Genomic DNA, 116,024 nt, shown 5'->3' on the forward strand with positions numbered 1-116,024 from the left:
GAGAACAATGCACCCCAAAACTGTTGGGCACGCAGCTACCTGGCATTTACGGCCCTAAAGCAAATTTTTGTTTTTAATGCGCAATCTTAATAGAGTTTTAGTATTTCGTAAAGGAGCAAACGCAAGTGCTGTGCCTTTGCGTTAACGTTACGTACTCCACGCTGCGCATGCGCGTCGTCACCATGCGCCAATCCAAGACGCAGTTTGGGCTCCGCGCACGCGCAGTGTGGAATACGCAACACTAACGCAAACAGTGCTCGAGTTTACTCGTTTACGAAATGCTAAAACTCACGATTGTCAAGTAACGATAACCAGGCAGAATACACTCTCCATGCAAATTTTATCATCTATAGTCGGTGACAGGCTAAGAGAATTTTGTAGCGGTTCCACTAGCTTTAGCGTGTTATTGATCCGACGATTGTGGGACATTATTTAAGGCTCTGGTTCTATGCTGGCAATTGTTTTTTGATCATTAAAAGAAATGAAAAACGAAGTATTTAAAGTGGCCCTAATAAAGTTTTTTTTTTACCACTCAAGGGAAAAATATGGTAGTCATAGCTAGATTGTTCAATTAAATAGTGACGATAAAATATTGCTGTGGTTTCATATATTTCTCCGATATTAATGATACGAGGGTAATCCATTTACTGTAAACTACTTATTTTTTGCGGGCTCAATATCTCGCGATTTAGGTTAAAGCTGAAGTTTTGGAATATTTCGCGGGTTTTGATTTTCCCGACATGGTGGCATCTCAATGTAGATTTCAATGTGTTTAAATTTTCACTGAATTGTTCCCGGGCTTATCTTTCGCGAATTGTAGGCGATTCGCGAAAATTAGGCCTTCGCAAAAATAGCCGTTTACAGCACATTGCGCACACAACTTTATAATGAAGTCAACGGGTTTGTTTTCTTCAGAACTTTCGTCAAGCATGAATGTGTTACTTTTCTGCAAACACTGAAATCAGAAATACAAAAGGCCCTAATCCCTTTTATTTTAACATGGAACGCGCTTGTATAAAATTATGACCTAAGTTCAGTATGGGAGACAAACCTGAAACCTAGGGTAATATTTTCTCTTTACCTAGATAAATAATATACCAATGACTATGATGGCTTGTCACTTATTTGGCAAAGCTATTTATTATATATTTTGGCATTTCTTTAAAAATATTTAAAAAAAAATTCTGACCATTCAAGAATGCCACCTTGGGACCGGAGCCTAGAAAGAAGGGCATTAATAGTTCCTGACGAGATAAAGTCAGTAATGAAATAATAAAAATATGAATGCGCGGTAGAGGGAACATGCTTTTTATTTTACATACAACAGCAAGAAAAAAATTTACAAAAGACACAAGTACTTAAATCTATATAAAAAAGCGCAATATATAGCACAAGAACTTCCTGCCAGAAGTTCTACTTCGCTTTTACTTGGTTGAGCAGGTGATCGCGCAGCTTGGCCAGCTGAGCATTTTTCTGTCTCCAAAGGGGCACAACAGTTAGGCGACACACTTGGTGCAAATCGACATCTTCAAATCATTGTCCTGTCACACCCACCTCTTGTTCAAGTGGAGTCACCAGAGATCTTTTGTCGACCTCTGCTTTCTTCATCTGGCCTCTCAGTCCTCAAACTCTTCGCTATCCCTGAAGCAGAACCAAGATTAATAAATATTTAGGGCAGATATAAGACACTAGAACGCATAACCAAACTCCCGGTGCAACAATCAAAATGACAAATTAAAGTATCAAAAGGCTTTAAAAGCTACATATCCTCATAACGTAATGGTTAAAACATAAATCTCAACGCACGTATTTTACCCGTGATTTGGCTCCAGGCAATAGCGGTATCTCATTAGCAGATATGCTAGTTCGTAAATTTCAAAATTAAAGCGCCATAAAACACTGGCTCGGAAAGATGAACGGAGGTTAGCTACCTTCAGCATATTTGCCCTTTCCCAAAACGCCAGCTCTCTGCCTGCCCTAGACTGTCTAATGCAAAAATGTATACTTTACTCTCCATTCAAAAAGTAAATAAGCAGGGAATTCATACACTTCAGGACTCTCCACCGTCTTGGCTCCAAGCAGGTGGAGCATCTGGTTGCTTCTCTGGATTCTTTCCGGGAACTCCGCCAGTTGCTGCTTCAGTGTTGACTCGAACTACGAGAACATTGGATTGTGCAGTGATGAATAGATATGCCATGTCTACAATTAAGTTGCACCGGATGCAGCAACAGACATGAAAAGTGAATTAGAACACTTGTTAAGTGAATTGGAACACTTGTTGCATACCTTCTTCAACATAGTGATTGCTTGCTTGGCATTCTCGTTGCGTCGGTATAAGCTCGCAAAAGCGATTTCCGTGTAGCGTAAATCTTCTGCCAACTGCACAAGAAAAACGTACTTTAGCCAACTTCTTGAGGAACTTGCTGTTGAGATTTCTCAACTATACAGCTCAGAACAGAGCTATTGAATCGCATTTATGTGTTGACCAGTTTCCCGGACCTGTCAAAACAGGAATGTGTTATGACAAGTCCCGGAAATCCTGGATAGAAAAAAGCATAAAGATTGAAACGACGATTTAAATTAACAATATAAATCGCGATTTTAATTTTATGGACTCCCGGGGTTGCGTGAAAAAAAACCTTAATACCAAGTTTTTGGTTTAAACTTGAAATTTCCTTTGTCACTATACATCCGATGAAAGCACATTTTTTATTACCCCCAAGGAAGCATTAAAAAAAGACTTAACCGGGCAGAGTGAAAAAATGTCCCTGTTCTCAGATCCATTGCTTCTTTGCTCTCATAACTCAATACTGAGCACTAAAGATGTTACTAGAACAAAACAAAAGCTGACGAAGCAGTGTGCGGCTCTTCCCCCCTTCTGTCAAATCACCCTTTTCATTCAATTTAAAGGAGAAATTTAAAAGGTCAAAGGAGCGAACTGAAACACAGACAAAACAAGAAACACGTACCAGGACAGGCCTTTTAACCTTTTAAATTATATGACCCAACTAGGCCCAACGAAAAGTGTATTGCTTTTCAGCCCCATCGGCAAGCAGACAGGTAAGCCGCACCGGCAAGCTGTCTAGATGAAAATTTCCCTTATTGGGTGCGTGCCAATGACTTTGGCTAGTACCCTTTCAAATGACCAGCATGAGACATTCACTTCTTGGAATTAACTGGCAGAGATCTTTTAAGGATGGAAGCACGCTGCTGGGTGTGCAAGTTTGTGTGGCAATGTTTACCCTCAGACCTATGTACAATGAAAGCTCTATACAGAAAAGTAGTAATATTTTTCTCAACTTGCTGATGATTTAAAGGCATGCTTAGTAACATCTAGAACACAAAGTATATTGTCCTAGTCTTAAAACTAAAGTACTAAGTGGTATGTATTCACCATAAAGAGTATCTCAGAGTAAATGATTGTATAATGCAACTTAGGAGGAATTACTTTGCCTGTACATGATTTGAATGCTCAGACGTTTTGAAACAACTGATGATGAATTCATACCGCATTTCCCGGACTCTAATCCACACCCTGCATCCGTACCCGGTGAACAAAATCCCAATTCGGGTTCAGAAAACAAACGCTCTACGGAATTTGCTTTGCTAGAGCAAGAAGAATTTATTCTACGCAACACTGAAGCAACACAAACCGAAGGATCGCACAACAGGTCCTTCGGTTTTTTGTTCACCAATTATGCGGGGGCATTGCACTTTGAACAAAACAGCTCTTGAGGCAGAATCAATAGCTGAGCATCTAGAGGGTGCTGGAAGTTTGCGACATATTAGACTGCATGACACGATGCCTACCTCACTGATACATAAAGCACTCATGTGCGAGTTCTCCCCACCTTCCCTCATGAACCGAAATCTTCTCGGTTGCCGGCTATGAAAGTGAGGGCCGGTTAAGAGGATCTGGCCTGGCACTTCTACCCGAAAATTGACACAAAGAAGTTTTCAGCAAGAGTGTGGGGCTTATAAATATTAAGTACATGTTGAACATTCATAAGTTGGCACCCCTACACACGATTATAAAAGTGGAATGGTACCGCTACCGTCACACGTGTAAAATACAAGCATTTCTAGGGCAAGAGTGGCCACCGCATAAATTCATGATGCAATATTTCTCCTTTTTTGAAGTAAAATTGATGATTAATATGTAGCAACTACCGAGCAGTACTCTTGAACCAAGCAATTCCTCAGAACGAGTGTATATTTTTACCAAGAAAGACTGGAATTAAACTGTTCTCTTACACGACCTCTCGTCATATTCTTGATTTAAGGTTATTAAGAGAAAGACTAGAAGCGTGGAAGTAAGGTCTTATGCTAAGCCAAGGCAAATTAATCGATCCAGCCTACGCGATCATCTACTGTATACACCATAATATTTACGAGCGCAAATCACAAGTAAACTGGAATACACTTTAAGCATATCGCGGATTCGGCATCAATTCACCGGTGTTTGTTCCTAAAAGGTCCACTGCTCCTTATCCGTGAACCCTTGGCTTTTGGACTTATTTTAAACTTGTTTCGTGTAGGTTTTTTCTTTATTATTTTCAGGCACGACTTTAAAGTATTTCACCGACAATGAGAAGTGGACCTCTTAAAAACAAACGCAGGTGAACTGAACTGACACCGAAACCGCGATGTGTGTGTGTGTGTGAAGAGTATTCCAGTCTGCTTGTGACTTGCGCTTGTAAATATGACGTGTACGATAGATGGTTGCGTAGGCTGGGTCAATTGATTTGTCTTGGGTTATTATAAGACCTTACTTTCACGTTTTTGGTCTTTCTCTTAACAACCATAAATCAAGAATATGACGCGAGGGGGTTTGTGAGCGACAACGGTTTAATTACAGCTTTTCTTGGTATAAATATACTCTTTTTTTTTAACTGCTTGGTTGAAGAGTACTGCTCGGTAGTTGTTACATATTAATAAAGAATGATCCATTTTACTTCGAGAAAGGAGAAATATTGATTCATGAATTTATGGAGTAACCCCCCTGCCCGCTCTTACTCTAGAAATGCTTGTATTTTACATGTGCCACGAGCGGCACCATTCCGAACTTATAATCGTGTGTCGCGGGTGCCACTTTATGAATGTTTAACACGTACTTAATATTTAGACGCCACACACACGCTTGCTGAAAACTTTGTGTTCATTTTTCAGGTAGAAGTGCCAGGCCAGGTCCTCTTTACCGGCCCTCACATTTATAAGCGGCAATCGAGAAGATTTCGGTTTATGATGGATGTCGGGAGAACTCGCACCCGGAGTGCCTTATGTATACCCGTGAGGAAGACATCGTGATGTGTCATGCAGTCCACTACGTAACGAAATTCCAGCACCCTCTCGATGCTCAGTGACTTGCGCTTTTGAGTCTGCTTGATTGGTCCCATTAGCTCGCAGTGCCAGCTGCGCCTGGACTTAAGCTGAAACGGAGTATAGGCGCCAAGTCATTCATTACTGTACTCATTCCACATACCTCCAAAAATTTGCTCGTCTTTTTCCCACGCAAAGTCTCACTTTAGAAGAACCCCGACGCCCACGTACGCCCTTTGTCCCAATATCAAAAAACACTGTCGCAAAAAAAAAAAAAGAAGGGAAGCCCGTTAGCGTCAATTTATAAATAAAAATTAACGCAAAAGTGCGTTAAGTTTTATCGTTAACGGAACGCGTTCCTTTTGTTTTGAGGTAACGCAGGTCGGCAACGCGTTCCTTTATTTTGCAAGTAACGCGTAACATATTTCGCTACTTCTTTGCGGTAACGACTGAAACACTGCACCTATGGTTACCGAGCTTGGAGTGTAGTCCGCGTGAAGCGTGCATAGCAGAACCAACTAAAATAAACAATTCTCGAATCACCAGCGGGCGTAGCGCGTGTACCCAAGTTCCCGGCATGCTTTTTGATGCTTGGGTAATTCGGAAAAAAAGGTATATTGTGCTGAAAATAATCCCTGGAGAAGGGGAACAAGGGGGACAAGGGACAAACATAAATCTCCAAACACAGCTAGGTGACTGGTGAGCGACCGAAAAAATCCGCCTGGTCCGGGTATCGAACCCGGGACCTCTCCATTACAAGTGGAGCGCCCTACCAACTGAGCTAACCAGGGGTTAGACGTCAGTAGAGCAAACGGGTTTTATCAGCTGCCACCAGTCTAACACCAACAAGGGTGAAGCTTGCAATTTAATGTTATAATTATAATGCAATTAAATGCAAAGGGGCAAGCGAGCTGGACAATAATGATGAAAATAACTTACTAAAATAACTAAAATTATTTTCATCATTATTGTCCAGCTCGCTTGCCCCTTTGCATTTAATTGCATTATAATGTATATTGTGCACCGATCGGCTGAACTTGTCGTTCCATGAGATACCGTGACTCTAACCTACTTTTGCTTTCGAAAGGAGCCTTAATAGTGTCGCGCACTGACATCCTAAATCCAAAATTCAAGTAAAAACCAAACACAGAAAAAAAAAACGCATTCTAAAAAGACAATTGAACAATACTCGAGCGTCTGGACGGGTACAAATGATCCAGAGCCGTGTATTGAGAGAGTTTGGTCAATGGGAGGCGCGGGCAGAGTCAGGGCGTGTGGCAGAGTCGGAAAGAGGGCTTGGCATGCTCTCTTGACCAACCAGAAGCCGAAAAGAATCCCCTAGCGGTGGTAGCGGCAAACAGTTCTGATCAAAAGTCTATGTTCGTATATGGTTTTAATACACGCGTAAGAGTGAAGTGTAGTAACTCTTTGTGGTTGAAAATAGGGTGCGCGTGTTGCTTGATCATGATCATGCAGAAAGATGTAAGAAACGAATGCACCGCGCAACTCTGTTTTGCACGGACGTTCGGACGGCAGATTCCCGGCCCTGGGCGCTTGGCGTACGAATCATGTCGATCGTTCCGCTAGTCGCACTCTTCCACCATCATTTTGGATTAACGTGATTGAAACATCACGTGTACCATATTTTCAGCCATTGAGAGTTACTCCAATGCAGTTATCAGGTTTGTTTCTCGCGAGTACCGCCAGGGTATTATTTCCGGCTTCTGGTTGGTCACATTCGAATTTCTGAAGACGCCCTGGAACACGCCCAGCCCGCTTTCGGCCAATGGCGCCTCCTCATTTGTCTCCTATACTTCCCAACGAATGGCCAAACTCTCTACATTTACGGCTCTGAAATGATCCATGCAACATTGTCGTCCTAATAGACCCGTTGCTCTCGGGCAGGAGGCGCGCGCGCGACCGCGAAACGCTACCATCCTATGCTGGCCTGCTCTATCCACGCGATAAAACCATAAAAGCGGCACTGTAACGTCCGCTTATGCACGTGCCACGTTCGAATACAAGCACCTGACAGCATCTGTAAATGTGCGATGATAAAACGACTAGAAAATAAAAAAATTATGCAGCTCACGGCCTCAGCACCCCATTAAACATTCCTTTCAGCTTTATTATTTGTATTGCTTTCTTTACCTCCGTGAGCGCGATGTTTCACTTTGCGTGATAGCGAAGTCGAAGCTGCTTGCAAAAGCATGTTCAGCTGAACGATGCTCACACTGCACGAGTGCGCGTGCTCGGCAGGGACACTGAAAGCTCGGAGCTCGCTCTTCTAGCCTCTGCAACGCTGGCACTTATAATGCAACGGAGCAATAAAAAAAAAAGAACTAGTGGGGAAGCGTAATGGCACATTTTCGAAATGCCAGCCACAAATATATTCTATTTTGCTCGCATTCGAGCGCTGTCCAAAACTTGAGTTACGGACCTATAGACCCTTTTTTTGAATATTCAGTACTATCTGGTGGCTCAGACAGTATAACTTTCGCCGCACTAATGGCGGTCATGAAAATTACTTCAACGGGCATTATCACTTTCCTACGTCAATGGCAGATGAGAATGGGCTGTTCACACCTTGTAGTTCTTTGTTGGTTTGCTTCAATTTCGATGGCGCGATTGAAAAACATTTACCAGCACGAAGCGCCGACCCCTGAACCCCTTGATAAAATTCCCGTGATCTAAATGCTTAAGTCAACCTTGCGTCAAAATATTCATTCGACCAGAGCCCGAAGCAAGTGCGGGCGCAGCACTTGCGTCGGGTTGTATCAACGTCTTATATCTGTAGACTCCGCTTGGGAGCATCTTCGACTCTTTCCTTCATCAGCCACCAGAAGGGCTCTATTAGTACGGCACAGATGCATAACCTCAGATTATTACGATAGTGATCAAAGTAGCTATACTGAATTTTGGAAAGGTGTATTCCCTGGGAACTAGTATTATATATGTGGTTTTGTATTACCAAGTCAACTGAGCTGATCTGGCAGGTTTCATATTTCAAACGATAACGCGAGCCGAAATTCTCAGGACTGGCGATTTTCAAGAAGACTTCCAGTATCAAAATTTAGTAAAAGAAGACAATTCCCCAGGGACACGCACCTTATCACGCTCTTCAGTAATCTTCAGGAGTAAAGCAATCTTCTCCTCTGCGTCTTTCTTTCCGAGTACGTGGTGCTCCATGGTAGACACAATCTGCTCAATATGGCTGCATTCAAACATTGTAACAGTCATTCTCATGCAAAACTACGGCATTGGGAAACACACTGAGAATTGGCAGATTAAGTTGGGCCTCCAAAGGTGGGGACACGGGCAATGTGCAACTTGAAAAAGCTTGGTCTTCTGGGCAAGTTGGTAGTGGACATTCATAATAAAAATAGCGCAAAAGAGACGGGACAAAAAGACGAAGCACACAGGACAAGCGCTCACTGGAAACTAAACTTTATTGAAAGCTTCCAACTTTGCTATCGCCATGCACGCGCTTAGTCTCGTATCAACAGAAACAGGACGTACCGCCGAATCCGCACATTCATAACGCCCACCGCCTGTTCCAAAAAGTCAGCAAAACAGCTACATTACCCCGCCGCAGAATCCGAACGAGAAAAGGAATAGAAAAAACGCCGCGTTAATATTATCAAGTTAGATAGTGTTAATGAAACTGTACTCTTTAGGCTGCATATACACCGATGCGACGCTTATGCAAACGCCTTTGTCACAAACATGTATTTTTGCTGCCTCCAGCAACTCTCGTTCCCTCCTTCCTTTGTTACGTCCCTCCACCTGCGCACCGTCCAGCGTGGGTGAACAACCACAAGTTTTACAATGCCCCGGTAAGTGGGAACCGTAATTGTTGCCAAGAGAAGCCGCATGCTCTCGAAGTCGATCATTTAAGCAACGTCCCGTCTGCCTTATGTAAACAAAACCAGACGTTAAAGAAATCCTGTAAACCACCTCAGTGGCACAAGGCACAAACTTTGTCACGTGTTTCTTGCTACAAACAGGTTTCTTCACTTTCGGCCCGCTCACCATAGCGCACAATTTTGACAATCAGCACGGGGCAGTGAAGACAACGTCCACGTCGAACTTTGATGCTATCCTTTTGAGATTGTGCGACACCTTATGAATGTAAGGTAGCACTACAAAATTCTTTGGTTTCCTCTTAGGTACAACGGAAGAGCATTTCAACTTCTTTAGAAGGGATTCCGCAACTCCCTCTATCAAAACCGAGGGAAACACAAAGTGTTCCAAGCGAAGTGTCTGGAGGTCAAAACTCTCACTAACTACATGCGGACAGGACTTCAACAGAGCCGACCGGAGGCAGAGCGAGGCGATGCCCCTCTTTATCAATTTAGAGTGGGCTGAGTCAAAAGCTAAAAGGGCCTTTTCTGTGCGTGGCCTGTACATCCAGCACACATGGTCAAGGGAGTTAAAAGACAACCGGACATCTAAAAACTGTAAAAACCTTCCAACGGAAGTTTGTAGGTGAAATGTAAATGCTTAGAAGATTTGCTAAAAATCTAAGCATTTAGCAAATCTAAGCATTTACATTTCACCTACGAACTTCCGTTGGAAGGTTTTTACAGTTTTTAGATGTCCGGTTGTCTTTTAACTCCCTTGACAATGTGTGCTGGATGTACAGGCCACGTACAAAAAAGGCCCTTTTAGCTTTTGACTCAGCCCACTCTAAATTGATAAAGAGGGGCATCGCCTCGCTCTGCCTCCGGTCGGCTCTGTTGAAGTCCTGTCCGCATGTAGTTAGTGAGAGTTTTGACCTCCAGACACTTCGCTTGGAACACTCTGTGTTTCCCTCGGTTTTGATAGAGGGAGTTGCGGAATCCCTTCTAAAGAAGTTGAAATGCTCTTCCGTTGTACCTAAGAGGAAACCAAAGAATTTTGTAGTGCTACCTTACATTCATAAGGTGTCGCACAATTTCAAAAGGATAGCATCAAAGTTCGACGTGGACGCTGTCTTCACTGCCCCGTGCAGATTGTCAAAATTGTGCGCTATGGTGAGCGGGCCGAAAGTGAAGAAACCTGTTTGTAGCAAGAAACACGCGACAAAGTTTGTGCCTTGTGCCACTGGGGTGGGTTACAGGATTTCTTTAACGTCTGGTCTTGTTTACATAGGGCAGACGGGACGTTGCTTAAATGATCGACTTCGAGTGCATGCGGCTTCTCTTGGCAACAATTACAGTTCCCACTTACCGGGGCATTGTAAAACTTGTGGTTGATCCCCCACTCTGGACGGTGCGCAGGTGGAGGGACGTAACAAAGGAAGGAGGGAACGAGAGTTGCTGGAGGCGGCAAAAATACATGCTTGTGACAAAGACGTTTGCATAAGCGTCGCATTGGTGTATATGCAGCCTAAAGAGTACAGTTTCATTATCACTATCTAACTTGATAATATTAACGCGGCGTTTTTTTCTATTCTTGTGCGGCGGGGTGATGTAGCCGTTTTGCTGACTTTTTGGAACAGGCGGTGGGCGGTATGAATGTGCGGATTTGGCGGTACGTCCTGTTTCTGTTGATACGAGACTAAGCGCGTGCATGGCGATAGCAAAGTTGGAAGCTTTCAATAAAGTTTAGTTGCCAGTTAGCGCTCGTCCTGTGTGCTTCGTTTTTTTGTCCCGTCTCTTTTGCGCTATTTTTAATATGAATGCAACTTGAACACTCACTTCATCCTCACTCGTGAAGAGGCAGCTTATGTGCAGTTTATAAACTCAGCCACGAGGACACACTTACCTCTGCGCCAAGGCTAAAGGCGTCTAGAACCCCTCGAGGTTCGAAAACAAACCTTCCGATGTCTAAATTTGTGAAGTTTGTGGGAAGTGCAGTTATTAACACTCGCCATGGTGCTAGCATTAGCCCACCATTGCACCCACATAGAAGGTAGGCGGTTGGCACCGAGAGGACAGCACCCGAGTAGATACCAAACCCTCATTAGCGTAGAAGTGATCCTATGCACAGAAACGCTCCAAATCGATACAGAGAAGCAGTTTTACAGAGAGCAGACTTTTAAGCTGAACCTATCCTGCCTTGCTTTCGCGAAACAGGCTTTACGCTGCCATCTGACAGGCTTCGGTAGGCGAAGGAGACTGTCCTCCCCTTCCCCCCCAACTGTTTATTAGAAATGTCTGAAACGTATAGAAGAGGGCAAGGGGTGAGTCATCACGCCTCTTATTTATACCTCATTTCATCTTACGATGGGCCGCTAAGGACGCTACAAGCCAAGGAAGTGAATTCCTATCTCCGAGTGTGACACGTACTTCCGGTTGGGCAGAGCGATAAGGGAAACGCGAAGTCACGAGACAAGCTGCGACTATACATTGGCTCGTTTAGCGTAGCGTCTATCGTGATACATCGTAAGGTGGAACGGAGTATAGGTGGTGGTAGGCGGTCGGGCGCTTCCTTGGTATTCCCGGAAAGTGTGAAATTTGCGGCAAGATGTGAGAGACCTCCCTCACATGACACATTTGAGAAGTAGCAGAAATACTCGTTACTCTACAACTGAGCATGGAAGCCAGAACTTGCCTCTTGAGCACCATCATAGTGCTTTCCTGCAGCTGATATAGCCAACCCAAGTGTTCGAATTTTGCCCGCCAAGCCTCAACCTCCTCTCGTAGCTTGTCCTGTTCATTCATGTAGTCCTGGTCCTTATTGAGCAGGCGCTCTTGGAACAGCTGTTCCTGGCACTTGAGCGCCTGCGTCATCTCCTTCTGAGAAAACACCGGTTCCTGCAACAGGCAGCATGCAACCCTCGTAAACTGGAACATACCCCAGCCATGCGACATATTAGGCGCTTCATAGCAGTGAAGCCATAAAGGTGAAACGGCACAAGGCCACACATATTGATGTTGAGGCGAACGGGACGCCTGATGCGAAGCACACACTTTGGTCGTGTATTGTGCCAATTTTACAGAAGATTCCAAACTTGACAGGACACTCGATCTCAAAATGCAAAGGATGCCGTATGTTCCACACCATCTTAGGTCCCCTAATACAGTAAGCAGTTTAAAGACTTCAGTTACTCAGTGATCAGCGAGCTTTGCGTGGACAATATTGTCAATCCTTAGGGTGTCATGAACTGAATTAAAAAAAAAAAAAGCATCACAAAACAGAGCAATATATGCAAGGCAGTTACTTCCACAAATTTTGTGGGGGCCAGCATGAACGGCATACCCAGTGCATATGGTTAACACAAAGCAAGATATGCGACTATCTGGTTATTAAAAAGCAGCTAAAAAAAGACATTACTGTTAATGCAGCAACAGGTTTCAGTAAAAGTAAGTGATCAAGCGTCTGGCAGTTTTATTGGTGAATTACGAGTGCCATAAAAACAAGATTTGAGCAATAACATCTGAGGAGAAACCAATAAGCCTTGCACAAGGCATATCCAGAAAGTAAACACAATTCGCACGTCAAGTCCCAAGAGAGAATTAACTTCGCGGATATGCAGTTTGGTGCCCTCATCCATTAGTCAACACCTCGAAGCCATTTTGTAAGACCGATCATTTGTGGGAGCTGTGCTTTGCAGCAAAGCGGGGTCCCAGATGCAACAAAAGTTCTTCCCAAACCAGCAAAAAAAAAAAAAAAAAAAAAAAAACATTAAACGAAATTGGTTATAAACCAGAACGTCAAGGCTCCACGAAGAAAAAAAAAAAGACATTTACAGATGCTGCAGTTCTCCGCAGCTCCGGGCGACATATTGGCCCGCTTTCTGTGGGAAAATTTATACTGCTTTGCCGGTGACGCGTCCGGCCCCGTCGCATCGTTAAGTATTGCAAGGTTGCAACGAAGAGTGGGAGAGCGCGCGTGCAGAGGCAAGCCGGGGCGTGCCGAAGAAGGGTTCTTGTGGTTGCTCGGTCAGTCAGATTTTTTTGGTTTGCACCACGCCAACCACGCACATCCAGGGGCTAATAATCTGGACACTTGGCGAAAAAGTCTGCAAGGAATCCGGCGGCGGTGATTGGCCGGCAAAGGGTTTGACCTTGGCGCCGGCCACTCAGGGCAGTCGAATTCCTCGCAGACGTTTTTGGCAAAGTGTCCAGATTAGAGCCCCAGTTTGGATTTTGATGCCAAGAGCCAACGCTTCAATGACTGGCAACATGGGCTGCCAAGCTGAGATCTAGGGGCCCTAATCTACACAGCGGGACCAAGGGACCGGGGCATTGCCGTCTGCTGCGATTGGTCAGGGGTGCCGAGCTGGCCAATCGCAGCAGGCGGTGATGTCCCCCTTTCTATTCAAAATATACGCACGGCGCGGACTATGGTTCAGGGAGATGCTGTAGATTTTTGTTATTATTAATATTGTTTACGCAGAGTTTGTCTTGGGAACTAACGCCACCTGATTCGGCCCTGTATGCCGCTAGTCATTTATACCGCTCATCACAAGAAATAAACGAAATTAAACCAGCAGAAGCGCTAAATATAGGATTCTACAAGGAATCATAATCAGATAACAATGACAGATAAGGATGCACCACTCATAAAAGGCTATCAAGGACAACTTATAGCAAGAACTGCAAAAGCAGCCTAGAAAACAATCTGCTAGGTTGCCCTCACAGTTTTGTCTTTGGCTCTGTGACGTGTATAGCTTACTGTATTAGTGTTGTGAACGGGTATTGTTACTGTTCATTTTCTTTTTTTTTTACCCCCGGTAATAAACCTCAGTGTGCCCCGGTAATAAAGCAATAATAAAGAGTAAAAAAAAATAAAACGCAATGACAGGATTCGAATCCAGGGCAGGAGTGCGAGAACCCGACGCGCCAACCAGTGAGCTGCAGGGGCTTCGCTGCAATGCTCGGCAAAACGAGAGCTACAAGTCTGTGTGCAGGTGTTGGGGATCACGTAAGTAGGTGCGTTGCGAAAAATATGCCCAGAAAATTCTTTCCGCTACTACCGTTTACTCCCCTGATTAAAAAAGCGAGCCCATAGTCCCGGCTTTCTAAATCAAGTGGTACTTTCTTCGAGGAATCACGAGAGCGTAAAATTATATATATAAAGCCACGTCTCGTTTGCGTCTTTTCACATAAAAAAGTTGCCGAATTTCAAACGTCCTTGGTATGACCTTCCGCTATTCCTTGGGGCCTTCTTTTTTGCATTAACGAGGTTTCAGAGACTATAAAGAGTATCTGAATTCGGTTTCATAGCGATGGGCTAGGCTTCATTTTATTTAAAGAATACCAATTTTCCCATTGAAATTTTTGGAATGTACAAGTGCCTACTGATAGATCGCGCAACTAGGTTCCTGGGCTACATTGCTTGGGATTATGTACGACACTGGAAATTGACCCAAACGCCGAATCTGAGGAAAAAGTAAACCCCAAAAAAACCAGCCTCAATTTCTTTAAACGCGAGATTATTGAATTTCGGATATAACGAACATACTTTAGATACCCGTTGACTTCGTTATAACAGAGTTTGACTATCAGTTATGAGAAAATTCAATAATACAAAATCTTGAATTCCTCCAAGCAGCACGTATATTATTGTCGCTTTGTCGCATAAAAACGCAAAAGGGAAACGCGCAGATGGTGTGCACCAGAGCCAGGAACATCAAGCAGGTCAAAGAATTTCACAAGCAAACTGAAAGGGAAAATCCAATAGCTTACTGCAGCTTCAGTTTCTTCTCTACTAATGAATTTCCGCGTTTGGAATAGAGGAAAAATTCTAAACCGAGTAGCGCCTAAAAACTGACTGACTAGGCCAACCTCAAGTCCCCGATGAGCAGAAAAGCTAAAGGGAAACTGAAGCGGTTTTGTATTTGTGCAAAAACGCCTAAATCGTTTTCATTTGGCCTCCAGGATCACGAACATCGACATTATTTTTCAATTTGGTGCACGGAGGCTGCAGAAATTTTTATTCTCAAAGTAGCGCTGAAGCCCCTCCTTCACGGGGCGTGACGTTATACTAGGAGTTTTCGGAATCCCTGCTCTCGCGCACCTTCAGGGCCAGTCAAAGCTATGCACGAGCACTCTTGCTATTTTCAGAAAGGTCAGAAAGAGACGTCACGACTGGCGTAAGTGCGGGAAAATATATCTGGCAAGCTAGCAATTGCACGCGCTGCCCACGCGAGCAACACGCGCTTGGCGCCCCAAAGATCCTAGTATGACGTCACAACTGGTCGGATGTTTTCCGTGTTTTATCATGTTTATCTACATCTTTGATGAAAACGAACGTGATATTCAGATGATGTTCAGATTCACGGGATAAAAATACGCCAGAACTCACCTCCAACCCGTTTTTTTTTTTTTTTTTCAAGAACTGTTTCAGCTTTTCTTTAAGTAACCAGCGAACAGTTGAAGTTGTGTAATAATGAAATGCTTAATTAAACATACTGTACAACACATTTCTAACGGGGGTCCATATTGGCATATGGCCAATGTATGTAATGATTAAACGAAGCAATAAAAGCAACAGTGCTCGAAACAAAGAACCTGCTACCTAATATACAAAAGAAGCAAGTGCACATGTCCATAGAATCAACTACCGTCAAGTTTTACAGATCGTGCAAACTACACATCAAAAGCCTATTCCCCCGGAAGAGCCCTTATTGGTCAAAATATGCCAGCGTTTACACGGATACAAGGGAAAACAAAAACCCGCTACCCCTTTCTTTCAGGGCTTCCAATTCTACATGACCCTCTCTGTGCCTCCATGTTTTTTTTCTAGACCCTCTCTAACAAAAGAGGAAAACAAACAGCTTTGGTATGCATTGTGCAACTGCTGAGTAACTTGAAAATGCTTCCTGGATGTTCTTCGGCTTTCCTTTTCCCATTAAAAAAATCCTGTGAAGTATTTTTATATTCTTGTCTTGAAGATTTAAAGGTAGCCCAGGGTTCCCCATCTTCTAAATTTATTTGTAAGAAAAATTGGAGGGTGCCAAACTATTTTTGCATATAAAATTAAGCTATTCGGATAAATCCAAATCCATAATATAATTAGCGGCATTTTTCTTTTTAACTTTCTATCCATTATCCATTATATCCATGCCTTTTTTTCACCAAATTTCTGGCGAGACCAGAAATCTGGTGAAATATATTTCTGAAACTCGCTGTTCGCTCGATTTCTGAAACTTTTCAGGGAGTTTCTTCGGGTATTTTGTTATAAATTTTATCTAAACATTTCACTTCAACATACCCAAAATACTGAAATTATAACATGAACCGTTAATTTCAAAAGCCAGGCAAGCTAAGAAACGCATGTGCGAGACTGAATCTTAGCATAGATGGAAACAAAATCCACAACCAATAATAAACATTCAAGCTCGAAAGTTTTCTCGTAGCTCGAGAACACCTACCTTCATCGGTGAATCCGTCAAGTCAATGAGCCTCTCACCGCTGTCAGTACTGGAGTTCAAGGCACTGCAAGTTGTATGCAGCAGCAAAGAAATGGTAGTACAAAACAAGTACGGATCAGTAGGAAAAACCTCCAAGTTCCATCAAGCTGAACAACGGAAAAACAAACAAAAAGATACAAGTGACGCTAAAAAAAAGGACAGACGAAGTATCTCATAAAAACAGCGATGCTACGGTGCCTATATCGCATCTTGACTGCTGTGTAAAGCGTCCTATAGCGCCCACCCATCGAAAGTGGTCCCGCATCGCCAACAAGTTACACCACAGGAGCAGGCATATCACGCCGTTGGATACCAATCCTGGCGATTGCTCGTTGAGGCTCTGGCAAAAAGTATCCGAGAACGGAAGTGTTGCTGTCATTGAGGCGACGCAACTCATGACTGCCGACATTTCTAAACGTCGAACCCAAACAGAGTTACAGCAGACCAAGCGTCAACCGCATCCAGCTTCACTGCTATGCCACCACTAAGATCTCAGCAAGCAATAGTATGACACTGATGACGTTATCAGGCAGAAATCTATTGACATTTCAGGACGCAATAAGCACATCCGTTTTTCTAGGCACCATACCAATGGTACGGAGTGAGCCGTGTGCCACCGGGATATAAACTATAGTCTGTTGCAACTCAAGGTAGGGTGAGGGAAAGGAAGGTCGGGGAGAAGGAAGCTGACGGAACGCTGGAGAGGAAGCAGACGAAACTCTCCAGCGTTTCGTCTGCTTCCTCCTCCCCGGCCTTCCTTTCCCTCACCCTACCGTCTTGAGTTCCAACAGACTCTAGGAAGTGCCAGCAATTCAAAATCCCTTTGCAGTTGCATTGCCTCCCTTAGCAACAAAACTTTGCAAATTTAAAAATGTCGAAATGCACCGAGTCGTCTTATGGACCCCCATAAGTAGGAAATAACTCCCTATGAAAGCTGAGAAAACTGACACTGTTTGAAGAACGCAGATTGCATAAACAGTTGAACCAATCTAGTTTCTCGGTGTACGGAAGTGCACGACACAGATACGACAATCCTTTATTGTGGAACTGACATAGGCTCGGAATAATATTATAGTACTAATAGTTTCGAGTACTGTACAGATGGGGCGTGTAATCACTTTGTTTATTTACTGTTCAAAGCAGTTAACGCTGAGCATCTCGTGCTCTAGGCGGCTAACGCAATCGAGACAACCAGCCTAGCAGCCCACTCCCTACACTTGTCCAGTAATCACTATACAAACTTATTAGCTAGTTTTAGATACCTTTGCCATGAGGCTTTCAAAACTATTCATAGAGTGAACCCTCTAATGTTTGACAAGTTAAGACACCACCTCAAGTTGGACAAGCTGGATCAGCACCAACACAGCATATCTGCCACTTGAAACCTCCCGAAGGTGTACGACTGAGATGAATGTCGTAAGCGCCAAAAGTGAAGAGGCCTCACTGCATTAGGAAAATCACAGCTCCTTCTGTCCCAAACGAGGAAGGGATATTACAGGGGCAGATTTCAGAAAGCAGCAAACAATAACGTACGATGGCTGTTGCTCCTCGGGCTGTTGCTCCTCTATAGGGTGCACTGCAAGCAAGTTAAATGTTAAAAAAGTAGTGAGTAGAAATGCCGAAAGAGTTGCAAGAAAGCACATACGAGCCTATCAGATCTTACGGCTGCTTTTGCTTGTTACAATATGTATGTACCCTGCACATTCGACAGACCGTTAACCGTGATGATTTTAGATAAGACCGAGTGGTTCAACACTCTAGGCAAATTGAATCAACCAAGCACGCATCTATCTTAATAAATTTAACAAAGAAAGCTTGAAATTCTGGCCCGTGCCAGAATCGTTTTAAAGTAGAAAAGTTTATGATCTAACCCACTCAACTTCGAAACAACTTTATTCACATTTTAAGGGCTTGGATAAAAAGGGGAATATCCCCCAAACAATTGCCTGAGCGCCTTGCATAATGCCAATTCCATCTAAAACCATCCAAGTAAATTTAGTCGAGCTGTTGGATATGTTCAATATTTTCAATAGGCCATAGCGCTACGTTGTCATTTTGAATCGCCATTTATCTCATTACAATCCTTCATTTCATTGCCAAGAAAAAGCAAACCCGCCTGCATACGGAAGAGAAAACTAGCATAACAAAGAAAAACCATCATGTATGTAGAAGGCGGTTCTAACATTTAGTGGCCAATCATTACCACGAAGCATGAATATGGGCTAAATTAAAACAGAAGTGAAAACCCAATAGACTAGTTTTAAATGCCTCCATGCCATACTGGACACGCTACGTACTGGGAACCAATTAGACAAGGAGCGGAACGGCATGGTTTTAGTCGACGCATAAAAAAAAAGACGTGGAGAGACTATATCGGGAGCATGGAGCCACATAAAGCACCTACCTCCGCTTTTTGCCACCTTCTGGCATCTGGACAAGCTGGACGACCAGCCCGCACCACAGTGTTTCTATCGGCGCATGTCTGCTCAATTGTCGTACAAGAACGTCTTTGTGGACACTTCCTACTCTTTAGCAGAGTCAGATATCGGTATCACGACACTGCGTATATCCATATTTGCCTCACCCTAGTGAAATATCTTATTTGTGTAAGATTTTGTTTTGGTCCAATAAGTGGATATGATCAGATAAGAAGCTTGCCTTTTTACACTGATTTTGCTGGTGAGCAAGGTTACATGTAGGGTTCCATGTTTTCGGTATTTATATTTCTTCGAATTGGGGGGCTATTCATCGGTGTTTACTTCTCTCCCCTTGAATCGATGTTTTTCTGTGTCTAATGTTAATGTCGGAGAGAAACGGTAGTTTATCGGGCTTGCGTTGTACAGCAACTGTAATTTATGGAGAAAATATTATTACTTATAAGTACTTTCTCCAGTAATACTAGTAAAGATACAAAAATGAAACGGGGCAAGGAATGTGGTTTTGATAGAAAGGAACAACCCCAGGGACAGTTCAGTGCTGCTGTGTACGACCACAAAACAAAAGCACGGTAGACATTTTTTGGCCATAAAGCTAACGGTTTTTTTTTTTTTTTTTTTTTTTAAGGACACATTTGTTTCTGGGTTTTTCGGTTTTCACAGGTTCAGAGAAAACCGCCTCGGGGGTTAATTTTCGGGTGTTTATCGGTATATACCGAAAATACAGAACCCTAGTTATATGTTTCTGCATCCATTGACGAAAGGTCCTATGCGAGGAAAAACAAAACATCGTTTAGAAGCTGAAAGTGACAACTTTGCCTTCTTTCTGTGCTGCATCACAGTGCTGCACGAAAGTAGGTACTCGCTGGCATTTTGCTCATTCAAATTTGCTTATTACGCCAGACTTATCATGCAGTAAAACGGGAACATCTAAAACAAACCATTCGTCAGAAAGCAGGGATCAAGCATTATTCCGTTCGTACTGGCATAAACCCCTAGACTGTGCACCAAATAAACTAAAACCCAAAGTATTAGTAGTTTTTCTGGGGGCTAATATATACAAGAATTGGTATATATTATGTTTTCCTCACTGCATGAATTTGGAGCAAGAATTTCAGAGCCGCCGTTTCAACACTGAACTATACCTGTCGTAAAGGCTTGCCCAGAAGGCTTAGAGATGAAGGAACCGCTGACATTTGGCACATTCTCCGTCACAGTTAATCTCAGCGTGCGTAAATAATTACCAATCAGTAGAAAATTTGGTTAGATGACAGTTAACATGAGGAGCACTTGGCAGCTCATTCTGTGTAGCAGGCAATTGTTTGGCGCTTTATAGTTTTATGCGCCAGCAACAGGCACAGCCGCGAGTACAGCATGGGCGAAGCTCGTCTGTAGATCAATATTTAGTCAAAACAACCTGACTGCTGGAAAACCACATTTATTAGGCTTGAACTAACCACACTTCAGTTGTCAGGCGCTAGTCTAGTACTGGATTAGATTAATAATATTGGGCTCAAAGATACTCTTGTGGAAAAACTAAAGTATTTTAATCTGCACAAAAACTGACATGCGGAAACCAGGAAAAAAAAGGTTACAGAATCTTTTTTTCCGTAATGCTCGTAAACACTTAGAGTACATCAGATTTGTGGAAGTCGCATAATACAAATGCAAGCTGTAGATTCGGTCGCGACCTGACGTCCTGAATGAGTTCAAGGTAGCCAATCGAAAGCAAAACTCACTGGCTAAGTGGTTACCAGAACGCATTGCGCTGGGCCTCCTGTCCAGGGCACTTCAATCATGCTAAAATATCTATTGCTAAGACTCACAACAAACACATCAAGAGCTTAGGATAAAAAAAAATAATGATCTACAATCTAGAACAAAGTACGCAAGTTTTTAAGAAAGTAATTTTATAATTCTAACACCCTTGTTAGTGTTAGACTGGTGGCAACTGATAAAACCTCTTTGCGCTACGGATGTCTACCAACTGTGCTAACCCCTGGTTAACTTAGTTGGTAGAGCGCTCCACTGAAAATGGAGAAGGGTTCGATCAGCGGACCAGGCGGATTTTTTCGGTCGCGCACCAGTCACCTAGCTGTGTTTGGAGATTTGTCCTTTGTCCCTCTTGTTCCCCTTCTCCAGGGATTATTTTCGTCAAATACATTTAGCCCGACCCTGATCCAACAAATAAAAAAAAAGACAGTTTTATTTATTTTTTTGCCTACGAACTGCACCGGCCAGCGTACCTCAAAGCAGCGACGAGACAGCCACTTACCAGAACTCTGGTAGACTGGACGAAGCTCCGATAGCAGCGGATCAAACTTGAGCAAGGTGGACCTGCGTCCAATATGAGTCTTTTGCAGGCGCCCACTGCTCGCCACCTTCGGCAGGAAATCGAGGTCCGACGGGTCCTTTAAGCTGGCCGCAAAGGAAAGGGACTCCTCTTTGGAGAACTGGGCCATTTCAGGACCAGCCTCAAAGTCCTGGGGCTGGGGCTCGTTTGCGGCCGTGCAAACGTCAGTCCCTTCCACCGCATCGGGCAGGACGTCCACCTCTGGCTGCTTCTTTACACAAACACGGGAGCGCTCCTGGAAGAGGAGCGTACCAGTCAGAGAAATGGAATGGCGATATTGTAGTGCCGCATAAAGACCTCGTCTTCCTTACGATATGCAAGGACAACAAACTGGACCCGAGTTTTGAGCCTACTCTAAGTTAGTGTGGAGTATTTAGCGTTTTCTCCCGTCATACTCTGCTCCAGAAAGGAGTCACGTACATGTTCAACAAAATTATTGAAGTGATACGCAGTAAAATGTATGAGGGACCCGTTCTGTTCAATGCAGTATCTTCCATTCTAATTGCAAGAAATAGCTCCCCGGGATAAGGGACAGGACAAAACTGTGTCTAACACCTGAAAGGCAACGCAATTTTCAATTCCAACATGCAGGTCTCTCAAGAGTGATTTTTGCTTAACACTCGCCTTTTAGCAAACCTTTAACAGCTTGTAGCAATGTACCCTTAAAAAAATAAACTGCATACCAAAAAGAAACCACTGCAGCAAAACCTGAACTCAATTATCCTAACATTATGAATGCAAAACCTAAAATAAATTGAGCCTTACTACACTGCATTTCATAGCCGACGCAGCAAAATCGTGGTAGAAAGATGTTACTCTTACCCCAAAACAAGTTCAAAGCTTTACACACCCACTGCAATTTAGAGGATTTCACAAAATAGATTCATCTTCCGTTCACCTTATTTTCAAATTGTGATTGTTGGTGCAACACAGAGGTACCGCATTTTCAGTAATCAAAATCCCAAAACAATCGGGGAAAGGACGAATACCACGTCCAAACACAAGATCAAATATTAATGGACTATTCAGAGGAAAGGTTTTCACGCGTCTAGATTTTGGGCCTGTATGGACAACAAAACGCAAAGAGCAGGGCTTGTACTTCCTTTTGACAGATACAGCTGCCTTAAAACTTCGCTTATTTTTAAAAGACCACAAAATGAATCAAATGTGTCAATGGGCAATATTGGGAAAGTCAAAGAAAAGGCCGAGAGGCTTGCAACAAACCACTCACCGAAAATTCAAGAGGCAAGACAGCAGTGAGAAGAGGCAGGCATGACCAGAACACGGAATAGAAGGGAGTAGCACATATGACGGCAAAAAAAACACAAGATGCACTAGCTTGGCGACTGAACACCCACAATCACCTGCGGAAACCTTCGAAACCTATAGAAACGTCACACAGTCGTGAGAATCGCAGAAGGACACACAGGATAGCACTCATTCCCGCAGTGTTCTCACTGCCTTTACGAGCACTCGAAAAGAGAGGACGACGTCGCAGCCCTGAGCAAAACACAGCTAGTGTTTAGCAGCATGCCGCGAACCGTTGCTGCTGCTTGGGGGCCAGCGGTTCACACTGACAGATGGGTATGAACAAGCTGGCTTACCTCGGCATCGATAGTTCCGCCAACGTTGAGTGCATCAAAATACAGCGTCTGCTCCAGCTCCCCCGGCGTCGTCTGCTCCAGCTCCCCCGGCGTGGTTTCCGCCGTTGTCTTAAAGGTGTAGTCTAGCTCGCTCGGCCTGTCGAAGGTGACGTCAGTGTCACATGCGGGGAGGTTACCTCCCGCAGAGTCCATTCAAAAGCAGCGCGATGCCGCACGCAGGTTTCGAGATCGCTCTAACCGGACGCGTGTAGCCCGAAACAACCCATTCTCGTTTTAACCTGTGACAGTACAATCCATTACCAAAACGCTCTTTGCATTTGAACTCATCCCGTTACCCATTCCCAAAACGCCCTGTACATTTCAACTGTTTACAGCGGTAGCTGTTGTGCCCCCTCCCGGCGAAAAATGTTCATGTACTAAAGCAGAAACCCCTACAGCAGAGGGTCGAGGTACAACTCTCCCTCTCGTTCCTCACACACGACAAAGATCTCTCGCACCCCTCGCCCTTCACCCCTGTAGGCTGCCGCTGTTCTCAAAAACCCATGTGATCACGGGAAGAGTGCTCTCCGCCTCCCCATCGTTCCTGCTACATTCAAGCATCCAAGAACCCTCCGGCAACACCACCTAGAGTCAAGGCCGGAGCGCTCCTCCCTTGACGTCACCGCAATGAGGCGATTGAGTCGGGCCACGTGCCTCGCGCTTAGCGACGATATGAAGGCCTCGAGCGTGTATATATCGCCGTAAAAACAAGTTCTTGTTGATACAAACAGGTTTTATTATCTAAAAAGTAGTATAGAAAAACAGATGGTCTAGTAAACAAATATTGTTGCACGGGAAGCGATCGGGCGCCGCGGAACGGCTCCAACATGTAAGAAATTTCAAGTGGATTTGTTTACATGCAATCTGAGCTGGAGCATAGGGAACCAGCATATGAAACTCGTAGGTCTGACGCATGGATAGTACCGCACTACAGAACAACTTACTGCAGTTCGATGTTAATCTGCAGTCGGCAGCAAACGTTTGAGGGGCGCGGGGGCGCCAGCCGAAATGACTCGTCGCGCCTTCTGACGGCGGGTGGCCGCTCTCAAGGTTCACACTCCGAGGATACACTTCCTTTCGTGCTCGCATTGATGTCTTATTTGATTCTGTCCAACGCGCACTAGATAACCAGGACCGGTGCAAGGTGTCGCTTTGTCAGCTGTCATGCCGTGCGTGTGCCTCAACCACCGCGATGAGTGACGGAGTTCGCGCGCTACAGATAACATTTTGTGGCACCTTGGGACAGTTCGTCATCTCGTACACGTCGGACGGAAGTGAGCTAAAAAAGAAAAAAAAAGCGGGCTCCCAGCACTGAAGGAAGCGCATGCGCAAAGCGCAAGTTTTGAGAGCGGCAACACGCCGTCAGAAGGTGCAGCCAGTCTTTTCGGCTGGCGATCCCGTGCCCCGCAAACCTTTGCTGCGGACTGTAGCCTTCCCCAACTTTTAAATTGTTCTTGTGCGCCTAGCATTGACATTCCGAATGAATCTGCTAAAAACATACGGTCATTAAATGTTTGGGAGTCGCCATCTATGCTCTAAATGTATAATCACTGAACTAGTTGTATGATTTTAGTCCATTTATATTTCGTTGTGTTTTACGTTATTTTGTGTTTTACACTTTGCTTTAGAAACAAATATTGTGTCCGTGGTTTCTGAGTGAGAGAGAGACTCGTCAAACAACGAGGAGTTCATTTTATATTCGTCTCCCCTCTCAAATGCGGAGATAAAACGCGCTCAATAAAAGTAAATGAAATCTAGTAGCGTAGACGAATAGGCTTGTTGGTAGTTCCTGTCAAAGGGGTCATGAAATGATATGGAGTGGAATGTTCTGGACTTTGAAGAGGCCTACTGGACCTCGTCCGGCCCAAGTATATTCGCACAGACCGCGACTCATTCAGAAGCTTCCTTGTCGCGATGAAATCGCGAAGATAAAAGGGGGACTATTTCTTTCAGCCGAGCGCAGCTCATGGATTGGACACGAGAACTGCGTGAGCACTCGACTTCGGCTCGTACAATCAATACCTCAGCGGACACTCGGGTAGCGGTTTGTGTCCAACCACTGCGGTGGTGAGAATAGCCGAACTCTAACAATGAGCTCAGCACGCGTTCTCTACCTTGCCGACCCCAGCGCGTTGCTATGATTAGCGTTGGCGGCATAGGATAGGCACCAGGCCACGTGACCACTTGTTCTGGCTCCGAGTTGAGGGGATGAAAGATGCTCACATTTCTCGAATTATTTTGGCGACTACTATTGCCTAGAAAGAAAAACTAAGGCAAGTTTATTCAGTTATTAACGTTAGGAAGTGATTCTAAGTAGTATTTAAGCGAAAGTATACAAATCGTTTCATGACCCCTTTAACCGGTAACAACGCAGGGACGCGGACAGAGTATAAGACGGAAGACAAACACAGCGCTGACTTACAACGTGGGAGAGGTCGCTTCTTGGGAGTCCGGCTCCGGAGACCGCGGCGAATCCTGACCCTCCATGGTGAACGTTCGGTCCTTCCGGTGTCGTCCAAGTCCGTCCCCGGCGGCCAGACTCGCCGCAGTTCACCTTCGGATTCGGAAGAGCCAAAGCTTCGGTAGCCACTGCTCGACGGCTCAGATTGACGAACTCGACGTAACCAATAGCATGTCTTCCAGTAATCTGCGCCAAATTATCAGGGTGTCTGGTGGGTGGCAAAACGTTGCGCTAGTATATTTTGTTTTGTTTTTTTTGTTACGGAATTTCGCGGTCGGAACAGATAAGGCTGGCTTTCCTACTTCTCTTTCGTAGTCCACTATTATCAAGCGTACGCTTGATAACTGCCCAAAACGCACCGCGTTTTGGATGAGTCATCTTGTCATGAGCGGCGAATAAAACTTGATCATGCGAGCCCCGCCTTTTAGGAATAGCAGTACTTAGCGCGGATGATACAACTACACTGCATTGTGAAACAGCGCGTCTCTGTTTACTTTACTTCTACGTCGCCATGTTCTTTCTAAACATTGCACCGTCACGCTGGTCCGCGGGACGCGGCACGAAGGTGGGCGCTACGCTACGGTTCACCCTAGCGCCACTGTATATGGCTCCCGTAGGGAGCCAGAGTAGCGCCATTCGTTGATGTCGATTAAAAGGTTAAAAGGCGCGAAGAAAACAGGACGATAAAAGACACACGTACAACACGAACAGTCGCCAACTTCCATGTGATTTAATGAAACACGAAACATTGTCTAACTGTCGATTCCCATCGCCTAAACAAATGCAGGTGATAGAGGTTCCTATCGCTCATTACACACACTCCTCGAGAAACACAATTCTTTTGTTTAGTAGATAAAGGGATGGCATGCTTACGCATCTGTTAGCCGCTTTGTGTATACAGAAAGCGCCGGTTAATTCCCTTTCCATCTTCTCATTCCCTCTCTTAATAAACCTTGTGTTTTAACAAAGGTTCACACCCCCATCAGCCATGTCAACTATATTATTCCAAAACTAGCTCGCGTGGTAGGGATTGTGAATCGCTACCGTTACATATTGCCAACAAATGTGAAACTCTTGATTTATAACTCCTTGTTTTACTCCCACTTAGCCTACTGCTACCTCGTTTGGGGTACATCAACGTTAACTAATATTGAAAAACTATTCATACTACAAAAGAAAATACTCAGAGGTATAGGTAATGTACCTTTTGATTTTCACACTGCTGAATTATTTGAAACCTATAGGATAATTGATGTTCACAAATTGTATTCATATCGACTTTGTACCAGTTTTAAGAGTGAAATAATGAAGGGCACATGTTTCTTACAAAATCTTGCATTGTTGGAGGAAAATTCACCAGTGTATTCTACTCGTCACGCGGAGAAGTGGAAGATGGTACTCAGCGAACCAACTATGGCTCTCAGATGCTCCAATTTACTCTTCCAAATTTCTTAAATACTTTGTGCAGTAGTAATTTTTCCCTTGAAAACTTGACTTCCAAAGACTTGCGTGGATATTTTTGTACATGATGCATTATTTTCATAAAACGTTGTTTGTTTTGTTTTCTTTTTCTGTTAACAATACCTTCAGCTGCTACTGAATGTGATTTTCATCTTTGTTTCTCGATGCTTGCCGTTGACCACTGTAAGGGGACCGAGGACCAGTCAAGCTGCATATCGCAGCTTTTTTTCTCGGGCTCCCCCATCAAGATTGATGGAAATAAAGATGTTATTATTGTTATTATTATTATCGTTTGCAGCGCTCCGCAACGGGCCCACCCGAATTATTCCAAAAGACGGCTGCGCTCAGGTTGTTCAAAGACGTGAACCTTGAAGGAGTAAGAAAGGCTGGTAACAAGGCAGAAAATCTCTTTTTTTAGGTTTTCTTTAGCGGAAAGACTCATAAGGCCTAGCTGTCCCTTACGAGTCATTGTCTCGGAAAAGAGTGCCTGGCAGGCCCAGGTTAGCAGGTACTTGCAGCGTCACTCAAGCGCATTATGGCGAATTCGCGTGGTTCTTTCTGCGCGCTCTTGAGCGCTCTTTCCAGAGCGCGTGAAATCGGCTATAAAGTGCTTGTGCATTCGACAGTGCGAGGATTACAACGGACGGGACGACATTCGTTTGTGACCGTAACAGGAAAAGCCAAAATGTGAAGTAATCCCAGTGCTTTCACGAGATTGTTCATCTCACGGCGGAGAATCTGCTAAGCCTAACCAACGACGAAACAGCTGGCAGAGCTCGCCACTGTTTTACCTGGTTTTGTGGTCGCTTCAAGAAATTTTTGCGGTTTGGTAAAAGTGCGTTGAAAGGTTTGTGCTGTAAAATAAAGGGAGAGCAGAATATAATGCACTGTGATTTGTGTCACATTGCGATGCTTGCACGATATTTCGCCGTGAGAAAAATGCGGTTTATTAACCATTTTATATTTGCTTGCTCTGTCGTACGCATGACCGCTATCGCAGCGCGTTCACTGTCGAAAACGCGATGAGTTGACAACTGTTTCCAAGCGTTGGGCTTTCGTTCCGTTCTGCAAAAGTCAATCCGCACACTGCTGTTTTCTTCTTTTTTTTACATGCCGATGCGTAAAACAATTTACGTCAAAACCGTTATTTCATCACGTTGCGAGCGTAAATTTTGCTCAATCGTCCACCGTACGCTGTAAGATCGTGTTGTTTTTAATGCATTACCAATGTCAAGAAATTCCAATTCCGTGACTGGTCTGAGAATGTCAGAGCGCTCTGAAGCCAGCAGTTGTGATCGGCTGAAAAAGATCCCGAGTAGCTCTGGCGGCGAGGAGGGGGCGCTCTGCTGAATCGAGGTCAGAGGAGACAGGCGACCACCCGAATTCACCATGATCATTGACGATCCTTTTCCAATTCGGAGCTCCAGAGAAGTAGTTCAAGTTTCGAAAACATGATTGCAAAATGCGGCCACAGCCTTTTTTTGTGGATATAGACGAGTTGTTTTACTCGGTTCCACATAATGTACTTTACATCGCGGTTCGTGAGAGCATAACGCAGTCAGGTGAAGTGGGGTTCCAGAATTCTACGGGTGTCAACTGCGACCGCTTTATGGCGCTGCTAGAATATTACTTGCAGTCCAGGGCCGTTGGTTTTAATGAACAGTTCTACGTACAGAAGAATGGTATTTGTATTGGTTCTTCCATGGCACCCGTTTTGTGGGACATCTATCTTTCTGCAATGGACAAGCGCATATCGGGGCCTCTTGACGGGATAAATGTGGTCAAGATTTTCCGCTGTGTGGATGATTTTTTGGTTATTTTAAGTGAATGCAAAAGCAAATTGTATGGAACATGATGTGGTGGAAATTGTTAATCTGTTTAGATCACTGTCCGGCGAACCGAACGTCACTTGGGAAATGCCTCGTGATGGCAGTATTCAGTTTCTAGACTTGCAGCTCATTTTTCCTAATGATCATTTATGCTGGAGCTATAATCCATGAACTGAGAAAGGCCTCCTTTCTTTCAGCAGCGCCCACTCAAAGGTTGTAAAACGTGGGATTGCATCCATCTGCCTTCACATAGCCATTACAAAATGCTGCCGTCATAGACTGTCGGTCAGCTTTGATCACCAGGTTGCACGCTTGACGAGTACCGGTCAAATGTGTGTGAAAGGCTCCCACAGAAAATAAAACGAGAGGGCGGTGACAAATGTCGTGAAAAGGCAGACAAGATACCAGTGCAGGTGGTTCCATATTTGCACAAAGTGTCCCACAATTTAAAAAAAAAGATGGCTGTTAGACAGAGGGTTAATATAGTCTTCCCAGTCTCGTGCAAACCTTCAAAGATATGCTCCGCGATGTCAAAACGAAAGTTTGTAATGTGCTAAAAAAACAAAAAAACATGTAACAAGATACATTGAATGCGTGAATAAGGTGTTTCATGAGATTCCGTTTAGTTGCGGCCAAGTTTACATCGGTCAGACCGGCCGATGCTTTACTGAAAGAGCGCGCGAACACAAGCTAGCCGTACGCAATAATTCGGGTGGGCATCTTGCGGAGCCCTGCAAACGATGTAAGTGTGAACCTTTGTTAGAGCACACAAGGTGTATTAAGAGAGGAAATGAGAAGATGAAAAGGAAATTAATCGAAGCTTTCTGTACACCCAAAGCAGCTGACAAATGCGTAAGCATGCCATCCCTTTATCTACTAAACAAACAAATCTTGTTTCTTGAGGGCTGTATGTAATGAGCGATAGGAACTTTTATTAGTTGCATGTGTTTAGGCGATAGGGATCGACAGTTTGACGATGTTTCGTGTTTCATTAAATCAGTTGGAAGTTGGTGCCTGTCCGAGTCGTACGCGTGTCTTTTATCGTCCTGTTTTGTTCGCGGCTTTAAAAATTTTAATCAATATGTACCAACTAGCCACAACCAAAAGTTTATTGATGTCGAGTTCGCCGACAATCCGCGCTCCCTGTTGGCTCACGACGATCACGTGGGCGAAATTCTCCCGCTCTTTCGCAAAAGGTTCCAGTCTTCTCGGCGGGAGCATTGTTGTTGTATGGGCAGTCGTTGTTTTTTCAGCATTTTGAGCGGCTGAAAGGGATCCAGATGCCAGGGTGCTGCGCTTTCGGGTGCAGTAACCGGCATGAGGCTGGCAAACAGCTGTTTCGTATCCCGGAAGGCGAAAAAAACCGCATACGACGACTTTTGTGGCTGTCGCGGTCCGCGGATCAGCAGAAAGGGCTTCACTCCCACCTCTTGTACTGGGCTGTGCGAGTTATATTATTGCGATAATTCATGCAACAGTTTAAAGAACTGAATGAACACAAACTGCGATGTTCGTAGAATCAATTTGCCGAAGACCAGTTTTCTGGACGCCGGAACGACGGCAAAATGCAAGCAAGCACGAAATGCCGTGACTTCGGTCTTTGCCCACAAGCCGAAGAAGCCACCACGGAGAGCTCCTCTTTCACGAGGAACCGAGAAAAATGTATAGCGTGTGCGTAGTATTATTTAAAAACTACGCGTCAATGGAATGCTACTATACAGGCTTGCCACTAGATTGCCGTGAAATTCTCTCGCCTCATTACTGTGTCATGTTTCTTACGTGCACGTACGATGCCGCATCGCTTGTCGCGCATTGACTATACGCTGGTTTTATTCCGCATCAGTGACTTGATCAGCGCGTCTTAGCTTGGAGCACATAGAACAAAAGTTCGCGCTGCAGAAGCGCGAAACGGGAAGAGGTGGTGATTGAGCACAGGGATCCTGTGCTCAATCACCACCTCTTCCCGTTTCGATTTGGATAAGCATCGTAATGGCATTATTTCGTGTATCACTACTGCGTGATGCACGTTACAGACCCCTGGTAGCAGTCGTCCTGCACTGGCTAAATTGCTTATCCAATGCGAAGACCCGTCACCTCATTTCAGTGACCGGCCAACATTACGCTGTCTAAATACTAAATATGCACACACCTGAATTAGTATCTCCGACTTGAAATCGTAGAATTAATATTCCTAAAAATCTGTGTAATCTCATTTAGTTGCTCATGGAGGCGACTGTAAGTTCCCCGGTCAGCCCGCCAGTGGACTCCCAGGTAATTTATTAATTAATGCAATCTAAGCTCACTGAATGAGACTCGGGATTCAGCGATAGATGTTGGTGGTTAATTAACTAGTGCACAGATTACTTGTATCTTTTCAGGTACCTATGAAGCTGGTTCAAGAAATGTAGACAAGCGATAAGGTGATCCTCTTATATCTTTTTTGAGTCCAGGCACTTGGCTTATTTGTTTTATGACTGCATAATTTTCAAGTTCCCCTTGGATTTGTCGGAGGCCCGCAGTGCTCTCAGTGCTCCAAACAATCTGGTAAGTGACATACCTGGAACCTTCTGTTGTATATGTTTACTTGTATGCTGATGTGTTGCTAATCATAGGAGCGATACACCAAGTAATTATCTTTTTTTCTATTCCCACAAATAGCTTCCCACAGACGTTTCCACAAACATCGAGCAAGACACTTGCGGCAACAGTGAGGCATGTATGATAACATTGAGCTCGTACACCTTTACTAAGGACAGTGCGAAAGGAATCATTTTAACATACGCGTATGATCGCTTACTTACCGCTGTTATCCTCAAGCACAGCATATTCTTCTGCATGTCAACTCCAGGTAGTCTTTTTGTATGTTCAATTGCGGAAACTAGGAGTCTGGACCTTGTCAAATATTTTAGATGTTTTAACCAAGAATTAAAGGAAAAGGTGCTGGATTTGCAACGCAAACTTAAGAATGCACAAAAGCAGGTGGGTATACTGAAGCAAGAAGTAGAGAAACGAAAGAATGACAGGAGACATCCCACTGAGAACCAGGCAAGAATTATAAAATATTTGAAAAGAGTCTGTACTACCGAGCTCATATATTATCAGTTCAAAGCTTATAACCTGTCTTATTCAGCAGAATTTAAGGTTAATTTCTATTAATTAATGCGCAAAGCCTGGTCATACCACAAAACAGATACCATAAGTGAGCATAGGCACTCTTATTATTTTCATTTTCGAGCGAAGTTTGCTCACACTTTGCTTTCACACCATTAAAAGCTGGTTCACACGCATGCGGCTTAGAAGCGGAGAGGCTAAGAACTGGTTTTTAAGCCTTTGCTGCGGAGCCTATGACCGGCTCCGCAGCAGCGCAGTCAGTCATAAGCCGCTGCAAGAGGCTTAAAAAACCGGTCATGTCGGAGTCGGTCCTAGTTTGTGAACGGGTCAGTATGCTTTGAGTTGCCATTTTAGTCTTATCAGCGCAATATTGCCACGCGCCAAGTAGGCAGCGCGGCCGTGGCCTAACGGTTATCGCGCTTGCCTCCCACGCGAAGAGCCACGTTTCGATTCCCGGGAGTTACGCGTCCTTTTGTTTATTCTTGCAGTTTAATGTTCTGGTGAATTCGAGAACTTTGTCGCCTGTTCGAGGTGCGAATGTTCTAGTCGCCGAACCTTCCAGGTCGATTGTTCCAGAAGCCAACGCGTGTACGTATGGGGCTCCGCGTGACGATCTGCAGTCAGTCTCGCCCCAGCGCTCGAACCTGCTTTTACGTCAACTTCGACGCCCGCGACGCTTTGTTCTCATCTTCTGTTTTTCCTTTTTGTTTTGGGCACAAGTTCGCCTGATTAAACGTTTAGTTTCTTCAGTTATTCTTTGCCTCATCATTTGTCATTCGTGACAAGATGAACTGTTGGCTGTTCACCTGGGCCCGTTTGCTCGAAGCCGGTTAACTCTAACCGCGGTTAAAAGTTAACCGCCCTTCCCTACTAGGTACCTACAAGTACCTAGCCAAGTTTCACGAGGGCTGGATGAGCGATAGCTCCGTGTTTTATTATGGGGCGGTGGCTGGTGTCACCTACTGGCTGTAGCGAATATAAGTGGCTTCCGTGGAAAGGTTCCCGAAATGGGGGGACCCAAAAAATGCGCGCTGCCTGGTTTTCGCGACGCAGCGTGGCATACATTTGAGCTTAAGAAACAAATTTTATTGCTCGTGGTACAAATAATCGGCAAGGTAAAACTAAATTAACCCTTGTTTGGAAATTTTCTAAATATTTGGCTGTATGAAGTGAAGAAAAGCCTCGTTGAAATTTCCTTCCGACTTCGAAAGAGGACGACGAAGTTGAGTCCTAAAAACGATGAGAAAGAAGTGAGCAGTGAAAGGCGAGCGGTACACCGGCAGCATGGTTGGCCAGCATGTAAGAACTCATAAATTGAAAAACCTGTAACTCGGCTCCATTGAAAATTGACCTATTAAATTACCCGAACATAGAGAAGAACGCTGGACGTGTAATTCTACGATCCGCGCGCGCTGGCCTTCCACTTATAAAAGATTTGAAGTAAATAATCATAATAAATCTTTGACGAACGCCCGTGCACGGCAAAATTTGTTTTAGGCTTTTTGCTTCAGAACAGTTATTACTGCAGACGCCAGCAGGTGCAGCGCGTGCAACTACACTCGTAGCATGCACCTCGGTGCTTTTGAAATTTAGCAAGAGGTCTATGGGAACGCTCTATGCTTCTGCGTGCTATCAATACCCGGCCGATTGAGTCAAGGCAATCCACTTTCCAAAGACGTTGCCATGCCGACAACTATCGCGTTCATTTAGGCTTAGGAATGGCGAGAGTCGAAAGTCTATCTAAAAAATGCGGCGAGGTCATTGCTCATGTTTTGCGTTTTAAGTGAGGTAATGCAGCGCGAAAACCTCCTGCACCCTTCCTTGCTGACTAACGCGCCCGCTAGTGCAGCTACTACGACGTATTAGTTCCAAAGCGAGCGGAGCTCACTCACCGGGGCACCGCCATGTTTCCCCGCCGTCCTTACTCTGCCGGTCACGTGACCCAAAATTCCCCGTCGTAGGGAAATCCGGTTAACCGCGGTTAGTTAACCAGCTTCGAGCAAACGGGCCCTGGCATCTCAAATTACAACAGTTTTTTTTTTTTTCTTTTAGCAGTTGTCAGGTTTCTTAAGAAAGGCTCATATGCGTATGAACTAAGAGCTATTTTGTTTTCGTTTTAATCCTAGGCTATGCCCTACCAAGGGCACGATTAGAGGTGTGCCATGGTCGGACAGCACAGTAAAAATGGCCCTCCAGCTTCGCTTCGCTTGTGGTAGCAGAGGCTACAATTTTATGCGAGGGCATTTGGTGCCACTCCCTAGTAAGCGAACTCTTCAACGAAGAATAGGAGACATCAAGCCATGCCAGGGGTGATGAAAGGAGCAGGCAGGAGCGTTATATTTCCGCGGGGTCTAGCTAGGAACTGGTCTTCCTGAGCGCATATAACTCACGCGCGTCTTTTTTTCGATTTTTCTATCATTGAGACCGGAGGCGCCTAGCGGTGCGTCCAGTCCCTACACGGGTCTTTTAATCACAGCAGCAATCAAAGTTTTACTCCTCATGCAATCATATTTGGTTTAGCTATTTCTCACTACATAATATTAATTTTAAAAACAAATAATTTCAACAAAGGTTTGGTAGATTAAGTTCCACGTCACTTCTCTAACCAAAAACAATCTATCTTTATGTATCCTTAGGTATCCTGATAGAGCTCCTGCCGTAATTGCCGAAAAAGGTAGAGACTATGCACACTGAAGAGCGACATGCAGCCCTCCTCATTGAAGAAATGCAGATAACAACAGGGATATTAAGGATATCTGTTCCTTAATTTTATATACTGGTTGTCCTTCTTTCCTGCTGTACATAGATTTCTTGTAATTAGTTGAAGCACTTCTGCTTGCCAAGACCCTATGCGCCTTTGGTTCATTCTTCCATGTCTTTCGTTTTTGTGGGCTTGGATTATGATCAATCATCCAAGAAAGTGCTTGGGTACTCTACGATGAAACCTGGTCCTGGTGCCACACAATCCGACCCGACCTATGCCTCACACTCCCTGGTGTCCATGCTGGGGGGGGGGGGGGGGGGGGGGGGGGGGGGGGGGGGGATATGTCGTCACGATGGAAACAAGTGTTTGGCTACCAATTCACATGTATGTACACCCTCAACATGGAAGGCAGTGCTTTGATTTCAGAGTACCATACAAACTACATACTATAACAAAACAAACCACTCTGCTAGAGCAAACCCTCCAGGCCACCATGAGATGCACTAAGAGATAATCATAACGCTATATGTTTTAATTATCTGCAATATTTACCGATCGGGAAACTCCGAGCACTAATCCGATTGCACGAACCCGTATCTTGCTTTATAGGAGCCAGTGGAACGTTTCTACAGCCTTTTCAAGGTAATTTCAGTTTCAGTTTATTATTTCTTTAGCAACTCACCCGACTTCACAAAAAAAAAAGAAAAGATTCCCTTGAGTGAGCATGTTATTATGCTAGATGGATAGAGACAATCACCCGATTCTTTTACAAACTTATATTTGACTTCCCTCAATCTAACATACAGTCAGAACACCCTATGTTTAGGCTGTTTTATTGATATAAATCCGTTTTCTTTCTAGAGTACCTCATTCGGGTGAAGAGCTTTGTGTATACTTTTTGTGTGGTAAAAATTGCATGCCTAATAGAATAAGAAGTGCTAATTTTATGCTTGCAGGCAGTTCGTTTAATCTGCAGAAAGTGAAGAAATTTCGCTTCAAGATCATTCAGTAGTGCAAAGAAATCGACGTAGCCATCGATGCTGTCATTTCTGACAATGGGCCCGGGGAACCAAGCCATCTGGCGACTTAGCGGCATTACAGCATCGCAGTTTGGCCCTAAAGTGGTGTCGTGCAAGCATCAATGTACTGGGGAGATAAGCCGGCAACTTCACTTCCTCGTGGATGCCCCACACCTACTCAAGAATATTCGTGGTCACCTCACCAGAGGACAAAAGTTCATCTCATGTCCAAGAAAAGTAAACCTGCCATCAAACCGAGTAAGTTTTGCTGCTTGGAATCACCACTAAGTTGTATAACATAAAACAATGAAGATAATTTTTAATATATTAAAACACACACTCCTGGCTGGTGCAACTACACACTTATGAAACTTCACAATGACAACTTGAATAAACCCGAATGTTTAATCGTTGTTTCAACATGTTCAAGTTGCTACCCGCCATTAATATTAGTAACATGATGTAACCGACAACTAGCAATGATGGAAGTGTTGCGCCATTAACGCCACATTGCACCGTGAACGAAAGATCTACATCTTGGGCCAAAATGACATTTTCGCTCGAAATTGCGCCCCACCTGCGCAAAAATAAGCTCAAAGCAAAAAATAAAAAAATAAAAAAATAAATTAATATTGGTTTATTTTAATATGCAAAGAAGTAGAGGGATAGAAAAACGGTACAGAAATCAATTTCACGGCGTCTCTACTCACCATACAGTTTGTTTCATCTTAGGTCAGAGCACAGTCGAAGGCTCGAACGCATACAACCTCGAACACATATAGTAAAAGCACAAGTCACGGGACATTCACTGCACTTGATTGGTTTACCCGATGAAAGAGCACATACAGGGAGATGACGAATGCCATGATGTCGCACTTTAATGCTGTTCGACTGGTCTCATTGGCTCGTAGAGTCGGCTGTAGCGTCGACTTCAGGTGAAACGAAGTTTGGCACTGCTGGCGTCAACCTTCACATCGCAACAGCGTGCATGCGACGAGCTTCGCCGCTTTGCACCGGAGTGCTAGAGGCAGCGGCTGACCTGGGGACCTAATCGACATTTGGCGAAAAAGTCGACGAGAAATCTGGCGGCCGTGATTGGCCAACGCCGCACTTGACGTTGGCACCGGCCGTTGTCTCGCCGATTTTTTCACCAAATCTCCCGGTTATGGCCCCTGGGGGAGGGCTAGCGCGATGGGCACGGAATTTATGCTCAGGATTATTACAGGTCGATCTTCTTTGTCCTCATTGCAAATTAATATATAACTAAACAAAAAAGTTGAGTCGAGAAAGAGAGAGAATAAAAAGACACGGGTCTATATTTGAATAAATACGGTAGTCCCTGTAGATGCCGTGCAGCTGTCGATCGAAAGAGCAGCGAACTTTGACTTAACTCTGGTTCCAACGCTGCTAAAGAGCAGTGCACCCTTTAAAACACAGGTGTAGGTTTTCCTAATCCTTGTAGGTGATTGTTTTTGGAGCTTATGATATTAGAGTCTCGAGTTTGGTAGGTTCGTAAAACTTGGGGGACGGGTTTTTATTGATAGACGTGTAGCGGATATGCTAGTTCTTGCTGGCATTTTACAGAAATTATTTTTACAGGAGAGAGAGAGAGATGGGCGTTTAAAAAAGGGGAAAACGTCGGTCATTGTGCGCCCGTGCGGCGTTGTGCCGCCGTCAATATACTTACAGGATAAATAAACTACTGAGTGTAAACTACACTCTTAGAAAAAAGGGTCAGTATATTCCTCCCTAAAGGGAGGAACGCTCTTGACACATATGTTCCTTCAGAAAGGGAGAAACTTTCGTCCCTTAAGCAGGGGAGGAAAAGTTCCTCCGTCGACTGCATCTCATTATGGCGGCCACGAATCGAGCAAATCGAGCTCGGTAAGGCTTAACGAGAACACTAAGTCTATTGCACGAAGCGAGAGGAGCAGGAAATAAAAACGTAACACGAGCTTTCCGCGAACTGTATTTATTTCCGAAGTTTCTTTGCCCCTGCAGGTAAAGAAACTTACGTTTCGAAAGCATGCAGTCACTCAGTCTTCTCATCGTCAGCACTGCGATGTTCAACGGAGACAACCGGCACTCAGTTCGCGCACTTTATGTCCTACCTTTGCTATTCCTCGAGCCACAATTCCTTCGTCAACCGTTGCGTCAACCGCACATCACGGAGGAGTGAAAATCATTCGCCCGCAAAACCAAAAGCCGCTCTCAAAAAAAAAGCAAATCCGAAGCAACCTCTTGGCTTATCTCAGCACGGTAACACGAAATTATGGCGTAGCCGCGTAGCGTAAAAGGATGTTAAATCGCTTGCCACCAGATGGCAGGGTCAAGCAGAGTAATCGCACGTAGCTAGGCTAGGTGGCGCTAGGTACCGCCCAATTCATGTTTTACAAAAAAATATTTTTATTTCTTTACGCCACAATTGCGTTTCCTTTTCTTCGGAATCTCTCACACATGTAGACACGTTGCGCACACTACAAACATCAGGTCAACATATATTGAACGCATACACAGGCATCGCACATACAAACATCAATACAACAGCACACTACCCCGATCACTACTACCGAGCCCTGCGTTTCCGTCTTTTATAGTGGTCGTTTTGAACGTACGGAATTTTTCGGTGACTCCCTAAGCAAAAAAAAATATTCCGAACATGTTCATTTTTTTCCAGCAATGTCATACATCTGAGGCTATTTTTAATGGCTCAGGGGATGAATCTCTTACTAAAAAGAAGACGCTCGATCATGCCATAATTATTTGAAAGCCAATAAATCGAGCCGCTCCAATGTGGTTCCAAGGCATGAGTTTGTTTTCCCGCATGGCCCTTCGTAGCCAGTATCAATATTGTAGTGTTCGTTTTTCTATTTGTGCTGTTCGCGCAAAGCTGCAATTGCCGTCTTGAATTAATCTCTGTAGAGCGGATATCCACTCAGCTCGAAGTGATGCTTCACGGGCACAGAAATCGCTTTTCGATCAACTTGAATGCAGTCAAAGCCGCGACTTGCGACAACTGTTAAGTGTACGGAGCTGCGCCGTTGCGAGCTCGAAAACTTCTAGCGCTCATCTCAGCGCGCCACTTAGAGGGCAGTTTCTACAGGAACCGTAATATATTTAAACAGTAAAATAAAGGATAGCGTTTTTTGTTTTGTTTTTTCCGATTTTGCCTATCTTTTTTTTTTATGCTAAACTTCCATTATAGATATACGTACTTTTCGTCATACTTTCGTAGTGTTGTCTTTTCCCCAGAGCGCAATCGCTCTCGGGGACCGACAGTCACATTGGCCACTGTACGATAGGAGCTTACCGTTCAGACCAGCGTTCCAACATGACTATCCACACGTCGATCGACTGCACCTAATCCCTCAAGTGGTTTTAAACTCTTTAATGTAAAGCGAAATGTCATCCTGCGACACCCCGGCCCCTCCGATAACGGCCCAACCAGCGGCATCAATGCCCGACAGTTTACGTCATCTCATCTTGTTGTTACACCACTGATACGCGAACACACGGTCACATCGGCGATAATTCCAGTCTTCTGTTCACAACCCACAACACTGCCATCACGATGTCGCTGACACGAAGAAATACAGAACCACGTTGACGATGTTGCTGACACGCAGAAGAATTACGTTGAACGCCGGTTGGCACTCGGCACGAGACAACGGAACCGAACTCAGCACTGAAGGCACCCAGGCAGCCGGCAGGAAAACCTGCCTTCCTTGGACGCAGTTCCCGCGATTTCCATAACGTCGAAAACGTCGACACAGTTCCTCGTGGTTTCGCTGCTGTAGTTCCGCGTGTGTCCCGCAAATTGGAGACGGCCGTCTTACCCAGTGTATGTAGCGCTGCTGGCACTGCTCCGGAACTTCGCTGTTTCTAGCGGCTTCGTTAGCTCGTTTGATAAAATTAGTGGCAAAAACGTCAATGCAACCGAAATGTTCTGCACGTTTGGACTAGAAGACGGAATTACAGGCGGCCTTCGCTGCCGCTGAAGCTCAATCAACTCAACATTAATTTATTAAACAACGTGCGCGATGTGCTCGAAAAACGAAACCGAAAGAAGATGGGTCGGGAGGGCGAAAGCTTTCTCCGGTCTGCCTGGAGGAGGAAAACGTCTCGGAGAATAATAAGGACTTTAATTTTCCTTTCATCGGTCTGGGTTTGTTTATGTGTGTTTTGGTAAACAAAAATAATAAAAAAAAACTTTACAAAAACACACACAAAAAAACCTTACTTTTCTGGGGATCGAACCGTTGACCACTTGGTCAGTAGCGCGATGTTCTACCCCTGCGCCAACTGAACAAGGAGGAAGTCGCCCTCCTCCTTTCATCTGAACTGCCGTTCCTCCCTTCTCTGGGCAACTTGTCCGCAACAAGGAGGAACTGTCGCTTTTGCTACCTTTCTCCTCCCTTTTTTCTTAGAGTGTAGGAAGGGGAAAGAGGCTTTATCCCAACTGAAGGGTTGCGCTATGGTTTATTTTTCGACCATTTTTATTACCAATTGTAAACAGAACCTACTCTGACCAGAGCGGTATTTCTAAAAAGAAGGCTCTGTGTTCCTTTTGCCTCCTATCTATTTTTGTCACAAAAAGTTATAAGTAATATGCTTCAGTACAAAGAGCAACTGTCAATCATTATCGTAGATGAACAAATTTGGATATGCAATCACTTTTTAATATTCAAGTGATGTCCTAAGAGATGTTCGCATCTGCTCCAAAAGCGTCAGCGGCTCCTCCAAACCAATACTTTGCATGCCTCAAAGCCTGCTAGAGAAGATGAAATGTTGAATCTTTGACACATCATTTTTGATTACTAAATATTATACTATCATTCACCCTATCCTGATATGATGTGCAGGAGGGCTCTAAGAGATAATTAAAATTAAATGGTATGCGCAGCTAATCTACAGAATTTTACATATTTACAGGTTCCACTGGAGCATGTGCAGAAGCTCGAGTCGATCAACTCTCAGCACGACCTCAAACTGGCTCCACACATCAGGGAGAAGCACCTGAATTCATCGTATTTTGACAAGATGGATCTGGGATCTGCTTATACTTTCTTGAACCATGCAGTTGGTGCCGCCATTAAGTATCTTGTACAAGAAGGAATAATAGGCGAGGAAACTTTAACAAGAGCCTGGTTCCTGGAGCTAGTTTTCAAATGGTTTTCGCTGATGACCTCGCGCACCATAAAACTGGCAGTGAGTGAGCTCAATCCTAAAAAGCACGAAGAAGCGGTCACACTCCTCGAAAAAGTTGGGTACATCTTTTCGAGGCTGTCGTTTTACAAGCAAGGATAGAGGGAGTGCTTCAAACCGTGTCAGGCTGGCATGATAGTCACAGCGAAGTCTGTCCTCAAGCTTCAACAGCTCTAAATATAAGAAAAGGAATTAAAGTTTATTTTCATGATTCGTACGACACAGGACGGTCTGGAAAATCCCTTCAACTTAATTCGCAAAAAAAAAAAAAAAAAAAAAAAAACTTTTTCTTGAGCCCTGGACTTCAAAATCTCCCTTCGACTAATAACATTCAGCCAGTTCGTTGTTCCATGCAAGTCTGGAAGCTATGATGAAGACCCCACAGAACATCTTCTCAGCTACATGACAATAAAGCCACCACAGCAGAAGAGCGCAATCGATGAAGATTCCGAGCTTCCTGACTGTCTCTTAAATTCAATCTCTGAGGAAAAAGCGTCCCTGAACTAAGAGCTGCAGGGCAGGGATGGGCAGTATTTCAAATACAAGTATTTGAAATACGTATTTCAAATACTTTGTGTATTTTGCATGTGTATTTAATTACAAATTGGGTAATGTATTTGACGTGTGTATTTAAATACTAAAACGTGGGTATTTAAAAAACAATTGTAATTAAATACAATTTTGTGTTTAAATACATCCCTCAAATTTATTGTCACTGTCCAGAGCAGGAAGAAAACTACGTCCTGCACCGAATGCAGTGTCTCTCAATCAAGCACAAGCGTTTGGTGACTTTGCGATTACGGTGCTAGTCCAGGGCAAGAATAGTGACGAAATCGACGTTCACAGGTAGACTGGCTAAATAAGTGCCTGTGACAACTTGCGATGCTTTCCAGCCTGATTTCCCTCCATATTTTTGCCTGGAACATTCTAAATGCGCGGGTCGTCCAAATTTTTGTAACTGGTGCGAGTTGCAACAATAAAAAATTCTCTAGCTAGCGCTGCGCGTCTTGGTCGTCTCGGTTCTTTGTTGGTCTATGCCAAAATGTAATCGACAAAAGAAGCTGCTTGAAGCTCTGTACTTTTTTCACCTACTACGTCCAAGCTGCTTACATTTTTTTGTAATTATATTTCTATTACGTTACTAGAGCCTCGCACACTAATTCCCGAGTGTGCAATGCAAAATTATAATGAGATACCCAGAAACCCGTTGCAGGTGCCCTGAAGTCGCTGACGCAGATTTTGAGGATCCGATCCCTGTTGCAGGATATGCTGCTCAAAATGTGAGAAAGAAGCACATTTTGTGTTCATCCTGCGCAGCATGCCTTGTGGACAAGAACAAGAATAATTCAGAGCTGACGACCCTCAAGTCTTACACAGGGGACAAAGGAAAGAATCAATTTTTCATGGTTTCGGCTCCCTTCGTCACTCTGCTGGAATGCTGGAAAATGTAGAAGCATTCTTCCAGTGCAATGCGAAGAAACTAGTAACCTCACAGATGCCACTTAACACATTCGGAGAGGAGTATTTGAAGAGCCACCCCAGCGACCTCCCCCAGTGCCACAATATTTCAAAGAAACTTAACGGTGAATTTTTTTCTGCTAAGATTACGGACTGCGCTGCACAAAATTATTGCGAAACTGGATGCCACGAAGAGAAGCGCAAAGCGTGGAAGCAAATCTGTTGGAATGCATGAATCCGTGAGAAAAGTTAGGTAGCTCTTTGAATCTGTAAGAGATATTACGTAAGAGACCACTTCTCGGCATCGCAGAATCGTGATTTCAATGCTCGCATGACCTGTCATTAATATCACTATACTGCAATACTGGAAAATGCTCTCTTGTTTGAGTTAACACCATGTTGCTCACCCGATTTCTAATTTTCTCTTACCTTTTGTGCTTTTTTCTGTAGTACAGCCTTGTGTTTTGAGAGTCGAAAATGCAGGTATTAGTGTTCCTTCGTTATGTGCACAGTTGTGCTGGCATAATGCTACGCGCGCAGCTGGCGAAGTAGGAAGCGCAGCCGTGGCCTAATGGTTATCGCGCTCTCCTTCCACGCAGAAAGCCAGGGTTCGATTCCTGGCCGCGAGTACGTACGTTTTTTTTTTGTTTTTTTTACTCTAATGTGATGTTCTGGTAAATTCGAGAACTGTGTTGGCTAATTCGAGGTTAGAATGTTCTACACGCCGAAACTTCTACGGCCTTTGTTCCAGAAGCCCACGCGTGTACAAAAGGGGCTCCGCGTGGCACGCCGGAGTCAGTTTCGCCCAAGCGTTCGACTCTGCTGTCACGCCGACTTCGACGCCCGCGATGCTCTTTTTTCTGTCTTTTTTTTTTTTTTTTTTTTTTTGGGGGGGGGGCACAAGTTCGCCCCATTAAACGATTAGTTTCTTCAATTATTATTGCCTCATCAATTGTCATTCGTGACAATATCTCAAGCAATGCCCAGTTATTTATTTGAAGCTGAAATTCGGCACAGTTGCTAGATTTAAGTTTTCAGCTTCTGAAACGTTCACTTGGTTCGTGTTTTTCTTCTAAAGCTTTGTGAAATGGTTTTGTCGGCGTTTTTGGTGTGGTATACCAATCTGGAAAAAAAAATTGCTGTTTTAGTGTGGCAGTGACGGAGTTTACACTACAGTCGTTTAATGTCCAAAGCTCGCGAACTATCCAGAAACAAGGCAAACAAGGTGATTATCTTTCCTGTAGAAAACCGAGGTCATACGTCGGTGTTGAAGTTTAGAGCTGCCAACCGACAGACACTAAAAGGATGGATGACAGTCACCATGGAGAATAGAAGGGTAGGAGAGGGCATGACGTCGACCGCGTAGCCTCCACAAGCCATGCTCTCTTGACGCCTCGCCTCTTTCTCATTTTCCTCCTTACTCTCCTCACTTACCATGCCAACGTGACCACATCACGTGACCATAGCTAGCCTTCGTCTTACTATAGGCTACTAGAATACACCACAGTCTAGCCCTCGATCTGATAAAACCTACCGGACGGAGCGCGCGCAAGCATGCAAGGAGTCCTTCTACAATCAACCATCCATCTCACACGTGACATGTCACGCGCACCAATCGCCAGAGAGATCTGCGGTCACGCTGGGCACAAAATCGTTTAAACTTTTTATGACTAGGCTTCACCAATATTGCAACGTGCCCCCTCCTAGTACTTCTAACCTCCTTGACAGTCACAGACGAATAGCAGGTTTTGTTTTCCGCCAGCTCAATTTCAGTAGCCGTATTTCAGTAGGGTGTAGCCCGGGAGACTATATAATTCCAAACAAAATACAAGGCTACCATCGACCAACGCTTGTTATCCCGACCATCCGACAAATCTTTCCGTTTTGTGACGTCAAGCAGCAACTACGGATGTCAGCCATTGACACTGGCGAAATTCGGGGTGCAGTTTCGTACATACGCTCATGAAAGGTTTAATTATTAACGGGAGATCATATATCAAAATAAATACGACGTTTGTGGTCATGAAGGCTCCCTCGACGTAACGAGCGCAAAAATTTAAGTACTTCCGGTTTCGACCGGGCAATCCCTTTAAATCATAGTTATTATAATGTACGCTAGGGGTTCAACTGGCGCTAGTGTGCTGTTGCAAATTGAAGCAGACAGCAAGCAGTCCGAAATTGACTTCCGGTAATGCATTTCTATGGAAAAAAGCGAGTGAATCTCCCCTCTGCGCTCGATTATAAGAGCAAACATCACGAATAATTCGTACGTACTAGGCACATTGGAACATTTCCCAGTCACGCAGATGAAATAATTGGTCAGTTACGGCGTTTTTATTTTAAAATCGTGGCATGAAAAACGGTGCTAAAACCACTTCGTACATGTATTTATATGCACTGTCGGACACTGTTAGCGCGAACACAGCGTCGACGCTTTCCAGCATGGGGGATATACGTGCCAAACGAACCAAGGACATAGGGAAAACCAAGAGAGACGGCAAGTACTACGCAGTAACACTGGGTAAGTAACTCCTTGTGCTTGCAGACGATCAAAATAAATTGAAAGTCACGTAATATAGTCTGATTTGCAATAAATAAGTACTGCTTTATTCTTTCTGCTCATGAATATGTGCGAAGATTCTTGTTCTGTTCAAATCACCCGCACGCTCCAAATCTGTGCAAATAGGGGGAAGCCAGAGGACAGGTGCGCGATAAAAACTACCCAACATAGGACATAAGAAAACACATCTTTCGTAGTCCACGTCCTTTATTCTTTACGTTTCAAACGTTGTTTTTAACCACTCGTAAAGGTGCACGACGGGGTCATTTTCATATAGTGAGAGGACAGGCATATTAGCAATATATAAGCACCAACGGAATGCTGGCGAACTTTGAACACGCTCTACATTCCTTTCGATCGTTATTTTGCTTGGAATCGTCGCTCGTTTCTACATACCTGCCATGGAACAGAGGTTTGGGCCTGAAATATAGCAAAGTTTAGCATCGTTCAGTGGTAAAGGAAAAATGCTTTAACTAAAGCAATTACACTTTCACAATATTAATAAAGGTACATACTACCCGGTACAACCGAAATAACAAAAGTTATTCATGTTATTTTTCGGCGACGAGACAAAATTCACGCGCGTTTTCCCATAGGAATACACAGGAAGACTGGAAAAGTATACTGCATGCTGTCTGCTTCAATTTGCAACCGGAAGTCTCGTAGACACTAGCGCCAGCTGAGCCTCTAGCGTTTCTTGTAATAACTCTATGCTTTAAATAATTTACGCTTACGGTTTTAACGAATTTCAAACAACGGTTTCGTTCCGGTTACGGTTACTGAAAAAATTTCGTTCCTAAACGGTTTCGGTTCGAGTCCCAGTACGGGTGGGATGTGGGTGACGTCACCGATCGGCGCAACCAGCTGGTCACCCGCTGGCTCTCCTTGTGCGGTGGCGAGTAGAAACATCGAGTAGGTGTTGAGCAGAGGGTATCTACAGGGAGAGTCAAAGGGATCGATGGCTGTTTGAACGGACGGTATATGTCGTTTCTAAACGTATGACAGATGTCAGCAGTGTTCTCCTGCTGATATCTGTCACTCATAGGAGGCACCGGAGTACCGCATTTTTCTGCGTCAATTTCGGTGATGACACCACTTTTTTCGTTGGCTTGTTTTGGCTGCTTCCCTTCTAGTTGAGGCGCCTCACCCAGCCTAGAATCTGAGGTTTCCGCCGGAACGCCGCCCGGCTGGCATTCCCCGTACCAGAGAGCAACCTTCACCCGCTCGTTGGGAGCTAAGCGCACCACGATGACTTGCATCCCAAAAACAGCACGGGCGGCAATTGCAGAGATGAGGTGCGGTAACAACCAGCGAGTACAGTTTCCGTTCTCGTTTTACCTTCATTTTTCGTGTTTTATTGGGAGAATATATTTATAGACTGACAATTTCGTGCAGAAAAAGAGCGAATCGCTTCTGGCTCAGAAATGTCTGCTATTAGCTCGCGCTGAAGGCGGAGGGTGAAGTTCACCCTCCGCCTTCAGCGCGAGCATAGAAGTGATGCGGTTCACCCGGTGAACCGCATCACTTCCGCGCTCGCTGCGTATTTGTAGCGATATGGTGCGCATTTGCCGCGTACCGCAGTACTTGAAGCATGCTTTTGCAGCGCGGAGGACTGCAGCACGTACCCGACGACGCTGTCCGCCGTCGGCTCTGGTGCAACGCTGCACTCAATGACATGATCAGAGTTGAGCACACAGGCAGAAGGTTTTCCGTTTGTCTCTAGCTTAGTTTTATATTTGTTTCCTTGCGTTGCCTCCCAAGTTTCCAGACCAATATTGAGACAAAGTAGGTATGGCAGAACACAAAGGTTTGAACTAGTCCCTCTGGCAAAACAAAGCAACGTTTTTTTTTGCTCATACACCAATACCAATTAAAGAGCAATGGCCACGGAGGGTAAAGGTGTAGCAAAATTTATTTGTTAAATTGCACAGCCGCACCAGACACCTGGAAACTGACATATCCTCCATGAATAGACAAAGACGAATTTGAACCCAACCTGATATACGGCTGCTCAAGCGAGGTATATTGAGCTACAACTTCCTCTATGCAAATTCCACAGAGACTGCAATGGGAATAAATGCGATACAAAAATAATTATACAAAACAAATCTAATACAGTGGCACAGAAGTGCGGTGTTGTGGATTGTTAGCATCACATTTACAAGCTTGTCAAGTGTTTATGGTACTTTACATTTTTTAATCACATTACAGTGCAAGGTACAGAGAAAAAAAAACTGATGCATTTGAAAGAGGTATTGAAAAATTGTATATACAAGTTACAACTAGCATACAAAACCAATGCATTCCAGCCCAATAGGGAAATGGACCCGCTGGCAGAGTCGGCAACCCCATGCAACCGACACTACATACACACCAAAAAATAAGCGGAAATTATGTGGGGACACATTAGAGTACAGCAGCAACATTAAGTGCCAGCAACTACCTTTTCTGAAGCTTTCAGACGAGGCTGCTTGTACACAAAGCTAATGAAGGAAATAATTTATAGTACAACACCACCCTTCACACAAAAACTCTGTCATATTCTAGTAGAAGCTTTGTCCCTAATAGTTGAATGGCCTTTATGTCTACTGCAGCCGTGGCCACCGCTTTGCAAGGTGAAACCGACTATGTCTAGCACTGTAAACAAGAATTACATAAAATCTATCGAGGTAAGCATCGATGTGTCCGAAAGTGATCAAAATATGCAGGGTGGAATGTTTACAAAAAACATGCTGAGAAACACCAGGTACTACAGAAATACATTCTTTTTTTTTTTCTGGAAGACAAAGAAACAAAAACGATGCACTTCAAAACTGTTGTAGACCAACTTATATGGCATTCCACCTAATGTGCAGATTATTTTTATTTTAATGTGAAATCCCATTGTCAAGTAAAAAAAACCAGGAAGAATAAAGCCTAGGTTGTCATGCCAATTTTCTTATCTAGTACTCTAGTAGGATACAAATTTTGTATCATACTAAAATACTGTCCTATTTTCTTTTTAATATTAAAATACACCTTTACTGTATCTTTTTTTTTTTATCGTACTAAAATAAATTTTGTATCCTACAAATATGAGGCACAAATCACTTATTTGGTTACCAATTTTGTAGGGTTTTCATTAGCTTTAGTGTGAAGAAACTGACACTTGTGGGAAAGGATTTAAGGTTCTGGTACCACAGTGGCCCTTTATTATGATAACAGAACAAGTGGTAATGCTAGAAGATTACTTTTGGGCATTCTAGGGCAATATATGTTAGTTATAGCTAGATTATTAAATTATATAAATATTGCCAAGGTTTAATATTTTTTAATAATATTAAAGTTAGGAGGGTGACAATTCTACATTGCATATTCAATGTTATAATGAAGTGGAAAGAATTTTTCAGAACTTTTGTAAACCACCAAAGCCATACTGAAATAAACATACAAAAAGCCCTAATCCATTTTTTGTTATAACATTGAATATGCTATAAAAAATAATCACCCCCAACTTTAGTATTAAGGACAAATATGAAATTTGGGGCAATATTTTCTTATTATCTAACTACATAATCTATCTATTACAATAATGGCTTTCTATTGAATCCCCAGGATCAAAGGAGATGTATTGGCAAAGCTACTATTGACTATTTTGACACTTTAACTGGCAATCAAGTGAAAACAGTTATATAGCCATTTAAGAAGGCTACCATGGGACCAGAGCCTTGACATAAGGGCATTAGTACTTCATGATGAGTTGAAGTCAGTAATGAAAGATGAAAAATATGAATGCATGTAAGAGGGAACATGCCATATATTTGGCAAACAGCGGTAACAAAAAAATTCAGAAAGCACACGATTCCTTAAAAACTAAAAATGCACAATCACGAAAACCTTCCGCCAGAGCATCTACTTTGCTTTCACTTGGCTGAGCAGGTCGTCGTACAGCTTTGCCAGCTGAGCATTTTCCTCAGTCTGCAAAAGGGGCACAACAGTTAGGCGACGCACTTGGTGCAAATTCACAGTTTCAGATCCTTGCCGTCACACCCACCTTTTGTTCAAGCCGCTTCTCCAGACAGCTGTTGTCCATCTCTGCTTTCTTCAACTGGCCTCTCAAGACAGTGATGTCTGCTTGGAAATTCTTCTTAGAGTCTTCAATCTCTTTGCTAGCCCTGAAGCAAAATCAGGAATAATAAAAATTTAGAGCAGATACCACATACTAGAATGCAAAACCCAACTCCTGACACAACATTCAAATTCACAAATTCAAGTTCAGTAGACTCTCGGTAATTCAGTCCCTTTATTCGAATTTTCAGTTTTGTTGGCAACAGGGATACAGTTCCGGCAATTACACATAAAAGGCCAAGGGAAAAACTCGCGGATATTCAAATTTTAATCTCTGGAAATGGTCAATTCAAAAGATTTTTCACATGCTCAGTAAGTCCGGCAACTGTTGGAGCACGAAAAAGCCTCACGATTATGCTGACCAAGCTTAAACCGCACCCATCAATCATTTTTATCTATCTCGTGCAGGAACGAGCGTGGCATGCAACAAAGTGGCCAAGCTAATTCGTAACTTCCACGGCTATAGTTCTTATCAAAACGGCTGACATCTGGATGAAGTACGAGGTTGGATCTGCGACGCGCAAGGAATTCTAATTTTGTGAAATACAAGCGATGCAAGAGTCGTATCAGATACTTCCACGTAAGGAAGGGGTAAGCAAGCACCTTCATTCGGAAGCAGATCATCCAGGAGCTAGGGTAAGGCGATTTTCTCAACGCGGTACCACAGTCACTGAAAGTTGCAAATTAAGCGGCCAAGCCACGCCAGCTAGCGCCGTTCCCGTGGAAGTTACGGAAGCAAGTGTGGCCGTGCAGTGCATACGGCCAACAAAGCTTGGTTTCGGGCATAACCCAGCCTTGAGAGGTTTTGTCCATCGAATATATTGGTGTCAACAATCATGCCGTGGTCTCTAGCCCGCTTTTGAACCGCGACGTAGTTGCAAGTGGTTAGGCCTAGGAACGATCTCGGCACTTTTCGTGCAGGGTGCTGCTAACGCAGAACCTGCATGTGGCACCACGGAGTCTAATTTGGCGTTTTCTTTGGAGGAGAAAATGCGCAAGGCACTCAGGAAAGGTTTGCAATTTGCAGAGCATAGTCGATACTGCAAGTCTTTGTTGGCGGAACGCTGAGAGTTTCCCTTAGCAGAGGCAAGTAAATGTCAACTTCTCCTGGTGAGAATCAAATAAAAAAACACACAATTCAACTGTGTATATATATATATATATTTTTTTTTTTTTGATGTACGGGCACTAATGGAGGGCTTACATTTGCGAAAAAATTCGCCGCCACTGAAGCGAAACTGGTGGTGACAGGAAACAGAATGTTTAGATCTATTTCTGCCAGCGGCCGCCGTTTTCTTGTCTGCTCTCAAAGAGATGCGACAAGAAGGTGCAAGATTTCTTGTTGTATGCTGCTCCCCACCACCCTCGGAAAGATCTTTGAGCATGTTCAGTACGAGTAGGCTTAATTCACGTTGATACTGGATCCTGCACCGCCGCGCTCATTTCGCCACATAGGAGAAACCGCAAGATGGTCAAGATCTACAGCAAAGAAGACGAGACTACAACGATTCCACGTTTCCAACTTGGTATGTAGCAGGACACGCAGCGCAAATCAAAGAAGCAGCTGAGCACCGTCAGCGATGGTGAATCATGTCTTCTCAAGACCGCAAAAGGAAAAAAGGAATGCACCCCCTGCCTTCTTTCTTGTCTTCGTGTGTGAATCGGGTGAATCTTTCCATAGCCGTGGGCGGTGATGCCTTTGCTGAGAACAAACAGAAAGACTAGCCCCTCCTCGCACCTCGAATGAACGTCAAGTGGACTCCTCCCGCATAAATAGCTGATCTTTTTTTTAGGGATCCGCTGATTCCCCTTCTTTCCTTCGTCGCAATGGCGTACCAACTTGTTTTTCAGTGGGGTGGTGCCCTTGTTTTCCCTTGGGCGCCGCTGGCCAGTGTTTTCCCTGCCCAGTAGCCCAGCGTTTCAGGTTTCAGGGGGGGGGGGGGGGGGGGGGGACAAAACGCACGCCTTGCCCCCCACACTCCGAGAGCTGGGGGGGCAAGCGCTCCCCTTGCCTCCCCGGTTGGTACGCCCATGCTTCGTCGTTTGTGTTATTTCTTGTGTCGTAAAGGGTCAAGGTGTTTGAAGTACAGTGTAGACCGCATATAACGTATGTCGCGGGAGTCGCGAAAATCCGTACTATAAGCGGTACTGCGCTATAACCAAAACATCAATTTTTCTGGCCAAAATACATGCCATGAGACAACTTACCTTTGTAAAACAATTTATTTTATATTAGATAAAAAATAAAGCTTACTTTGAGGAAAGTCTTTATTTCACAAGACTAGTACACTTCTATCTCAAGTGTGTCACACATTTTGAAAGAAATGAGTGACTTTTGCCTCGCGCAGCCTTTTAACGGCATCGCAGGTTGCAGACGGACGTTGCGAGCGTTCAGGAATGCTAACCCTAATCACTTTTCTCTGGTGATGAAAACGCGTGAAAATTCGCATCCTTTATACGGTACGCGCATGAAATGCTCCAAAAAAGACATGAAATGCTCCAAATAAGAAATACGGGCGATGTTCGAAAACACAAATGCTTCGAAGTAAACAAACACGACGACACGGGCGTTTCTGCTGTCTTGAGAGTGCCGCCATGACATTGCCGCACGAGTAGGTGAATCTTCCCTTCTAGTACGTACTGGGTTATCATAGTGACACACAACGAAAATTTAGTCAAGGATAGCGCTTTTACGCGGAACGATGAGCTTCCACTACGCCGTCGACGTCGACAATCACCACCGACGCCATGTTTGCGGATAGAAGAAGCCGGCCCGCGACCGGCATGCAACGCGCGCGAACAGCTGGTTGGGCTTGCCAACGCCTTGCGCCGTGAACGACACGTGCGTGCGTCCCTCCGTCGCTATGGCAACTGAAGCCTCTCTCTTCGCTTCTCCCTACTTCTTCGAGCAACCTCCTTGCCATCCTTGCCCCCGCGAGTGCCGCTTACGGCTAGCGCCGCTATCTGGTGTCGCACAGGGAAGCGTGCTCGCTGCGACGGTTGGTCGGCGCAGTCGGCGCGCTGCTTCAAAAACCGCACTATAACCAGTATTTCCCTTCGCGCGCCTGCATTTTAAGCGGTATGTAATTACATGGAGTTCTATGGGAGGCGAACCGGTGGTTTAAAAAAGTTGCGTTATACCCGGTCCTGCACTATAAGCGGTTACGTTGCAAGTGGTCTACACTGTATGTGGTTTGGATAGTATCGGACTACAGCGTGTCGGGCGCAGTCGCTCTTTGCAAAGCGAGGCTGTTCTGTTTTATATAGAACTCAAATGTCACACGGATTACATATCGTTGCATGGTATGTATGTTTTATTAACCAAGTAAACTTTTTTCGAAGAGGCAGCGGGGATTGAAACAGACATGGGAGATCATGTTAGCTACAAGACCACACTAAGAACTTCCAGATTACGACCATTAATTTCCCGTGCACCCTACTTGCTACGTAGCAGGAGAAGCAGCGCACACCAAAAAAGCAGCAATGCCATTGGCAGTGGCGATTTGTCCATGCCGCAAAAAATCCTTCCTCATCCTGACAGGTGAATGTTTATCGAGCCATGAGCTATGCCACTGCTATAAACAAACAGAAAAAACCGGAAGGATGTACCACACAATGTAACTTCTGGCAAATGCTGAATGGCTCGCATCAGGCGAAATGCTTCACCTGGCGGAAAAATTGGGTCCCGGACGGATCTAGACTTTCTGCCCGTGACGAGCCACTGGGCTCCAAATTCCGCTCGTCGCTGTAATAGGATCCGCCCGTAAATTCGCAAATGTAAACACACCACAAGGTGGATTCTGAGATTGTCTTTTTATGGTGTGAACTCTATCTATGCACCCTAAGAATCCTATAAGACTCAGAATTACAATCTCATAAAAACATCATCTCAAAATCAACTTTAGTGCTCCTTTAGTTCAAAGTGTTTAGCTATTTCCGTGAGCATTGAATTATTGAGAGCAGGCTATCAAAATAGTTGGAGATACAAACCCTAACACAGTAACATTTTGAAAAAATTTCACGGGAGTGAAATTTTTTTCCCATGATTTGGCTACAGTCAATGACAGTGCCGCATTAGCAGCAAGATGAGGTCGATGGGCTAGTTGGTAAATTTCAAAATTAAAGCGCCAGAGAACACTGACTCGGAAAGGAGACCAACAGATGTACTTTCAACTATCTAACCCTCCGACTACCCAGGACAAGTCCAACTTATCTAACAATGCATACTTCACTGTCCATTCCAAGAATACGCAGAAAATGCATACCCTTCAAGACTCTCTTCCGTCTTGGCTTTGAGCAGGTTGAACATCTGGTTGCTTTTCTCAACTCCTTCCCGGTAGTCGGCCAGTTGCTGCTTCAGGATGGACTCGTTCTAAGAGAACAGTGAATTGTGCGGTGAATGAATGAAATTGGGGCTTTTTTTTTTTTTTTTTTGGCACATCAGCAACAAAGGCCATAGTGTCCCACAACTAGTGAAATGTATGGTGGTGCCGAGATATGCCATGTCTGCCATCAAGTTGCACCTCATGCAGCCACATACATGAAAAGAGAACTTTAACCAGAGAGTACTCATTGCATACCTCTTTCAACGTAGAGATTGCTTGCTTGGCCTTCTCGTAGCGTCGGTGGAAGTCCGCAAAAGCGATTTCCATGTTGTGCAAGTCCCCCGCCAACTGCACAAAACAACCACACCTTAGTCAACTTCTCGAACAACTTGCTGTTCAGAGTCCTCAAAACTATGGAGCTCAGTACTGGGTTACTTAATCACACTTATGTTTGAACAAGTTACCTGGACACCCGAAGGGGTTCCCAAACAAAATATTGTTGTTATAGTTGCTATTTATCTAATTTAAAAATCTTGCTAAACAAACAAAGTAGTGGAACACCATGTCAGTGGCCTATAGAGCCAAAAGTCACTGTATTATTTCCATATAACAGGTGTTTCACCAAAAACTAAGGGCAATTTTCTTTATAATTCACAGCCCTTCTTCGCAAAGAGAGTTGGGTCGAAAACATAAAATGCTTCCACTAAATATGTCGCAGAAGTATTCCTTGCGCTAAAGTGTGTTTTACTCAATTTTATACTTCCGTGCAACAGTGGCAAAGCTATTGAAAGATATGCGTGACTTCGTCTGGCATTTCATTTCCGGGGCGAGACACTAGATGAAGCTTTGCACTCCTGCCAGTAGCTCGGAAACAATTGTATACTGAATATGAAACAGAGTATAGAGTAGCAGCGCTGCAGATGCAGTAGCTAGAGCAAAAAGTGTGCTGAGAATCAACAGAGTTCGGCCTTCACAGGCCATGGTGCACCTGGGACCACGAGAGGAAATCAGGTCGGCACCTGGCCACTCTCTGGCCATCTATAGAAATGCAGAAAGGGCTCAGTTTTCAAACAAGTCTTTAAATGCTTTGTTTTGGCACCGAAGGCCGAGGCCACTACAGTAAGGAAGCATTTCATGATTTAGAAAGAGACACTTGAAACAAAGAGACTAATATTCCTTTGGGATAATGTTGTCGACCATGGCATACATCAGTGTATGAATAAAAGGTGATAATTAGCCATTGAATTACTTAAAAAACACTACCTTTGAAAGATTCACCTTATCTGGCGCATTCCCATTAGAGATTTGTTGACAGTGGTCGAAACGTCAGGATGGAGAAACAAATAAATTGATTTAATTTTGAGATTTAGATCATGATTTGAATCTCCTAAACTTTACCGTCGTAGCCTTCAAAAAGAAAAAAATGAATAACCTTTAACAACCTCGAAACATTTTCTTTTTTGGACTTGAAATTTCCTTCCTCAATACTTCTGATGAAAGGACACACTTTTTGCTTTCACAAAGGAATCATTAAAGGGATTGTCCAGTCAAAATTTGTATTCGAGAAAACAATTGAATATCATTGTTATTGCCTCGAGACACATCATATGTGCAATATCTTAATTTTATATGCCCCTCTAAATGAGTAATTGAATTTATACTGCTCCAATCGCATCTTAGCGTAAACGCTGTTTTCGTTGGCGACATTGAAACTCTGACGTCGCAACGCAAAGCGAGCGTTCCCGTCTCGTTGTTTGCCTACGAGTGAACGCCGCAGCGTGCTTAGTTTTTGTTGCTGCGCTCAACTTGTTTCGTGGATGGGTGAGGTTTTTGTTGCGTGGTTGGGTGCCACAACCACCGGGCTACACAAGCGAGCCAAGACGTGATGTTCCTCACTTTTCTGCGAGACGTGCAGTGATGAGCAAAATGGATCATCGCCGTGCGTAGGGACTGGGTTCCCGCCAAGATAGAGATCCCCCTTATGCAGCAATCATCTCCCAGAAGAGAGCTACGAGCTGAGCTCTAAGCAGACAGAAGGCTCGTAAGCTGAGGTGTCATGGCTGTGCCAACGATATTCAACTATGTACACCCACTCCTCACCCAAATCGAATCAATTGGTTTGATTATACAGCGAAACCAAAACCAACGGCGAGGCCATTTGGAAACTATCCCAAAAGTTGTATTTAGCACGCGTGCCGCCTAATTCTGTTCCACCCGCAAGTGAAAATGGAGCGTGGCTACGATTCACCAAGCTCGTCCAAGTCAAGCGACGACATGCATTTGAACGATTCGCCGTTTGCCTTCAACCCACAGAAATCGCCTCCGAGGGAACGACCCGCAGCCTCATCACCGATCCAGTGCATCCGCAGCTATGTGTACCCAGATGCCGCTTCGTGTACCTAGGTGCCGCTTCAGAGGCAAAAAAACAATCGGCATCCTTTGCTTTGCAAGAGCTCCTAGTTCGAACGGTGGCCCGTCGCAGTTGTGTTCGCGCAAGACAGCACAAGTGTGCTCGAAGCTTATGGCTGTTTGAGTCCTACTAAAAGGCGTGACTTTTTTTGCACACGCTCGGGAACTGCATTAAAAGAAAAGTACTATTTCAGTAAGGAACAGCCTAGGAGACTATATAATTCAAAACAAAGAATAAGACATCCGTCGACTAACGCCTGTTATCCCGACCATCCGACAATCCTTTGGGTTTTGTGACATCACGCAGCAGCTACAGATGTTAGCCATTGACACTGGTGCAATTCGGGGTGCAGTTTCATACATACGCTCTTGAAAGGTTTAATTAAGGAGATTGTATATCAAAATAAATATGACGTTTGTCTATACGAAGGCACCCTTGACGTAACGAGCGCATAAACTTAAGTACTTCCGGTTTCGACCTGAAAATCCCTTTGAACGAAGTTTTGTCCCAGTAGAGGAAAAAAAAACAATGTCCCTCTTCTCAGATAACAAACCGGAGCAGTGCTTTTCCCTTTGCTCTCGTAACTCTATACTGAAAACAAAAAATGTTAATAAAAGTAAAAAAAGCTGATGAAGAAGCAATGTGCGACTCTTCCCATTCTGTCAGAGCCCCCTTTTCCCGCCCCATCAGCAGGCGGACAGGTAGAATGCGTAGGCAAGCTGCCTCGATAACAATTCTTCATCCGTTAGTGCTTTCTAGCGTGCTGCTCGTAAATGAATTAAGCCAAGACCCTTTCGAACGGCCAGCATCAGGCATTCATCCCTCTAGTTACACTGGCCGTCAGTATTTCGGAATGAAAGGGCACTCCTGTCTGTTCAAGTCTGCGTGTCGTGGTATTGTTTATCCTCAGACCTACATACAATGTAAGATCTTTAGAGAAGATAAGAATGGTTACCTCAACTTGCTTATATTTAAAAGTTTGCTCACTAACATCTGGAACATAAATATAATTGCCCTAGTTTTGAAACTGAAGTATTAAGTGGTTTACATTTACCATCAGGAGGAGTATATCGAGGAGTAGTACTCGATGGTCTAATGTAATTTAGGAAGAATTACTCCTGAAAAAAACTTGAGCTAAATTTGTAATCTTTAAATAAACTTTGAAATATTGCGGCGAAAAGTTTTTTAAATTGATTTAAATCAAACAAGTCCAACTTTATTCTTCATATATTTTTTTTCTACTCTGCCAAATATGTTATAACTGTTGTTAGAAGTCAAAGAACTATTCTTCGTGCAATTCAATGGCAAAGTTAGGCTGGTTAGAGTCCACCATACCGACACTAAAGAGAAAAAGAGAAAAAGAAAAAAAGCGCCAAAAGCTGCACGCTTGAGGGGACCGAGAACATTACAACATTTCTCCGGCCACATGACCCTTCGATAGTGTGACGCTGTCGGATCGGGATTGCTACGACTCACGACCTGTGCCCGTTGTGGAGGCCGAAGTCTTATCCGAGTGGGACATCCGTTGCTCTTTTGCGTATTAATTTTGCTACCTAAACCTTATCGTGGCTTATATTTGCCAGAAAATAGCGCGGACCCGAGTTCAGTCATCTTCCCACAGCTACGGGATACTTTTGACAATGGGCAACAAATCTGGGTTTTAAAATCTGGTTGTTTGTTCGTTACGATGTTGCCTTCCTGTTAACACGTCTCAGGGAGACAGGACCTCAGCCAAGCTGCAACAGCAGCTTTATGTTCTGGTTTCCTCCCTTTTGTACAAAGCAAGTAAAATAAAAGCCTTATATTTGAAATGGGCCAGGTAAGAAGAATATTTCAAAAGTTAGTGGGTTTTATATAAATATGTAGCTAATGATCACTTTGCACTTGTAACCGGACGTCCGTCATAGCAGAGAAAGTTATCCCGCAGGAATAAATTTTAGTTTAAGTGACCTTTCTTTTTATTATTCTCAGGCAGTGAAAAACCGGGTACAATAAAGTATGAAGTCAAAACCAGCAGCAATACCTGTTGCGGGGATTATGACCCCAACCCCCCCCCCCCCCCCCCCCCCGCAAAAAAAAAAAACATAGCCGCCCCCCTCCTCCCCTCCCCTCCCCTCCCCAAAAAAGAAACTTTTCAAATCTCATGAAAGAAGACATCTGGCAGTTCTCTTTATATATTGTTTCATACTTAGCATACAACGCTGCCAAAGCTACTGGTGCGAGCGTGTGGCTTCATCTATGGTTTCGTTTGAGAGAGAATGCATGCAAATGAGCTGCGAGATCAAACCCAATGCTCACGCCACCAGGTTTGACAGCGCTGCACATTATGTATGAAACAGAGTTTAGTATGTATCACACGCCCCAGTTTTTCTCTTACAAGAGCCTGTGCGACTTCTTACTTGTCGATCTTTCGTATGCAGCTAGCTGTCTAATTGTGTGTTTATCAGTTGAACTTTTTGTTCCATGTGTTAGTGCGACTCCAACTTGCTTAGCATTGTAAGGAAGCCTTGTTAGTGTCACACACTAATTAGCATCACAAATCTCTCATTCAAATAAAAAGCAAAGCCAAAATAAGAAACAGCTTGTCAGAAACTAAAATTTACAATGTACCAGCAGTACAAGCAGTACAAAGGTTCCATGCAACATTGTCATCCTAATAGACCCTTTTCCAAATTCACTGCCATCTGGTGGCTCAAACAGCAGTTTCACTTTTGCCACACTAATGGCAGCCATGAAAATGTATTTCGACTGCACTACTGCATTTACACAACAACGGCAGATAAGAAGGTGCTTTTCACGTCTCCCTCCGTTTTGCTTTCGATGGTGTGAAAAAAACAACTTACCAGTATGAAACGCCAGCCCATAAACCCCTTGATAAAATTCCAGTCATCAAGGGGTTATAGAGGCAACTTTATGCTAAATTACTGATTAGACCAAAGTTATAAACAAGTGCTGGTGTGGCACTTGTATCCAAATGGTGAGTCGGGTTCTGCCAACGCCTCTAGCTTATTCAGGCTTTATATCCTACGCTTGGGAACATCTTCAACTTCTTCGTAAGGTAATAGCAGGCAGTCATTAGTATGGCACAGAGGGGAAGGGTCTATTCGCTGTGAACTAGCACTACAGTTGGCTTGGTATTAACAAGCCAACTGCAGGTGATTCGACAGGTTTCATTTCCAAAACGACGACATGAGCATATATTTTCAGGACCTGGTACATGGCAAAAAGGGTTCCAGTATTCAGAATTGGAAGAAAAGAATTCCCCAGGGACACGCACCTGATCACGCTCTTTAGTTATCTTCTGGAGCGAAGCGGTCTTCTCGTCCGTGTCCTTTTTCTTGCCGAGTACGTGGCGCTCTATGGCAGACACGATCTGCTCATTGTGGCTGCATTCAAGAAATGCAACAATCATTCTCAAGCATGACTATGGCATTAGGAAACACACACCAAGAATTGACTGGCTGGTAAGTTGGGTCCCCAAGGAGGGGACCCACGCAAAGTGCAACTTGAACACTCAATACATCCTCACTCATGAAGAGGCAGCTTATAAATTGAGTCACGAGGACACCACCTATCCGTGCACTAAAGCTAAAGGTGCCTCGAACCACACGAGGTTCAAAAACAAACTTTACAACGTTTGAATTTGTGAAGTTTGTGGGGGACTGCAGTTCTGAACATTTGCCATGATGCTAGCCTCGATCCACTATTGTGCCTGTATGGGCAGTAGGGGACTGCCACCAAGAGGACAGCACCAGAATAAGTAAAATAGCAAAGCCAGGGCATAGCATCCCCCTCATTGGCAGAGAAGTGATCACATGCGCAAAAATTCTCCAAAGTGATGCGGGGAAGCAGCCTTATAAAGAGCAGAGTTTTGGGCAGAACTTATCTTGCTTTGTGTTTGTGAAATAAAGATGTTACGCTACGGCCTGATCAGTAGGAAGCCTCGGTAGACGGTGGTGACTCCTCCCATTCTTCCCCAACAGCATGTACTATACTTAGTTTCACTTCAAGACCAGACACAGCCAACGCTACGAGCTGATGGGACCAATCGGACAGCGTCAAAAATGCACCATCGTGCTGCTTGTCATTTCTGTAGGTGTTCTATCATTGCTGAACCAATCGTAAACAGAAAATGCGTAGCGACCTGCACTTTTGACACTGCTTGATTTGTCCCAGTAACTCGTAGCGACCAACCAGAAAATCAAGTGCCAAGAAATTATATGCAGTCTGAAGAACAAAATCGGGAAGCAGCGAGTGCGAACGAGTGCTCCAAGCCACTTAATATGGCACCGGTACTTAAGTGGCATGCCCCCTGGTATTTGAAATTTGTCGACGCACGTGGTTGTTTATATTTATTATAACCTTAAAGGCCCTACCGGAGGAAAAGTAAGGAATGACTCAAAAGGAAGAGGAACACGAAGGAAGGCTTTGGGGAGGATAAAAAGAAAGCAAGAAAGGACATGTATTCTTCTGGACCTTTTTGAACATTTGTGACAAATATGGAAACATAAAATAATTTCTTTGTCAAGATGACATTTTTGCAATTTTCCAAACTTTGACTAAGAAACTAGTTATCCGATTACACTAAAACTTTTACAGCTTGTAGTAAGATATCTTGCCAACAGTTTGTACCTAAAAGTTAAGAATTTGTTACATTGTAACGTAAAAAAAAAGGTAAAAGTTTCCCTCTTGTGGCTCATGACAAGATATTTTTTTTTTTTTTTCAGTTTAAGGCCAGTAAGTAACATGTGGAAGATGTGTGCCAAATTAAGTGGGCATCCCATGCTTTTGTTGCCGAGAAAAGGTAAGTTAAGAACTGGAACTCAGCCTAAAATTTGACACTTGGGTAATAAAAATATAAAAAATGCTTTAGAAAAAAGTGATTGGAAAGTTAATCCTAAGGATGTAACCATTCAATACATAATATGCAGTAGTTTTTTAGGTTGCAAAATTAAAACCAAAATGGCCTGTTTACCCTACCATTCCCCTTAAGGGGTACTCTGGCGATTATTTGAGCTACCCCAACTACCGTAAAGTTCTGAAAGAACGCCCACCCAAAATGAAGATAAATGATGCAAACTATAGGGTGGACAATGTTTGGGAAGCAACAGATTTTTTTTTTTAATTGGTGATAAGTACAAAGGGGGTAGGGGGACGGGCCACCATAACAAACTATGAAACGGCAACTGATGCCATGGATTGCAGATACGGCAAAACAGTCTCATGGTGCGGTAAGTATGCAGGAATTCACTACAAACTCCCGTCACAAGAAAGGATATCGCAGAACGCGGACGCAGCACATTCACGCTTCATTGCACGATAAACGAGAAGGCGCTATAATCTCAGGTGTCACAGGAACCGATATCGTGAGCGCAGTTAGTGGAAAAAATTGCGGGGACCTGCTACAAACACGCATGTCATCGGAACAGATATCGCAGATAGCAGACGCAGCAGATTCACGTCTCACGGTGCGATAAACACGAGGGAACCCACAGCGAAAATGCTTCTCACACGTACCGATACCGCAGATCGCGCAGTCAATGCAATTGATATTGAGTAAGGATTGTAGGGTGGGCGATTTTTCTTTATTTTTACAGCAGAGCTGTTAAGGCCAAGGTTCTCGAGGATCGTGTCCGGTACAAAACACTTGTCGACAAAAATGCCTCTGGACAGCTACCGCTATCTATAAGCGACGGTGGCAAGCACACAACCAGTATGGTTGCCGCAGTCGCTAGTAGATGGCGCCAACCTTTCCAGCTATCATAAAAGAATGGATAGTTGGGCGGCGCGTTGGTGGGAATTCATCGTAGGAAACAGTGCAAATAATGGACGACAAAGAAGAAGCACACGTAACGAGCGCAGTGCTCGTCAAGTGTGTTTCTTCGTCTGTTTTGCGCGCTGTTTCCTATGCTCGTATCAGTTTTGGTTTAGACTGAGGATGGGTCAGCCGCGTGCCCCTTAGGGGAAAGAAGACTGGCTGCGGAAGGAGCGGAGACGTACGCAGCAGTGCGAATGGGTCCGTAACCGCCACAAAGCCACTGCCGCCTCCAGGCGAGCACATTGCTCGCCTGAAAAGCCGCCGCCGAGAACAGAACCAGCGATGTAAAGGGCGCCGGCAGGCCAACGGCACGGACGACGATCGTGCCACGGAGGCCAAGCGCAAGCGCAAGGCTCGGCGACGACTGCACTTCACGCCGGCTGAACAGTTCCCGGGTGCGACGGCAATGTTCCGAAGGGAGTTTGTGGATTACACGTTTGGCGTCACGTGCACCGTGTGCAACTGGCTCTGGGTCGCCGGAGACGTATCCACGATAGGCGGCGTGTCGGACAAGAAGAAGCGGGAAACGGGTGCGTGCGCGTTGCAGCTGTGTATGGAATACAGCTCCTCTGGTTTTCCTTCTTCACAAAAGTGGAAAAGCTGAACGTTTTTTATTACGAATATGCAGACCAAAAAATGGGATGGTAAACCTCTCGGGGGCAGTATCTCAGAACTTTATAGTAACTATATTTTCTGAATCACCTGCCTTCATCCTTTCCAGTATGCTATTTAGTATCACGAAATTAAGAATAGTTGATGTGAAATGGGCAAGTGAAAATGATGCCAAAATCAACATTCAAATATACCCACACGTTTGAATGCCGTGACATTGAGGAACGCAGGCTGGCAGGTCAAGCGGACAATCAAAAAGCGGACTATACCGAAAAGACAGTGAGTGTGCAGGCGAGCTGGTGATAGCTAATCATGTCATATAACACCTGAGACTGGTGGAAGAAATTGGAAACTTTTAGTAGAAGAAACATACACAGAAAGGGACGTCTCAAACTCAGCTTACTGGTATATTTCTCGACCATCGTATATATGCCCAGAAAGCCCTTCCCAACCGCACTCTACGCAGAAATCTCCTTTGTTGAAAACAGTTCCAAATGGAGAGAACATACATGACACACAAAGAGATCAAGTGCACGCACAGACAAAAGAAGCCCTTATCTTTAGGCAGTTAGAAATAAAACTTCAAAATGGACACCAGAAAAAAAAAAAAAGGAAAAAGATAGCATTAATCCCATATTTCCACGGCATTTCCCACAGCCTAAAGGCTTGCGCCATAAAGTTCGGAGTAGACGTAGTGTTCTCCTCGAATTTCAATATGAGCAGGTTGACGCCATTCCTGTCAAACCACAAATGCTGTCGGAAGGCGGAACGGGAACCTTTGGTTCCATGCAAAGAAGGTGTAGTATATGAAATTCCGTTAACATGCAGGTTCAAGTATGTGAAACAAACCTCGAGATGCCTCAACGATAGGCTATTAGTACACAAGAGAAATGTAAACACGAAAGCACAGAACTCTGAAAGTGCAAGGCACGTTGAGGAATGCAACAATTGTACTGCGCACTGCTCAGAAACGGAAGCTCTACATAAAGACTGAGATGATATTAAGAGGGTCGTTAAAGAAACGATAAGAATAAAATCAATGGGAAACAGCATAAACCAAGCATCAATGCAACTTGGAAGCTTTAAGAAGTTTCTGAGACTAAACGAACACCTCGATTCACAAGAAAAAAGAAGGGAAAGGAAAACTGAAAAAGGGGGATTAGGGGGACAATATGCAGTTAGGGTCCGTCGCCACGGTTTAGAGGTCACCAAGATGTCTTTCCCCAAAATAATGCTTCTCTCGTTTTTCTTTTTTTTTTTTCGAAGGGTATGTGTGGTTTTGGTGCTACTGTTTCGGATAGTTCGGCACTTTTCTTTCAAGGTCACTGTGATGCCCTGCAGTGTCCTCGTTTTGTGTGTGCTGTCGTCAACAATTTAATCAAGGTCACTGCCATGTCCCGAGGTGTCCTACAGATAAAGGCCTCTTGTCTGTGTGTGCGCTCGATCTCTGTGTGTCATGTATGTTCTCTCCATTTGAAACTGTTTTCAACAAAGGAAATTTCTGCATAGAGTGTGGTTGGGAAGGGCTTCGTGGGTATATATAGGATGGTCGAGAAATAAACTAGTTAGCCGAGTTTGAGACGTCCCTTTCTGTGTCTGTTCCTTCTACTAAAAAGTTTCCAATTTCTTCCACCACAGTCTCAGATGTTATATGACAGGACTATACCGGGCTTCTGTTTCATGCAGGTGTGCAGGTGCTGGAGTGAGCTTCTAAAGCATTCATTTGACACCATGAAACTGCTTGTAATCAGTTGGGAACAAAGTCTACAGTTTGAAGAGTAAACCCCTGCCTTCCACCAACATCAGTTTTTCGTTGTTACCAGCAGAGACTTCCACTTTGACAAACGCAATGAGGACCAATATTGTAAATTCAATTCCTTCGAGTCAGATTATTTTGGCCCAATATTTGAGTTACCATTTGAGCAGTTTGTTGATGCATTTAGCAAATCTGGGACTATGAAGAAAACACCAGAGTACCCCTTTAAGCTGAAACAAAGTATAGAAATGTCAAACGTTCGGGAAAGGGGGGGGGGGGGGGGGGGGGGGGGGGGGAACGCTTGCTTGGGAGAAGAGCGTGTTGGTTTAAGTCATGGACGAAGAAAGAATAAAACAATTAAAACAGGGACAAACCAACCACATCTTTCAAATTTTTTCGCGTTCTAATTAGGTGGTGGCAACTCTATATTCACCAAAAAAATGTGAAGTTCACAGAAAACGTGAGGGGCTGCTTACATATATAAGCATCTCAAAATTACACAGTCATGTTATTTTTAACCGAAAGACTTCCCTTACACACCACCTGCACATGAAACAATTTAGAAGTAGCAGAAATACTTGCTACTCTACAACCGAGCATTGGCAGCCAGAACTTGCCTCTTGAGCATCATCATAGTGTTCTCCTGCTGCTCATATAGGCCACCCAAGTGTTCGAACTTTGCCCGCCAAGCCTCGGCCTCCTCTCGCAGCTTGTCCTGTTCTTTCATGTAGTCTTGGTCCTTCTTGAGCAGGCGCTCTTGGAACATCAGTTCCTGATATTTGAGCGCCTGCGTCATCTCCTTCTCAGAGAACATTGGTTCCTGCAACAGGCAGCATGCAAAACTCGTAAACTAGGACATAGGCCAGCCATGCCAAGATCATGATAGAATGACCATTAGGTGCTTCATAGTGCCAGAGTTAAAAGGCTCAAACTGCACCAGGCCACAGATCGCCATCTTGAGGCCAACGGATCACCCAATATGATGCACATACTTTGGTAGTGTATTGTGCTAACTGTACAGAACATTCCAAGGTGTACTCCCTAAATGTGACAGGACACCCAATTTCATAATGCAAAGGGTGCCATATGTTTAACACCTTAGCTCCTGTGGGAGAAACTACTTTGATAATACAGTAAGCAATTTGGACAACTTTAGTTACTCTAGTAATCACCGAACATTGCATGGACAAGATTGCCCATTCCTGGGATGTAAATATCGGAAGTAAAAAAAAAATAATAGTAAAGCATGGCAATATGCAAGGCAGTTCCTTCCACTAATTTTGTGGGGCATGCATGAACAGCATACTCAGGTACTCCTCAGTGCACATGGTTAGCACAAACCAAGAGAAATAGGAATCTAACTATAAAGTGTTACCATAAAAAAAAAAAAAAATTTAATGCAACAGCAGGTTTTAGTAAATACAAGTGGTCAAGCATCTGGCAGTTTTATTGCTGAACCACGAATACCAGACAAACGAGTTGAGCAGCAAGTTCCGAGGAGATACCAGACTTGTGCAACGCATATCCAGAAAGTGAACACCATTCGCATGTAAGCCTCCATGAAAGAATTGACTTTGCACATATGCAGTTTTGTGCTCTCGTCCATTAGCCACACTCCTAAGCCATTTTGCGAGACCTATTATTTTTGCAGTTTGAGCATTGCATCAATCCTGTCCAAGTGATAGAACAGCCTGCCGACTCTGTAGTCCAGCCTCCGATACGATTTTCAAATGCGACAAACGCCAGACCATTGCAGACTATGAAAGATCCATTAATTGTAAAAGTAATAGACTACTAACTGCAACGAGCCAAGTCAGCAGCTCTCAAATGGGGTCCGCGGACCCACTGCGGTCTGAAAAGCCATCTTTGGGGTCTGCAAAGCTTTTGCTCCAACCCTCAACCCTGCACTTCCTGACGACGTTTCACTATGTAAACATTCAATGTCTAATCTGCTTTGTTTCTGGTCGGTCGCAATGATCTACCAGCCCAAGAATCCAAATTAGTACACAAAAGCTTATTCAAGAAAAATATTCAGGTTCTGCAATGCACAGACGCTTTAACGAGTAGGAAGATAAAGGTTTCACATCATTTGACTCGAAAGAAGGCAATAATTCGTAACAGACGTCTTGACCAAACATGTTAGTGAATAAGGGAATCATGCATATGGAAGCACATTTCTAGAACAGTTTCATGTTTCTGAACAGGTGCAAGCAGGAAAGAATTAACTGCACCTGTTTCATCTTCAGTATAGTGAGCTCTCAAATGCTACTAAAATTGGCTAAATTGCACAGTATGGTACAGTAAAATTGGTACAATATCTGTGAAACTATGCCGCAGACCTGGATCGCATTGCCATGGCTAAACTACACTGGGTTCCCACAGTTGCAGATAAAAAACGCTTTTCCAAACACCAATCTGTTTAGATAAACGCCTTGGCGCAGTTTGGTGCAACTTTTTTTCCTTTGGGTGCAACAAGGCACAGGCAAGTGGGAATTTATTAAATGGCACAAATGGCACAGCTGAACCAACCCTGAGAGGGAAACTGTGCAGCTGGTGTTGACTAGAGCCAATACCGACAAAATGGCACAAATGGCACAGCTGAACCAACCCTGGAAGGGAAACTGTGCAGCTGGTGTTGACTTGAGCCAATACCAACAAGCAGCGCACACAGTTTCACAGGCGAACTGCAAAGGAGCCCACAATATCTTACCGCAGCTTCAATCCCTTCTTTGCTACTGGACTTCCGCACCTGAAATAAAGAAGAAAAAAAAAAAAAAAAAAATTCTAAATCGAGTAGCATGTAAAAAACTGACCGACTAAGCTAACCTCAAAAGGGCCCGATTTGCAGAAAACAGTTGGCTATATAATAAAAAAAGTGCTTAATTATACATACAGTGTAGACCGCATATAACGTATGTCTCGGGAGTCGCGAAAATCCGCACTATAAGCGGTACCGCACTATAACCAAAACATCAATTTTTCAGGCCAAAATACATGCCATGAGACAACTTACCTTTGTAAAAGAATTTATTTTGTGTTACAGTAAAACCTCGTTATAACAAAACGGGATATAACAAACTAATGGATATAACAAAGCAATCACAATTCCCCTTGCTTGCTAATAGTGGGAACAAATGGACATTGGCTATAACAAACTAATGGTTATAACGAAATAATTACGACCGCTCCTTCAACTTTGTTATAACGAGGTTTTACTGTAGATGAAAAAATAAGCTTAGTTTGAGGAAAGTCTTTATTTCAATAGACTAGTACAGTTATGTGTCAAGTGTGTCATACATTTTAAAAGAAATTAGCGGCTTTTGCCTGGCGCAGCCTTTTAACGGCGTCGCGGGTTGCGGACGACGTTGCGAGCGTTCAGGATTGCTAACCCTAATCACTTTTCTCCGGAGATGAAAACGCGTGAAAATTTGCATCCTTTGTACGGTACGCGCCCGTAATACCTTGAACTTGAGCACACGCATGAAATGCGCCAAATAAGAAATCCGGGCGATGTTCGAGGACACAAATGCTTAGAAATCACCACTGGAGTCGAAGTAAACAAACACGACGACACGGGCGTTTCTGCCGTCTTGAGAGCGCCGCCACGACATCGCCGCACGAGTAGGTGGATCTTCCTTTCTAGTACGTGCTGGGTTATCATAGCGACACACAACGAAAATTCACAGTCAAGGATAGCGCTTTTACGCAGAACGATGAGATGCACGCCGTCTACGACGACAATCACAACCGACGCCATGTTTGCGGAATAGAAGCAGCCGGCCCGCGACCGGCATGCAACGCGCGCGAACACTTCTCCTCGACCTGCGATTGGTCTGTCGTTGCGGTTGTTTGTTTCTTTGTTTCCAACGCAGCGGAGGGACGCACGCACGTGAACGACTCGTGCGTGCGTCCCTCCGTCGCTACGGCAACTGAAGCCTCTCTCTTCGCTTCTCCCCGCGTTTTCGAGCAACCTCCTTGCCCCGCGAGTGCAGTTTGCGGCTCGCGCCGTCAGCGCCGTTATCTAGTGTCGCACAGGGAAGCGAGCTCGCTGCTCCGGTCGTCGGCGCGGTCGGCGGGCTGTGCCAAAAACCGCACTATAACCAGTATCTTCCTTCGCGCGCCTGCATTTTAAGCGGTATGTAATTACATGGAGTTCTATGGGAGGTGAACCGGTGGTTTAAAAAAACCGCGTTATACCCGGTCCTGCACTATAAGCGGTTACGTTGTAAGTGGTCTATACTGTATTGCACATGAGGACTGGGGTACAAATTGACCTATGGCCGATGCATGTAAAGGTTACAAGAGGCACTAAAAACAGGAGTACTCAAAACTAAGAACTTGATACCTTAAAATATAGAAATGAGTGCACATGTCCACACAATCACCCACCATAAATTTTTACAGAATCTGGGAAATGTGTAAGTGCATACCAAATGAGGAGTCCCCCAGAAAAGCACTCGTCGGCGAAAATATGCTCATGCTTACACAGACACAGACGAAAAACAAACTCGCTGCCCCTTTCTTTCATGTGCAAACAACAATTCTACATTATCCTCCATGCCTTCACTTATTTTTTTCTGGGCCCTCAAAGATATCCCCAATAAGAGAGGAAAAGAAAACAGGGTCTTGGTATGCACTGTGCAATGAGCAATACAGTAGAACCTCGATAATTCTATCTTCGTTTATTCGGAATCCTGGATAATTCGCAAAATTTCCACGGTCCCGTGACTTCTCACGAAAATATGACCGGATAATTTGAGCGCTCCGTGCGCGCCTACCCGGCCAATTCACCGATTTAGTCTTCCAGGTTCATTTTTAGTTGCTAGGTGGCACCAAGCTGGCATCCAGGTTCAGCAGCAAAAAACAAAGATGGCGCGAGTCTTTGCTGATCTGTTCCGTTTGCTGGTCCGTGCGCTTAGTAGTCCCTTTGTTTTTTTTGGGCTTGGGCACGCGTTGGCAGGTTTAGTCTCTTGCCTCACGTGGAGTTGATCGGTTTCAGTGATCGGTATTCTTGGCGCCGCGCCACTGTGGTTAAGGCCATTAATGAGCCGCGTGTAAGCGAATTAGCAAGCGACAAGACAAGCGATGGCAACAAGTCAGCGACGGAGATTTCTCACTGTAGACCGTCGTGTAGCTCATCGCCTTGGTCGCTTGCTCCAGTTGCTTTCATGTGGTTTGCCTCGTCCTGCGATAGACCGAGCGATAGCGAAGCGGGTCGCCGTCGTTTGTCTTGTCACTCGCCAAATCACTTATATGCAACCGGCCGTGGAGCAGGAGGATACCGCGAGTGCTAGTGCTAGTATTGTCCCTGGGATTTACGATGAGGGAGAGGAGCTTTGCACCCCCATGGACAGTGACGGTGAGTCGGTCGGCACGAGGGTCGCAGACTACTGAATGAGTAAACCTGCTACGCAGACCTTCAGAGCAAAATCGCTGAACGTGACGGCAGAGATTGATGACGATTATTAACCGCCTTGGGCCCCGCTCTACGGAAAGTTATATGGTCGCTGAATGTCGTCCGCAGCTTTGTTGAATGTAACGGCGGTAATTATGAGATGTTGCGCCTAGTTAGCCTTCTTGAAAATGTGACAATCGGCACTGCTACTTACAGAACGCAGCACTCCCCTATCGCCGACAACTTCGGGTGACGTTCTCTCGCTTTGAATAGAACGTTTCCTTCAAGATTCAAAGCTTTGCAGACAATGTTTTGTTGTTTGCTTTCGTTTTTGGATAATTCGCAAATCCCCTTAATTCGCATATTTTTCGCCGTCCGACAGACTTCGAATTAACGAGGTTTTACTGTATGTAAAGTAGCAGCGCCCCCTAGCGGTTCAGGTGCACTCTGGGAGTAGGGGACTATCAATGGGTAGTTTCGGTTTTGCCCGGTCATTCATCTGTCATCTGCTACTGTTTCCGCACCGCCATTGCTCCTGTCGTGGATTGCTACACCAAAGCGCGATGCAGTAAGTGCACTTTTCTTCTCGTTGCTACATAAACACAGAGAATAACGAAACAATTGCGATTTTGCTGGCACAGAGAGGGAATGAAAATGCCACAACAGCTAAGTCAAGTGAACACAGATTGATCCACACTGAACACCGTGCCAGCTCCCTGCGAGCATTTGTTTGCAACCTCTAGATCAGCCACTGAAGCTGGTACTTAAAAGGACACTTGACAGGGCATTTATGCTCTTCAAGGTTTTTATTTGTACATGGCATATGAGAGCCCAACTACCCAAAACACAATTTGCGACTAAATTTGTTTTCTTTCCGCCCCAAAACCGCAGATCGAGAACTGGCCAGTTTGATCCACGCTCACTCTTTTTTAAGTGGTCACGCGCCGTTTTGTATGGCTTAGATGCAACCGTCAAAGACAACCAAAGTTGTGGGTCATCAAAGGCAGTTTCGAGCAGTTGCATTTTGTTACTTCAGTAAAAATATGTCTCACTATTTTGCTACAATGCGACATATTTTTAATAAAGTCAAAAAACGCAACTGCTCGAAACCGAAAGTGCACTAGGGAGGAAGGAATATAAAGGAGGAGAAAGATACCAAAAATCACGTGGAATTTGCAACGTCGTGGACTTTGTGCGAAGAATTTAAAATAAATCTTGCAGCGTCAATATTGCTCAAAAAAAAAAAAAATTTTCGCATAAAATTAATTTTTTGACACACGTGTCCCAACCAAAACGTTTAAATTTTTTTTTTTTTTCTTTTCGGGTTTTTTTTTTTTTTTTTAAGTTTTATAACACCTTTGCTTCGCCGATCGACATTTTCAATTGGGCTAACGCAGTACATGACAAACCTCGCTGTACGGGAACGAGTTCAAGCACAAACATGCACGTCATGCTACGTTGCTGTGAGGAAATTTGTCACTGGAACAAGGGTGCGGCAGACCTGAAGTGCTAGTCTCAGTGGCTGTTCTCAAGGTTGCAAACAAATGCACACAGTGAACTGGCACGGCGTTCGGCGTATGCTGATCTGCGTTCACTTGACTTCGCTGTTGTGGCATTTTCGCTCGCTCCCTGTGGCAGTAAAATCTTAATTGTTTCATTATTCGCTTGGTCTGGTATGTAGTGACAAGAACAGGGTACTTACTGAGTCGTGTGAAGGTGTAGAGCAATCCACGATGACTAATCAATGGCGGTGCGGAGATAATAGCAGACTACAGATGCACAACCCGGCGAACCGAAACAAAACTACCTGCTGACAGCCTCCTGCTCCCAGAGTGTACCTGAACCATAAAGGGTGCTACTATTTTGCATATTGGCCATTGCTAAGCACCCTGTCTACAGCTACACAGTACTTTTTGATGTTCTTGTAGGGCTTTCTTTTCCCATTAAAAAAAAAATAAAGTGAGGGTTTGTTTCTTGGTTTGCCTCGAATATTTATAGGTAGCCTAGGAATCCCCATTTTCAGAGATTATTTGTGGGCAATATCGGAGGAAGTCTTTCACAGTTTTTTTTACCACAAATTCAAAGAGTTCTTAAATAAATCGGAATTTGTAATATTTTGAGCAGAGAGTTACATTTTATGGGATCTATCTGAAAACGAAGACTCCTATTTGTATGACCCAATGTTGCTTCTTGCACCATTATTCTCATGCCATTGTTTCACTGGATTTCTGAAATTTTGGCGAGTTTCTTCAGTATTTCGCTATAAATATAATCTGAATCTTTCACTTCAATGCACCCAGAATAGTGAAATTATCACATGAACAGTGAGTTTCAAAAGCCAGGTAAGCTAAGAAACGCCAGTGTGAGACTCTATCCTAACACCAAAAGAAACTCCACAACCCATCACAAACATTCAAGCTCAAAAATTTCTCGTCGCTCAAGAAACCCTACCTTCAGCGGCGAATCCACGAAATCGATCAGCGTCCCACCACTGCAGTTCAAGGCACTGCAAGTTGAAAGCAGCAGCAAAGAAATGGGTACAATGCATTAGTAGAAAGAACCTCCAAGTTGCATCAAGTTAAACACAATGGGGAAAACGAAAAAAAAAAAAAAAAACACATTGAAAGAGGACAGGATGAGATTTCACATATAAACAGTGACGCTACTGTGCCTAGATCGATCTTCGACTGGCATGTTGAGCGTCCTATTTGAGACTCCAGCAAAACGAACGGCACCTAGTGAGAAAATGTCTAGCTGAACGGAACAAATCCTTATGTGATTTCTGCTCGTGATTACATGTTGGCGGTTGGCACGATGCAACAGTTCTGCCGACGACTCTTGTCACTGGCGTATCGGCGCGTTGCCCAGGTCACTCCGAATGCAACCTACGCTACCGCATCAACCAGACGTAGCGTGTCTATCGACGCGCATCAGCAACACAGTCCTTACATCGCTTCCCCGAACCAGGATGAGCCTCTTGAAGCTCGCGTACGCCAACACATTGCCGCAGGTTTGAAATGTAGCGAATAAAAATCTGGCAAATCATTTTGAGTCTAATGCTTGCTTGCTTGCTGAAACCCGAACGTTCTGTACTGGGCTGGCGCGTGGCACGACACGACCCGTTTTAGACAGTCATATTTGCCTGAGAGTGGTGACCCCTATAAGTCACTACTGTTGCGAATAACGCCTATGCATCGCAAGTGATCCCGAAGTGGCAACAAACGACGCCACACGACCTGGCGTTTCATGCCGCCAGATGTCAATCCTGGTGGTCACTCGCCTTTTGCTATATTAGCGTGGCAAAGGCAGTGATAACACAGAATGTAATGTGGTAGTCTAGAGAAACTGGGTCTAAATGTGGAGGCTAGATGACGCAAATGGTATCATTGTCATTTTTGCCAAAATCACTAGACACAACTTCGCTGGGGGTCTGCAACCGGCGTCGTACCCGCTATACAATCGCCGACAGATTTTTTTGACGCCGATCGTTCGGACTTGTTCGATATTTCCGACCTAAAGGAGAAACAGTGATTTACCCCATAGAAATGGTGCATATTCACGACCAACGTTTCAGACAGCTTGAAGTCTGAATGATTTTTCAGACAAAATCGTCACGAGCGATCAGCGGGAAACACCACCGAGAAGCGGCCATTTTGAATTCTACGTTGGCTGCAAATGGATTGGCTAGGTTTGGCAGAGCTACTTGAGTACTCCCGAGTCCTAACACTAGGTGACACTATGCTACACTTTTTTTTTCCACATTTAGCTGTGTGTCATCATCCTTTTGCCATTTTGCTTTCTTTCCTTCCATCCCTTTGCACCTCCGCCACTTTCGCGTCGCCAGTCGCCATTTTGCACTAGTGGATTTGAGCCTCTCATCTCGTTCGGGCAACGCTAGCTTGGACGTCATGGCCCCATCGGTTCTTCTGCCGCCGCCCCCAAGTGTTGCCAAGCGCAGAAAGTACTCTACCATGACGCTCAAAAAGAAGGCAGCAATACTGAAGCTAATAGAAAGTGGCCGAACTCAAGCGGACGTAGCAAAGGAGAGTTCCAGCTGTCCACAGTAGCAAAGGAGTTCCAGCTGTCCGCACAACCCTTGTCGGACACTGTCAAGAACAAGGGAAAGATTTTGTCCGCGCTAAAGAAATCCCACTGCAAGAGCCAAAAAAATGACAAGAAGACCACCCAGCACTACAGGAGGCTCTTCAACTCTGGCTGAAAAGAGTGCTGGTGAAGAATTTTTCAGTGTCAGGAGACGCCCTCAAGCAAAAGGCAAAATGCTTGCTGTGAAGATGGCCATAGAAAACTTCCCAAGTTTACGGACTGATGGCTTCGTGGCTTCAAGGAGAGACACGGGATCTCGTTCAAGAAGGTGTGCGGGGAGAGCAGAGCCGTTAAACGAACGACAGTCCTGGACTACCGCATGAACAAGCTAAAGTCATTGCTGCAAGAATATGCCCCAGAAAACGTCTTCCACTGCGACGAGACTGGCTTATTTTTTAAGATGCTGCCCGATCGCACACCGTGCTTTAACGTAGAATCCTGTTCAGGAGGGAAGTACAGCAAGGAGAGAATAACAGTCATGGGCGGCGCGAACGCGCTGGGAAGTTGATGCTCCTTGTGATCGGGAAAACAAAAAACCCGAGGTGTTTTAAGGGGATGAAAAAGCTCAGTTGGCGACAAGAAGGTGCAACTCATCAACGGCAAGACTAAGGATTCAATAAGTTTTCATGATCTGGAGCAGCTCTCAGTCTGGTATTCAAGCAACACCAAGACCTGGATAATGCAGTGCTTGTTTGAGGACTATCTACGTCGCATGGACAGAGTTCTTGAGCACCAAAAACGACATGTGGTAATATTCGTTGACAACTGCGGAGCACACGGTAAAGTGGAAAGCTTAAAGCCATATGGTTTGAATTCTTGCCGACCCATACGACGAGTGTTCTGCAACCGATGGACCAGGGCATGATCAAAAACATCAAGGTCCTTCACCGGGCTTGTCTACTCGGCCACAACAAGAGGTACTCGCCGGGCTTCCTTTCGGCCATCAATATGTTCACGGACGCGAGGAAAGCATTTAAGCCCACAACAATTGTCCATTGCTTCAAGCACATAGGCTTCTGTGCGAGCGAAGAGCCCGTGAATGATGACGGAAGGCTGGACCACCAAGAGGCCGAGGACATCTCCACAGCACTGGATGTTGGCGAGAGTGTTTGCCGACCTGCGGAACAGCGGGATGGGCATTCCTGGTGCCACGACGTTCTGCAAGTGCACCGATGTTGACACCACCTTTGTTCAGTGTGCGGAGCTAACGGACGACAAGATTGTGCAGCAAGTCCTCGCATCAGGAGAAAATGAGTCGGACTAAGAGTCAAACGCCGACTCCGACACGACTACCCCCACAGCCATAGACAGCAGACATTACAAACGCATTGACATTGCTGTTCAATGTGCACGACGAGAACACGACGCTCGCACAAATGCAAGCAGATGTCATTGCGAACAGGTGTAACATGAAGCAAGGCACTATTGACGGCTTTTGTTAAGCCTGCTTAGACGTAATAAAGGCAAGTTTCATCATCTGTTCATTTTTCAGACTGCTTTATTATTCGGACGTTTTTCTGTCCCTGCCGCGTCCCAAAAATCAATCGGCGACTATTTCCATCTGCGCAGCGCGGCACCTGTCTAGCTGAGGTGGGTGCTTGATTGTTGCCTGTCTGTTGGCCGTTCAGGGTGGAGTGTGAAGGGCAGGGGAGTATCGTGTGCATGGCCACACGCAGCACATGAAACAGAATCTTCCACCGCCATAAGATTCCGGCGTTTTCTGTAGAGCCTCACCCACTCGTTTGAGAACCTGGTAGCACCCTTCGAAGGCTACAAGCCAATGGCTGATTTCGCAACCTCCCGTTGTACACAGTACGCATACGGGCACTCCGTGGATGTCTTATTTGTGTGTGGCATCGTTTGCGGTGGGCCTGTAGACGCAAAGTTCTCGCAGCCAGTTGGACAGAGACGCAATAAACCAAACATGAAAAAATAAATTAAAAAAAAAACAATGGGAACGCGGCTGCACCACAGTGTGCCTAGGTTGCAGAGTCCTTCCAACTGCTCAATCGGGATTGTGAGGCCTATGGGCTGCATTTGCAATAAGAGCTGCGAGTAGGTGGCGACAAGGTTGATTGTCTGAAAGTCTCTACCTGCTTTTCTCTTTGACCCATGACAACAGAACGCATGTGCAGTTGCAATCAATTGGCCCAGGAGCTTCAGGAGGCATCAGTCATTAAATTGCAAACTCTCTCTATAGTTTCAGTTGCTCCCTCTCTTAAATCTAGGCACTCTACAGCACGGAGTGGAGCAGCGTGCAAGCTGAGCACGCCCTACACTGAACACCTACACCCCCCCGCTTTTTTGTCGCTCTTTCACGCTCGTTCTCCGGAAAAGCACGGTGCAAAGCGCCGCAGTTATACTATGTCGTAACAAATGTTTTCCCCTAGCCAGGAATAACATGGAGGCAGTCAAGGAAGAGGTTCAGTTGGCACTATACTCGGCGACAACTTTTCTTGGCAATGCAGTGGAAAATACAGGCATGCGTTCCCTCTCCCATTTCAAGCGCTGAACACAGCTATGCGCGGACTCCCCTCTCCACTGCATCGCCAAGAAAGGTTGTCGCCGAGTATAGTGTCTTATCGGTGAGAAGACTAGAGCTGCATTGGCGTTCGGCTGTCAGTCAGCTCATCGACTTCCATCTCTGGCTGGATATCGGATACGGCTAGGCGTCTAGCCACGTTAACACATTCCGCGTTGAAAGTATGAGAGAACTAAAGTGTCGCTGACCCTAAGGCGACCCGACTCGCGGCTGCCGACATTTCTGAAAACAGTAGAGTCGAGACCAAGCTACGGCAGAACAGGCGTCTGCCGCATCCACGTTCGCTGCTGTGCCACCACCAAGATTACAGCAAGCAACAGCACGACACTTTTGAGGACACCACGTTTGAGGACGCAGTAAACACACCAGTCTGAGACATGTTTCAGGCGCCTTCATGATGCTACAAAGTGAGCCGTGAGCCACCATAATGGAAACTAGCAAGTGTCAGTAATTAAAAATTTCCTCTGAGCTGCACTGCCTCCTTTGGCAACAAAACTGCAGTTTAATAATATGAAAAGGCACAGAGTCTTCTCATGAACCACCACAAGTAGGAAGTAACAGACCATGAAAGCCAAGAAAACGGACACTAAGATCGCAGAAAGAGTTGAACAAATCTAGTGTCTTGGTGTATGGAAAGGCACGACACAGATATGACAATCTTTTTTATGGAACCAACATAGGCTGGGAATAACGTAGTAGTAGTACTATAGTAGTTTCGAGTACTGGACAGAAGAGGCATGTATTCACTTAGATTATGTTTATTTGCTGTTCAAAACAGTTAAAGCTGAGCATCTAGGTCTTACAGATGGTTAACGCAATCAGAACCACCACCACCTAGCAGCCCCACTCCCTTAAAGTGGTACTTTGACGTTTTCTTCACAATCCCCAATTTGACTGAAAATTGGCTAAACACACATAGCTGAATTAGTAACCCAAATATTTGGCTAAAATAATTTTTGTTTCCAAAGTTGGTCAATTTAAAATTTTCGTCCTCACCCTGTTTTTCAAACTCAGTCTCTACTGGCAACAATCAAAAAGTGATGCCAGCAGAAGACACGGGTCCACTCTTTGAACTGTAGAATTTGTCCCTAACTGATTGCAAGCAGTTTCATAGCGTCAAATGAATGTTTTGGAAGCTCGTTCCAGCATCTGCACAACAGCACAAAGCAAATGTTCAGCATAGTCCATTTTTTAGACTGCCTGCTCGACCTGCAAGCCTGCCTGCCACTGACGTCACAGCACAGAAAAGCGCAGGTATATTTGAATGTTGGTTTTGGCACCGTTTACAATTGCTGATTTCACAAGTACTAGGGTATTTCGAATTTTACAATATTAAACACCATAACGAAAGGGGAAAAAGCCGGGGATTCATGAACAAGTTGGTGTAGCTCAAAAATTCGCTGTCCAGTAAGCACTATACAAATAACCTTTCAAAAATTCACTTGCCCAGTAAGCACTATACAAATAACCTTTTTTGGCAGTTTTAACTACCTTTGCCAAGAATCTTTTAAAACTATCCATAGAGTGAAACCTCTAAAACAGGACACTTTCACCACCACTAGACATGCTAGATGAGCACCAACACAGCACATCTCCAACTTAAAACCTCCCGAAGTTGTTTGGTGAATATCACAATCGCAAGAAGTGAAGAGTCTTCACTGCATTTGAAAATTCACAGCTCTTTCTGTCCAAAATGAGGGAAGGAAGTTAAAGAGGCAGATTTCAGAAAGCAGCAAAACAAAAACCTACGCTGATTGTTGCTCCTCAGGCTGTTGCTCCTCTTTAGAGTGTGCTGCAAGCAAGTTAAATGGTAACAAAGCAGTGAGTAGAAATGCAGAAAGTCGCAAGAAAGCATATGTTATGCCTATCAGATATTGCACTTGCTCTTGTCGGTTACAATACAGACATACCCTGCTCGTTCGACAAACCATTAACCTTAATATTTTAGTTGGGACTCATTGGTTCAACACTCGCTTGAAAACTTTTCTGGCCCATGCCAGCCTCACTTTAAAGTAGACAATTTTACAGTGATAGTTGTTAGTGCCCCTACCCGGAAAAAATGTGCATGTACAAACACAAAACCCCACTCTACAGCAAAGGCACTGCTCTCCCTCTACCCGTCGTTTCTCACACAAAGACGCCAACTGCAGCAAGGCTCTACCACCCCCCCCCCCCCCAACCCCCTTCAGGTCATCACTGTTCCGAAAAACCCCACATGATCAGATTATTAATATTGAGCTCAAATATAATCTCATGTGGAGAGATAAAATAAATTGTCCTTTCTGTAATGCCAGTCATCTCTGCAATAAATGTAAAATGTACAGCTGCACATTTGTGAGTCTGAATTTCAAATGGAAGCTGTAGATTTCGTCGAGACGTGATGTTCTGAATTCATGGTGGCCAATCGAAACCGTAACTCAGTGGCCAAATGGTTACTGGAATGTGTTGCACTGCACATTTCTTCAAGAAGCACTTCAGTTATAGAAAAAGGTATTTTGCTAAAACTCACAACAAGAACATCTGAAACTTAGGGTGAAGAACAATGCTTGACGATCTAGAACAAAATGTTTTAAAGTAAGCAGCTTTATAGTTAGAACAGTCATGCGCAAATAGTGGATTCTAAGTTCAAAGTAAAGTCGAAGCAGATAGTGGTTCTGGACGAGTATTTTCTAACTGAACATCGAATAGTTTCTCCACGCCTTTCACATATGCTTCACCATGCTTAAATAAAACCCCAGCTAAACACACGAAGGTTGTTCGCAAGCTTCCACTTGTCCATTTATAAGCTAATTTTAATCCAACTATATTTACTAACTGTGACCTCAGAAAGTGCAATGTCTTGGAACGGCAAGTCAAGAAACGATGGATTTGACATAAAATTAACCCTATAGGCACACAGGCATCCCCAGAACTTTATCAAAGACTTTTCTTCTTAGATGGGAGCAACCCCCTACAGGCACTAGAACGCTTTAGTAGGATGTGGGAGTCCTTTGTTCGTATCATTCTACTTTCATAGACGGAAATAAGAGTGACGTCAGACTGAACTTTGGCACTCTTGGTTTTATGAACAAGATGACTTCAAACTGACGCCGTGCTCACTAGACATACCATCAAGGTTGTCGTACACATTTCAATATCCTCGTCATGCAGTCACATTTCTCTCTCCATCGTACAAAAGACACGGTCTGCAAACGCGATGACAGAATTGCCTGCAGACATGCCTCGGCCACGTTTCGAAGCACGTTTGCCTCACACGTGCTTCGAAATGTCCGCAGACAGTTTTTGTACAACCAATGTGGCCAGACAGTTGTACAGGAAGGAAACACTGACAGAGTCTGCAGACTGTCTTTTGCAAGATGTGTTGGCAATGTAACAGCAGCATACGCCACCGAAACAGCTTGTTGTAAATACCTTCCTTTCCCTTCCCCCCCCCCCCCCCCCTTCTTTACATTGCACCCGCTTCCGGATGCCCATGTATAGAGATGCCCAGCTATACCCGATTGAGTAGATTTACAAATCTTGCATGACAAAAGATGTATGCAGGTTGTCGGGGCATCGCCTAACAGACTCTTACATAACAGCCATAGTTGTACTGCAACGACATACACAAAGCTTCCGTTCCTTTTTTGTATACACCAGGTGCACGCACACCTCATCCCGTTCAGACAGTGTTTTTCTCCCAAACATAGAATTGCTATATATTCATACTTTTGCGCATCTTGATTGCAGCAGGTAACCCCAATGGGTGCGCTCCTTACCAAGCACCGGTGCACTGCAGAGAAGCAACACCGGCGGAGCTCCTTTCTGCAAGTGTCTGTTCTCCGCAGCGCACCCATGCTCTGCAAGAAGCGCGCTCAACGGGGCCAACCCGCCACGATCAACACTTCGAGATATATGACTATCGCAGCTGACCTCGAAGCGAAAATCTGATAGTGTATTATTTGAAACTATGATGCGAAATTTTAAATATACGGAAAAACACTAATGGTGAATTCCACTGGTTATTTTGGAGCACGCCGGGATCAGTAGACCAGATCCAATGGAGCACGCAACCTGAACAGAGTCACTCTGCCTCCGGATCCCCAGTGGAACATGAACACTCCTCCGGGATCCGCGGATGCTTTCCCGTCATTCACCTTCCCAGGAATCTCTTTATTGTGGACCCAGATCTCGAAGCACATGTTTTCGCAATCTCGGCGCTAATAACACGTGCTTAACGCACGAGCGAAGTGAATCATGATGTGAAAGATGAGTGTCAATAAGCTATGTGCATCAGCGTAGACCACTTGCCTCTTCATCGGAAGACTCGTGAACAGCGTCCAAGTTTAAGTCTATTTACGGCCTCTCCTGCGAAGGTCCGAAAAAGCCTTCGAATTCATGCGAGACATACAAGCAATCCTCATCGTCAGTGCTACTCAAGCCGCTGCTGCTGGAGGAGCTGCTCGAGCAACTTGACAATGAACTGCCATCAAGCGACAGCAGCAGTAAAGCAGGCGGCACTTTGCGAGCGGCCATTACGAATTCTTCCGAGACTAGAGCAGCGAGACACCAAGCAAGAAAGGAACTCTCAAGAAAAAAAAGGGCTGGCCAGGCTGGCTTCCAGTTAAGTCTGCCAAAATCGGCAGAGCGACTTTTTTCGGGTGCACAACGAGATCTGGAGTGGCAGCTGATCGAAAACAAAAGTGGCACACGATCCCGATCGTCTAGTGAAATAGGCATCCTCAAGAGAAGGGGACCCCGCCGCGCTCCAAAACGACCAATGGAATTTGCTATAAGTTCGATGCATTTAGACCAACCCTGATCCTGATCCAACAATCCCCCTCCATCTGAGGCGTAGCCAGGGTTTTACACTTCTGTGCCTACAAACTGCACTATCCAGCGCACCTCAAAGCAAAAGACGGCCACTTACCAGGACTATGGCAGGCTGGACGCAGCTCCGACAGCAGTGGATCAAACTTGAGGAAGAGGGAGCAGCGTCCCAGACGAGTCCTCTGCAGGCGCTCACTGTTCCCCACCTTCTGCAGGAAATCTAGGTCCGACGGGTCCTTTAAGCTGGCCGCAACGGAAAGGAACTCCTCCTTGGAGAACTGGGCCACTTCAGGACCAGCCTCCGAGTCCTGGGGCTGCGGCTCGCTTGCGGCTGTACAAACGTCAGTCCCTTCCACCGCTTCGGGCAGGACGTACACCTCTGGCGGCTTCTGCACACAAAGAGCACCAGAGCATTTGTGGAAGAGAAGCATGCCAGTCGGAGAGAATTCTTTCTCATGCATAGAGTGAAATGGTGATGTGGTGCTGCGTCCAGATCTCGTCTTCCTCATGATATGCAAAGACGAGCTGGACCCTCATTTTGAGGTGTGGGGCATTAAGCATTTTCTCCGTCAACACTGCTCCAGAAAGGAAATCACGTCCATGTTCGACAAAATGAGCGCCCGACACGCAGAAAAAAATATGAAGGACCTGTTCTATTGAAGGCAGCATATCAGGGCCCTTTGTTTTGGGGTTTTATATTTTTTTAAATCTAAAAGGTAAAAATTGGGAGCCACTTTCCAAGCTCTTAATTGGGAAGAAATTTGATTTTTCTAGAAACTAGGGGATCCCAGAATTTGGGTTACATATAAAAATCAATAACTATAATTCACAATAAAAAGAACTGATCTGTTTTAAAACATGGAAAGCTTTATTTCCACAAACAAGTAATTAAAGTGCAGATAATTGTATTAAACACAGTATAGAGCTCACTTGGTCATTTCAATTTTAAGCAAATTTTTGTTGACATACATAACCATGGGCAGCATTTCTGACCTGATAGTAGACCTGTCATCTTCAGACCTATCTTAACAAAAAGAATATTTTCTCAACATCAAAGCATCAGTTTGCAATGCACAGCAACGCAGCGTGGCATTCTGTTGTCCGGGATAGCGCTCTCTTGTTAAAGTTGCCTTTGGAAAAATAATGTTTTTCAGAAAGTGCTACTCTAACATTTTTTGCATTGCTTTTGTCATGCACGCTTTCAACAAGCTTCGTTAATCACTACAATGCCAAAAAACGCGAAAATGGTGTAATGCTCGTTGCGAGTTCAGGGAAACATCAGGTGTAACCCAATTTTCAAAAAACATGTTTTGGCTGCTAATATAGGGAAATATTGGGTTTTACCCAAAAAGAAAGGGCCCTTTATCCCATTCGAATTAAGAGAATAAGCTCTCAGGGATGAGGATCATAACAAAAGTCTGCTTAAAGGGAAGCTACGGAGCTTCTTGAAAAAAATGAGTTAGAAGTGAATTCTAGTGCACTTTTACCCCGTGAACCCGAATACCCAAACCATTTGCTGCGCAAGTATTGTTGAACACCAAAGACTCGCTGTACGTGACATCATCGACGGATCTTTTGGCTGCCCAAGGCTAGGAAGGCGGGGCTTCAGCCCTATTTTGAAATTGCTCTTATGGCTCTCTGGCACGTCGCATTAAAACATAACTGTGATATCTGTTATTCTAACGGCCAAGTGAACACAATTAAAGTGTTTTTTCTCAAATGCAGAACCGCCCCATCTTCCCTTTAACACCTGCAAGGTAATATATTCAATTTCAACATCCACAAATTTCCAAAGACTGGTGGACTGAATAGTCTGTGGGGAGAAAAGGAGAGAAGAGTGCGAGGACTAAAAGAAGCTGGGAACTGGTTTTCTTCTCAGCAGAAGACGCATCTGAAGGCCGGCATTTAAAGAAACCTGCATCTCAATATCATGTTATGATCCCTTCTAAGTAGTCTGCCTCCAACCTCTCTGTATTACGTTCAAAGAGAGATTTAATTTTAACCATTTGAGTGCCACGCCAGAGTATACTCGGGCGCACCCCCATGCAGGTTTCAGTTTTGATGTACTTCCTACGTCCCTCAACTGGGCTGTCCATTTTATTTTTACGTGTAGAGCAATGTTATGTCTCGCATTAACAACCGTAAGTGCATGTGCAAAGTCTTGTTTAGGGGGCTTCTGCCTCTGTTGTCTCCTTTGTTGTTCCAGAATGGCAAAATGTATGTTGTTCAACCTATGCCTAAGGCAAACACTGAGAACTAAAAATGAATAACAAATAATTAGTTAATACTGTAATGTTCGCGAGCCCCTAATTTTCTCGAACTTTGCGAATTGTAAAATTTGCGAACTTTAAAGGGTGCAAATATTTCTACTGTTTGTAGAGGAGAATTCTGGCCTTTAGAAATCGCGTAATTTAATGGTCGCAAATATGACCTTGCTGCCCAATTCGCGAAAAATCAGGGCCGTGATAATAAAGGGTTGTACAGTATTGTTAACAAAACAAATCCCAATTCCAAATTAAAAAAAAGGTCGGTTAAGGCCACTAAAAAAAAAGTGACCCTAGGGTGCAAGGCCAGGGTATCACTTCACCAACCTGTCTAAAAAAGTATAATTTGAGAAAAATACAGGTTGCAGGCATGCAAACATCGATTAACTATGAGGCCATAGATGAGTGTCTTTTCAATAAATAAATATACTTCATAAACCATGCTACACTTTCTGCGTAGAACCAAAATTTGTGTTCGATATGCAAGAAAAAAAACCAGGCACTCCACAACAATTATCAGCCCGTTCCCAAACGTTCTGAGGAACTAGCCATTAGCACACAGCACAGGCATGCTGCATATTTCGGGAGTTTGAACAATTCTCTCGTGCTACGTCACTAATTTGTACCTATATTTCAGATCCACTTGGGGACCTTAGAGAAAATAAGAATCAATGCTTTACTGCGACACAATTCAATGAACTGATAACGACGCCGCCGTGTACAGAGTCAACAAGTTCCAAGCCACTATTGTTCACTACATTGTTAAGCACTTGCACTGCCTATAAAAACAATATTGAATTGCCTCATACCTTTTTTTTTGGGGGAGGGAGGGGGTTTCTTGGCAAGTTTTCTTGGGTATCAAGCGTGACCACTGAACTCCCTACATTTGACTTGCCACGGCCTGGAGCCCTGCTCTACCGAATGCCAAAACAGGTCCCATTACGGGAACATAAAAATGAAAAAGGTGCAAATCTAATCGTGTAAAAGTGCTACCCTTTTCGTGTTTGCAATGAGAAAGTGACAAAGTGTGTATGTATGTATGCCTGCCTGCTTGCCCCCCCCCCCCCCCCCCCCCCCTCCCCTCCCCTTCCCGCCTTGTCCAATAGCACAATCGTAGCTAGTTGAAGTAAAATATATTTTCTGTCAAACTCGAGACTCGTATGATGAGATCCGAGTAGTATGCACTACAAGTGACACCACCACGAAACACTTTTGTCGACAGGGCATCTCCAACACTGCTCATATGAACCTTCGCTGAACACCTGCAGCGACTGAAGTTCATTTGTGTGGACTTTCCCTTTAGGCTTGCACACTCAACAGTCCCTTAATGAAATGAGATCACGGGGATGTGGATTGCATCATTAAAAGCAAACCTTGTTTACAGTTGCTGCAGTGCCTCCTTGGACGTCTAGTGTCCCGGACACTGCCTGTAGCGTGCCATGTGTAGCATCGGCGTCTTCAGCAGGAGCCCCGGGTGCCACGAAGCAGTTATTGCGCCCTTGGTCGGCGGCAAGTAGACTCGGCCGTGGCCGCTTGGAGCTCAACTGCACAAAATAAACATACAGGATAAAGCAATATAAAGTAGCGAATGGAATAAGATAGGCAACACGAAAGCCTCTTTTCCTTCGCAGTCACCGACAGGATGAAAAAGGCAAGGCACCTCTTTCGAAGGCCGGGTCTCCAGCACACACTTGTTGCCTTCCACCGTGCTTCGACTGCATGTGCATGCTCCGGGCTCGCAAGACGCCGAAGCATTATAGAAGGTAGGATGCTCGTGACGAAAGTGGGACAACTAAAACCCCTCCCAGCTGTCCTTAATCTGTCAGTGACTACAGTATCATAACAAACTTCGAATGAGCCCTACGTTACAGCTAAAAAGATGCAGATGCAACAAGCAATAGAAGCAAACCTGAATGAGAGGCGACGGACTGTTGCTTGTGGGGTCTAGGGGTACATCTGCAGCAACTGATGAGCTTCGCTCGACAATTGCAACTTCCGCAGAAGCCTGCTCGGGGATGAGGTGGTTGTCGTTGCAGTCCTGCGGTGCAGTGCGGGGTGGACTTTCCAGGAGACTTTGGTCAATCAGCAGCAAATTGACATTTTCGTCGTACAGGCGAGACCCATTGAGGGAAGGCAGAGGGGAAGTCTGAAGCTGCAGCGGGCTTTGTGAAGACTGGTTGACAAACGTGTTGTCAAGACTCATTACCCGCGGAGACTCGCTGAAGGAGGCGGGTTCTTCATCACCACCGGAGTTGAGACCTTCCGCCGGTAGGTGCACCGGCTCCGGTGGAGGCTCACTGGGAGCCCCGGATGAAGGGAGACGCTTCCCCGAATGTGGGGACTGCTTCACTTCAGCTGACTGCATGGAAAGACAGGGAAAGCAAGCTTCACCAAAGTTAACAATTCAAAAGGTCTAACTGCAGCCAGTAAGAAAGGAAGTGCATAAGAGGAAAACCAACTTCGAAACTTGCACTTGCAACTTAAAAAAAAATGATGGCCAGCAACAGGCAAAACAAAATACTTCCACCTTGAAATAAGGGACACTGCACAGGCAAGCTAATGAACAATCATAGTAAAAAAAGAACCTTCAGACTAGGGACAAATATTGGGACAGCACAACACCATCTCAAAACTCTGCCCAGTTTTGGAGCAGAGTTATGAGACTTGTGTGGTCCTAATTTTTGTCCTTATTCTCAAGCAGTTTTTTTTTTTTTTTGTGAGAGAGTGTGTGTGTGTTTTTTTACTACTTTCAATTTGTCTTATTTCAGATCAGAATGGTGCAGCAAATACACCTAATGAAATTCTGCATAAGCAACCCAGAGAAGACAAAACTGAACTGTTATCGGGCTGCATACACAATTCCATACTGAACAGTAATGTGGGAGCTGCAACACAAGTGTGTAGATGGTGGCAAAACGGTACATGCTTTAACACTTAGTAGGCCCCTTTGACAGGAGTTTGAGGCACTCAACTACTGTCCCTCTTGTCCACCAGAGGCTAGTCTCCGAGCAACAAAATATGCAGTTGTGCTGAAAGACGTGGAAGGCTCGCATTTTAAAACTTGAAACTTTAGGTGATAGCATCTACAGCTTTGGCACCAGTCAGGTTAGATTTATACTTGATGGCATACTTGGAAAGCAGCCTGGAAAAACATACTTTGCATAGAATAGGATATCAGGCTAAGTAGGTCTGACATGCATTGAACCATCAAGAGACTGTCACAGTTTCAGAAAACAAATGTATAAGAACTTTACACAATGACACCAGTTTGGCAGTATGCCAATGAATGAAGTATTACAAGCATGAGGGTAACTTCAAATAAAATAGCACGAGGCTAACATTAAAAAATTCAACCCAAATGCATGTAAAATATATGCATTAGAAGGACATTGCTTTTCCTCCTCTTTTACATTTAACTACAGTCGACTCTCATTAATTCAAACTCTCTTAATTCAAACTTGTGGATAATTCAAACTAACATGTGGGTTCCATCCTATGCGTCTCTATGGGAGGAAACTCCCGGTAATTCAAACTTTGCTTTATTCAAACAAATTTTCGGTCCCCTTCAAGTTTGAATTAACGAGATTCGACTGTATAAATGCAGATATTGACAGTTTTCTCTGCACCTCAATTTTTTCTACTGGCCAACCTCAACTCTGTCATCACAAAATTATGAATGCAATGATTAAAACAAGTAAAGCCCGACTACACTGCATTTCATAGCTGACAGTTAGCAAAACCATGGCTTGAAAGTTAGAATCTGTTTTTCTTCCAATACAAGTCCAAAGCTTGACACACCAATTGCAATTTAGAGCATTTCACGGAATAAGTGCATCTCCCCAAAGGCAGTCTCAGCAATAAGTGTCCCCCCCCCCCCCCCGCCACACACACACACAGACAAATTTGTGGGCGGTCAAACACCGCTTTCTAACACAAGATGGATTATTGATAGGCTACTCCCAGGATTTCACGTCTTATTTCGAGCTCGTATGGACAAACAGATGTAGAGACCAAGCTTACACTTCCTTTTGACACATACAGCTGCTTTATATCTTTGCTGGCTTATATAGTTCACACAATTAATCAAATGTGACAGTGAGCAATCTTGGGAAAGGCAAAGAAAGAAAAGGCCGACGAGGCTTGCAACAAATCACTCACCGGAAATTCAAGAGGCAGGGCAGCAGTGAGCAATAAGAAAGACAGGCACGATCAGAACACGGAATAGAAGGGAGAAGCACATATGAAGGCAACAAAACACAAGATGCACGGTTTTGGCGACTGAACACGCACCATAGGCGCAACAATGTTAAAAACCTAGAAAAGTCGCAGCCGCGTAATCACGGGAGGGTATACGGGATAACTCCTCGCAGTGTTCTGATCACTGCCTTAACGAGCACTCGAGAATCGCGGACGACGTCGCAGCCCTAAACAAAACGCAACCAGCATTTCGAAGCACGCCGCGGATCGTTGCAGCTGGTTGGGGGCCAGCGGTTCGCACCGGCAAAGGGGAATGAACGAGTCGGCTCACCTCGGCATCGACAGTTCCGCCAACGTTGAGCGCATCGAAATACAGCGTCTGCTCCAGCTCCCCCGACGTGTTTTCCGTCGTCGTCTTAAAGCTGTAGTCCAGCTCGCTGGGGCTGCCGAAGGCGACGTCAATGTCACAGGCGGGGGGCTTCCCTCGCGCAGAATCCCTGCAAAAGCAGCGCGACGCCGCACGCAAGTTTGGATATTGCTCTAACCGCACCCACGCCAACGAAAACGTCGAAGCGCAGCGCGACGGCTGGAAGGCTGCACGTAAACGCGATTAGCGCGTTTGTGGCAAAACCGCTCACGTTTCGGACAGCCAGCCCTTACTCGGCCAGGGCCTCGATAGTCTGTCGCTGAAACCGCGTCATTCGAGGAATTTGACGGCGTCTCTAGCCTGTTCCCAACACGCGTGCAAGGGTATGAATGGAAAGCGGACGAACTTGACACTGATCAGGTAAGCCTCAACCAACCTGCTCCAAAAGGAAAAAGGTGAGGCTGACCGCCGCGAAGATGGAGAAACGCGAATCGGAAAGTCACGTGACAGAGTGACCGAATCAGACCGAATCGTCAGTGTTGCTTTTCCGCGCTTTAATAATCTATGGCTCTTTAACTTGGTGCGCAACGAGGGAAGCCGCACTGTCGCATTTCTTTGGACCGTCGGGGTGCAACGTATATTTTCTATCCGCTTTTCGCAATTTAGCGACGGAGTGTTTCGCATTTCCACTTCTGTACCAATATTGTATTTCTTTATATTGGGACCGGGGCCAAACTTGGGCGTTTCGCCGCACCAGTACCCATAAAGGCCGGCAGCGTACGCAAGTATCGAGCATTATTTGCGACATTTGGCGACGAATTTCGCGTCTCGAAGCGAGGTGAACTAGGTAAGTTATTAATCGCAAATGCATGGATGGTCGCAGCATCTTTCTTCGGGGGCCGCCGGCGTTCCACGAGCGGTCCCTGAGGAAAGATGCTAGCTGCGTCCATCCATGCAGTTGCGATTAGTTCAAAATGAGCTCGGGCGGGCATTTTTCATCAGCGGCAAACCAATGTTTCGCGTGCAAAACTACTAGCTCTCGTTTGGACTACGTTCATTGGCAAGCCCACCCACCCTTGGTGCGGGTCTCCGTCGTGAAAGGTCGGGGACGCGTCTTGGGCCTGCAGAGACCGCAGCGTCTCCAGATCCTCCATGGTGAGCGTGCGGTTCATCCGGCTGTCGTCCATGTGCGTCCCCGGCGGCACAGACTCGTCACAGTCCACGTTCGGAAGAGCCAACGGTTTGGCATTCGCAGCCACTGTCTCACGGTTTACAACGTCACTCAGAATTTCGGGCTGCGCGAGGACAAAGTTCTCGTGATGACGGCCAGCTTGAGTGGGCACCTCCTGTCGCTCCTTCCGCGCGTCGGACGACTGGCGCCGGTTCGGCGCCGCAGGTTCCTACAGATAAGAGACAAAATCGATGTTCCAAAGCTTGACGAACAAGCCATAACCAGTAGCATCCCCTCCAGTAATCTGCGCATTATTATTGGCGCGACGTCTCTATCAGACATGTTGTTCTAGCCACGGAATTCCGAGGTCGGTCGGAACAGATAAGGTTGGTTCCTACTTCTCTTTGGTAGTCCGCGGTTATCAGGGGTTCGCTTTAACCGACCAGCCGGTGGCACCGCGTTTTGGGCTGTGCCATGCTGTAACGAGCGGCCAATAGACCGTACAATGGTGGAACAACTGTCATCGTGGAACATGCAAGTCGTTCCATCAAATAGCGAACGTCGGGGGCGCGGCCAACGCTATGAACCAACGAGCCAATCAAACAGCGTTGAAAGTGCAACGTCACTCCGCTTATCACCTTTCTCTATGGGCGTGATTTTGCCTTCTAATCCAACCCAGCACACAGTGTGCATTTATGTTGCTGTTTTCGTCCGCCATGATGCAGGGATTCCATAGCTGCTAACAGAGGGCAGTCTTTCAAAAGGGGTCCAGAAAACTTGATCAAGTAAGCACCGCCTTTTAGGCTTAGTGCGGATTACACATCTACACTGCATGGAAAACGGCGTGTTCCCTGTTATTTTGCTTCTATTTTGCCATGTTCTTCCTCAATGGCCCTTACAATAACTTTGCTTGCATGTGAACTGTAACCCAGTCATATTAATTGCTCCTTCAACATTCCCAAGCCTTATATAAGGCTCGTCTTCTGCCCATGCCAGCAACTTCACTGCTAGGCAAAGGGGACGTTAAACAATTGCAAGTTACTGCTAGTATTAAGGTGCAGCAGCTTTTCTGGTAGTTTCTGAAGAGGTAATGGCTTCAGGAGTTCTTCAGCTCGTTTTTAGGCATTAGACTTGTAACTTCTCCTTCCTTGCATTTCTTAATATGGCAAACAATGCTTCCTCCCACCCTAGGCCCTCAACATATAGAAGCTTCTATATATTGAGGGCACATTGAAGAGTGCAATATGATTGACACTGAAGGATGTTTGAATAGCCTGTGTAGCACAGCCAAAGGTTGAATATCAAACATGCCTTCGCTTCTTTTAAAATAGAACCACACCAGCAACACGTGCTAGAGTCGGGCAGGTAGCCGGGGGGCGGGGGGGTCATAAGGTTGGGCACCCCATGCCCCCCCCCCCCCCCCCCCCCCCCCCATTTTTAGCACTCAAAAGAATGTACAGCAGAGTGACACAACATTATTAACACTCCTAGTAAGCCCCACGTAGTATAAATCCTAAACTTATATAAGTCAGATAATGGAAGGGAGTCAAGACAGGACACAGTAAACAAAGGGCTGCCGCAGTCAAGATTGTTAGCCAAGTAATGGTAGCGACTGTATGACGAGACCTATGTTGAGGCTACCACACAGCACATAAACCAATGCTTCATTCACCCTATTGTCTAAAATCAGTTCCTACAAAAAAAAAAAAAAAGAACCTGCTTTTTAGGAACAGCCACATTTAGCACGGAGGATGCTGTATGCACACAAGCCTTGCTCGCCACACCTTAGTGAACTTGACATTGAATGGCTCTGGGGTGTGCAGCCCCCAAATCATTGGAGTGTGATGGTCCAGAAGTCTGAGATCATGTTGACAGGCTCACCACATTGGAAGGGTCCATCCTGGCTCCCCCAGGCTGATTGCCCATCGCAGGACGAGCAAGAAAGAAATCGAAAGCTCCGTCGGTGGGGGGTTGGGGAGGGAGGGGTTTCAAAATTTGCGAAGAGAGTAAGACCTGGCTGTCGGGTGGGTCGCTGCAGCAACAGTCCTTCCCCGCCTCCATCCTCCCCTTGGCCCAAGCAGGGAGCTAAATTTAGGCAACCTCCACCCAACTATTTTGGGAAAGTGGGCATCCACGTGTGTGTGCATCCTGCGGCTGCCATGTTTTAGTAAACGTCTCGGGCCACACAGAAAGCAACGCAGGACTCGGAACGTGATCCAGTTTTACGATTTTACTTTGGTTGCGTTATCTCTCTGGGCTTTTCAGTTGAGCAGATGCGAGGATTCTAAGCTTTGTTCCCAGGTGTGTCCCCAGATAGTTGTGTCTGGCTCCAAGTTGTTGCCAGCATTGTGGCGTGGACTTGACATGTCATGGAAAGTATACTAGCCTCCTATTGTTTTCTTGTGAATAATGCAGTACCTGATAAGCTGTTTGTAACTTTGTGTGTGTTGTTTTCCAGAAAAGGCTTATTTCTATCTGATGTTCCCAAACTTCTACAAAGTTTGTAAACTTTGGCAATGAGGCAGATGTTAAACATACCCCTCATTACCAAAGCTGATGATTGATATGTTTAACAGATACATAAACCAAGTGAAAATTTACCATTGAAGTGCTTATTCCTGCGATTGGCTTTCCCTGAATTATTTTACCTTAATTTTATCCCTTGTACTAATCAATGAACAATTTAATTCAATGTGATATTGTTGTACTGCAAGATATCAAAATAGACAAGTACTCCAGTTTGTTTTCATTAGGCTTATCTTGATGAGCACACTAACTTCTGTAGAGCAAACATTTGTGACAGAATGCAAATATTCCACTTATGTAAGCACAAGGTATCAAACTTCTAAGCAGCTTAATATAATGTAGTTCACTGTTCCTAATTCACAAGACATTGCATATTTAATATTGCATTATGAGCAATAAAATATGACCCATCATTACACATTAAAAAGTGGGAAGAAAGAATGAATGTTTTACCGGGTGATTCAAGAAGACGGCAGGCTCTTTAAATCGACCGGAAAATTCGGTTTCTTAACCTATCTCGCTACGACTTTGTGCAGCGTTGCCCACAGATGGTGCATTTTTTTTGTAAAATTTGCAAAGAGCGAACTTACTTGTGGAAAAGGTAAAGAAAGAAAAAGGCTTAGCTCCTATGGAAACGCAGCGACGCCACCGGTCTTCAAACAACACGGCACCGTTTCGCACGGGAGACAAGAGATGGCGCAAGCGGTCGCGACGCCAACTGCCGCCAATGACCGAGCATACGACGCAGAGAGCCGGCGTTTTTAGCAGACAAGGAACTGCAGTTCCTTGTTGTTACCGCGCCTGTTTTTGTTTCTGCAACTGTCGCCGCCTGCGGAACGCGCGCCGCTTTTGAGTCGAAAAGGTTGTCTGCTAAAGACGCTGGCAGCGCTGGCTCTCGACGCCGTATGCTCGTTCGTTGCGCCATCTCTTGTCTCCCGTGCGAAACGTCGCCGTGTTGTTTGAAGACCGGTGGCGTCGCTGCGTTTCCATAGGGGCTAAGCCTTTTTCTTTCTTTACTTTTTCCTCAGGTAAGTTCGCTCTTTGCAAATTTTACAAAAAAAAATGCACCATCTGTGGGCAACGCTGCACAAAGTCGTAGCACGATAGGCTAAGAAACTGAATTTTCCGGTTGATTTAAAGAGCCTGGCGTCTCCTTGTATCACCCTGTATAGAGTCCCGTTCAATCTGTTAGAACAAGATTAAGGTAGAAAGATAGGCTGGTAAGTACATCGCCTGGAAGGAAAGCATAGAACAAACAGAAATCAAGAAGTCTACTTCTGAAGTCTACCAAGAAGTCTATTTTGCCAAATAAACAGGGACCAAGAAGTCTACTCTGTCTTCTTCTTGGTCCCCATTTATTTGGCACTTTTCTTCCAAACCATTAGAACAATATAACCTGAGTGATATTGTTCCACTGTATCTAGAAAGATTAAAAAGAGCTGAGACTGTTTCAAGGGGCAGTCAAACGGCTAGGTGATATTGAAAAATATCACCTAGCCTGAAAAATACATCTCCATAACCACGGTACTCCTCCACAATAAATTATGGCAATACACGGGCTACTCGACACTGCTATTACTATAAATAATATAAATAATATATAGCAGTGCTACATCACCACCGAAACTTTCAATACAGAAACATTTAATACTATACCAGGGGCGGATCCAAGGGGGGGGGGGGGGGGGGGGGGGGGGGAGGCAGCCCCCCCCCCCCCCTAACTAAAGTTGACCCCCCCTCCCCCCTTCTGGGAGGGCAATTCGACATGGGTGGACCCCCCGGTTCCACACGAAAGAATGGGAGAATAGTATCCTTACAAATTTTCCTCCTCCCCTCCCCCCCCCCCCCCAGAACGGAGTTCTGGATCCGCCCCTGTACTATACCACATTACCTTCAACTCTGCCGTGTTTCATCACTTGACATCATAACTATTCTTTGCTCTACATGTTTTTGTTTTCCACCACTTCTCTCTGTAACGCTTAACGGCCCTGAAAGTAAATAAATAAATAAAAATAAACACTCGGCGACAACTTTTCTTGGCAATGCAGTGGAGAGGAGGAGAGCCAGCACACAGCTTTATTCAGCGCTCAAAATGGGAGAGAGGTGCCTGTACCCTCCACTGCATTGCCAAGAAAAGTTCTTGCCGAGTGTAGCACCTTGACCAAGTTCTTCAAAGTTTGTTTTTCAGCAATGACTTCTATTTGTCTCACACACACTACAGATCAGTGTTTTGTGTGTGGAGGAGCACTTACCGGTGGAATATTTTCTTTCCTGTCCTGTGCGAGAGAGTCGTCGCTCATGGTAGGTCCTAGGCACACAAAGGTGTAGAGTGAGTCTGCTGGAAACCGGTGTCTTCTACACCCCAGCCACCTGCCAAGTTATTTTTTACTCGTTTGAAAGGCATTCTTTATGTATCAAGCTCGTTATCAAGTGAATAAGTTTGCAAGCAGTAAGCCTGTCGCTCCATAACTATTGCCAAGAGTTACAGGTGAATTCCGACCTTATTACAGCTCGTCTCCTCTCTCGGTAACAGTAATTGTGTCGTGTGTATGTTTAGACAGCGGGAAGTTGCTCGGGGCCCAATGGGCGTCTGCTATCTGCACTGTAGATAAGAAATTTTGCCAGTGCAGTACCACTGCTTGCCTGGGGTCTTAAAAGGGATACTGAACCGAAATTTCGAGCCCACAAAACAAGGCTGGACGGATAGGCGGGACGCTGCGAAACCCCAAAACATCACTCGTACAGCAATATCTATAACGGATCGCCGTATTTTTGGAAAAGAAGTGCGCGATTGAACACAGCCGATGAGACAAGTCGCGTTACAATTCTTATTCCCCTCCTCCTCACTACGTCCCGTCGAGCTGGTATACAGAAGCGAGGAGGAGAGAAACGAGGACGCTTTTCCTCATTCTCAAATTTTCCAGGAGGACAATGACGTCATAGACCTCGCTTGATCGCGCCCTTCTTTTCCAAAAGTATGGCCATCCGTTTGAGATATTGATTTGTGAGTTATGTTTTGGAGATCATAGCGCCCCATTCAACGCTTCTGCGGCCTTATTTTGAGAAATCCAAATTTTGGTACAGTATCCCTTTAATGTGCACCACACAGTAGTCATTATTGCCGGTACATTGCTCATCCAGATCGAAATGGGGATCGAGCCTGGGATCCCTAGGTTCTGCAGAGTGAGCTTTCGCTCCACCTGATCCGAGCTGTGGTACGTAAACAAACTCGGCCATTGAACCCCCTCCCCTGTCTGTGCAATTAATATGGTTATTGCAAAAAATGATCTGATGAAGCGGCTATACCTAGAGCAGTCCCAGCTAGGTCCTGTTCTGGGGTCTTGGGTCAAAACACTATAAGAATTGCATGAATGCACTTTCACACAGATTACTTGGACATTTAATGTTTAACAAAAGGCTACAACCCTTTCATGCTGGTGGTTTGCCCGCTCAAAGCATCTGTACAGTAGACCGTGTCACCTTCAAACCATGTTAAGTTCGCATTAATGATGTTGCATATTGACACAAATACATTCTCAACTTTGTTAAACATCAGCGCCTCGGCGCAAGCACTAAATGAGAATTTCAACTGAACAACAATCATTGAAATGCTCCCCGGAAATATATTAGATCTGCCACAAAATGTCAATAAGCAGTAATTAAACTTGGAAACGCGTATAAGTTTTATTCCACGACTACAAAGTTTTTTTGTTTTGTTTTTTGCATTGAATCCTATGGGCCACGCCCACAAAATTGTCAATTTTTGCTTTTCTTGGCAAAAGACTGTAATGTTCCTGAGGGCTGTAATTTCCCGGGTATCATAGAAGGTAAATCAATTAGAATTTTGATATTTCCTTGAAAACTTTTTATTCCACGGAAAGTCCCACCAGAAAGTTGCCTATGAAGGGAAAATGCTCGATCGCACGCGTTGCCCAGTGTTTCCTCTCCTGTCATTAAAGCGTGGCTTCCTCGCTTTATTGCGATGCCGTAACTCTGCCAAGTTGAATAATTGCTCGGCTCAAACCCTTGTCCCATAGGTATTTGTTTGTTGTTTGATTTGCTATACTTTGGATATTAGCAGGCCTACTCGTAATAGGGGCAGACTTGGGGGGGGGGGGGGGGGGGGGGGGGGAAGAGGGAGGGAGAGGGAGGGGAAGGGAGGGAGGGAGGGAGAGGGAGGGGAGGTTGTCAGGGCGACCCCTCCCCCCTAAGCTCTTCAAGGTCAAATTTTTTAAAATAAAATCATTGATATACACAAGCCAAAAGTTGTTTTTGGTGGCACAGCAAATATTGGGTCAACATTTCGGCCGTAACGTCATATCTCAGCAAACTCCTCCCTTATCCCCCCCTTCTCGGCTAGCCGAATGCCTACCACCCCTCCCAGGCCTGACCCATAAATCTGCCCTGACTGGTACAGAGCTTCAACCTATCTGCCGTCGCTCACGACCCAACCCTCCTGAATTAAAATAAATTAAATAAAGTTGGCCAAGCTTGGTATTTAGCACCTACTTGAAGTCTGGAACAAAAGTGGTATGAACACCAATACACTACCAATCTGTTCTGAAATATGTACCGTAGAATACCGCGCATCCACCCCATTCCACATTAAGCGCCCATTACCAAATTTGCAAGATCTAAGAAAATATGTACAGTACATTTATATGTCAAATTGGTGACCGAACAAGTGCCCATCCCCCATTTTTTTGCGATTATCTCCAAAGTTAGAATGGGCACTTGCCCGGTATTTTACGGTATGTGAATTTCTGTCGATGAAATTGTGAGTAGTAAACGAAAATGGTTTCTCTTAGAAAAACAAATTTGGGGGTTCTACGTGCCAAACCAACGAAGGGCATCTGGCACGCCCCAGCGTAAAAATGAAGATCAATTTCGACCAACTGGGGATCTTTTGACGTGCAGCCGAAATTTCAGTTACACAGCGCCTTCTCTGCAATAAGCATCAGTCAGATTGCGGGCCCCTCAGCTGGTATTCGAACCCGCCACCTGGGGATCCCTAGGCCGGCGCTCTGCCTGGGAACCACCAAGGCGGCAGTTCCTGTTAGGATCCTTTTTCAAAACATATGGCCGGGCCGGCCGTGTAATACAATACAGTTTATTTTTCACCACAAAGTATATATAGGGTGTCCCCCCAAAAAAATTTAATAGGTTGTTTTTCAATGCAAAAATAACCGAACGCTCATTTTCTGCCCAAAGGTAGCGCTAGAGGTTCGAACCAGATGCCAAAGTTTCAGCACTAACCGTTATCTTATTCAAACGTTATAAGTGATATTCTTGATTTTCAATTCAAAAATGGCGGCCGACAGAGCTCTCGAATACACGGACCTCTATGGCATCAGTTACCGAAAACTGGCAGAAACAGGCCCCATTTTCCCATTGAGAATTTTAGAAAATCATAACTTTGGAATAAAATAACGGTTAGTGCTGAAACTTTGGCAACTGGTTCGGACCTCTAGCACCATATTTAGGCGGAGAATGAGTGTTCGGTGATGCATAGTTCATTTTTGAGGAGAGCAAAAAAAAAAAATTTGTTTTCGTTCAAAGTTCTGGGCCACCCATGCAACTTTAATAACACCGAAGTACTAACACAGATATACCAATGAATAAACGGCGAGCTAGTGTAAGTTATACATGATGATTGACACCTAAAACTGTGGTTTGAAAAACGGAACACTCGTGAAGGAGGAAGAAAATGGGACAGAAAACGTCTCTGGCATAACAGATATACCAGTAAAAACGGCGAGAGATGACAGCGCATGGGGAGCTCGAGCTCTTAATGGAATGATTAGAGGGCAGATGCGAAGCTAGCTGCCCTTGTCTCTGCTCACTGGGCTCATTCGATTCACCTGCACAAGCCTTGCCGCTGCAGAAATGTTTAGCGCGGTGCAGAAAAGTGCAGGGCACTCTACGTACTTGCGTCCGATGCAGCTAGCTTTGCGTTTACCCACTAACGGTTTCAACCAGAGCTTGGTGTTCCGACGTCCCCGCGCACTTTCGTCTCCTCTCTCGATTTCTACCCGTATAGCTTAAGTTACTACATAGATACAGCTAAATGCTACACAGAGCAGATGTATATACAAACATTTTGAAGAAACCCGAGACTGGGGAAATGCGAAAGGCGACGCCAAGAGAAGAGAAAGAGAACGTCTCAAAATGAGACGTTCTCCTTCTTTTCTGTTGACTACACTGTAGACAGGCTAACTGAAGTTAGACTGTTTATAGCGCAGCAAAAGCGTAATAATACTTACGTTAGGTGAAGGTTTGGAAGTCAATACTTTGAAGATTGAAACCTTTCGAACACAACTTTCGAACACAGCTTTCGAACAGAGCGTTCGAACGCGGCTTCTCAACGCTTACCGGATTTCGCGCCTCTCGGCATATTTTGCATGTTGCAGTCGGTAGTGTTACATTTGCGGCCGGCTGACTTTGAAACCAATATAAACCGCAATTTTTATTTATAAATACACCCAAAACACAAGCAAAACAGTATTGTATTTATACATTTTTGTGTTTTAACTATAAAGAATGCCCGACCGCAGAACTAGCTGAACCGGCTGAACTGTCAGTGAAATCCAATCCGATCCATTCAAGATGGCGCCGTTCACTAATCGCCTGCATTATCATGCTTAACTGCACCGTGCATCGTGTGCATGCAACCTTTTTCCCTGTCTGAATTTTTGAAGAGAGTTAAAAAAAGACTAGGCAAGTCGCTATTCCACAGCACATCGCGACGAAGTGGCCAGAAGGCACAATGGAGGACAACGAAGAAGACACGCATTTGTGCCTTCGGTGCAGCGCAACCATTTCGGGACTGAAGAACTACATCGCTCACCGTAAACACAACTGTTCGAAAACTGCGCGTGATAACAATGCTATCGCGCCAGTGGCTTCTCCAATTCCCGAGCAGCACTACGAGCCGTCCGCCTTGCGAGCAGACGACTTCTTCTCTTCGCTGGAGCTACAGAGCATCCAGGCAGTCGTCCCAAGCGATGCCCACTGCTCCTCTGCGGCGAACAAGTCCAGCCAAGCTGATGACGACCTGGAAGAGGCCGAGGACAGCGACAGCGACCTGTACCCGCCGATCTCCCACACAGGAGGCAAGTGGAAGCCAGGCTGTCGACCAGACGGCCGTTCTCAATGGAAGACCACGCTCTTCCCCGCTGTGAGTGTTTACTGGGAGTACTGTAGCTTCCGCGATCATAGCACCGTTGCTGCCCCCAGTGTCCTCTGAAAGTTTGGCCTGCCTCACTCTTCGAATTAAAAGGGGCACTAAAGTGGGTGTTTTTAGGTCGCCTCTTTTTATGGCATAAGTTCAATCTACACTCCCCTACTAAATATGGTGGAGCCTGCACTGGCGGCGGCGTGGCCGCCCGTATGGTCATGCGCGGCCTTTTTCTCTATTTAAACGCGCCCGAAAATTGCGACACGGCTCTTTGCCTTAGGCATCCCAGAAAACCCAAAATTACAATCATGCAAACATCGCGGTACGACCCTTTTCGCTAGGCATACCAGAAACGTGAAAATTAGTCGTTACTTTTTTTTTTTTTTCTCTCTTTAAAACGCGACCTAACATCGCGACACGCCCCTTGTAACTACCTAATAAAAAATAAAATAAAGGGGCGTGTCGTGAGTTTCGGTCGCGTTTTTAGTAGGAAAAAAGGCACATGATTGTAAGTTTTGGTTTCCTGAAATGCTCAGGTTAAATTTGCACCATATAAAGACATCTCAAAATCCCCTTTGGTTTCCTTTAAAGTCCATATGTGCCTAATTACTTTACCAACTAGAATCTCCCCAAGTTTCCGTGCTCAAAAAACTAAAATTTAATTTATCAAAATAAGGCGTGTCTTTGCAAGTGATGGCCATTGAAGCACGAAAAACGAGGAACTTTGGTGGTTCCTAGGTATTTTGGATGTAAAAGAGACTATTGTGAAAAAAAAAAAAAAGTATAAACAAATGTTTTAAGTAAAATTTCCAACTAAAAATTAGTTACACAAAATTAGAATGCTTTATACCATCTCATTTACATTCAGAAAAACAAAAAACAAAAAAAACTTACCTAAGTGTTGCCTAAATTGTCATCTTAAATTAGCATCCATAAGATATACTGTAAAACCCTTTATTTTCGCGTCCCCTATTTTTCGCGAATCGGTCACAGATGACATAATCGCGACCACTAAATTTCGCGAATTCCAGACGCCTGCATTGAAAGTCTTAAGGACCGAAATTTTCGTGCGCCCTTAAATTTCGCGAATTCTTCAATTCGTGAAATTCGCGAAAATTGAGGGCTCGCGAACATTAAGGGTTTTACAGTATATATACCTTTTTTTATTTTTAAGATTAGTGTTGTTTTAGATTTTTTTTTTTTTAGATATAGCTTGAACACTTCACAATAAAAAGCTCTTGGGAACTTTTATCGATACCTAATTATAGGTCCCTATTACATTTGCCGATTCACATCGGCCAAGAGCACAGAAAATGGCCTATGCTATAGTCTGTTCCCAAGCATCTCCTGCAAAGCCCTTCACCCTTTCCACTTTAGCAGTGTGAACGCTGGCAAGGAGATGAGTGGAGAGAAGACAATGAATCATGGCGAGCAGAGTGCTTTTTGGGAGGGGCTTGTTCTGCTTTCCTTAACTTGCAAGACTATAACCACGTCTTTTGCTTAAATAGAAACTAAATGGTACAGCTGCAACGGAAAAAAGATTAGTAGAAGTCACTTATGACTGGAGCGGCAAAATTGCGACAGGCGGCGCTGTCGTTCCCGAACGCGCCGATAGCGAGAGTGCCAGGCACGCTCTATGTTGCAAAGTGGGGGTGGCCAGCAGAAAGCACCTCATCCTAAAGCCCGCCTTTCGAAAGCAATCTTATCCCTCACGTTTTGCCTGAATGATGCGCCAACGTGTTAACGCATGTAAGCCCGTTTAATTATTTTTTTATATTTTTTTGCGTGGGCGTTGTGAGCGGCGGTATTTCCTTTAGCGCTGTTTTCTCCTAAACTAACAATAGACCCATTTCGAAAGACAACCTTCTGTTGGCAGGTGTGGAACCCCTGCACCATGACGGACTAAAACCGCAACGTCGTGGCACACTTTATTGCTCACTTTGTGTGTCTGTTTGGATTAGAAGGCAAAATCACACCCACATAAAAAGCTGAGGAAAGCAGTGACATTGCACTTTCGTCGCCGTTTGATTTTCTTGTCGGCTCCGAACCGCTCGCAACGCCTGCATAAAAAAATATTAAAAAATAATGAACGGGCTCACATGCACAACCACGTTGGCGCGTCGCTCGGCCGAAAAGGTAGCTTTCGAAATGCAGGCTTCGGGGTGGGCTGCTTTCTGCCGGCCACCCCCGCTTTGAAACATGGAATGTGTGTGGCACTTTTGCTATCTACGCGCTCGGGAACAATAGCGCCACATGTCCCGATTTTGCCACTCCGCTCCTCGGTCACTTGTGCTGGTCTTTTTCTGTTGCATCTGTACTTGAATAAATTTGTCTGCCTCACTTGTTGCACCCTTGTTCCAGGAACATTCATACGAGTCAAGGGAGCCAAGTTGCACCATCAAAGAATTTTTGTGCGTGCCATGTAAGCGGCTATACCGCAGCAAGTCCCAGTTTTCAAGGCACCAGCAGACTTCGTACCATTTGAAGAGAGCAGGCGGAGCACCAGCATCTCAAGTGAGGACTAGCAAGAGACTGGTATCCTCATTGTTTGCTGCTAACCATAGTAAAATTGCAGCAAGGTCACATGTGCAAGGCGCCAAAATGAAGACGCACAAGACCACTAAGAGGTCTGACGAGGCACTCGCTTTCAGCTGCCTTACCTGCAACGAGAACTCATCGGTGCGAGAACATCTCAAAGATGGTGCAAAAGCAAAAAATTCCCAAAACAAAACCTTGTCTCAATCTAAACAGCAGTGTCACGTCTGTGGCTACCGGTGCCACGGTAGTAGTACGCTAAACTTCCATATGTGTAAGCCAAAGCAGCATGATGGCAGGTACACAGGCATACCCTCATCAGGTGCACAACCAGCAAATAACTCCAGCACCAACATGAAAGATAGTGCTTGCACAAACAGTGCAAAAGAAAAGGAACTGCAGATCCAGAACACAGCCTGTAAAATCAATTCTTCACCTAACATGGAGCAGAATCTCGATGAAAATCAGTGTGGTGCTTCTGATTCGGGACTTAATTATAAGGCTTCCGAAATATTGGTCCAGAGCGAGACAGTGGTCTCGTGCAAGGGGTCAACAAAGGGCACGTGCAATGGCGTCACGAGGTTGTCCTGCCCCTACTGTCAGCAGCTTGTCAGTAAATCCTACTTTAAACTCCACGTGAACAAGCACACTGGTGCCAAACCCTTTTCCTGCCGCTTGTGTGGAAGAGCCTTTGCACACCGAAGCACCCTCAGCACGCACATGAAGCACCATCAGGGGATACGCAAGTTTCAGTGCCCACAATGCGACTTCCGTGCAATACGAGGCAGTATGCTGCGTCGCCACGAGCTGGCGGTGCATCAACACACGCAGAGCGCGCAAACCTATTCCTGCGATGCCTGCAGTACTAAGCACTCCAGCAGGGAGTCACTCAGGCGCCACAGTGCAAGGCATAATGCGGAATACGCCTGCAGCGTGACCGATTGTGGGCGAACCTTCCAGAATGCCTCGGGACTCAAACAACATTCTCTGACACACAGCGGCACACCCCCGTACCTATGCGAAGCCTGTGGACACATGACCAAAAGTGCGCACCACCTTGTGAAACACCAGCGGCGGCACAACGGGGAACGCCCCTTCAAATGTCCACACTGCGACTACAGAGCCTCGCGAAACAGCCAGCTACATCGGCACAGCCGTATTCACACGGGGCTCAAGCCATATAGTTGTCCGTACTGCAGCTACCAGTGCAATAACCAAGAGAACATTCGCAAGCACATCCTCAAGACCAAGAAGCATGTGGGTAAAAAGATGTACCCTTGCTCCCATTGTAATTTCAGCTGCAATGACTTCATTGGCTACAGGGACCACATTCGTCAGAATCATCGGCAGGACTGTGATGGCGAAGATGTGAGTGACCCACTGGTTGGTGCCAAGGACACTGTGACGCGAGAACAGTCGGGCTCGTTCAACTTGGAGGTCGGTGATGGCGGATGTGACGCACAAGGACCCAGAGAGACTGCCGTTGCTAAAAGCCCAGCTCTGCCGGAGCCAGCAGTTTTCCTCACCATTTCAGGATTAAGCGAGCCTGGCTCGGATACGAGGTCTGCGACGGCATCGAGAATTGCTCTCTTGACTGAGAAAACCAGCCTCCCTGGAGGTTCTGGTGAGTTAGTGACCTGTGCTGAGAATGACTTGACAGATACAACTGAGGGCATACTGCTGCCAGGAGGCCTGGATGGTGATCTCAATGATCAACTAAGTGAACAAGTTAACTTCTCGGGCCTGGATTCTCAAGATATGGTGTATGTTTTGGCTGAGTCAGAACAGTGATTTGTTTCTAAGTGGTTTGTTGCTAGAATAAATTAAGACTGTTGATTTGTACACAATTTGATAGTTTTTGCAAGTCATGCTTGGCTGTGAATATTAAAGCACGTTTGAGGTACTAGGTGTATTACACTTCCATCAAGGTCGCCGGTGGATTACCTTGTACATTGGTTAAGAACAGGTGTCATTAATAGTTCATTATTGCAGATAGTAGTAAAGAGCTATTTTAGTGAACATACTTTACTAACTAAAGGATAATGAAACAATGTCATTGTCTCGTTGTCTTTGGTTCATAAAATCTAACCAGTCCCCAGTCTTCTGGACAGACTCCTTGGGCATTGCAACTGCGATAAAATAAAACCTACATATATGAGTTTTTTCCCGAAGGGAAATGTTTTGTATTTGAACTCCAGTATTGAAAATGTGATGCATTGTACAAAAAACAAATGCTTCCTGCGTGCATAGAGAAGTAGCTAACATGAACCGGTATTACATTCAACAAGTAGAGAAACCATTTTCAAGCAAATATTTACTGTTTTTTTGTTTTTTTTTTCTTTTCATATGCAGGTATTTTATTTAGCAATGTTTTATATGTTGCGATATCCTCCAGCAACTGAACAGCTAAATTGACATCAGATGTTTGTTGTTGTTTTTTTCTATCTTTTATAGTTCTAGAGTAAAAATGAAAAGGAAATATTTAGATGAAGCCTGCTAGGTAGTTGTAACCTCTACTGGAAATCTTTTTATTTAAAGTTAAGATGAATACTAATGAAACATTGATAAAATAACACTTTTATTTCACCCAGAACTTCTGACATGCAGTCTTTGTTGAACATAGTCTGTGCATATTTTCTCAAAGTTCTCAAAAAGTGCTGCAACAATATGTACCATATATACCACAACCTTGACTACTTTTATTACAGCTAAAGTAATTTATCACAATATCCAATTGGTGCATTTCGGCCTTAGCAGCCCTTGCACTGCAAAACCCCAATCAACCAACTATAGAATATCCCATAAAAAAAAAACTACACAACAAGCCTGGCACTTTACATATAACTAAATGCACACATCAGCCAAGGATGAAGTTTGTGTTGAAGACATCCACAAACTTCAAGGGGAGATTGTGCTTCTGGTATAATGCACAGCCAGCAAAATTTTTTTCTTTTTGGTTCTAAGAAACCTATTTGCAAAAGCATTGTTCTAAATTTTCAAACTCGTCTATATGAACACATCTTTAACCTGTGGTGTACACACAATGAAATATCTAGCCTTTTCTAGAACAAGAACCCACCACCGAGGCTTGGCCTTAGGTTCAGCCTACCATGCTCTAATTCGAAGGTTCAGTAATAATTCTAAAGCAAACAGTAATTAAAGGCAACCTGGCAAAGTGCAAGACGGAATTGGTAATCAAAATATTTCTTTTGCTTTGAGGTACAAGGGCAGTGGCGTACCAACTTGTTTTTGAGTGGGGGGCAAACCAGACCCCCCCCCCCCCCAGGGCCGGGGGTGGTGCCCTAGGTATCCCTGTGGCGCTGCCGGCTAGTGGTTGTCCTGCCCAGTGGCGGCTGTTTCAGGGGGGGGCAAAACACATGCCTTGCCCCCCCACTCTGGGAACTGGGGGGGCAAGCACACCCCTTGCCCCCCCCCCCCCCCCCGGTTGGTACGCCCATGTACAAGGGGATTGAAAACAAGCATACCAACATCAATAGACCTTATGTGAAATTGCTTGGTGGTCTGACAACACTGAGAGCGTCACCATTTTAATGTTGGCAAGCGTCATCGGTATCGAAGCATAATAGAGGCATCGGAGACAACCGTACGGCAGTGTGCGTTGGCATGGCAGCTGTGTTTTCCGCCTTCCGACCATGGAATGTGGACAAACAGCTTAAACAACCTACTGCAACTGTATGACGAAACTCTCGGAGGCCTGTACACGCTGGCGACAACCTCGTCGAAGCAGCGGAGCAAGTCCTATGCCTTCACTCTGGAAGCTTACACAGTGCGGGTTGTCACCAGCATGCAAAGGCCTCCGAGAGTTTTGTCAGACAGTTGCAGTAGGTTGTTTAAGCTGTTTGTCCACACTCCATGGTCAGAAGGCGGAAAACAAAGCTGCCGTGCCATCGCACACTGCCCATACGGTTGTCTCCGATGCCTCCCCCGTGCTTCGGTACCGACGATGTTTGCCAACATTAAAATGACGATGCTCTCAGTGTTGCAAGACCACCAAGCAATTTTGCATAAGGTCTAGGCAAGCAAAGAGGAAGTCTGTCATTTCTATTTTCGACGGATGAAAACAAGAAATGTAACTGACGATACTAAATACTGAGTGGACACGGAGAGGGCAGAACCCCATACAAGGTTCTGAGCTTGGCCTTTCTGACATGTAATCCAGCTCTGCTTGTCAGCATGCTCAGCATCTCTCCCAGGAATATGAATCCATACATACCCGAGAGATAGACAAGCACGCTGAGCAGTTGGCACCTTGCAGTTACAGTCGGTTGCTTGCTGTACAGCGTACACTCATTCCAATCTTCTCTCTGCTGCTTTCTCAAAAGCAACTGAGGGTGCTCCTTTAACTGGAATATTGGCATATTAGCTAAACGTGGTGGAGGAGCTCACTTGGCTAGTGCGATGTGATGAAGCAGGTAGCTAGCATGTTCTGACGTGACGAGGGCATCCTTTCCTCCGTGCACAATGAAGGTGGGGCGGCAAATTCGATCTAGCTCGGCGCAGCATTTATCTCCAACCTGCTTTTGCAGTAGGTCTTGAGTGAAGTCGCAGTAGCATTCTCGTGCACTTTTATGCACTCAGAAAAGTTTCAGCATTGTGTTTTCTGCTGCATATTGTAAAATCCCTGTATTTGTGTGGCATCAAGGTTTGCGATTTCTAAAGGCTGGAACTCGCCTCTACAGGCAATAGGGCTGTGCGGCTGAATTTTCGCCGCGCATACGCAGCGCCACTCCTCCCTTTGGCGAGGCGTGCCGATACTTGTTAGAAGTACGAGGAGCAGTCGACGCGGGAGGCTGGTGCGCTTGTCGTGCTGGCCTCGCGCTTCGTAAAGTAATGTACCGAATGCAAAAGGTACGCAAATGCCACAGCATCGTATTAAACTGAAAGATATCCGCCTCCCGAAAAGTTTTGTTTGGTTCCTGGGAGGTGATTCAAGAAAGATCGCCAGAAGCACAAATCGCCAGATGTGCGGAGGACAGGTTTAATTATTGTTTCTCTATCTTGTCGCGCGATTCATTAATGCAGCTACGTTTGCTTGTCACATTAATAGGGACTTTTCGTAGGTAACACGCGAGAGCGTGCAGGGGGTTGCGTTGTTTGGGGGCAGTATGAGCTGGCGCCCCTGGGGCCCGCAATCCGACACTGACGTCCTACGATAAGTCCCTTATGTAATAGCTACGATGGTTCCCCATGGCTGTCTACGAACGAAACCCCAATATGCAGTTACCATTTCTTTTATAGAATACTAAATTTGAGAACCAAGCTCACTTTGCTTATCCGCCCATTTTGTTCCCCGATGTTAACAAGAGAAAGCGGGTAAGCGGCAACAGACTTGGGAAAAATTAGGCAGATAATCGTAGCCCCTATTGCGAACTGACTTGAACACATAATTGAAAAGAAATTGACGGCTGTATTCTATTTTTCCTATATAATATTAAAATGATGTAGTTAGCCCTCAACAGGCATAATTACTTCCTAAGGGCGTCACAAAATTAGACAATAGAGCATCCCTGGGTCAACCAATTTGAGCGTGTTGGCGATGTTAGATGTTCCTAATGTAATAGCTGGGATGGTTCCCCGTGGGTGTCGACAAAATAAAAATGATTACGCTGTTACTATCTTTAAACAAGTTTAAATTTGAGAACCCAGCTCACCTTGCTTACTAGCCAATCTTTCATTTTGATAAATTAGTGGAGACTGGGTCGAGAAAACTGGAAACATCAACCGTGGACAGAAAGAGGTATCTCTCATATACGGTTAATATTTTTAGTTTTCGGGCAATTCATCCAAATTGTTAATATACACACCGGCTCGCCTGCGCTCTCGCAGTAATTTTTATCAATTTTGTTCCCTGATGCTTACAAGAGAAGGCGAGTAAGCAGCGAAAGGACATGAGGGCCAATGATCAGGTAATCATAGCCCGTATTGAGCACTGACCTGACCGCATAGTTGAAAAGAGATTTACACTGACGGCCGTACTCTAGTTCTTTTTTTATATTATTAAAATGATGTGGTTAACCTACAACAGTCATAATTAGGGGTGTCGCGAACCGGCCGCGGTTCGAGTTCGACCAGGTTCGACTTTTTCGAACTTTTAGTGGAAAGTTCTTCGAACCTTGTATTGAGGTTCGACTCGTGTGCGCATGCGCGACAGGCTGGCCAGTTGGCTTCGGATTGGATGGTAATGGCTAAGAGAAGAATTAAGTGCAGCGCTGATCGGCTATTTCAGTCAATACAGTACTAAAATTTAAGTTATTAACTTCTTCAGTGAATAGAATTAGTTTCTTTTAATTGCAGCTGTTCACACAATAAAATAACCCTCTGCATAAAAAAAGAAATTCTCCAAACCTAGACATGCTTGTATCAAGGTCTGGCCACACTGTCCACAAAGTCGAACCGGTCGAATCTGGTGAAAAGTTCGAAGGTTCGTCGAACCGGTTCGACCCAGTCGAACCCCGAAAGTTCGACCAAAAAATCGCGAACTTTTGTCGAACTAGATTTTTTGGTCGACCAAAAATCGCGAACTTTTGTCGAACTAGATTTTTTGGTCGAACTTTCGGGGTTCGATTGGGTCGAACCGGTTCGACGAACCTTCAAACTGTTCACCAGATTCGACAGGTTCGACTTTGTGGACAGTGTGGCCAGCCCTTGATAGAAACATGCCTAAGCTTGGAGAAATTTTTTTTTTTTTCATGCAAAGGGTTATTTTATTTTGTGAACAGCTGCAATTAAAAGAAACTAATTCTAATCACTGAAGAATTTAATAAATTAATTTTTAGTACTGTATTAACTACAAAAGCCAATCAGCTCTGCACTTAATTCATCTCTTAGCCATTACCATCCAATTCGAAGCCAAGTGGTCAGCCTGTCGCGCATGTGCACACGAGTCGAACCTCAATACAAGGTTCGTCGAATTTGCCACTAAAAGTTCGAAAAAGTCGAACCTGGTCGAACCCGAACCGCGGTCGGTTCGCGACACCCCTATTTTGTAGCCTAACACTTCCACCAAAGTCCCCGGCGCTCTTCTACTACGAAGAGCCAACATGCAACGTAGATCAGTGGTTACGTCACTCTCTCGGGGGAACAGCAAGTCTGCTCAAGCAAGAACTAAAGCTCTCTCACTTTGGAAAGGTATCTAACCGAAACGGGGATAAACGAACTTGGCGTAGAGAAAGCCGAGAAAGGACCTCCCCAAAGACTACGTGAAAACATCTTCGATGGCTGCATAGACCGTAGACGCCAAGGGGGTAGACCACAACCTTGACGCACAGCTGGCGCAGCCTTGGCCTTGCCAGCCTTGCGCACGGTTACCGGCTGCTGCACCAACAAGATCGGCTTCCATTGAGCCACCATTCCAGAACCTCTGTTACAATTATTTTAAAAAATGTGGATTGTTTTCTTGATTATTTTAATAATAAGTGGCAATAAAAAAAAATGTAAAATCGTAAAATAACGAGCGCAAGCAGCTACGTTTTAATTTTTTCCCATGAGATGGCGCTTGTAACTACCCAATTGTAGAAACTGTTACATTATTTTTATTTTTTTACTCGTAATCATACAGCATCCTCCAGCAGCTCCGCATCCATTGCTGTCATTCGTGAGGTCTGCAGGGTCTGCAGCGTCTCGATGCCTTTTAAAAAATAATCAAATTACTAAAGGAGCCCGAAAATGCACCCTGATCTTTCTTCACACTTGCACAAAGACGAGTGTAATCAGCTAGTTGCGCTCCTGAAAAAATGCCACGACGAGGTGAAAACCTTGAGTTTTTGTGATGGCGATCGTAGGAGCCTACTCGAAATCGCCAGGAATCATGTCTTTTTTTCTTTTTTATTATTATTATCTTTATGTAATGACTGCCTTACTTTTCAGAAAAAGTGGGCAAAGTTCTTTGGAGCGTGTAACGAGGCGGACAGCGCAGTATGGAGGTGCTTAAAGAAGGAGGTAATATCAGTTACCCCCACCTTGCTGCGTTATCGCTCGGTTATAACCTCAATTTCGAGATGCGCTGTTGTACGTCCACACGGTGGGTAATGCTTTTATTTATTGATTTTCTTTTTAGAGGCTGGAAAAGCGAGCAAAAAACTACGAGAAGTCGTTCGCCAAACGGGTCTCCCAGATGAAGGACAGCTGAAAGTCGCCCCATGCAAGTCATGACTATCAAATTTTACGAAACCACGTACGTAGGAAGTCGACGAAATAAAATAGATTTGTATATATATTAGAGACTCGGATGTGCTCATCTAGCAGTGTTTCTGTCTTCAGTGGCGACCAGATCCGACGTCATTTTGTCCACCATTTCGACGTTATGAGCAGTCTGGCGCGTGCAGAAGGCGAGCACTCCGGGGATTCACATCACCTTCAAATTGGTAGTGCACAAAAGCTTATAAGTTACATCACGCTGACACCTAACAACAAAATGGCGGATTGACGTCACGTGAAAACACCCTCTAGCCTTCCAAGTTGTACCAGTGTTTCCAATCATTCACAGACAGACGGATGAACATCTAATGCACTATCGAGTACGAATGAAATGCGAACAGCGGAGCGCGTGGCATACGATACATGCTGTGCTACCTAGAGGCAACTAGGAACTGATAGAACTATGAGATGGACAGGGGGCTGCGAAGGTGTGTGCCTACTCCAATGTGCATACAAAGTATTTGTGCAGGGTTTACTACAGTTGATAGAATGCCATTTCATCGAAGCACATTTTCGAGAACGGGCACGTTTTATCGAAGCACGGTTGAGAGAAAGCAGAAGCTCAGTTTAGAGAAACGCCGTTTATTGAAAAGGGGACGCTATTTAAAAAAGGCTTTCCTACTTCGTGCATGTATCACTGGTGCGCGTGTTAACCCAATCCCCCGCTGCGCTCTCGTCGCTTCGCGGCGGCAGTCTGCGGCGGCTCATTACAAAAATGCTAACTCACCTGACTTACCTATGCGCGCCGCTTCGTGGCGGCCGAATTCGCTAAAAGGAGGCTCATCGCCATTTTCTCTATTCTGGGTTTCTCTATAAAGGGATTCGACAAACTGGGGTCGGTAAAACGGCTTTCGCTAAAGCGAGCTTCTCTAAACCGCATGCCTCCAATTTGTGCATACCCTCGTAACCCCTCTCTCCACTCCACTGTTTTAACAGTTCCTAGTTGCCTTCAGCTTGTTTAGCATGTATCGAAGGCCATGCTGTTTGCATTTCATTCGTACCTGATAGTGCAGGGTGAAAAAGAAAAAAACTGTAAGGTGTTTTTTTGCTGCAAAATTGAACTCTACATCGTCGAACGCCCTGCTTGGATGTAGCACTAACGGTCTAAATCAGATTCTGAAGTTTAAGAACTAACCATTATCTTATTCTAAAGTTGTGATTTCCTGGAATTAGTAATAGGAAAATGGCGACCGACGGAGCTCTGGGATACACGGAGATGAATGGTGCAAGGAACCGAAAACGGGCCTCATTTTCCCATTGTAATTTTCAGAAAATCACTTGTAACTTTTTAATGAGATAACGGTTAGTTCCAAAAATCTGGTATCTGATATGCAGACTGCTAGTGCTACATTTAGGTGGAAAATTAACATTTATTTTTGTGGTGCAAGGAACACTACATTTTTGGAGGGAACACGCTGTACACTGTGCGAGACTGTTGGGCAAACAAGCGATCGCAGTTTTGCTGTTTTTTTTTAAACTAGATTTGAAATTCTGTCATCAGAACTACTAGTGCGGTGGAAAGTGACCATTTAGGACTCTTTTTCTAAGGGGTAGATTGGTGACTGCCAATACTCTTTCGAAGTGGGATGCAAAAAAGTACCAATGTCGTGTTTGCGCTAACAGTGTCGCACAGTGTACCAGTTAAGTGTTTGGTCCTGAATCTTTTGCCATATTGTACTTTGAGCTTACAGCACTGCACTACATAAAATCATCTACACTGCGCAATGCTGCACACTTTCTCGAGGATGATTTAATTACCTGGTCATGTGTTCTGTTCCAAGCTTGTTCACCGCTTTTGCTGACAATATTTGGACGACTAGGAGAGCACCAGTGCTGCAGGTATGAACAATGCGGTGTGGCACCATGTGGCATTTTCTTTTCAGGGCGTACATACTGATATTAGTATGAGCTGTCTTTTTAGTTTTGCTTGATTTCCTCCACCATTGCACTGACATTAGTTTCACCAGATTTAGCATAGAATACGTTTTTAGCGAGCCTAACTTGGTGGAAATGTAAGATGCAAGTGTTGTGAGCGAGGCTGCAATATATAGTGTATTCTCTACGTACTATATTACTGTAGCAAGTGGCACCTCACTCTCATTGGGTGGCGTAAGCGATCATGTGACCATGGTAACAACCAGTGGTGTATCAGCTCGAACAGGATATTTTTTTTTTTAAGCATAGAATAAGAGCTAAAAGAGGACAATGAACTTTGAGAAATATGCATTGTTGAAGGAAGTTGCGGTATGAGTCTGGTACATTAATGATTGCATTGAGATTGATCAACACAAAAACGTATTCTACATATGAAATTTTGTCAGGTATGGCCAAAGTACTGCCATAAATGTTTTACTGATCTGTTGTAATATGCATGGCAACGAGCTAATTCAAGCAGAGAGCATGGGTGTTTGAATTTTTGTTCAGCCTGCCACACCACTGTAGCTGCACATTTTAATTTGTACACTTTTATAGTTGTAATAATGATATACCTGGCTTATATGTGACATCATTGCACCATGCTGGTGGTCATTCCTAGTTATTGCCAAAAAAAGTTTGGTGGTGGAAAATGTATCGTAAAATACCGAGCATGCCCCCCCCCCCCCTGGTGTAAGCGGCCACTCCCATTTTATGAAAATTTAATATTTTTGTGGCCGCCATCTTAAATGTTAATCCCGAACGGAGTAAGGGCCCCTTCTCTATTTTGATCGGATAATTTCTCATTTTGGAAGGGGTGCATGCTCAGTATTTTACGGTGTGCTGCAGAAGGTACGCACTCAGCAGCAAGGCCACCTCCACAATGGCAGCTGACGTGACATCATTGCAAGCCATGTATTAGGGGAGTGAGGAGGACCTTGTGCAACAACTTTGAGGCACACACCTCCGGTTTTATGTGGTGTGCAAAAACTATCTACGAAACTCCCTATAGACTTGCTTTTGTGCACCGCCTTCGGAGAATTGGGCAGGACAGTTGAAATGGCTTATTTAGGAGGATAATTTAACACATGGTCAGCACAGGAAGTGAGAGATTCGGCATAATTTAAGGTAGCTTATCCTATTGCTTGTAATTCTTCAACGATTCAGCCAGAGATGGAAATAGGTTACCATCTGCATCCTTTCCTGCAGTATATTCACCTTGCACATCTTTCAATCTTATTAGTGAACCTCTCCCTACTATAGACCATTTTACTAAAAAGAGCAGAAAGGGAAATTTCCTCTCTCTCACCCCGGCCCGTCGTCTGCTCCGTAGACTGCAGTACCCAACATCTGGTTGGCTTGCACACACTGTTGACAATCGCGTCAGTTTGGCAATATTATGTGGAAATGTGGGTATTTAGATGTGTAGGTTATTGTAAAATGTTATGCTCGATAAAGAGACTAAACGGGAACAATCCTGCTGTCACCTGGCGCACAAATATAAAGAAAAGCAAATACAACTGTGTAAACAGTTGGTCCGTCATCCCCGGCAAAAAGTGAATGTGGTTGCACTAACATTTTGCAAGATAGTATTTGTACAGTCGGCATCAAACCTGTCTAGAGCGCGGGAACGCTGTGCTCCGGACTGCGCATGCGACATCTGCCGGCGGACGCTGGGGCCGATATAGCACGCCTCTGAGCATGCGCCGCCATTATGCAGCGCTGGGCAGATGCCAACGTTCGTGCTGACCCTTCTGCAGACTCCACCGACCGCCAGAGGAGCGCTCGACGCTTCCAGGCTCCGAAATCAAGGCGCTCGGTGCGGCGGCCCCGGCGCCGCCTGCTCTGCATTATCGTGCGTTCTTTTGAGAGGAGTTCAGCCGCTGAGCTCACGTGCTTGCTCCCGTACTAGCTCGAAACCACTCACGGGGTGTGCCGGAAGCTACACATTTTGTTGTTTGTGTGTAATGCTTCCTCACCGCTACCACTTTAAGAGCTTGTTATCTCTGTACTTGCGATACGTCGTCCTTCCTTTTCCCCCTGTATCGGGGTTTTGTCTAAAATGTGAAGCCTTCACCAGCTTGTTTGCGCCCTAACTTTTTGTAGCACATTCGCTTTTTTTTTTAACAATACCACAGCGAGCATTACAAAGTGAATGTCGAACTGCACATTACGTCACCAGTGGTCCGATAACACAACAGACCCTCGCGATGAGACAAGATGAAGATAACTATACTCAGTCTGACCCTTCGATAGACGCCAAAACTACGAGCCACCAGGTCCAATCATGGGCTAGTTATAAATCACGTGGTATGTTGCTCCCAAGACACGTAGGTCGGAGCAACCTACCACGTGGCTTCTAATTGGCGCGTGACTTGACCTTTCTGCCTGTAACTTGGGCTCTCACTACAGCGTGTGGCGATATGAAGTATATGGTCCGTGAAGCGCATTTGAAGCACTACAACGTTTGAGCACATAAACGAGAAGGAAGCGGGCAGGGATGGCTTGAAGAAACGCTTATTACTGAAAGGGAAATTCAAATTTTATTGTCGCTACACTCGGAGACAGCTTGCTGTCGCGAAACAAAAAGTGGCGGAAAGTGGGCGCAAAGTGAATGGCGCACTTTCTCCTCTACCTTCGACTGAATTGCAGCATAAAAATGTTCACGAGTATAGTGTTTTGCAAATTCTTTGAAGGTTTTCGGCAATTCCCAGGGTCACTTGTGCGACTTCAAGCTATGCGGAAAATAAAAGCGCTCATATTTTACAGCACTTTCATGCACCTCATTTTAGGCACTGGAATGGAATGCTGGCGATTTATTTTTAATGACTGGACTTCTAGACCAGGCATTAAGCTATACTCATATAACTCTCAAGCAGTGATAAAGTTTACACTTTCTGGCTTCAATACAACAAACCCATAAAACAGCCATTCTTCATAGCCCCATTGCTTATGAGGTGTGTATGTTTTGTTTGCTTTTATTACTTAAAAACTGTAAGTTGGTCATTTATTAGTCTGGGAGTCGTTTGCACAAAGAGATGGGAGTGAGATGATTGAATTGTAGGTTTAAAAAGAAAATGCTATGGAGATAACAAGCTCTTAAAGTGGTAGCGGCGAGGAAGAATTACACGCAGACAAGAATATTTGTACCTTCCAGCGCACCCTGTGAGCGGTTTCGCGCTAGTACTCTAGCAAGCACGCGAGTTCAGCGGCTGAACTCCTCTCAAAAGAATGCGCGATAAGGCAGAGCAGGCGGCGCGTGGGCCGCCACACCGAGCGCCTTGATTTCGGAGCCTGGAGGCGTCAAGCGCTCCTCTGGCGGTCGGTGGAGTCTGCAGAAGGGTTAGAACAAACGTTGGCATCTGGCCAGCGCTGCATAATGGCGGCGCATGCTCAGAGGCGCGCTATCTCGGCCCCAGCGTCCGCCGGCAGATGTCGCACGCGCAGTTTAAAGCGCAGCGTTTCCGCGCTCTAGACAGGTTTGATGCCGACTCTACTGATTTACGCCTTTAGCAACTATATGTGGGAAGCCGATGTAAAAGAAAACATGCTTATTAAGTATGAAACAACAACTGCGCAATTTGTTGTATGAAGACCTTCGGCGTTAAGTTACATTATTGCAGATATTTGTGGTGGCCTATTTCTGGGGTTCAGAGTTTTTGGTTTAAACCATTAAAAACCGATAAAAGTACGCCGAATTTATTTTCGGGAATTCGGTTTTAACCAAAAAAGGTAAGTTTGTAGGTTCGGCGTTTTTGATTTAAACCAATAAAAACTGATAAAAGTATGTCGAATCCATTTTCTAAAATTCGGTCTTAACCGGAAAAGGTCAGTTTGACCTTCCAGTCGTACCGCAGAGCCATGGCGAAAAGTTGGAACGACAATGTCTGTCGAAACGTGTCCAAATGTATGGGATACATGGATGCCATCACGATGTTCTGGTTTAGTGTGCGCATCATCGATCCGATTGTCAAGTCCGAAATGCCCCATGACTTTGTCGTGTACCGGCGTGTTTGTAAACTTGTTGTGAGGGAGACTGACTTGATGCAAGCTCTGCAGCCAGAGTTTAATGAGTACACGAAATATGTTGTGCTTCAAAACGTCACACTGTGTTTCTTTTGCCGGTCCCAATTGGTTGATTGACCGATTTTGGCTCAGGCAGCGCTTCATCTCCTCTGCCTGCCAGTGTCCAGTGTTAGCGTTGAGAGTGCATTCTCGAAGCTCAGGGTCATATTAACAGGAAAGAAAGAGTATGGATCAACGAGGAGAACCTGGGAAAGTACAGTGCCTCTCAAACTTAACGCCGCCACTCAGTTTCGCTAATATTGATCTATTGCATGCTACCCAAAGATAAATTGATCGCTGCAGCTGCTGGAATACCTTCCTCTGGATGGGTTTTCAACGGCGACACAAATCTTCACCAACTATTTCGACCGCTAGGTTCAGGAATAGCTCAAAAAGTGAAGAAACCAGACCATCTCGTTGCGGCGTTAAGTTGAGGCGCATTGTACATGTGTGTTTACTATAATAAGATCACATAGTCCTGATGTGCAGAAGGTGAAATTCCATGTTCTTTGTTTGGGCTTAGACTTCATATCTGACTTGTTTGTACTTCTGTGTTTTTTTCTTGTTTCTTTTACAGTTGCACACATTTGCCAAATGAAGTGTCCATTTCTTTTTCAATGTATCTGTGCCGTTATTCTTTGAGTGGTCACAAATATCGGAGCTACAAGGATTATTTGATCCGGTGTCCGTTGGTGTTTATTTTATACACCAAAAAAACAAAACAACTTTAGTGGGCATAAATATGCACCGAAAAAAAACGAAAATTGAATTTTAAAATGAACACCGAAAGAAGTATGCCGAATTTTGAACA

At 44.8% G+C, this 116,024-nt stretch overlaps 3 protein-coding genes and 1 non-coding gene across 9 annotated transcripts in view; 2 read left to right on the forward strand and 2 right to left on the reverse strand.

Annotated features, from left to right (window-relative positions):
- LOC8026899 overlaps nt 1–23,247 on the reverse strand; it is a 23,898-nt gene extending 651 nt beyond the window's left edge. The window contains exons 1-11 of the transcript XR_006076797.1: nt 23,056–23,247; nt 21,374–21,686; nt 18,197–18,239; nt 16,623–16,688; nt 14,937–14,973; nt 11,857–12,059; nt 8,428–8,533; nt 2,287–2,379; nt 2,048–2,154; nt 1,555–1,641; nt 1,206–1,473 (exon numbers count right to left, since the gene is read on the reverse strand). This is a non-coding gene — a transcript (uncharacterized LOC8026899). The remainder of the gene's footprint in view (nt 1–1,205; nt 1,474–1,554; nt 1,642–2,047; nt 2,155–2,286; nt 2,380–8,427; nt 8,534–11,856; nt 12,060–14,936; nt 14,974–16,622; nt 16,689–18,196; nt 18,240–21,373; nt 21,687–23,055) is intronic.
- Nucleotides 23,248–46,796: 23,549 nt separating this feature from the next.
- LOC8026898 (transforming acidic coiled-coil-containing protein 3) lies at nt 46,797–97,692 on the reverse strand. 6 transcript variants are annotated; one of them, XM_029980204.4, is made up of 17 exons: nt 97,569–97,692; nt 93,558–93,675; nt 90,661–90,693; nt 88,683–89,008; nt 87,573–87,738; nt 84,954–85,403; nt 84,418–84,588; nt 80,881–81,169; nt 77,721–77,763; nt 71,777–71,831; nt 66,641–66,679; nt 64,548–64,750; nt 59,022–59,130; nt 53,590–53,682; nt 53,275–53,381; nt 48,936–49,056; nt 46,797–48,859 (listed from the first exon to the last, which is right to left on the reverse strand). In XM_029980204.4, exons 2-17 carry the CDS (start codon nt 93,603–93,605, stop codon nt 48,794–48,796), a joined length of 2,319 nt encoding a protein of 772 aa, XP_029836064.2. In that variant the 5' UTR covers nt 93,606–93,675; nt 97,569–97,692; the 3' UTR covers nt 46,797–48,793. The 6 variants fall into 6 exon arrangements, with proteins under 6 accessions (XP_029836064.2, XP_029836065.2, XP_029836067.2 ...); XM_029980205.4 differs by having other exon boundaries at nt 93,558–93,613; nt 97,569–97,678; XM_029980207.4 differs by lacking the exon at nt 90,661–90,693 and having other exon boundaries at nt 97,569–97,690.
- A 195-nt stretch (nt 97,693–97,887) lies between these two features.
- LOC8026895 (zinc finger and SCAN domain-containing protein 2) lies at nt 97,888–103,188 on the forward strand. The gene is made up of 2 exons (XM_029980203.4): nt 97,888–98,482; nt 100,844–103,188. The coding sequence occupies exons 1-2, from the start codon at nt 98,072–98,074 to the stop codon at nt 102,806–102,808; spliced, it is 2,376 nt and encodes a 791-aa protein (XP_029836063.2). The 5' UTR covers nt 97,888–98,071; the 3' UTR covers nt 102,809–103,188.
- A 5,377-nt stretch (nt 103,189–108,565) lies between these two features.
- LOC8026893 (COX assembly mitochondrial protein 2 homolog) lies at nt 108,566–109,253 on the forward strand. Its single transcript, XM_040213133.3, has 3 exons — nt 108,566–108,784; nt 108,905–108,976; nt 109,095–109,253. The coding sequence occupies exons 1-3, from the start codon at nt 108,704–108,706 to the stop codon at nt 109,164–109,166; spliced, it is 225 nt and encodes a 74-aa protein (XP_040069067.1). The 5' UTR covers nt 108,566–108,703; the 3' UTR covers nt 109,167–109,253.
- Nucleotides 109,254–116,024: the final 6,771 nt, after the last annotated feature.

This window comes from Ixodes scapularis, unplaced genomic scaffold (genome assembly GCF_016920785.2).
Source record: "Ixodes scapularis isolate PalLabHiFi unplaced genomic scaffold, ASM1692078v2 PGA_scaffold9__187_contigs__length_104089568, whole genome shotgun sequence".
NCBI lineage: Eukaryota > Metazoa > Arthropoda > Arachnida > Ixodida > Ixodidae > Ixodes > Ixodes scapularis.

Excerpts from the sequence above, each read along its gene's own strand:
- LOC8026898 (XM_029980204.4), bottom strand. The coding sequence starts at position 93,605 with ATGAGCGACGACTCTCTCGCACAGGACAGGAAAGAAAATATTCCACCG. Across the intron at positions 87,739-88,682 it reads GACGGAGACCCGCACCAAGG|GGATTCTGCGCGAGGGAAGC; the intron begins GTGGGTGGGCTT and ends CTGCTTTTGCAG. Across the intron at positions 77,764-80,880 it reads TCCAGCCTGCCATAGTCCTG|CACACTCTAAAGAGGAGCAA; the intron begins GTAAGTGGCCGT and ends ACTTGCTTGCAG.
- LOC8026895 (XM_029980203.4), top strand. The coding sequence starts at position 98,072 with ATGGAGGACAACGAAGAAGACACGCATTTGTGCCTTCGGTGCAGCGCA. Across the intron at positions 98,483-100,843 it reads AGACCACGCTCTTCCCCGCT|GAACATTCATACGAGTCAAG; the intron begins GTGAGTGTTTAC and ends CCCTTGTTCCAG.
- LOC8026893 (XM_040213133.3), top strand. The coding sequence starts at position 108,704 with ATGCACCCTGATCTTTCTTCACACTTGCACAAAGACGAGTGTAATCAG. Across the intron at positions 108,785-108,904 it reads TGAAAAAATGCCACGACGAG|AAAAAGTGGGCAAAGTTCTT; the intron begins GTGAAAACCTTG and ends CTTACTTTTCAG. Across the intron at positions 108,977-109,094 it reads GGAGGTGCTTAAAGAAGGAG|AGGCTGGAAAAGCGAGCAAA; the intron begins GTAATATCAGTT and ends TTTTCTTTTTAG.